The sequence below is a fragment of the Schistocerca serialis genome, chromosome 9, assembly GCF_023864345.2.
Source record: "Schistocerca serialis cubense isolate TAMUIC-IGC-003099 chromosome 9, iqSchSeri2.2, whole genome shotgun sequence".
NCBI classification, from domain to species: domain Eukaryota; kingdom Metazoa; phylum Arthropoda; class Insecta; order Orthoptera; family Acrididae; genus Schistocerca; species Schistocerca serialis.
The window spans coordinates 399875652-400019830 of NC_064646.1; the positions used below are offsets into that span (position 1 = coordinate 399875652).

The 144179-nt window shown below is 43.6% G+C and overlaps 1 long non-coding RNA gene across 1 annotated transcript; it reads right to left on the reverse strand.

Annotated features, from left to right (window-relative positions):
• Window positions 1–2141: 2141 nt before the first annotated feature.
• On the reverse strand, window positions 2142–76590 carry LOC126419318 (uncharacterized). Its single transcript, XR_007575962.1, has 4 exons — window positions 76429–76590; window positions 75840–75925; window positions 52408–52464; window positions 2142–2398 (listed from the first exon to the last, which is right to left on the reverse strand). It is a non-coding gene; the product is annotated as an uncharacterized LOC126419318 (long non-coding RNA).
• Between the last annotated feature and the right edge of the window lie 67589 nt (window positions 76591–144179).

Below are 144179 nucleotides of genomic sequence, written 5' to 3' on the forward strand. Positions count from 1 at the left end.
TTTTAATTTCATATCATGTTACCCTCCAGATAAACACTTTCAGAAATGATTTGTCACCACTTAAATTTACATTTCATGTTACCCTACTTCTGTTTTTCGAAAAGCCCTTTATTGCTATTGTAAATCTGCATTCTACATCCTCTTTACACCTGCTGTTGTCATATACAGGGTGGAGCTAATAACAGTGGCCCAGAAAAAGAATAACAGTGTACAAGGAAACACAGCATCTGACTATTGTAGATGTTGAAAGTGACCACCATTCATCTCTTGGCACTTTCAGAATCTGGTCAGCAAGTTGTTGAAGTCAAACCGAAGCTGGACTGCTGGAATTTCTGCAGTCCCACCCGAAACATTCAGGTGCAGTTCTTGAAGACTATGAGGGTTGTTGTGACACACCTTAGGGCTTCCCACACAAAGTAATCCCAAACTGACAGATCAAGTGGCCTAGGTGGCCAGCCAGCACTGCATCCAGACTTACCACTGCTAACAACTGTCAAGTGTGAGGATTGTGTAAATGTGCTCCATGGTTCAACTGGATGTATGGGCAGCTGCTCTATCCTCATGGAAGTAACGGTAGGTCTATTCCTCCTCCATTAATGCTACTACAAATGGTTTCAAAAGGTTGGCAATGTAACATGCCAAAGTCAGTGTCTGATGAAAGAAGGTGGGACCAATAATGCAGCATGCAGACAATGGTGTCTTGTGGAAGTTATGCAGATTCTCTGCTGTCCAGAACCTGTTATTTGACATAACCACTGAGGTGAACCAAGCTTCATCAGACAAAAAAACAGATCCATGCCCAAGCCATTTATTGTTATCTCAGTGAACAGCAGCTCACAAAACTGTAGGCACTGAGGGGCATTTACTGGTTTTAATGTATGAATAATACACACTAGGTAAGGATGCATGTGCAGGTCCAGGTGGAGTATTCATCCACATGATCGAAGTGATATTCCAGTCTCTTGTGACAGGCATCGGATTGATTTGGTAGGAGTCTGAAGCATTTTCTGGTGAACTGCAGCCACATTTTCTGGTGTGCATGAATGTTTTGGAATGCTTTTTGACTTTTTCAAAACAGATCCTGTTTAACGCCATTTCCGAACTAAGCATTGCATGGCACTTCTTGCTGGCATTTCGACATAAGACTTCCCAGTGAACAACTGCCCACACAATTTCCACAACTTTGCTGTCATATAACTTTCCTCAATGAGCACCCACTGCTCCACTGTGAGTACCATCATCCCCTTTGCACTGCTCCACTCTTACTGACAGCCCGCACCACACACTGAACCAGGGGGGGATCACGTGGTGAGTGTACCCATGGTGAGCATGTCATGGTTCAAATGGTTCAAATGGCTCTGAGCACTATGGGACTCAACTGCTGTGGTCATAAGTCCCCTAGAACTTAGAACTACTTAAACCTAACTAACCTAAGGACAGCACACAACACCCAGCCATCACGAGGCAGAGAAAATCCCTGACCCCGCCGGGAATCGAACCCGGGAACCCGGGCGTGGGAAGCGAGAACGCTACCGCACGACCACGAGATGCGGGCAAGAGCATGTCATGGGGTGTGGTTATATGCATATATTCACATCCAGGCATGTCCACTCATCCAGAGCACTTTTATTTTTTCCACTCTGTATTTGCTTGCCCAAACAGAAAAACTCATCATTTATGTTGATTAACTCATTTTAAAATTTGACTCTCCCAACACCACCTCACTTAAATCTACCATTTCGTGGAAGTATTTCATTCAGCTGTGTCCAGCAGATTTATTGTATTTCCTGGGAAATTACTCCCTATGATTCATACCATATAAACATATGGATAGTGAAGCACACAGTTCAAAATTTTTCTTACAATTTTTGAGGTTTTCATCCTTGCCTCATGGACTGTCTTTTTACATTACACTGATAGAACAGAGTCTTCTACATTTATTTTAAACAAAATGTTATATGATGCTCAACTAAACTACGCATCATATTTAGCAGGTACATCGTAAGACCACTTTGAAGAGTGGAGGAGATCCAGGTTTGCGTATTTTAGACTGTTAAATTAAATTCAAGTCACAGAGTTTGCAAAGGCTTTAGGTATACGGTAGGAAAAATGTAGGGCAGGATGAGAGATTAAGTGACAAATGCTGAACAATACAAAATATATTTTATTGATGATAATTAGTAAGGCAATACACAATATTTTCTAACTTAGATAATCTTAGAGATAATGGTTTTAAAAAGAGATTAACTGGACATATTGAAAATTATAATTATATTCTGTAAAAATCCTGTTTTCAGAATATTACCTTAACATTTTTCCTTTACATGTTCTAGCAAAACAAACTACTTTTCTCATGTTGCAGCAACATTCTTTGCCTGGTTAAAACCATCACCACATCCTGAAACAAACAGAGCAACAATTATGAAAATAATAATGATCCTATAACCACTCTTCCCACCACACACACACACACACACACACACACACACACACACACACACACACACACACACATTTTAGCTTAGTCAATTTTTTTACGTAATCTGTCATCATTGCAAAACTAGTCCATCAGAAACCAGTTTTATTTTGGCTTCACTATTTGGTCAAAACGTTAAGCCTATTACTTCCTTCTACATACTTTCCTTCCTTGCCACCAAATGAAAACACAACAATAAGTTCCAAAAGTTTGAGCTTGTGTTAACTGATTTGTACTGTTCTTGTCGTTACTGCATCAGATTTATTTTTGGGGTGGGGTGGGGGGCACACATTCAGTTTAATACACTGTACGTAATATTTACTATTTACACTCAGTATCTGGAAGTACAGGAGTAATGTAAGACATGACAACCCTAACACTGCATAACTCAAGAGTCACTTAAAATATACAACAAAATTGCAAGAACAGTTGGTATGTACACACTTAGGAATTAATTAATATAGAAATATATGTTGCAGGAAAAATAAAAAGAAAAGGTAAACAAATCTACCCAATGAAACGGATGAAACAAGAATACGGGTTAAAGAGTTCACTCTCTACCACCCTTTCTCTACCAATTCATTTCTCTCTCACCTATTAATTAAGCAATTCATATTTAAAGCAATTATATTTTTAAAAGGAGGACAAAAGTTTAAGTGTCACAGGTGATAATGTGTCCATGAGGCGTACATCTGAAGGATTTGAATGAATAAGTAAAAAAACACCAATTTAACCTTGGTGTGGGAGCAAACTATGAACCTATGACACATGCATGTTTCACTCCACAGAATATCTCTGAATTAGGAGGGACTAGCTTTTTATTGTGTGAACAAGCACGCGTGGATACAGTCACTGACGCACCTCGAAGTTCGCTACATGGTTAATAGCCATAGTAGCAGAAGGAAGGAAGGACGAACATGAAATTAACCCAACTTCATGACATATACATCTAGTACCCTCCAAGAGGTAAATGAACTATGTATTCTATTTTAATACTTTCCATCCTGTTGGCTGGTATACAACGGAACATAATTTCATAATTCATCTTTTGGCCATGCAATCGAAACCACAATACTACTACTCCTAATACTCACATCAAAGAAAGTTTTGCATCAGATCCGTTCCAAGAGTTCTGGAACCTGTACAGAAAATTGGAAGAAAGATCAACATAAACATCATTTCTGCCTTTTTATTACTCATGAAAACCACACATTGCATGTTGTACATCCATACAGCAAGACCTTCAGATGTGTTGGCCCAGATTGCTGTACACACTACCTTTAATACCCAGTAGAATGTCCTTTTGCATTGACGCATGACTATTCGTCATGGCATACTATCCACAAGTTCATCAAGGCACTGTTGGTCCAGATTGTCCCATTCCTCAATGGTTATTCGGAGTAGATCCATCAGAGTGGTTGGTGGGTCATGTCATTCATCAACAGCCCTTTTCAATCTATCCCAGGCATGTTCGATAGGGTTCATGTCTGGAGAACACGCTGGCCACTCTAGGTGAGCGACGTCGTTACCCTGAAGGAAGTCATTCACAAGATGTGCACGATCGAGGCGCAATTTTTCATCCATGAAGACGAATGCTTCACCAATACGCTGCCGATATGGTTATGCTGCCGATATGGTTGCACTATTGATCGGAGGATGGCATTAATGTATTGTACAGCTGTTATGGCGCCTTACATGACCACCAGTGGCGTAAGTAGACCCCACATAATGCCATCCCAAAACAGCAGGGAACCTCCACTTTGCTGCACTCACTGGACAATGTGTCTAACGTGTTCAGTCTGACCGGGTTTCCTCCAAACACATCTCCGACGACTGTCTGATTGAAGGCATATGCGACACACATTGGTGAAGAGAACGTGATGCCAATCTGAGCGGTCCATTCAGCACGTTGGGCCCATCTGTACCACACTGCATAGTGTCATGTTTGCAAAGATGGATCTCGCCATGGATGTCGAGAGTGAAATTGCACATCATGCAGCCTACTGCGTACAGTGAGCCAGAACAGGACGACCTGTGGCTGCATGAAAAGCATTATTCAACAAGGTGGCGTTGCTGTCAGGGTTCCTCCAAGCCATAATCCGCAGGTAGCGGTCACTCACTGCAGTAGTAGCCCTTGGGCAGCCTGAGCGAGGCATGTCATCGACAGTTCCTGTCTCTCTCTATATCTCCTCCATGTCCGAACAACATCGCTTTGGTTCACTCCGAAACGCCTGGACACTTCCCTTGTTGAGTGCCCTGCTTGGCACAAAGTAACAATGCAAACGTGATGGAACTGTGGTATTGACTGTCTAGGCATGGTTAAACTACAGAAAACACAAGCTGTGTACCTCCTTCCTGCTCGAATGACTGGAACTGATCGGCTGCCGGACACCCTACGTCTAATAGGCACTGGTCATGCATGGCTGTTTATACATCTTTCGGTGGATTTAGTGACATCTCTGAACACTGAAAGGGACTGTGTCTGTGGTACAGTATCCACAGTCAAGGTCTATCTTCAGGAGTTCTAGGAACCGGGGTGATGCAGAACTTTTTTTGATGTGTGTAATTACTAGAGTACAAATTTTAAAATCTTGCCCGCCCACTTGTTGGCAAAGGTTCTTTCTGTTGTGTATGGCTTCACACACAATGGCAAGGAGAGGTGGGCTACAGAGTGGGGCGACAACTGTCGTCGTAGGGAAGCTGGACAGGAGCAGAAATGATTGGTAAACGAGTATACAGCGAACAAAAGATTTACTTAACTTGTATTTCTCCAATGTAGGTAATGTGACAAGAAATAGAGTTCAGGTCTAAATGTCAACGAGGAAGAGTCCCTCTGTACTGAAGCACGAGCGATGATCTTTGTGTCTCGACTAGCTGTGTCTACTTGGCCTCCCATAGCGAAGTGACTCCGAATGCGCGTTGGACTGAGTCGCTGCAGCTAATTGCGTTGAATGGAAACCAGCAATTCCGTTGCTAAATGTGGACCACCCGTGGCGTGGTATCATTGCATGATACCCCAGTTTCGACTATGCTGCATAATTTTAGCTGGGAAGCCATTACACACCCTCCACAAAGTCCCAATCTCTCCTCATGCGCCGGCCGAAGTGGCCGTGCGGTTAAAGGCGCTGCAGTCTGGAACCGCAAGACCGCTACGGTCGCAGGTTCGAATCCTGCCTCGGGCATGGATGTTTGTGATATCCTTAGGTTAGTTAGGTTTAACTAGTTCTAAGTTCTAGAGGACTAATGACCTCAGAAGTTGAGTCCCATAGCGCTCAGAACCATTTGAACCATCTCCCCACGCGATTACCATATTTGTGGAATCCTGAAGAAAGGCCTTCCTACCTGTCGATTTGCTTCGGATGAAGAGGTGCATGCTTGAGTACAATCATGATTCCATGGGCTACCGCAAATATTTCCCATGAAGGTACAGTATTTACCGTCTTGTCTCCCAAGGAGATAATGGTATTAATAGTTATCGCTATTACTTTTGAAATAATAATGGGTTTACTTTTTTCATCTATCTAGTTTTTACCTCAGGCTCTTATATATACTAAGAAAACGTCGCATCACGAAGGAATTATTCACGTGGGTCCGAAACCAGTAGATATGATATATGTGTGCAGAAAAATGAATGATTACACTTTCCGAAAAATAGGATGAATTACTCAAGAGGATGAGCTTCACATATTGAGCAAGTCAATAACGTGTTGGTCCACCATTGACCATTATTCAAGCAGTTATTAGGCTTCATGGATGTTGATAGAGCTGTGAACGGCTTCCTGAGAGGTATCCTGTTAAATTCTGTCCAATTGGCGCGTCAGATCGTCATAATCCCGGACTTGTTCGAGGGTCCTGCCCGTAATGCTCCAAACGTTCTCAGTTGGAGAGGAATTGGGGGATCTTGTTCGCCAAGATACGGTCTGAAGAGCACAAAGACAAGCAGTAGAAATTTCAGAGCTTCGAACCTCACTGTTCAGTGGACATTGTTAAACATGGGGCTCTGTAGCAGGTAACCCAAACGTGTTCCTATTTTGACTGAACGGCACCTTCAGTTATGATTGCGTTGGTCACGGGGTCATCAGTCCTGTATCCCGTATCAACGGGAATGGGTCGCTTGGTCGGATTAATAATGTTTCTTGTGACTCCAGATCGATGGCCGCGTCCAGATGAGTAGCCATCCAGGAGAGGGCCGCTCGAAACATGCACAGCACCAGGGATACGCACGGCGTTGGGAGCAGCATTAGGCTATGGCGGACGTTCACCTGGGTTTCTATGGGACCTTTGGTAGCACTCAGAGGCATGACAGCTGTTGGTTACCTGAAGATTATCGCCTACGAGCTGTAACCCTTCATGCGCCGTACCTTCCAGCAGCGTAAGTGTTCGTGTTATAAGGGCTAGAATTGAGGTACAGTGGTTTTAGGAGCATGACAGTGAAATGAAGTTGATGTCTTGCCTCCCAAATATATCTGACTTGACCACGATGGAACACATCACGACGCTAAACAACGGCAGATCCAGTAGCCCATAATTTCAGGGGACTGCATGACCCGTGTGTTGATATCAGATGCCACATACCTCTCAACCTCGGGATACCTATCAAGGGCATGTAGAATCTAAGCCATGCGGAATGGCTACCTCATTGCATTCCACAGGTGGACCAACACGCTATTAAACGGATGGTCATAATGTTTTGGCTTATCAGTGTAGTAAGATACACAGACTGTAGGAAGACTGCAGTACAGTAGGTAAAAGAACTGCACAGTGTATCAGCACAAAATTTTTGTTTTTTCCGTGTAGTGAAATGTTTCCGGTGCGCTCCTGATCTGAATCGAGGAACGTTTTAAAACAAATCTTTTATAATGCAAGACGAGTTAGTGCAATGCTTGTTCTTTTCTTTGAATTCTTAATATGACGGCGTGGAGTTTGGCCACTGTAACAACGAAACCCCGCCGAAACGAGAACAACGAAAGAGGAATACAGCAGGTTATATTTGACATTTGTGGGTCGCCTAGCTATGGCAAAATCGTAGGGCTGTGAGGGATCTTGAAATCCAAGTCAAGACTGAGATTAACAGTTACTTATTGGCGCTAATGATTGACACAAATCACAGAGAGCGAAGGCCTCTAAATCTCAGATCAAATTGAAAAGTGACTATATGAAGAAAGTGTGACAACATATACTCATCTGTGCAATCTAGTTAACGATGCAAGATCTCAAAAATTATAACCAAATTATGCAGCACAAGTTGCGTGTCAGAGTAAGTAAATAACGAGTTGCTCAGGATACAGATTCGCTACCGCATTTTGTCCACTTACATTCCTCCAAATCAGCTAGCGTGCACCTACCAGAACAAGATTGTGACCGGAGACCACCCCCTCTCAACAACAGCCCAGGAAAGAATGCCCAAAATCTAATTTTACAGCTCTCCGTTCTCTTCTTTCAAAAGCTCTATATGGAGGGACGAAGCAGTGCTGTAGCCAATGTGATGGAGAAAAATGCACATTACCAAACACGAGCATAGTACCAGCGTGGAGCATTTGTTTCCTTGGCCCTCCGCGCCAAGTGGGATGCCAGGGATACACAATCCGATTCGATAACCAAAATTTTGGAGTGAAAGCAACAGCTGTTCTCACACTGCCCGGGCAGTCCTGCAGCCTCTGTCCTTAATGTCTATGTAGAAGAGATAAAAATGTCAAACTCGATTATTATCTAGGGACAGCCAAGGCACGTCTGGTCAAAGCTGTATCAGGAAGCCAGTGCTGCCCACAATAGCATGAAGCAGAGAGCAGAGGCACTTCCGTGAAAACTACCCGTCTCCCTACGGGTGAGATCTCTGACTACCTTCTCTGAACACCAGGACCCTAAAACCACACTAGTAGTGCACCGTCCCATCGCGAAAAATGCAAAGCTTTTTCTCAAGCACATAGGCCCAGTACTCGCAAAATAATAATCATGAAATACTGGCAGAGGATGAAACAAAATTAAGAATGCATGGAAACTGCAATAAAGGGAAGATCATAAATGTCACAAATTCCATACAAACAGAACAGCGGGTTATCTGTAGAACAATACTGAGCAGTAATAACAGTATTGATATGTTGGAATGCAGTAAGATACACAGGAGGTTTGGAAAGAAATTTGACTGACAGATGGGAGGGAGAGGCAGCAGATGCACATAATAGGAATGTGTCACTGGTGAAATCACTCTGGTATGGGCAGGGGGAGATGATGTGTGACACACAATGACCACGAGCAACTGACTAATAGGGGATACAGAACTGAGGAAATGGAAGGCAAAGATACAGAAATGGAGTAGAGTGTGGGACAACGATGTAGCATACCACTAAGATGAGGTCCACACTTTGTCCCACCTTTATTACTAAATAACAGATTTCGTGAGCTAATGTTAACTTGATTTATTCACATTCGAAAAAGGAAACCTTTATTTTGTTTGCATGTACCTGATTTCATGAGCTATCATGGGCTCAAATTATTCATCAGAGGCATGAGCTATCATGGGCTCAAATTATTCATCAGAGGAGAGAGGGCCTAAGGGCACTGAGCATCAACAAGGCAGATTTTATGGCGTGTTCTTGCTGGAAAGGGATGATGGCAGTTAGGCAGTGCCTACACATGTTGGTGGAGTAATACTACTACCAGGTTTTCCAGGTAAGGCTTAGATTCTCTCTAAGGACACACTTCTCCTGCAAGAATGAGACTGTCCCTTTATCTAGGCAGGGAAGACACGGAAAATAGTGCAAAGCTTTTTTAGATCTGAAAAGCTTGGTAAAGCCAGCAACATAGCTCAAATAGGTATTGTGAGTTTCAACAGACAAGCTACCAGACTCTCCTTCATACTGTATTACACCAAGGGTAGCTTCAGTATAGACGGTTCATCCAAGTAGCCATTGTAACAAAATCCCTTGATGTTGGCAATGGTGACTCAGTTCCACAGCTTGCCTCATGTGTTCCTGGCAGTAATTAAACTCGCTGAGGGCTGATGGTTCTTGGTACATGATGGTCATTGTTCTAAGATTGTGGGCATTTTGTGACTCATTAAATTATCTGTAAGACACACATGGTGTGACAGGACTAAGATTTTGCTGCATCTGCTTTCATGACAGGCACAATTGTAACTGGTCAGTATTCTGGAGAAGCCACCATGCTTCTGCTTAGTATGATTTTAAGAAGTTACTGCACTTCAGAGTAATGGGTTCCCATTGAAAGATAAATTTGCTCATACTGGTCATTGATCAAAACCTTTCTGTAATGAAGGTGTTTTTTCTCTCCTTTGTAGTGTTATGGACTGAGTGCATTGTATGACCATGCTTTTTGAAATCTGCACAATCCCAGAATTATAATCAGTGAGGTGATACACAGTGCCAAGGTAAGTGGCCTTAAGTCGAGGTCCATTACCATGCAATCAGTGCATCATAAAAAAATCTGTGGTTAGGTGTCTCTCTCACTTGGCAGACTACACAGGATGCAGCAGCCAATGGAGCACTGGCCAGCAAACATATAGTTTATTGTTTTTGTATTATATGTTTGCAATGAATAATTGTTTCGTTCAGTTTGCATGCAATACTAGGTGACAGAATGAACATGTCATAAGTGAGTAAATTGACATGCATATTACCACTGACCACAGAGTGGTTGTGGTGTGGTGTGGTCAGAAAAAACAATAGTAAGAGTTTTAGCTATTGTTAGGAAGTGCAGCATAAGCGAGTGTGAGGTGTCTCCTGCATGTGTAAAGGCATGTTATTTAGGAGAAGGAAGGCTGATAATGAAGGTTGGAAATAGTGTTTACCTTTTAAGAATGCTGACTCTCTTCTTGGCTACTTACACCAAAGTAGGAGGCATTACAGGATGCGAAAATGGATCATCAGTCTACAGGAGACAGCGACTTCAATGATTTATGATGTAGAGCTGCGACTGCCAAGATGCCATGCATGAGTTTTGCAGTTTGAAAAGAATGACTACAGGGGAAGATTTATTTCGCCACTTAGAACAAACATTACCATCAATGCAATTACCACTGCTAGAACTGGTAAGTGTTACAACTGATTGAGGCAGAAACATGAGTGGGTAGAATTAAAACTAAACTGACAGACAGGTTGTGATATCCCATCAACTTTCTGTTGTGGTATGCTGCAAAGTTCTTGAATGGAAAGAAGTAAAGGACATTGCAATACCCACTGAACACTTCACCAGAAAAAATGGGTCGACACATCGTCAATTTGAACGGTCTGTCAATGTGGAAGCAGATCACTGACACACCTTGTATTTGGGGATGTCAAGTTAAATACCTTTCAGATGTCAATTTTCAATGTTTTTGTAATTGGCAACCATTTTAAGCATTTTACTATGCCATCTTCAGGCTTTACTACAGTGATATCTTCAACCATCACCTGCCGACTGTTAAATAAACATAGAAATGTGAATATAGGCTTTCCTGGTGTATAATGCTGATAAAATCTTCTCGGGCTACCATCCAGATAGCTACGCTGAAAATCCATGACGTTTCAATGAGTGTCAATCTCATCATCTTCTGGTGAAGTCTCTTTGCCTTTACAAATGTCAAGGGGGGGGGAGAGAGAGACGAGGTGGGGGGGTAGGGAGGGGGAGACGAGGGGGAGACGAGGGGGGGGGTAGGGAGGGGGAGACGAGGGGGGGAAGGGGTAGGGAGGGGGAGACGAGGGGGGGAAGGGGTAGGGAGGGGGAGACGAGGGGGGGGGGGGGTAGGGGGGGGAGACGAGGGGGGGGTAGGGGGGGGGAGACGAGGGGGGGAGAGACGAGGGGGGGGAGACGAGGGGGGGGGAGACGAGGGGGGAGAGAGACGAGGGGGGGAGAGAGACGAGGGGGGGGAGAGAGACGAGGGGGGGGAGAGAGACGAGGGGGGGGAGAGAGACGAGGGGGGGGAGAGAGACGAGGGGGGGGAGAGAGACGAGGGGGGGAGAGAGACGAGGGGGGGGGAGAGAGACGAGGGGGGGGAGAGAGACGAGGGGGGGGAGAGAGACGAGGGGGGGAGAGAGACGAGGGGGGGGAGAGAGACGAGGGGGGGGGAGAGAGACGAGGGGGGGGGAGAGAGACGAGGGGGGGGAGAGAGACGAGGGGGGGGAGAGAGAGACGAGGGGGGGGAGAGAGACGAGGGGGGGGAGAGAGACGAGGGGGGGGAGAGAGACGAGGGGGGGGGAGAGAGACGAGGGGGGGGGAGAGAGACGAGGGGGCGGGGAGAGAGACGAGGGGGCGGGGAGAGAGACGAGAGGGCGGGGGAGAGGACGAGAGGGGGGAGAGAGACGAGGGGGGGGGAGAGAGACGAGGGGGGGGGGGGAGAGAGACGAGGGGGGCGGGGAGAGAGACGAGGGGGGGGGAGAGAGACGAGGGGGGGGGGAGAGAGACGAGGGGGGGGGAGAGAGACGAGGGGGGGGAGAGAGACGAGGGGGGGGGGAGAGACGAGGGGGGGGGGAGAGACGAGGGGGGGGGGGAGAGAGACGAGGGGGGGGGAGAGAGACGAGGGGGGGGGGGAGAGAGACGAGGGGGGGGAGAGAGACGAGGGGGGGGAGAGAGACGAGGGGGGGGAGAGAGACGAGGGGGGGGGGAGAGAGACGAGGGGGGGGGGAGAGAGACGAGGGGGGGGGGAGAGAGACGAGGGGGGGGAGGAGAGACGAGGGGGGAGGAGAGACGAGGGGGGGGGGAGAGACGAGGGGGGGGAGAGAGACGAGGGGGGGGGGAGAGACGAGGGGGGGGAGAGAGACGAGGGGGGGGAGAGAGACGAGGGGGGGGGAGAGAGACGAGGGGGGGGAGAGAAACGAGGGGGGGGGAGAGAAACGAGGGGGGGGGGAGAGAGACGAGGGGGGGGGAGAGAGACGAGGGGGGGAGAGAGACGAGGGGGGGGAGAGAGACGAGGGGGGGGGGAGAGAGACGAGGGGGGGGGGGAGAGAGACGAGGGGGGGGGAGAGAGACGAGGGGGGGGAGAGAGACGAGGGGGGGAGAGAGACGAGGGGGGGGAGAGAGACGAGGGGGGGGAGAGAGACGAGGGGGGGGAGAGAGACGAGGGGGGGGAGAGAGACGAGGGGGGGAGAGAGACGAGGGGGGGAGAGAGACGAGGGGGGGAGAGAGACGAGGGGGGGGAGAGAGACGAGGGGGGGAGAGAGACGAGGGGGGGGAGAGAGACGAGGGGGGAGAGAGACGAGGGGGGGAGAGAGACGAGGGGGGGGAGAGAGACGAGGGGGGGAGAGAGACGAGGGGGGGGAGAGAGACGAGGGGGGGAGAGAGACGAGGGGGGGAGAGAGACGAGGGGGGGAGAGAGACGAGGGGGGGAGAGAGACGAGGGGGGGGAGAGAGACGAGGGGGGGAGAGAGACGAGGGGGGAGAGAGGACGAGGGGGGAGAGAGACGAGGGGGGGAGAGAGACGAGGGGGGGAGAGAGACGAGGGGGGGAGAGAGACGAGGGGGGGAGAGAGACGAGGGGGGGGGAGAGAGACGAGGGGGGGAGAGAGAGACGAGGGGGGGAGAGAGAGACGAGGGGGGGAGAGAGAGACGAGGGGGGGAGAGAGAGACGAGGGGGGGAGAGAGAGACGAGGGGGGGGAGAGAGAGACGAGGGGGGGAGAGAGAGAGACGAGGGGGGGAGAGAGAGACGAGGGGGGGAGAGAGAGACGAGGGGGGGAGAGAGAGACGAGGGGGGGGGGAGAGAGAGACGAGGGGGGGGAGAGAGAGACGAGGGGGGGGAGAGAGAGACGAGGGGGGGGGGAGAGAGACGAGGGGGGGGGAGAGAGACGAGGGGGGGGGAGAGAGACGAGGGGGGGGAGAGAGACGAGGGGGGGGAGAGAGACGAGGGGGGAGAGAGACGAGGGGGGGAGAGAGACGAGGGGGGGAGAGAGACGAGGGGGGGAGAGAGACGAGGGGGGGAGAGAGACGAGGGGGGGAGAGAGACGAGGGGGGGAGAGAGGACGAGGGGGGGAGAGAGACGAGGGGGGGAGAGAGACGAGGGGGGAGAGAGACGGGGGAGGGGGGGGGAGAGAGACGAGGGGGGGAGAGAGACGAGGGGGGAGAGAGACGAGGGGGGAGAGAGACGAGGGGGGGAGAGAGACCGAGGGGGGGAGAGAGACGAGGGGGTGGGTGAGAGACGAGGGGGGGTGAGAGACGAGGGGGGAGAGAGACGAGGGGGGGAGAGAGACGAGGGGGGGAGAGAGACGAGGGGGGGAGAGAGACGAGGGGGGGAGAGAGACGAGGGGGGGAGAGAGACGAGGGGGGGAGAGAGACGAGGGGGGGAGAGAGACGAGGGGGGGAGAGAGACGAGGGGGGGAGAGAGACGAGGGGGGGGAGAGAGACGAGGGGGGGGAGAGAGACGAGGGGGGGGAGAGAGACGAGGGGGGGAGAGAGACGAGGGGGGGAGAGAGACGAGGGGGGGAGAGAGACGAGGGGGGGGAGAGAGACGAGGGGGGGAGAGAGACGAGGGGGGGAGAGAGACGAGGGGGGGAGAGAGACGAGGGGGGGAGAGAGACGAGGGGGGGAGAGAGACGAGGGGGGGAGAGAGACGAGGGGGGGAGAGAGACGAGGGGGGGAGAGAGACGAGGGGGGGAGAGAGACGAGGGGGGGAGAGAGACGAGGGGGGGAGAGAGACGAGGGGGGGAGAGAGACGAGGGGGGGGAGAGAGACGAGGGGGGGAGAGAGACGAGGGGGGGAGAGAGACGAGGGGGGGAGAGAGACGAGGGGGGGAGAGAGACGAGGGGGGGAGAGAGACGAGGGGGGAGAGAGACGAGGGGGGGAGAGAGACGAGGGGGGGAGAGAGACGAGGGGGGGAGAGAGACGAGGGGGGGAGAGAGACGAGGGGGGGAGAGAGACGAGGGGGGAGAGAGACGAGGGGGGGAGAGAGACGAGGGGGGGAGAGAGACGAGGGGGGGAGAGAGACGAGGGGGGAGAGAGACGAGGGGGGGAGAGAGACGAGGGGGGGAGAGAGACGAGGGGGGGAGAGAGACGAGGGGGGGAGAGAGACGAGGGGGGGAGAGAGACGAGGGGGGGAGAGAGACGAGGGGGGGGAGAGAGACGAGGGGGGGAGAGAGACGAGGGGGGAGAGAGACGAGGGGGGGAGAGAGACGAGGGGGGGAGAGAGACGAGGGGGGGAGAGAGACGAGGGGGGGAGAGAGACGAGGGGGGGAGAGAGACGATGGGGGGGAGAGAGACGAGGGGGGGAGAGAGACGAGGGGGGGAGAGAGACGAGGGGGGGAGAGGGACGAGGGGGGGGGAGAGAGACGAGGGGGGGAGAGAGACGAGGGGGGGAGAGAGACGAGGGGGGGAGAGAGACGAGGGGGAGAGAGACGAGGGGGAGAGAGACGAGGGCGAGAGAGACGAGGGGGAGAGAGACGAGGGCGAGAGAGACGAGGGGCGAGAGAGACGAGGGCGAGAGAGACGAGGGCGAGAGAGACGAGGGCGAGAGAGACGAGGGCGAGAGAGACGAGGGCGAGAGAGACGAGGGCGAGAGAGACGAGGGCGAGAGAGACGAGGGCGAGAGAGACGAGGGCGAGAGAGACGAGGGCGAGAGAGACGAGGGCGAGAGAGACGAGGGCGAGAGAGACGAGGGCGAGAGAGACGAGGGCGAGAGAGACGAGGGCGAGAGAGACGAGGGCGAGAGAGACGAGGGCGAGAGAGACGAGGGCGAGAGAGACGAGGGCGAGAGAGACGAGGGGGAGAGAGACGAGGGGAGAGAGACGAGGGGGAGAGAGACGAGGGGGAGAGAGACGAGGGGGAGAGAGACGAGGGGGAGAGAGACGAGGGGGAGAGAGACGAGGGGAGAGAGACGAGGGGGAGAGAGACGAGGGGGAGAGAGACGAGGGGGAGAGATATAAAATATGTGCTTTGTCTTTTCTTTCTTTTCCATTTAAGCAGACTGAGCCACAGCAAAATGTGACTGTATACAGCTAGTGCCAATAAATATTTCAGGTATAATTTATGATGGTTACTTGTCTATTCATGTACAACTTCACATTATTTTACATTTAGAAAATTCTGTTCTCTTTATGGGAACCATAAAATGAAATATGTTTTCTGAAAATTGGTACAAATAAATGAGAAAACACGGAATTTACTGACATGAAATACTTTATGTATAAGGGGTATCCAGAATTTACCGTCAAAAAATGGCTGACCATTGAGGACAAAAGAATTGCTTTATTTTACGGCCAAATTCGATGTTTTTTTTTTACCAAATATGCAATTTTTTTTGCCAAATTCAGTATTTTTTTGTTGAATTTACTTCCTTTCCCACCAAATTCGGTGTCCTCTTCCACCAACTCTGACATCCTCTTCTGTCACATTTGTTTTTCCCAAAATTGGTATTAGTGGTTAGCACACTGGACTCGCATTCGGGAGGACGACGGTTCAATTCCGTCTCTGGCCATCCTGATTTAGGTTTTCCGTGATTTCCCTAAATCCTTTCAGGCAAATGCTGGGATGGTTCCTTTGAAAGGGCATGGCCGATTTCCTTCCCTCTCCTTCCCTAACCCGAGCTTGCGGTCCGTCTCTAATGACCTCATTGTCGATGGGACGTTAAACACTAATCTCCTCCTCCTCCTAAGATTGGTATTATTTATTTTGCTAAATTTGGTGTTATTTTTAACAAATTGGGCAATTATTGCCAAATTAGGTGTTTTATTTTGTCAAAATTGGTCATAATTTTTGCCAATGTCAGTGCTATTCTTGTTGTCACATCTACATCTATGCTCTGCAAAACCACCCTGAGGTGCATGGCAGAGGATATGTCCCATTGTACAAGTTATTAGGGTTTCTTCCTGTTCCAATCACATATGGAGCGTGTGAAGATGGATTGTCTGAATGCCTCTGTGCATGCAGTAATTATTCTTATCTTATCCTCATGGTCCCTGTGTGAGCAATAGTACATTCCTAGGGTAATCATTTCAAGCTGGTTGTTAAAACTTTGTTAATAGACTTTCTTGGGGTAGTTTACATCTGTCTTCATCGATCTTCGAATTCAGTTCCATCAGTACGTCTGTGACACTCCCATGAATTAAGCAAACCTGTAATTGTTCGTGCTGCCCTTCTCTGTATACATTCAGTACCCTCTGTTAGTCTTATTTGGTAGGAGGTGTCCCACATACTTGAGAAATATTCTAGAACTGGTCGCACAAGTGATTTGTAAGCAATCTCGGTAGACAGATTGCACTCCAAGCATTCTATGAATAAACCAAAGTCTACAACCTGTTTTAACTACAACTGAACCTATCTGTTTGGTTTGTTGGTTCGTTTAAAAGAGAGAGGGGGGGGGGGGAAGGGGCCAAACTACAGGGTCATCAGTCCCTTGTTGCTAATAAAACAATGCCCCCAGTGTGAGAATGAGACAGAAGACACATAACACAAAATAGAATGAAAAGAAAAACCACAAGAACAAAGGGAAGGCAACAAACACTAAAGGAACAAAATAGGACAAGGAAACAACAGAGACACTAGAAACGGAAGAGAGTAAAAGAAGAAAGCAGATTATAGTGGCTGGCCGACCATGAGAATAAAAAGGAAAAGCCAGCCACACTGCAACACATTAAAACCTCCACCCTAAAACACTAGGGTGGAGGACAAAGAGGGACAAAGGACATGCACTAAAACTTAGATCAAATGATAAAACCCAACATCATGAATAAAACTTAAAACTAAATTGGCCAATAAGGCCAGATAAAATGCGTGGCAACCAGTCCGGTAACCAACATTTCGTGGCTGGGCAGTCAAAGTGGGACAGTGCACCAAAATATGGGCCACTGTCAACTGGGCACCACACCGACATTGAGGCGGGTCTTCACGGTGTAAAAGGTAACAGTGGGCCACTCAAGCGTGGCCAATGCAGGGCCAGCAGAGGATAACTGATTCCCTGCGAGAGGCCCACATGGAAGACTTTCACACACTCAAGGTCTCCATAGCAAGATACAGTTTGTTGTGCATACTGTTATGCCATTCCATCTCCCAAAGCCGAAAAACCCTGTGGCAGAATGCAGGTCAGGTTCAGAGATGCTGATCTTCAGAAGTGGTTTCCGCGTAGCTTGTTTGGCCAGCCTGTCGGCAAGTTCATTGCCTGGGATTCTAACATGTCCTGGCGTCCACACAAACACCACTGAACGATGGGACTGGTCCAGGACATAGATTGACTCCTGGATGGACACCAAAGGATGGCAAGGGTAGCACTGGTTGATAGCTTGCAGGCTGCTCAAGGAGTCAGTACAAAGAAGAAATGATTCCTTGGGAATATACTGAAGTGCACGAGATATAGCCACCAGCTCTGCAGTGAATACACTGCAGCCACCAGGCAAGTAATTCTGTTCAATATGGCCTCTGTGGGCAAAGGCGAACCCAACATTACCATCAGCCATCGAGCCGTCAGTGTAAACCACTTCAGAGCCCCGGAACACTTCAAGAGTCGAGAGGAAGTGACCGCGGAGAGCTGCAGGGTTAACGGAGTCCTTAGGGCCACGCGAAAGTCCCTGGCATAGCTTTGGCCTACAGCTACACCACCGAAGTGTACGTGATTGGATCTCAAGGAGAGGTGGTGAAGCAAAGGACTCCAGTTCAGACAGAAGTGATCGCACACAAACCACAATTGTTAGCCCTGACCTGGGCCGCCTATGTGGTAGGTGAACCACTGTGGCTGGGAAAAGAAGATGGTAATTAGGATGTTCAGGAGAGCTATGAATGTGTGCAACGTAACTGGAGAGCAGTTGTGTGTGTCTGATCTTCAATGGAGGGGCTCCAGCCTCCACCAATATGCTTGACACCGGACTCATCCCAAAAGTATCCTGTCACTAGTCTAACTCCGCAATGGTGCAATGTGTTGATCAAACGCAATGCTGAGGGCACCGATGAACCATAAATCACACTCCCATAGTCAAGGGGGGTTTGAACAAGGGCTCTGTAGAGCTGCAGCAGCATAGAGTGAACTGCACCCCTGTTGGTGTTGCTCAGGCACTGGAGGGCACTGAGCTGATGCCAACACTTCCATTTAAACTGACTAAGGTGAAGCCAAGTCAAACGGGGATCGAAAACCAGACCTAAGAACTGATATGTCTGCATTACAGTGAGTGGATCATCACTAAGGTAAAATACTGGTTCCGGATGAACGATACGACACCGACGTAAATGTGTGACACACGTCTTCATGGTGCAAAACAAAGCCATGGGCTAGAGCCCATGACTGCCCCTTGTGGGTGGACCCCCGCTCAGCAATACCAGTACTGGAGCAGCAGTATGAAATGCAGAAGTCGTTTGCATAAACAGAAGATGACACGGAGGGCCCGATAGCTGCTGCTAGACCATTAATGAGCACTAAAAGTAGAGACACACTCAATACAGAGCCCTGCAGGACTCCATTCTCCTGGATATGGATGGAGCTATGGGAATCACCAACTTGGATGGAAAGTACAGAGCAACAGGAAGTTTTGGATAAAAATCTGGAGTGGGCCCCAGAGAGCCTACTCATACAATGTGGCAAGGATATGATTTCGCCAGGTTGTGTCGTATGTTTTACGAAAGTCAAAACAGATTGCAACCAGGTGTTGGCGTCTGGAAAATCGCTGTTCGGATGGCAGACTCGATGGACACAAGATTATCAGTGGTAGAGCGACCCTGGCAGAAGCTGCGCTGACATGGAGCGAGTAGGCAATGTGACTCCAGGACCCAACCTAACTGCTGACATACCATATGTCCCAGCAGCTTACAAAGAAAGTTGGTGAGGCTGGTGGACCGACAGCTATCCACATCAAGCGGATTTTTACCAGGTTTGAGCACCGGAATGATGGCGCTCTCCCACCATTGCGAAGGAAAGACGCCATTACAGCAGATTCGGTTGAAGATGACGAGGATATGTCACTTTTAGTCAGATGAGAGATGTTTAATCACCTGACTGTGGATCTGATCAGGCCTAGGAGCTGTGTTGGGGCAATGTGCGAGGGCAATGAGGAGCTCCCACTCAGTAATTGGGGCGTTACAGGATTTACTGTGGTGTGTAGTGAATGAGAGGACTTTCCCTTCCGGCCGCCGAATGAGAGTGCGAAAGGTTGGGGGGTAGTTCTCCGACGCAGAGGCTCGAGCAAAGCGCTCGGCAATCGCATTTGCATCGGTAGATAACATAGCATTTCTGGTAACACCGGAAACACCTGTTGGGGTCTGGTACCCGAAGAGAAGTTCTCTCTTTGCCCAGAGTTGGGAAAGTGACGTATTACACCCAATGGTCGAGACCTCTCTCTCCCAACACTCCTGCTTCTGTCGTCTGCCGAGTTGGCGAACGTGGGCATGGAGCCGTTTAAAGGCTATGAGGTGCTCCATTGAAGGGTGCTGCTTACGCTGCTGTAGAGCTCACCAATGCTTCTTAATTGCTTCAGTGACTTCCGGCAACCACCAAGGGACTGCCTTACACTGGGGACACCCTAAAGAACAAGGGATCACATTTGCAGCTGCAGAAACAATTGTTGTAGTCACCTGCTCAACCATCACATCAATGTTACCGTTACTTTAACCGCACGGCCACTTCGGCCGGCGCATGAGGAGAGATTGGGACTTTGTGGAGGGTGTGTAATGGCTTCCCAGCTAAAATTATGCAGCATAGTCGAAACTGGGGTATCATGCAATGATACCACGCCACGGGTGGTCCACATTTAGCAACGGAATTGCTGGTTTCCATTCAACGCAATTAGCTGCAGCGACTCAGTCCAACGCGCATTCGGAGTCACTTCGCTATGGGAGGCCAAGTAGACACAGCTAGTCGAGACACAAAGATCATCGCTCGTGCTTCAGTACAGAGGGACTCTTCCTCGTTGACATTTAGACCTGAACTCTATTTCTTGTCACATTACCTACATTGGAGAAATACAAGTTAAGTAAATCTTTTGTTCGCTGTATACTCGTTTACCAATCATTTCTGCTCCTGTCCAGCTTCCCTACGACGACAGTTGTCGCCCCACTCTGTAGCCCACCTCTCCTTGCCATTGTGTGTGAAGCCATACACAACAGAAAGAACCTTTGCCAACAAGTGGGCGGGCAAGATTTTAAAATTTGTACTCTAGTAATTACACACATCAAAAAAAGTTCTGCATCACCCCGGTTCCTAGAACTCCTGAAGATAGACCTTGACTGTGGATACTGTATCACAGACACAGTCCCTTTCAGTGTTCAGAGATGTCACTAAATCCACCGAAAGATGTATAAACAGCCATGCATGACCAGTGCCTATTAGACGTAGGGTGTCCGGCAGCCGATCAGTTCCAGTCATTCGAGCAGGAAGGAGGTACACAGCTTGTGTTTTCTGTAGTTTAACCATGCCTAGACAGTCAATACCACAGTTCCATCACGTTTGCATTGTTACTTTGTGCCAAGCAGGGCACTCAACAAGGGAAGTGTCCAGGCGTTTCGGAGTGAACCAAAGCGATGTTGTTCGGACATGGAGGAGATATAGAGAGAGACAGGAACTGTCGATGACATGCCTCGCTCATTTTTTTTTTTTTTTTTTTTTTGTGGTTTTCGGGCGCACAACTTCAATGGTCATTAGCGCCCTGACTACTCTAAGAAGGCACCGCGAGGCACAAGTTGACAACAACAACTAAAAGGGAAAACACAATAAAAGACAGACTGACAGGCATAGGATTAAAAAACATCATCAAATGTCCTTAGCGAGGTGTGTCAAATTGATAAAACAAAGAACACGAGCAGCTGCTCGTGGGTCATCCGCTAAAATGGCATCGAAAGTAGTAGGCAGGTTAAGATCGAGGCGCAGTGTGTTAAGATCAGGACAGGACATTAAAATGTGTCTAACCGTCAGCAAGTGCCCACATGGGCAGAACGGCGCCGGCGCAGCCGTCAGCAGATGGCGATGGCTGAACCGGCAGTGTCCAATTCTTAACCTTGCTAAAACGACCTCCTCCCGCCGAGAAGGGCGTGAGGAGGACGTCCAAGCCACGGGAAGAGGTTTTAAGGCCCGAAGCTTGTTGTCGGTAAGTGCAGCCCAATCGGCATGCCACAGCGACACAACGCGCCGACAAATGACCCTGCTAAAATCGGACGAAGGGACACAACAAGAAGCTGTCCGAGGCTGGAGGACCGCAGCCTTGGCCGCGGCATCTGCAGCTTCGTTCCCAGGGATACCGACATGGCCAGGAACCCACATAAAGCTAACCGGCGTACCGACGTCCACCAGCTGCTGAAGAGAGCTTTGGATCCGGTGTACGAAAGGGTGAACCGGGTACGGATCACTGAGGCTCTGGATGGCGCTCAGGGAATCTGAGCAGATGACATAAGCAGAATGTCGGTGGCGGCAGATGTAAAGAACAGCCTGGTAGAGGGCAAAGAGCTCAGCTGTGAAGACCGAACAATGGCCATGGAGCCGGTATTGGAAACTTTGTGCCCCGACAATAAAGGAACACCCGACCCCGTCATTGGTCTTAGAGCCATCTGTATAAATGAAAGTCATGTTGTTGAACTTCGAACGAAGTTCTAAAAAACGGGAGTGGTAGACCGAACTGGGGGTGACCTCTTTTGGGAGCGAGCTGAGGTCGAGGTGAACGCGGACCTGAGCCTGGAGCCAAGGTGGCGTGCGGCTCTCGCCCACTCGAAAGGTTGCAGGGAGTGAAAAATGAAGCTGTTGAAGGAGGCGACGAAAGCGAACTCCAGGGGGTAGCAAGGCAGAGACATACAACCCGTATTGAAGGTCAAGAGAGTCGCCAAAAAAGGAACGATAAGACGGATGGTCGGGCATTGACAGTAGCCGACAGGCATACCGACAAAGCAGTATATCGCGCCGGTAGGTGAGTGGCAATTCGCCAGCGTCAGCATGAAGACTCTCTACGGGACTGGTATAAAATGCTCCGATCGCAAGTCGTAAACCCCGATGTTGTATGGAGTTGAGGCGGCGTAAGATGGATGGCCGTGCAGAGGAGTATACGAAGCTCCCATAATCCAGCTTGGAGCGGACGATCGACCGATATAGACGAAGTAGGACGGTTCGATCCGCTCCCCACGACAGACCACTGAGAACACGGAGGACATTTAAAGAACGGGTACAACGGGCGGCCAAATATGACACATGTGGAGACCAGCTAAGTTTCCTGTCAAAGGTAAGGCCTAAAAATTTGATTGTCTCCACGAGTGGGAGAGCAACGGGACCGAGTCGTAAGGACGGTGGGAGAAACTCTTTGTAGCGCCAGAAGTTAATACAGACCGTCTTCTCGGCAGAAAAACGGAAGCCATTGGCGACACTCCAGGAGTAAAGACGGTCAAGAGAACGCTGAAGACAGCGCTCCAGGACACGTGCACACTGCGCGCTGCAATAGATGGTAAAATCGTCCACGAAAAGGGAGCCTGATACATCAGCTGGGAGGCAATCCATTATTGGATTGATCGCGATGGCGAAGAGAGCGACGCTCAAAACTGAGCCCTGTGGCACCCCATTCTCCTGGCGAAAGGTGTCGGACAGGACAGAACCCACACGTACCCGAAACTGTCGATCCATTAAAAAGGAATGAATAAAAAGAGGGAGGCGACCGCGAAAGCCCCATGTATGCATGGTGCGGAGAATGCCCGCCCTCCAACAGGTGTCGTAAGCCTTCTCCAAATCAAAGAACACAGCCGCGGTCGGGCGCTTCCGCAAGAAGTTATTCATAATGAAGGTCGACAAGGTAACCAGATGGTCAACAGCAGAGCGGCGCCTTCGAAATCCACATTGTACATTGGTAAGTAGGCGTCGAGACTCGAGCAGCCAAACCAATCGAGAGTTAACCATTCGCTCCATCACTTTACAGACACAGCTGGTAAGCGAGATAGGTCGATAACTGGAAGGCAAGTGCTTGTCCTTCCCCGGCTTAGGAATCGGGACAACAATAGACTCGCGCCAGCATGCGGGAACATGTCCCTCAATCCAGATGCGATTGTATGTACGAAGAAGAAAACCTTTACCCGCAGGAGAAAGGTTCTTCAGCATCTGAATATGAATAGAATCAGGCCCTGGAGTGGAGGACCGTGATCGGCCAAGTGCGGTTTCGAGTTCCCGCATGGTGAATGGGGCATTATAACTTTCACAATTCGAGGAGCGGAAGTCAGGTGGCCTAGCCTCCTCTGCCTGTTTGCGGGGGAGGAAGGCAGGGTGGTAATGAGCGGAGCTCGAAACCTCGGCGAAAAAGCGGCCGAAGGCATTGGAGACAGCCTCAGGGGCCACAAGGACTTCATTCGCGACCTTCAAGCCAGAAACTGGGGAGTGGACCTTAGTGCCAGATAGCCGGCGCAGGCTACCCCAGACAACAGAAGAAGGGGTAGAACTGTTGAAGGTGCTTGTGAAAGCAGCCCAGCTGGCTTTCTTGCTTTCTTTAATAATACGACGACACTGAGCACGTAATCGTTTATAATTAATACAATTCGCCACTGTAGGGTGGCGCTTAAAGGTGCGTAAAGCACGTCGACGAGCACGTAAAGCATCTCTACATGCTGCGGTCCACCAGGGGACCGGTACGCGACGTGGAGAAGAAGTAGGGTGAGGGATGGAATATTCAGCAGCAGCGAGAATGACTTCCGTGAGGTGTGCGACCTGACGATCGCAGCTTGTGAAGGTTTGATCCTGAAAGGTAGCCCTGGAAGAGAAGAGCTCCCAGTCTGCCTTGGAGATGGTCCAACGAGAGGAGCACGGAGAGGGAGTATGCTGCAGGAGATGGATAACACACGGGAAATGGTCGCTCGAATATGTATCAGAAAGTGCATACCACTCAAACCGGCGTGCAAGTTGGGGAGTACATATAGAGAGGTCTAAATGGGAATAGGTGTGAGATGTGTCCGAAAGAAAAGTAGGGGCGCCAGTATTGAGGCAGACAAGATCGAGCTGGTTGAAAAGGTCTGCTAACAAGGAGCCCCTCGGGCAGGATGCTGGAGAGCCCCAAAGGGGATGGTGGGCATTGAAGTCTCCAGTTAACAAAAATGGTGCAGGTAGCTGAGCAATAAGTTGCATCACGTCTGCCCTGGTAACGGCAGATGACGATGGAGTGTAAACGGTACAAAAGGAAAACGTAAAAGTGGGGAGAGTAATGCGGATGGCAACTGCCTGCAGGCCGGTGTGCAACGTGATGGGATCGTAGTAAATATCATCCCGGACCAGCAACATAACCCCTCCATGAGCTGGGATACCTACCACAGGGGGTAGGTCAAAACGCACAGAGGTGTAGTGTGCCAAGGCAATTTGATCGCATGGGCGTAGCTTCGTTTCCTGGAGGGCTACGACAAGCGGACGGTGCAAGCGGAGCAGCAACTTCAAGTCCTCTCGGTTGGAGCGAATGCTGCGAATATTCCAGTGAATAAGTGCCATCGTAAGAAAAGAAAGATGAGAGAAGTGGTCACCTCGAAGGTCGCTTAGGGCCTGGCTTCGAGCGAGCACTGCCGCCGCTATCAGTAGGCGGACAGTCATCGTCCATTGGGTCTATAGGGTCATCGGCCATCTCGGGAGGATGGCCGGGAGGGGGAGCTTCCTCCGCCAGTGAACGGCCAGATGTACGGCGACCAGCGGTGCGGCCAGGCGAAACGGATGACGGCCTGGGGCGGCAGCCGCTGGGTGGCGCAAGAGAAGAAATGCGCCGTGGCGGGGAAGGAGAACTGTGCTTCCTATGCGCCTTTTTGGAAGGACGTGTAGTGGAAGTACCGGTCGAAGGCTGTGAGGTCGAGGTACGGAGGAAGTCTGCACGGGATGGTTCCTTCTTGAAGGCCCGTGCATCTGACTTCGGTGTCTTCGTTTTAGCAGAAGCTGAAGAAGGTGCTCGTGTCTGTGGGGTGATGGGAGGAAGAGGAGACGTCGACCGCGCGATCTTAGCACTGGCCGAACGGACGACCGTGGTGCTGAAGGTCAGATCGCATGTCTGGGTTGCTACCTCCCGGGTAGTCCGAGGAGAGGCGAGGACAGTACTGTATTTCCCCGCTGGGAGCAGCGTGGGCTTCCTACTAGCCAATAGCTTGCGAGCAGCCGAGGTGGACACTTTCTCTTTGACCCGAATTTCCTGGATACAGCGTTCTTCCTTATAGACAGGACAGTCGCGGGAGGATGCTGCATGGTCACCCTGACAGTTCACACAACGAGGAGACGGAGGTGGACAGTCACCCTCATGGGCATCCCTGCCACAGGTGACACATTTAGCCGCATTGGAACAAGACTGTCGAGTGTGATTGAAACGCTGACACTGGTAGCAGCGCGTAGGTGTCGGGATATAGGGGCGAACAGAAATAACCTCGTAGCCCGCCTTGATGCGCGATGGCAGCTTAACATTATCGAAGGTCAAGAAAATTGTCCGGGTCGGTACAAGGTCATTGTTGACCTTTTTCATGACCCTATGGACAGCCGTCACGCCCTGCTCAGCGAGGAATGATTGAAGCTCCTCGTCAGTCAATCCGTCGAGGGAGTCAGTATAGACCACACCACGAGACGAATTCAAAGTTCGGTGGGCCTCCACCCGGACAGGGAACGTGTACAGGAGGGTGGCCCGAAGCAGTTTTTGTGCCTGAAAGGCATTCTCAGTTTCCAGTAATAAGGTGCCGTTACGCAACCTGGTACAGGATTTGACAGATCCGGCTATGGCATCTACGCCCTTCTGAATAACGAAAGGGTTGACAGAGGAAAAATCCTTTCCGTCCTCAGTTCGAGAAACTACGAGGAACTGTGGGGCAGGCGGTAGTACTTTTGTCACTGTTGGCTGGTCACGTTTCCGTTTTTGGGTCGAAGTCGAAAGAGATGGAGTAGAATCCATTGCGGAGGAATCCCCCATGATTGCCAGCGTCTCCGATGGCGCGCTCCTTCCTTGTGGGGACCCTCTCAGAGGGCACTCCCGCCTTAGGTGAATGTTTACACCTCAGGTCACACCTCCCGAGAAACAGACGGAGGGACCAATCGGCATGGTCAGAAGGTATCAGCTCAGGCAATCACCCCTCCCCGGGCCTGGCCTTTACCAGGGGGTACGCGCGTGCCTTACATGTCTACCCAGGGCGGGGACTTACGCGTTACCCCGTCACCGGCTACGCGTGCGAACGCGTGGGTCGGCCTTCAGACACGCACAGGGAGGAAGGAAGAAGAGGAAAAAGAAGAGAGAGAGGGAGAAAGAGGACAGACTGTCTCAAACGCCGAGGCGGAGACCAGAGAAGGCAAGGAGAAGAAGGCAATGAGAAAGCAAGGGGAAGAAGGCAATAAGAAGGCAAGGAGAAGAAGGCAATGAGAAGGCAAGGAGAAAAAGGCAATGAGAAGGCAAGGAGAAAAAGGCAATGAGAAGGCAAGGAGAAAAAGGCAAGGAGAAGGCAAGGGAAAGAGTAAGGAAGACAGTGAGGTGGAGAAGAGCAAAGAAAGGAACCAACAAAAGGAAGGAAGAAACGAGAAGTGAAAAAACCAAAAGGACCACGATGATAGGTCGTGGAACCGTCCGTCTCCGGACGCAGGCGCGAACTACCCCCGTGAGGGGGATGGACTCCTATTAGTCGCCTCTTACGACAGGCAGGAATACCGCGGGCCTATTCTAATCCCCGGACCCGCAGGGGGGATGCCTCGCTCAGGCTGCCCAAGGGCTACTACTGCAGTGAGTGACCGCTACCTGCGGATTATGGCTTGGAGGAACCCTGACAGCAACGCCACCTTGTTGAATAATGCTTTTCATGCAGCCACAGGTCGTCCTGTTCTGGCTCACTGTACGCAGTAGGCTGCATGATGTGCAATTTCACTCTCGACATCCATGGCGAGATCCATCTTTGCAAACATGACACTATGCAGTGTGGTACAGATGGGCCCAACGTGCTGAATGGACCGCTCAGATTGGCATCACGTTCTCTTCACCAATGTGTGTCGCATATGCCTTCAATCAGACAGTCGTCGGAGATGTGTTTGGAGGAAACCCGGTCAGACTGAACACGTTAGACACATTGTCCAGTGAGTGCAGCAAAGTGGAGGTTCCCTGCTGTTTTGGGATGGCATTATGTGGGGTCTACTTACGCCACTGGTGGTCATGTAAGGCGCCATAACAGCTGTACAATACATTAATGCCATCCTCCGATCAATAGTGCAACCATATCGGCAGCATAACCATATCGGCAGCGTATTGGTGAAGCATTCGTCTTCATGGATGAAAAATTGCGCCTCGATCGTGCACATCTTGTGAATGACTTCCTTCAGGGTAACGACGTCGCTCACCTAGAGTGGCCAGCGTGTTCTCCAGACATGAACCCTATCGAACATGCCTGGGATAGATTGAAAAGGGCTGTTGATGAATGACATGACCCACCAACCACTCTGATGGATCTACTCCGAATAACCATTGAGGAATGGGACAATCTGGACCAACAGTGCCTTGATGAACTTGTGGATAGTATGCCATGACGAATAGTCATGCGTCAATGCAAAAGGACATTCTACTGGGTATTAAAGGTAGTGTGTACAGCAATCTGGGCCAACACATCTGAAGGTCTTGCTGTATGGATGTACAACATGCAATGTGTGGTTTTCATGAGTAATAAAAAGGCAGAAATGATGTTTATGTTGATCTTTCTTCCAATTTTCTGTACAGGTTCCAGAACTCTTGGAACGGATCTGATGCAAAACTTTCTTTGATGTGAGTATTAGGAGTAGTAGTATTGTGGTTTCGATTGCATGGCCAAAAGATGAATTATGAAATTATGTTCCGTTGTATACCAGCCAACAGGATGGAAAGTATTAAAATAGAATACATAGTTCATTTACCTCTTGGAGGGTACTAGATGTATATGTCATGAAGTTGGGTTAATTTCATGTTCGTCCTTCCTTCCTTCTGCTACTATGGCTATTAACCATGTAGCGAACTTCGAGGTGCGTCAGTGACTGTATCCACGCGTGCTTGTTCACACAATAAAAAGCTAGTCCCTCCTAATTCAGAGATATTCTGTGGAGTGAAACATGCATGTGTCATAGGTTCATAGTTTGCTCCCACACCAAGGTTAAATTGGTGTTTTTTTACTTATTCATTCAAATCCTTCAGATGTACGCCTCATGGACACATTATCACCTGTGACACTTAAACTTTTGTCCTCCTTTTAAAAATATAATTGCTTTAAATATGAATTGCTTAATTAATAGGTGAGAGAGAAATGAATTGGTAGAGAAAGGGTGGTAGAGAGTGAACTCTTTAACCCGTATTCTTGTTTCATCCGTTTCATTGGGTAGATTTGTTTACCTTTTCTTTTTATTTTTCCTGCAACATATATTTCTATATTAATTAATTCCTAAGTGTGTACATACCAACTGTTCTTGCAATTTTGTTGTATATTTTAAGTGACTCTTGAGTTATGCAGTGTTAGGGTTGTCATGTCTTACATTACTCCTGTACTTCCAGATACTGAGTGTAAATAGTAAATATTACGTACAGTGTATTAAACTGAATGTGTGCCCCCCACCCCACCCCAAAAATAAATCTGATGCAGTAACGACAAGAACAGTACAGATCAGTTAACACAAGCTCAAACTTTTGGAACTTATTGTTGTGTTTTCATTTGGTGGCAAGGAAGGAAAGTATGTAGAAGGAAGTAATAGGCTTAACGTTTTGACCAAATAGTGAAGCCAAAATAAAACTGGTTTCTGATGGACTAGTTTTGCAATGATGACAGATTACGTAAAAAAATTGACTAAGCTAAAATGTGTGTGTGTGTGTGTGTGTGTGTGTGTGTGTGTGTGTGTGGTGGGAAGAGTGGTTATAGGATCATTATTATTTTCATAATTGTTGCTCTGTTTGTTTCAGGATGTGGTGATGGTTTTAACCAGGCAAAGAATGTTGCTGCAACATGAGAAAAGTAGTTTGTTTTGCTAGAACATGTAAAGGAAAAATGTTAAGGTAATATTCTGAAAACAGGATTTTTACAGAATATAATTATAATTTTCAATATGTCCAGTTAATCTCTTTTTAAAACCATTATCTCTAAGATTATCTAAGTTAGAAAATATTGTGTATTGCCTTACTAATTATCATCAATAAAATATATTTTGTATTGTTCAGCATTTGTCACTTAATCTCTCATCCTGCCCTACATTTTTCCTACCGTATACCTAAAGCCTTTGCAAACTCTGTGACTTGAATTTAATTTAACAGTCTAAAATACGCAAACCTGGATCTCCTCCACTCTTCAAAGTGGTCTTACGATGTACCTGCTAAATATGATGCGTAGTTTAGTTGAGCATCATATAACATTTTGTTTAAAATAAATGTAGAAGACTCTGTTCTATCAGTGTAATGTAAAAAGACAGTCCATGAGGCAAGGATGAAAACCTCAAAAATTGTAAGAAAAATTTTGAACTGTGTGCTTCACTATCCATATGTTTATATGGTATGAATCATAGGGAGTAATTTCCCAGGAAATACAATAAATCTGCTGGACACAGCTGAATGAAATACTTCCACGAAATGGTAGATTTAAGTGAGGTGGTGTTGGGAGAGTCAAATTTTAAAATGAGTTAATCAACATAAATGATGAGTTTTTCTGTTTGGGCAAGCAAATACAGAGTGGAAAAAATAAAAGTGCTCTGGATGAGTGGACATGCCTGGATGTGAATATATGCATATAACCACACCCCATGACATGCTCACCATGGGTACACTCACCACGTGATCCCCCCCTGGTTCAGTGTGTGGTGCGGGCTGTCAGTAAGAGTGGAGCAGTGCAAAGGGGATGATGGTACTCACAGTGGAGCAGTGGGTGCTCATTGAGGAAAGTTATATGACAGCAAAGTTGTGGAAATTGTGTGGGCAGTTGTTCACTGGGAAGTCTTATGTCGAAATGCCAGCAAGAAGTGCCATGCAATGCTTAGTTCGGAAATGGCGTTAAACAGGATCTGTTTTGAAAAAGTCAAAAAGCATTCCAAAACATTCATGCACACCAGAAAATGTGGCTGCAGTTCACCAGAAAATGCTTCAGACTCCTACCAAATCAATCCGATGCCTGTCACAAGAGACTGGAATATCACTTCGATCATGTGGATGAATACTCCACCTGGACCTGCACATGCATCCTTACCTAGTGTGTATTATTCATACATTAAAACCAGTAAATGCCCCTCAGTGCCTACAGTTTTGTGAGCTGCTGTTCACTGAGATAACAATAAATGGCTTGGGCATGGATCTGTTTTTTTGTCTGATGAAGCTTGGTTCACCTCAGTGGTTATGTCAAATAACAGGTTCTGGACAGCAGAGAATCTGCATAACTTCCACAAGACACCATTGTCTGCATGCTGCATTATTGGTCCCACCTTCTTTCATCAGACACTGACTTTGGCATGTTACATTGCCAACCTTTTGAAACCATTTGTAGTAGCATTAATGGAGGAGGAATAGACCTACCGTTACTTCCATGAGGATAGAGCAGCTGCCCATACATCCAGTTGAACCATGGAGCACATTTACACAATCCTCACACTTGACAGTTGTTAGCAGTGGTAAGTCTGGATGCAGTGCTGGCTGGCCACCTAGGCCACTTGATCTGTCAGTTTGGGATTACTTTGTGTGGGAAGCCCTAAGGTGTGTCACAACAACCCTCATAGTCTTCAAGAACTGCACCTGAATGTTTCGGGTGGGACTGCAGAAATTCCAGCAGTCCAGCTTCGGTTTGACTTCAACAACTTGCTGACCAGATTCTGAAAGTGCCAAGAGATGAATGGTGGTCACTTTCAACATCTACAATAGTCAGATGCTGTGTTTCCTTGTACACTGTTATTCTTTTTCTGGGCCACTGTTATTAGCTCCACCCTGTATATGACAACAGCAGGTGTAAAGAGGATGTAGAATGCAGATTTACAATAGCAATAAAGGGCTTTTCGAAAAACAGAAGTAGGGTAACATGAAATGTAAATTTAAGTGGTGACAAATCATTTCTGAAAGTGTTTATCTGGAGGGTAACATGATATGAAATTAAAACGGGGTCAGTAAGCAGTGTAGACAAGGTAATAAAAGTTTGTTAAATGAGTTGTTGCAGAAGAATGCTGAAAATTGATGGGTAGATCAAATAACAATGGAAGAGGCACTGATTAAAATTGAGGAGAAAAGTGCATTACGGCACAACTCAACTACAAGAGCAGATAAGTGAGTAGAGCATATCTGGAAGCATCAAAGGATTGTCAATTTGATAGTGGAGGAAAGTAGGGTGGAGGGGATTACAATTATGGTGTGAAACCAAGGCTTGAATATGTCAAGCAGGTTGAAATGGATGCAGGTTGCAATAAGTTATGCAGAGCTGAAGCGACTTGCCACAGATATGGTAGAATGGAGAGCTGCATCAGATTAGTCATTGGGTGATAAATGCAACAGTAGATAAGTGAAAGAGCACTGTTTACATACGTTACATGTAACACTCTTGGTGAAACCAATATCAGCAACTGAATGGTATGGCTGCTTCATAAATAGTAGATTAACATACTAGTCACCAGCAAATATACATTTTTGACAGCCATTTAAAGTCATTGGTAGACCATTTATGTAGGTTCTGAACAGGAGTGGACCCAGCATCCATCTTTGTAAGCGTACATATTTTGTGTATTCTCTTTCTGATTTTAGTTTTGCATTTTCTTTCTATTCTGAAGGCAGGAGGCCAGTGGTGCAAGAGGAATACCATGAACGCCATAATGTATTTGGTTTCCAAGTACAATTTAATGGTACACACAGCTGGAGGCTGAGATGATAAAAGAATAAATTTTCTTTCCACAATAAATTTTCGATCTCCAGCAGTGCGTGCGCTGATTTGGAACTTGCTGCCAGATTAAAACTGTACCAGATCAGAACTCAAACTGGGGAACTTTGCCTTTTGCATGCAAACATTCTACCAACTGAGGTATCCAAGCACAACTCACAGTCTGTTGCAAAATCAGAATTCACGCAGTTTTAATCTACCAGGATGTTTCAAATCAGCTCACACATTGCTGCAGAGTAAAAAAATTTGCATTGGAAACAATCCACCTGGTTGTGGGTAGCCATGTCCATGCAGCATATGTTCTTCCAGGAAGGCTAGTCCCACAAAGTACACAAGAGAACTTAGGAAAAGTTTGGAAGGTAGGAGATGAGATACTGGCAGAAGTAAAGCTGTGAGCATGGGTTGTGAGTTGTACTTTGGTAGCTCAGTTGGTATGGCACTTGACTATGAAAGGCAAACATTTGAGTTCCAGTCCAGCACACAATTTTAATACTGCCAGGAATTTTTCTCATGCAGCTACATTATTTCCTATTTTAGACTGCCTATATAGAGGATCCTTAATGAGAGAGAGACTGAAAGATTACTAAAATGTGTTGCTTGGAGCTGTTCAATGTTTTACTGCAGGCTAATTCTTCAGTTTTTAAATATTTTAATAAGTGTAACCAGCAATTACAGCATTGTTGTGAGCTGGTGTTATTACTGTCTATTTAACGATATCTGGAATTTTGGCATAGTTGGCTGATCATGGAAAATCAGATCTTGAGAAGTGGAAGAGCTTCTATATACACTAAGGAGTTCAACAAGGGTGCCCACTTCAACCCGCACTTGTTAATATTTATATTTATGAAGCTATAAAACAATGTGTAATGAATTATACTTCACCATTGTTGCTGATAACAGGCAAGGATTAAGCTGAGCTCCAGACACCAGTAAATAAATGAAGATTCCTGCTGAATAGAATATAGTAGCCCAATTCTAACAACTGAAGTGATTTGCATGTTTATATGCAAAACAATTACAAATAGACAAATTATTGAAGAAATAAGAGAATATACAGGGTGGCACACGAAATGTGTTACCAATTGTTTCTTTCACAATTTACAATGCACATTAGATATCCCACTGGGATTTCTACAGCAGTACCAGCAGAGCTTGAAAAAACAAATGAGTTAAGGAATGACGTGTAATTCACGATACTGCCACTAGGAGACTAGTAAGCAGCAGTGGCTGACAATGGAAGACTGATGACTCAGCAACGATCAGCAATTGTCTTACTTTTTCATGAAACGAAAAGCCTTGTTGTGACTCAGAGGCATTTTCGACAACAGTTTAACACACGATGGGTCCCTTGCAAGAAGACCATCCACAGGTTGTATGATAAATTTGTACAGGAGGGAACAGTATTGTAAGTGAAGTGACCATGGCCTAAGCCTGTTTGTTCACCGGAGAATAATGAAGCGGTACGCGTTGCTGTACAGAGAAGTCCTGGGAAATCGTGTAGAAAGGCAGCAGTGCAACTGGGAATATCCAGACACTCCATTCAACGCATTCTTAAAAGTGACCTCCATATGTACCCATACAAGATGACCTGTGCGCAGAAGCTCACTGAAGAACACAAGCAGCAGAGACTATTGTTTGCTCAGTGGGCGGAGGATAGGGAAGAAATTCTCAACAACATTTGGTTTTCAGACGAGGTGCATTTTCGTGTAGACGGTGTGGTTAACAAACAAAACGTACACTTTTAGGCCACTGAAAACCCACAAGTGCTTCATGAACAACAACAGTATGCTCCGAGGATTACAGCATGGGCAGCAATTTCTAGTCACGGACTTATTGGACCCTTTTTCTTTGAAGAAACTGTGAACAGCGAGCATTATTTGAGCGTGCTTTGCAACAGCTTCATTCCACAGCTTCTTGCTACTGCCTTGCCCTTCAACACACAGTGGTGCATGCAAGATGGAGCAAGGCCACATACTACAAACACTGTGTTGGAGTTTTTACATGAGCATTTCGACTTGCGGATCATTTCACTCAGGTTTCCAGATCGCTTCAATAAGGGACAATATTGGCCCCCCAGTAGTCCAGACCTCAATCCATGTGGCTTTTTTCTTTGGGGGTATCTAAATGAAAAAATTTTTCCCAAAACGTCCACGTGATTTAATGGCGCTCAAAAGACTTATTCTTCAAGCTTGCAGTGAAATTACGGAAGACATGTGCCGTAGAGTAATCACTAACTTCAGTGTTCGTTTGAAGGAAGTTAGGAAATGAAATGGTGGACATATTGAGCATGTGCTGAGTTAGAACAAATCTCCATGGATGGCTCTTCATTGTAGTATATGTTCCTTTCAGATTGTATTGACAATAAAGTTTAAACTCAAAAACAAAATGGTTACACATTTTCTTGCCCACCCTGTAAGTCCTTAGCTTAGGTTTTATTTTCCAGAGTGAGAGAATGTGGAAATTAAGCCCCTTAAATTTCTGTTGTACAGCATTGTGAAAGTTGAAACATGATGTTTGAAAAGAAACATTGCATCCTGGATTTTCCATTGTTTTATAAGTTTACTGCCCTGCCATAACTGTTATGTTGATGCCAGAGCTGACCTGTAAAGTCTGACCAACTAAGAAGAGCTAATGCATTTGGAATAAGATTTCTCCATTATGTGGCAGGACATTCAGTCCTGAATTATATGAAAAATACAGACATCAGACAAAGAATTTTAAGTTGGTAGAATCTGTTACAGATTTTAAAGAAATATAGAAGAAACTGGAGAAATAATATATAATGAAAGATTGCAGATTACACAACCAGTACTGCACTATAATCCTCGCAGAAAATCACAATGGAGGATATCCTTTACAGAGATGGCATGTGTACTTTGGAAGATGATGAACATTTTAAAAATGTGGATTCTATAAATATATAACTGATTCTGTTGCTCCATTAGTCTGAGGCAGTGAAGGCTACCCAATCAGTCACCATACTGCTGTGTCTGAGCTGATAGGGAACATTCATTTTAGGTTAGAGTATACTGTATGACAGATGACTTTATTACATTGAAGGGCCAAGAGTAACAGTTTTTACCATTACTTTTGTGTGAGTAAACACAAACTGGGTACTCCTCATGGAATCAAAAACCTAAACAAATAGATGTGCAAATGTTATGCCTTTGGTTGACACGTAGTCATTTGCTAGTGCAGTCTGCAGGTGCATTTATAGATGTCTGAATGCCAGGTGCTGTTTGTCCAGTATGGCAATGATACTGATGGATACTGTAGTACTCTTTGTTCTTTTACTGTGAAGTGAACATAAGGAGCACATATTGTGGATATACGTTTTCTTACAATTTGGCATGGCAAGAACAGGGATGAATCCAAGTCAAGACTGAGATTAACAGTTACTTATTGGCGCTAATGATTGACACAAATCACAGAGAGCGAAGGCCTCTAAGTCTCAGATCAAATTGAAAAGTGACTATATGAAGAAAGTGTGACAACATATACTCATCTGTGCAATCTAGTTAACGATGCAAGATCTCAAAAATTATAACCAAATTATGCAGCACAAGTTGCGTGTCAGAGTAAGTAAATAACGAGTTGCTCAGGATACAGATTCGCTACCGCATTTTGTCCACTTACATTCCTCCAAATCAGCTAGCGTGCACCTACCAGAACAAGATTGTGACCGGAGACCACCCCCTCTCAACAACAGCCCAGGAAAGAATGCCCAAAATCTAATTTTACAGCTCTCCGTTCTCTTCTTTCAAAAGCTCTATATGGAGGGACGAAGCAGTGCTGTAGCCAATGTGATGGAGAAAAATGCACATTACCAAACACGAGCATAGTACCAGCGTGGAGCATTTGTTTCCTTGGCCCTCCGCGCCAAGTGGGATGCCAGGGATACACAATCCGATTCGATAACCAAAATTTTGGAGTGAAAGCAACAGCTGTTCTCACACTGCCCGGGCAGTCCTGCAGCCTCTGTCCTTAATGTCTATGTAGAAGAGATAAAAATGTCAAACTCGATTATTATCTAGGGACAGCCAAGGCACGTCTGGTCAAAGCTGTATCAGGAAGCCAGTGCTGCCCACAATAGCATGAAGCAGAGAGCAGAGGCACTTCCGTGAAAACTACCCGTCTCCCTACGGGTGAGATCTCTGACTACCTTCTCTGAACACCAGGACCCTAAAACCACACTAGTAGTGCACCGTCCCATCGCGAAAAATGCAAAGCTTTTTCTCAAGCACATAGGCCCAGTACTCGCAAAATAATAATCATGAAATACTGGCAGAGGATGAAACAAAATTAAGAATGCATGGAAACTGCAATAAAGGGAAGATCATAAATGTCACAAATTCCATACAAACAGAACAGCGGGTTATCTGTAGAACAATACTGAGCAGTAATAACAGTATTGATATGTTGGAATGCAGTAAGATACACAGGAGGTTTGGAAAGAAATTTGACTGACAGATGGGAGGGAGAGGCAGCAGATGCACATAATAGGAATGTGTCACTGGTGAAATCACTCTGGTATGGGCAGGGGGAGATGATGTGTGACACACAATGACCACGAGCAACTGACTAATAGGGGATACAGAACTGAGGAAATGGAAGGCAAAGATACAGAAATGGAGTAGAGTGTGGGACAACGATGTAGCATACCACTAAGATGAGGTCCACACTTTGTCCCACCTTTATTACTAAATAACAGATTTCGTGAGCTAATGTTAACTTGATTTATTCACATTCGAAAAAGGAAACCTTTATTTTGTTTGCATGTACCTGATTTCATGAGCTATCATGGGCTCAAATTATTCATCAGAGGAGAGAGGGCCTAAGGGCACTGAGCATCAACAAGGCAGATTTTATGGCGTGTTCTTGCTGGAAAGGGATGATGGCAGTTAGGCAGTGCCTACACATGTTGGTGGAGTAATACTACTACCAGGTTTTCCAGGTAAGGCTTAGATTCTCTCTAAGGACACACTTCTCCTGCAAGAATGAGACTGTCCCTTTATCTAGGCAGGGAAGACACGGAAAATAGTGCAAAGCTTTTTTAGATCTGAAAAGCTTGGTAAAGCCAGCAACATAGCTCAAATAGGTATTGTGAGTTTCAACAGACAAGCTACCAGACTCTCCTTCATACTGTATTACACCAAGGGTAGCTTCAGTATAGACGGTTCATCCAAGTAGCCATTGTAACAAAATCCCTTGATGTTGGCAATGGTGACTCAGTTCCACAGCTTGCCTCATGTGTTCCTGGCAGTAATTAAACTCGCTGAGGGCTGATGGTTCTTGGTACATGATGGTCATTGTTCTAAGATTGTGGGCATTTTGTGACTCATTAAATTATCTGTAAGACACACATGGTGTGACAGGACTAAGATTTTGCTGCATCTGCTTTCATGACAGGCACAATTGTAACTGGTCAGTATTCTGGAGAAGCCACCATGCTTCTGCTTAGTATGATTTTAAGAAGTTACTGCACTTCAGAGTAATGGGTTCCCATTGAAAGATAAATTTGCTCATACTGGTCATTGATCAAAACCTTTCTGTAATGAAGGTGTTTTTTCTCTCCTTTGTAGTGTTATGGACTGAGTGCATTGTATGACCATGCTTTTTGAAATCTGCACAATCCCAGAATTATAATCAGTGAGGTGATACACAGTGCCAAGGTAAGTGGCCTTAAGTCGAGGTCCATTACCATGCAATCAGTGCATCATAAAAAAATCTGTGGTTAGGTGTCTCTCTCACTTGGCAGACTACACAGGATGCAGCAGCCAATGGAGCACTGGCCAGCAAACATATAGTTTATTGTTTTTGTATTATATGTTTGCAATGAATAATTGTTTCGTTCAGTTTGCATGCAATACTAGGTGACAGAATGAACATGTCATAAGTGAGTAAATTGACATGCATATTACCACTGACCACAGAGTGGTTGTGGTGTGGTGTGGTCAGAAAAAACAATAGTAAGAGTTTTAGCTATTGTTAGGAAGTGCAGCATAAGCGAGTGTGAGGTGTCTCCTGCATGTGTAAAGGCATGTTATTTAGGAGAAGGAAGGCTGATAATGAAGGTTGGAAATAGTGTTTACCTTTTAAGAATGCTGACTCTCTTCTTGGCTACTTACACCAAAGTAGGAGGCATTACAGGATGCGAAAATGGATCATCAGTCTACAGGAGACAGCGACTTCAATGATTTATGATGTAGAGCTGCGACTGCCAAGATGCCATGCATGAGTTTTGCAGTTTGAAAAGAATGACTACAGGGGAAGATTTATTTCGCCACTTAGAACAAACATTACCATCAATGCAATTACCACTGCTAGAACTGGTAAGTGTTACAACTGATTGAGGCAGAAACATGAGTGGGTAGAATTAAAACTAAACTGACAGACAGGTTGTGATATCCCATCAACTTTCTGTTGTGGTATGCTGCAAAGTTCTTGAATGGAAAGAAGTAAAGGACATTGCAATACCCACTGAACACTTCACCAGAAAAAATGGGTCGACACATCGTCAATTTGAACGGTCTGTCAATGTGGAAGCAGATCACTGACACACCTTGTATTTGGGGATGTCAAGTTAAATACCTTTCAGATGTCAATTTTCAATGTTTTTGTAATTGGCAACCATTTTAAGCATTTTACTATGCCATCTTCAGGCTTTACTACAGTGATATCTTCAACCATCACCTGCCGACTGTTAAATAAACATAGAAATGTGAATATAGGCTTTCCTGGTGTATAATGCTGATAAAATCTTCTCGGGCTACCATCCAGATAGCTACGCTGAAAATCCATGACGTTTCAATGAGTGTCAATCTCATCATCTTCTGGTGAAGTCTCTTTGCCTTTACAAATGTCGAGGGGGGGGGGGGAGAGAGAGACGAGGTGGGGGGGTAGGGAGGGGGAGACGAGGGGGAGGGGGGCGGGGTAGGGAGAGGAGACGAGGGGGGGGTAGGGAGGGGGAGACGAGGGGGGGGGGGTAGGGAGGGGGAGACGAGGGGGGGGTAGGGAGGGGGAGACGAGGGGGGGGAGAGAGACGAGGGGGGAGAGAGACGAGGGGGGGGAGAGAGACGAGGGGGGGGGAGAGAGACGAGGGGGGGGAGAGAGACGAGGGGGGGGGAGAGAGACGAGGGGGGGGAGAGAGACGAGGGGGGGGAGAGAGACGAGGGGGGGGAGAGAGACGAGGGGGGGAGAGAGACGAGGGGGGGGGAGAGAGACGAGGGGGGGGGAGAGAGACGAGGGGGGGGAGAGAGACGAGGGGGGGGGGGAGAGAGACGAGGGGGGAGGGAGAGAGACGAGGGGGGGGGGGGGGAGAGAGACGAGGGGGGTGGGGAGAGAGACGAGGGGGGGGGAGAGAGACGAGGGGGGGGGGAGAGAGACGAGGGGGGGGGAGAGAGACGAGGGGGGGAGAGAGACGAGGGGGGGGAGAGAGACGAGGGGAGGGGAGAGAGACGAGGGAGGGGAGAGAGACGAGGGGGGGGAGAGAGACGAGGGGGGGGAGAGAGACGAGGGGGGGGAGAGAGACGAGGGGGGGGGAGAGACGAGGGGGGGGGGAGAGACGAGGGGGGGGGGGGAGAGAGACGAAGGGGGGGGGGGAGAGAGACGAGGGGGGGGAGGGAGAGAGACGAGGGGGGGAGGGAGAGAGACGAGGGGGGGAGGAGAGAGACGAGGGGGGGGGGAGAGAGACGAGGGGGGGGAGAGAGACGAGGGGGGGGGGTGGAGAGACGAGGGGGGGGAGGAGAGACGAGGGGGGGGGAGAGAGACGAGGGGGGGGGGAGAGACGAGGGGAGGGGAGGAGAGACGAGGGGGAGGGGAGAGAGACGAGGGGAGGGGAGAGAGACGAGGGGAGGGGGAGAGAGACGAGGGGAGGGGAGAGAGACGAGGGGGGGAGAGAGACGAGGGGGGGGAGAGAGACGAGGGGGGGGGGAGAGAGACGAGGGGGGGGGGAGAGAGACGAGGGGGGGGGGGAGAGAGACGAGGGGGGGGAGAGAGACGAGGGGGGGGGAGAGAGACGAGGGGGGGAGAGAGACGAGGGGGGGAGGAGGACGAGGGGGGGAGAGAGACGAGGGGGGGAGAGAGACGAGGGGGGAGAGAGACGAGGGGGGGAGAGAGACGAGGGGGGGAGAGAGACGAGGGGGGGAGAGAGACGAGGGGGGGAGAGAGACGAGGGGGGGAGAGAGACGAGGGGGGGAGAGAGACGAGGGGGGGGAGAGAGACGAGGGGGGGAGAGAGACGAGGGGGGGAGAGAGACGAGGGGGGGAGAGAGACGAGGGGGGGAGAGAGACGAGGGGGGGAGAGAGACGAGGGGGGGAGAGAGACGAGGGGGGGAGAGAGACGAGGGGGGGAGAGAGACGAGGGGGGGAGAGAGACGAGGGGGGGAGAGAGACGAGGGGGGGAGAGACGAGGGGGGGGAGAGAGACGAGGGGGGGGGAGAGAGACGAGGGGGGGGGGAGAGAGACGAGGGGGGGGGAGAGAGACGAGGGGGGGGGGAGAGAGACGAGGGGGGGAGAGAGACGAGGGGGGGGAGAGAGACGAGGGGGGGGGAGAGAGACGAGGGGGGGGGAGAGAGACGAGGGGGGGGAGAGAGACGAGGGGGGGGGAGAGAGACGAGGGGGGGGGAGAGAGACGAGGGGGGGGGAGAGACGAGGGGGGGGGAGAGAGACGAGGGGGGGAGAGAGACGAGGGGGGGGGAGAGAGACGAGGGGGGACAGAGACGAGGGGGGGAGAGAGACGAGGGGGGGAGAGAGACGAGGGGGGGAGAGAGACGAGGGGGGGAGAGAGACGAGGGGGGGGAGAGAGACGAGGGGGGAGAGAGACGAGGGGGGGAGAGAGACGAGGGGGGGAGAGAGACGAGGGGGAGGAGAGAGACGAGGGGGGGAGAGAGACGAGGGGGGGAGAGAGACGAGGGGGGGGAGAGAGACGAGGGGGGGGAGAGAGACGAGGGGGGGAGAGAGACGAGGGGGGGAGAGAGACGAGGGGGGGAGAGAGACGAGGGGGGGAGAGAGACGAGGGGGGGAGAGAGACGAGGGGGGGAGAGAGACGAGGGGGGGAGAGAGACGAGGGGGGGAGAGAGACGAGGGGGGAGAGAGACGAGGGGGGGGAGAGAGACGAGGGGGGGAGAGAGACGAGGGGGGGAGAGAGACGAGGGGGGAGAGAGACGAGGGGGGGAGAGAGACGAGGGGGGAGAGAGACGAGGGGGGGAGAGAGACGAGGGGGGGAGAGAGACGAGGGGGGAGAGAGACGAGGGGGGGAGAGAGACGAGGGGGGGAGAGAGACGAGGGGGGGAGAGAGACGAGGGGGGGAGAGAGACGAGGGGGGGAGAGAGACGAGGGGGGGAGAGAGACGAGGGGGGGAGAGAGACGAGGGGGGGAGAGAGACGAGGGGGGGAGAGAGACGAGGGGGGAGAGAGACGAGGGGGGGAGAGAGACGAGGGGGGGAGAGAGACGAGGGGGGGAGAGAGACGAGGGGGGGAGAGAGACGAGGGGGGGAGAGAGACGAGGGGGGGAGAGAGACGAGGGGGGGAGAGACGAGGGGGGGGAGAGACGAGGGGGAGAGAGACGAGGGGGAGAGAGACGAGGGGGAGAGAGACGAGGGGGAGAGAGACGAGGGGGAGAGAGACGAGGGGGAGAGAGACGAGGGGGAGAGAGACGAGGGGGAGAGAGACGAGGGGGGAGAGGACGAGGGGGAGAGAGACGAGGGGGAGAGATATAAAATATGTGCTTTGTCTTTTCTTTCTTTTCCATTTAAGCAGACTGAGCCACAGCAAAATGTGGACTGTATACAGCTAGTGCCAATAAATATTTCAGGTATAATTTATGATGGTTACTTGTCTATTCATGTACAACTTCACATTATTTTACATTAGAAAATTCTGTTCTCTTTATGGGAACCATAAAATGAAATATGTTTTCTGAAAATTGGTACAAATAAATGAGAAAACACGGAATTTACTGACATGAAATACTTTATGTATAAGGGGTATCCAGAATTTACCGTCAAAAAATGGCTGACCATTGAGGACAAAAGAATTGCTTTATTTACGGCCAAATTCGATGTTTTTTTTTTTACCAAATATGCAATTTTTTTTGCCAAATTCAGTATTTTTTTGTTGAATTTACTTCCTTTCCCACCAAATTCGGTGTCCTCTTCCACCAACTCTGACATCCTCTTCTGTCACATTTGTTTTTCCCAAAATTGGTATTAGTGGTTAGCACACTGGACTCGCATTCGGGAGGACGACGGTTCAATTCCGTCTCTGGCCATCCTGATTTAGGTTTTCCGTGATTTCCCTAAATCCTTTCAGGCAAATGCTGGGATGGTTCCTTTGAAAGGGCATGGCCGATTTCCTTCCCTCTCCTTCCCTAACCCGAGCTTGCGGTCCGTCTCTAATGACCTCATTGTCGATGGGACGTTAAACACTAATCTCCTCCTCCTCCTAAGATTGGTATTATTTATTTTGCTAAATTTGGTGTTATTTTTAACAAATTGGGCAATTATTGCCAAATTAGGTGTTTTATTTTGTCAAATTGGTCATAATTTTTGCCAATGTCAGTGCTATTCTTGTTGTCACATCTACATCTATGCTCTGCAAAACCACCCTGAGGTGCATGGCAGAGGATATGTCCCATTGTACAAGTTATTAGGGTTTCTTCCTGTTCCAATCACATATGGAGCGTGTGAAGATGGATTGTCTGAATGCCTCTGTGCATGCAGTAATTATTCTTATCTTATCCTCATGGTCCCTGTGTGAGCAATAGTACATTCCTAGGGTAATCATTTCAAGCTGGTTGTTAAAACTTTGTTAATAGACTTTCTTGGGTAGTTTACATCTGTCTTCATCGATCTTCGAATTCAGTTCCATCAGTACGTCTGTGACACTCCCATGAATTAAGCAAACCTGTAATTGTTCGTGCTGCCCTTCTCTGTATACATTCAGTACCCTCTGTTAGTCTTATTTGGTAGGAGGTGTCCCACATACTTGAGAAATATTCTAGAACTGGTCGCACAAGTGATTTGTAAGCAATCTCGGTAGACAGATTGCACTCCCAAGCATTCTATGGAATAAACCAAAGTCTACAACCTGTTTTAACTACAACTGAACCTATCTGTTTGGTTTGTTGGTTCGTTTAAAAGAGAGAGGGGGGGGGGGGGGGGGGGAAGGGGCCAAACTACAGGGTCATCAGTCCCTTGTTGCTAATAAAACAATGCCCCCAGTGTGAGAATGAGACAGAAGACACATAACACAAAATAGAATGAAAAGAAAAACCACAAGAACAAAGGGAAGGCAACAAACACTAAAGGAACAAAATAGGACAAGGAAACAACAGAGACACTAGAAACGGAAGAGAGTAAAAGAAGAAAGCAGATTATAGTGGCTGGCCGACCATGAGAATAAAAAGGAAAAGCCAGCCACACTGCAACACATTAAAAACCTCCACCCTAAAACACTAGGGTGGAGGACAAAGAGGGACAAAGGACATGCATGCACTAAAACTTAGATCAAATGATAAAACCCAACATCATGAATAAAACTTAAAACTAAATTGGCCAATAAGGCCAGATAAAATGCGTGGCAACCAGTCCGGTAACCAACATTTCGTGGCTGGGCAGTCAAAGTGGGACAGTGCACCAAAATATTGGCCACTGTCAACCGGGCACCACACCGACATTGAGGCGGGTCTTCACGGTGCAAAAGGTAACAGTGGGCCACTCAAGCGTGGCCAATGCAGGGCCAGCAGAGGATAACTGATTCCCTGCGAGAGGCCCACATGGAAGACTTTCACACACTCAAGGTCTCCATAGCAAGATACAGTTTGTTGTGCATACTGTTATGCCATTCCATCTCCAAAGCCGAAAACCCTGTGGCAGAATGCAGGTCAGGTTCAGAGATGCTGATCTTCAGAAGTGGTTTCCGCGTAGCTTGTTTGGCCAGCCTGTCGGCAAGTTCATTGCCTGGGATTCTAACATGTCCTGGCGTCCACACAAACACCACTGAACGATGGGACTGGTCCAGGACATAGATTGACTCCTGGATGGACACCAAAGGATGGCAAGGGTAGCACTGGTTGATAGCTTGCAGGCTGCTCAAGGAGTCAGTACAAAGAAGAAATGATTCCTTGGGAATATACTGAAGTGCACGAGATATAGCCACCAGCTCTGCAGTGAATACACTGCAGCCACCAGGCAAGTAATTCTGTTCAATATGGCCTCTGTGGGCAAAGGCGAACCCAACATTACCATCAGCCATCGAGCCGTCAGTGTAAACCACTTCAGAGCCCCGGAACACTTCAAGAGTCGAGAGGAAGTGACCGCGGAGAGCTGCAGGGTTAACGGAGTCCTTAGGGCCACGCGAAAGTCCCTGGCATAGCTTTGGCCTACAGCTACACCACCGAAGTGTACGTGATTGGATCTCAAGGAGAGGTGGTGAAGCAAAGGACTCCAGTTCAGACAGAAGTGATCGCACACAAACCACAATTGTTAGCCCTGACCTGGGCCGCCTATGTGGTAGGTGAACCACTGTGGCTGGGAAAAGAAGATGGTAATTAGGATGTTCAGGAGAGCTATGAATGTGTGCAACGTAACTGGAGAGCAGTTGTGTGTGTCTGATCTTCAATGGAGGGGCTCCAGCCTCCACCAATATGCTTGACACCGGACTCATCCCAAAAGTATCCTGTCACTAGTCTAACTCCGCAATGGTGCAATGTGTTGATCAAACGCAATGCTGAGGGCACCGATGAACCATAAATCACACTCCCATAGTCAAGGGGGGTTTGAACAAGGGCTCTGTAGAGCTGCAGCAGCATAGAGTGAACTGCACCCCTGTTGGTGTTGCTCAGGCACTGGAGGGCACTGAGCTGATGCCAACACTTCCATTTAAACTGACTAAGGTGAAGCCAAGTCAAACGGGGATCGAAAACCAGACCTAAGAACTGATATGTCTGCATTACAGTGAGTGGATCATCACTAAGGTAAAATACTGGTTCCGGATGAACGATACGACACCGACGTAAATGTGTGACACACGTCTTCATGGTGCAAAACAAAGCCATGGGCTAGAGCCCATGACTGCCCCTTGTGGGTGGACCCCCGCTCAGCAATACCAGTACTGGAGCAGCAGTATGAAATGCAGAAGTCGTTTGCATAAACAGAAGATGACACGGAGGGCCCGATAGCTGCTGCTAGACCATTAATGAGCACTAAAAGTAGAGACACACTCAATACAGAGCCCTGCAGGACTCCATTCTCCTGGATATGGATGGAGCTATGGGAATCACCAACTTGGATGGAAAGTACAGAGCAACAGGAAGTTTTGGATAAAAATCTGGAGTGGGCCCCAGAGAGCCTACTCATACAATGTGGCAAGGATATGATTTCGCCAGGTTGTGTCGTATGTTTTACGAAAGTCAAAACAGATTGCAAACCAGGTGTTGGCGTCTGGAAAATCGCTGTTCGGATGGCAGACTCGATGGACACAAGATTATCAGTGGTAGAGCGACCCTGGCAGAAGCTGCGCTGACATGGAGCGAGTAGGCAATGTGACTCCAGGACCCAACCTAACTGCTGACATACCATATGTCCCAGCAGCTTACAAAGAAAGTTGGTGAGGCTGGTGGACCGACAGCTATCCACATCAAGCGGATTTTTACCAGGTTTGAGCACCGGAATGATGGCGCTCTCCCACCATTGCGAAGGAAAGACGCCATTACAGCAGATTCGGTTGAAGATGACGAGGATATGTCACTTTTAGTCAGATGAGAGATGTTTAATCACCTGACTGTGGATCTGATCAGGCCTAGGAGCTGTGTTGGGGCAATGTGCGAGGGCAATGAGGAGCTCCCACTCAGTAATTGGGGCGTTACAGGATTTACTGTGGTGTGTAGTGAATGAGAGGACTTTCCCTTCCGGCCGCCGAATGAGAGTGCGAAAGGTTGGGGGGTAGTTCTCCGACGCAGAGGCTCGAGCAAAGCGCTCGGCAATCGCATTTGCATCGGTAGATAACATAGCATTTCTGGTAACACCGGAAACACCTGTTGGGGTCTGGTACCCGAAGAGAAGTTCTCTCTTTGCCCAGAGTTGGGAAAGTGACGTATTACACCCAATGGTCGAGACCTCTCTCTCCCAACACTCCTGCTTCTGTCGTCTGCCGAGTTGGCGAACGTGGGCATGGAGCCGTTTAAAGGCTATGAGGTGCTCCATTGAAGGGTGCTGCTTACGCCGCTGTAGAGCTCACCAATGCTTCTTAATTGCTTCAGTGACTTCCGGCAACCACCAAGGGACTGCCTTACACTGGGGACACCCTAAAGAACAAGGGATCACATTTGCAGCTGCAGAAACAATTGTTGTAGTCACCTGCTCAACCATCACATCAATGTTACCGTCTGGGGGAGATTCAACGATGACAGCAGAGGCGAAAGTTTCCCAGTCCACCTTGTTTAAAGCCCATATGACACTGAAATATGTAGCGGACTCAGTGTTTAAGAGGCACAGGTTTAACTGAGACAGTGAAGTTCTGACATCTCTGCCTCTGCCAGTAAGAAAGGTGCCACCCCACAAGGGGTTATGGGTGTTAAAATGTCTCTAAAGTAGGAAAGGTTTAGGGAGTTCATCAATCAGTGCAGCTAATACATTCATGGGTATTGCACTATCTGGAGGAAGATATACATTGCAGACAGTTATTTCCTGTATCGTCCTTATTCTGACAGTCACAGCTTCAAGAGAGGTTTGAAGGGGCACAGTGTCATTACAGACTGAGTTTAAGACATAACACAACCTCCACCTGACACTCTATTATAGTCGTTACAGTTCCCGTAATATCCCTTATAGCTGTGGAGGGCAGGGGTGCGCATTGCTGGAAACCAGGTTTCCTGGAGTGCAATGCAGATAGCAGTTGCCGTGTACCTCAGCCAGGTGGTTGAAAAAACCACTGCAATTCCACTGGAGAATGATTTCATCGTGAGACTGGAAAGGCGTGGAACATTCACAGAGGCAATTTACGCCTCAGAATCACCTGCTGCCACCAATGTATTGCCTGCGAGTCTATATCCATTGTGTCTGAGGGTCTGGCAAGATCTAGGTCCTCAGCAGATGCAAAAATCTCCACCCCATCCTCAGACGCAGAACTTGCAGGTAACGGTGGTGTGGGTGCCACCGCAATTTCCTTGGTCTTAGGTGGTCTTCTTTTTGGATTTCTCTCACTGGTTCTTGGCTTTCCCTGGCTGGGAGGACTTCACTGGCTCAGTCTGCGGGACTGGAAATGAGTGTACAGCCCTACGACCAGCTGCTTTTGAGCTCTTCAGCCATTGGTGAGTGTCATCTTTCCCACTAGCAGAAACCTGGGAAGGGAGTGACCCAAGGGACCCCTTCCCAGCGAAAGAAGCTGAAGAAGACTTACTCTTCTCTGGCTTAGAAGTGGGGACAGATGTCTCTGATGGTTTGGTGTGTGTGTGTGTGTGTGTGTGTGTGTGTGTGTGTGTGTGTGTGAGGGGGGGGGGGGGCCGCTGCTCCTAATGTAGGTGGTGCGAGAGCAACAGGGAGGGAAATGCCACCCGCCATCAAGTGGGCAGGTGTAGCCTTCCGGCTCTCAGAGGTGTCTAGGGTTGGCGGAGCTGGTGGTGCCAGAGCTGTTGCAGCGGCGGCGTAAGACGATGTCATACGCACAGGATGAAGGCGTTCAAATTTTCTCTTAGTCTCAGCGTAGGTCAGTCGGTCCAGGGTCTTGTACTCTATGATTTTCCTTTCTTTCTGGAGAATCCTGCAGTCTGATGAGCACGGCGAATGGTGCTTTCCACAGTTGACACAGATGGGAGGGGAGGCACATGGAGTAGTGGGATGTGATGGGCACCCGCAATCTCGACGTGTGACGCTGGAAGTATATATGGCCAAACTTCAAGCACTTAAAGCACCACATCGGGGAAGGGATATAGGGCTTTACATCACAGTGGTAGACCATCACCTTGACCTTCTTGGGCAATGTATTACCCTTGAAGGCGAAGATGAAGGCACCGGTGGCAACCCGATTATCCCTTGGACCTCGATGGACACGCCGGACAAAATGTACACCTTGCCGCTTTAAATTGGTGTGCAGCTCATCGTCAGATTGCAAAAGAAGGTCCCTGTGAAATATGATTCCCTAGACCATATTTCAACTCTTATGGGGAGTGATGGTTACAGAAACATCCCCCCCCCCCCCCCCCCCCCCGCTTGTCACACGCGAGTAACTTCCCTGACTGGGCAGTGGGTGCTGTTTTGTTCAAGACTGACCTAGATCTCATTTTGGACAAGCCCTAAACCACCCCCCCCCCCCCCCCCTCCTCCCCAAACTTGTCCTCTAAATGCGCAACAGAAAACTAAGGCTTCATCGTCATGAAAGATTCCCCATCAGCTCTCTAACATACAAGGTACCGGGGCGAATAAGATCTACTGACATCCTTAGTCTGACATTCCCACCCATGACGTGGCCGGGGAAGGGAATGATTTGGGGTTGTCCTGTGCGTTAAATGGAACTCGTGAATGCTCAGAGACTGCTGGTGTTTCACAACCAGCATGAGATTATGGACTACACTTCATCGCGTGTCATCCGGCCTGATGCCACCCACTCCGACCAGGGGCCCTCCAAACGGGCGCCGCCCAGCCACAGCAAAGGCTACCTAGCAGGATGGCCATTGCCTGAGTCCTGATGCCCCAGGGGGATGGGCATTTACCCCTTGGCATACGTGAGGAGTTAATGGCTCATGCATCAGCAGATTGACCACTGTGTGGTCAGGGGGCTACAACCAACAGGGTACATGGCAGCCCCACCACAACGGACTGGCTACCGGCTGGATATCAGGTGCAAAGACGTCAATTATCATCGACGCAGAAATTGACACTGCATGGTGGAAAACACACCCAGGCAGGTGTCCTCACCCAAGAGATGGGTCAGACTGAAATACGACGACGGAAAAGTGGGCTCAAGATCTCAATGCATGATGGACACGATGAACCATGTAAGGCACCCTTCCCCAATTGGCTCACTCTTCGAAAAATTTTGAAAAATGGAGGTCAAAGCCTACAGGGAACCATCACATAAACGCCGAAACATATGAGACTCCTTTTAGTCCCCTCTTACGACAGGCAGGAATACCTCGGGCCTATTCTAATTCCCAGACCTGCAGGGGGGTGTTTGGTTTGTGTGGAGTTCAAATCCGTGGTCATCAGCACTCGTACAAAGTCCCAATTTTTACACAGTCCAAGTTCTTTTACACAATCCAATCTAGCCACTGTCATGAATGATGATGAGGACAACACAAACACCCAGTCCCGATTGAACCTATGTTATCTCATTTAATATCCTTACAAAGTGTTACACCCAGGTATTTGTATGAGTTGGCTGATTCCAGCACAACTCATTGATATTATAGCCAGAGGATACTACATTTCATGATTTCTTTAAGTGCAAAATTTTACATTTCTGAATATTTAGAGCAAAGTTTTCTGCACCTCGTTGAAATCTTATCAAGATCTGACTGAATATCAAAGCAGCTTCTTTCATGTAGTACTTGATTATACGTAACTGCACTATCTGCAAAAATCCTGATTTTACTATTAATATTACCTGCAAGGTCATTAATATACAACATGAATCCCAAGGGTCCCAACACGCTTCAATGGGGCATATCTGACGTTACTTCTACATCTGATGATGACTCTCCAATCCGATGCAACGTGCTGCGTCCTCCCTGCCAAATAGTCCTCAATCCAGTCACAAATCTCAGTTGATACCTAATATGACCGTACTTTTGACAATAAGCCTAGGTGTGATACTGCATCAAATGCTTTTTGGAAATCTAGAAATACTGCATCTATCTGGCTGACTTGATCCAAAGCTTTCAGCATGTCATGTGAGTGAAGTGCGAGTTGGATTTCACATGATCGATGTTTTCGAAATCCATGCTGGTTGGTATTGGGGTCATTCTGTTCATGATACCTCAATGTTTGAGCTCAGAATATGTTCTAAGATTCTACAACAAGTCTATGTCATGGATATTGGATGGTAGTTTTGTGGATTGCTTCTATATCAAATTTCATTACATAGAAAATAAACTGTCATTTTAAAATTATATGCAAGAAACAGCCTTGAGTTGTCAAAACACAGTTTTAATTGGCAGTAACTACCATTTATGAATATTAGTAAAATGCAGTTCACAGATCTATACACTGATTTTGAGTAATTTTAGTGAACACGTAATTGTGTGTTACTTTTCATGTCACCTTCACTGTAAAATTTTCCTGTTGCTACTGATTATATATCACCAAAGTTAAGTGCATATGAGAGACTTGGAATGTAGTTATTTTATGTCACAGCTGGCACTTTCTGACTGCCTGCTAAGTCACTGGTTGTAGCAGATGAAAATGGCTGCATTGATACTTTCTCCCACCAACTATGAGGTTAAACAAGTTTTCAAATCCTCAAAACCCAGTGCTTGTTAAAGTTCATTATAAGGTATATTTACAGTAAGGTCTGGACACCACGAGCAAGCAGATGCTGTATTGTAGATGTGAGAAAATTTTCCAGAGTTGTCTCTATGTCAAACGAAACACAGTAGGCATCGAACTCTCATCAGCCTTGTAAAGTGGGTGGATCAGCACAATGTGGATAAAAGCTTTGTTTTATGATTATTGAATTTTGGTGCCATATCACACAGATATCATAATTCTGGAAATTGCAATGGAATGGTCACATAAATTAGTGCAGGATGCCGATGGTATGAATCATGGTGATTCACCAGAATACTCTACGCATACAACATTTTTTGTGGACATTATGCAGGAAAATATTTCATCATTCATCTTATAGCATTCACAACCAAAAAAAAAAAAAAAAATACATCTTTCCTTCCTAATAAAGAAATTCATTCCCTGCCAACATTTTTAGTGATGAAAAGACGTTGACAACTGTCACCCATTGGTTCCAATTCCTGTTTCAGCATAGTTTAAGGTTGCTGACCTTAAAAAGTGGCTCATACTATGTCTTTACATTTATTCAACTGCTGAATAAATAAATGCTGCTAATAAATTAAAATTGCCAACTGTTGATGTTTAAACTGAAGCCACTGAACATTAATTTTCACTCCTACATATATGCAAAACCAATGGCATTGCATCTCCTACCTTTCCTTATAGTGTTCATTAGTTTCCGGAATTTAAGATCAGTGCACTAAATAGTATCCACTGAATTCAACTTAAATGAGATACAATTTACAACAATCCTTCCAATTTACATCACACAATTAATGGGATCTAACTGACCGTGAGAGTGTCTTGGTGCTGGCTGACTAGAGAATCATTACACATTGGCTGTCCAACTTCTACTGACCAGTATACAATGAACTTTGCTGTAGCTTGGCAGTGGCAGGCAACAGCATCGTCCATGGTAATTATTTCACAGCTCATATAGGGCAATTTCTCCACAAAATGTTTAAATATAACACAGTTACAAATTTAATTATAAAATGTAACAATGGAATTGGAAGCAATACATTTACATTTAACTATTATGTTATTTTGATTAGCAAACAGCCACATAGGCCTATTCTTTAAATGGTTTTAATACTGGATTCTATCTTCATTAGCAGAATTTGAGCTCTGTATTTTCTCTTCCACATTTCTTACTACTGCCCTCCAAGAATATTCTAGAAACCAAATCTCATATTTTAAGATATTTCGACAACTAACCAGTTTTCTCAGTAGTGTTACATATTTTAAATGGAGAAAAATTAAGGCGGCTAAACGGTAACACTGAATGTTTGAAAGGTCTGCATTACTAAATTTGGAAAATATGTGTTTTATCAGACAAAGACAGATTAAGTGAGAAAAAGGGAAAACATGTATTTATGTTAGGTGTTATATCAGAACAAGGAGTTATTCTACTTTGCTAGATTTCAGTAGAAACTGGATGTTGACCCCAAAGAATTAAGTGACTATCAGCCCTGTTGAGCAGTATGTTCATAATTACCACAGACAACTACTGTATTTGATCTATTAAATTTATCTTGATAACCATGTCTCCTTTCTGTTTATTTTACTACAGAAACTTACTTTTCAAATAAACCAAGTTCATGCACATGGCTCTCCTAAAAGGTTCAACATTTATTTCCAATGAATACTATAGTCACATACTATATTTACCACTTAGAATGTGGGCACATTTCTTGACAAGAAAATTACCATCTCAAATACCATTAAAATGTATTTACCACCTTATGGCAGCCATCGATGAGTCACAGTTCAAAGTTGCACTCTTTTGGTAGATTCTGCAACAAGTAATAATAAATACAGTCAGTCGTTAAGAGATCATATTTATTTCTCTTTCTTTCAATCGTCTAATGCAGTACGAGAACAGCAATAATCTTTAGAGGTATCTTTACTAAATGTACAGAAAACAGCAAATGATGAAGATTAATAAAAATGGTTACATTCAATGCAGGTTGGTGTTCTTCTCAAGCACTTTAGTTAGAATTCACTAATAATAAATAGTGAGTTGAAATGAAGTTACAAGTTTAAAAAGTTAGCTTCACAATGTTTGTTATAACATGATACTGGAATTTTTTTTTTAGACTGAAATGTTCATGTTTGAGGAGCTTCATTTTTCACGCCTTTAATGCTTCTACCCTGCAAATAAAATAGTAATCATGTCCATGAAAAGGTGCTAAATCGATATAAAGTCTGCATGAGAGACAATCAACCATACAACTCAACATGACATTTCAAAACACAAACACTTAGTTGGTATCTACATGAAGACACCAATTTATACATGGTACTTCAGTTATAACAGCTGAAAAAAGTTACTGTCCCTTGATAATGCTGAGGAAGCAGCAAGGAAAGCCCAGTAGATTACTCTAACATCTGAAATTTTGTTTCCATATATCACCCAAGGACAACCCTCTTCTACACTCCTGGAAATGGAAAAAAGAACACATTGACACCGGTGTGTCAGACCCACCATACTTGCTCCAGACACTGCGAGAGGGCTGTACAAGCAATGATCACACGCACGGCACAGCGGACACACCAGGAACCGCGGTGTTGGCCGTCGAATGGCGCTAGCTGCGCAGCATTTGTGCACTGCCGCCGTCAGTGTCAGCCAGTTTGCCGTGGCATACGGAGCTCCATCGCAGTCTTTAACACTGGTAGCATGCCGCGACAGCGTGGACGTGAACCGTATGTGCAGTTGACGGACTTTGAGCGAGGGCGTATAGTGGGCATGCGGGAGGCCGGGTGGACGTACCGCCAAATTGCTCAACACGTGGGGCGTGAGGTCTCCACAGTACATCGATGTTGTCGCCAGTGGTCGGCGGAAGGTGCACGTGCCCGTCGACCTGGGACCGAACCGCAGCGACGCACGGATGCACGCCAAGACCGTAGGATCCTACGCAGTGCCGTAGGGGACCGCACCGCCACTTCCCAGCAAATTAGGGACACTGTTGCTCCTGGGGTATCGGCGAGGACCATTCGCAACCGTCTCCATGAAGCTGGGCTACGGTCCCGCACACCGTTAGGCCGTCTTCCGCTCACGCCCCAACATCGTGCAGCCCGCCTCCAGTGGTGTCGCGACTGGCGTGAATGGAAGGACGAATGGAGACGTGTCGTCTTCAGCGATGAGAGTCGCTTCTGCCTTGGTGCCAATGATGGTCGTATGCGTGTTTGGCGCCGTGCAGGTGAGCGCCACAATCAGGACTGCATACGACCGAGGCACACAGGGCCAACACCCGGCATCATGGTGTGGGGAGCGATCTCCTACACTGGCCGTACACCACTGGTGATCGTCGAGGGGACACTGAATAGTGCACGGTACATCCAAACCGTCATCGAACCCATCGTTCTACCATTCCTAGACCGGCAAGGAAACTTGCTGTTCCAACAGGACAATGCACGTCCGCATGTATACCGTGCCACCCAACGTGCTCTAGAAGGTGTAAGTCAACTACCCTGGCCAGCAAGATCTCCAGATCTGTACCCCCTTTGAGCATGTTTGGGACTGGATGAAGCGTCGTCTCACGCGGTCTGCACGTCCAGCACGAACGCTGGTCCAACTGAGGCGCCAGGTGGAAATGGCATGGCAGGCCGTTCCACAGGACTACATCCAGCATCTCTACGATCGTCTCCATGGGAGAATAGCAGCCTGCATTGCTGCGAAAGGTGGATATACACTGTACTAGTGCCGACATTGTGCATGCTCTGTTACTTGGGTCTATGTGCCTGTGGTTCTGTCAGTGTGATCATGTGATGTATCTGACCCCAGGAATGTGTCAATAAAGTTTCCCCTTCCTGGGACAATGAATTCACGGTGTTCTTATTTCAATTTCCAGGAGTGTATATCACACAAGACTGTCTCTGCATGAAATAATTCTCTGCAGATTTCACATATCGAGATACTCAGCTCTGGGAATTGTATTAAAATGACACACAGTTACCACTGAGTTTTGCCACAAAACTTTGGAAGCCCTGCAGAATGAGTGTCATTTATTCTGAAGCATGCTAAAAACGTTCATTTTAGTCTCATTTGTTTTTGCAAGTGTGTTAAACAATTGGTAGGATGATCAAAAAGTTTCACAGAAGCACAATGAACTCCTGCAAGTGCATTAGAGACACTATACTGAACATTATTTTTTTTAACTGTACTTATATTCCAAATTCATATAGCTTTAATATGAAAGTTGTGTGAATATAAATGCACTATTGAGGAGCATAGTCAAATGTTGACTGATTTGCCAACAGGGTGGTGATGGATATGAAGTGTATACTCAATGCAAAATCATTAGTTTTATAAAACTAAACTGAGAAAATTACATACTTTGCAAACTGTTGGAACTCATGTCATTAACATGTGTGATTTTCTTCCTTCAAAGTCAGTGTAATACTAGTGATTTTCATACCCAGTCACTAAAGCACTTAGAACTTCATGATACGAAAGTTACAGCAAAAATGCCTTTCACTTCAAATAATACACCATATCACTTATGAAAGGAAGAAAATTACCAAGAGGGGAAAGAACTGTACATGTGGATGCAACTTATCCTGAGAAGCGTATGGTAATATTAATGTGTACAATCTTTACTCATTTTCTAAAATACAACAATAAGTAACACTATTTAGAACTATTTTTAAGGGCTTGGTCTGCTTATCATTCAGATTTGGCATCAACATGTGCTGCAGATCTTATCAGAAAGGAGAATCATGAGGAATGTGTAGAAAGTACAAATAAGCAAAAGTATTGAGAAAACAAAATTACAAAACGACAGAACAACTGGCCAGTATCTAGTACCTTCCGGTTGAGAAATCCCAAATTTGGAATGGAGAAACACTAACTATAATGTTCTAGAAGGTTTGATTAAGAACCGAAACATTTCCATAATAGACAAAGCCAGGAGAATAATGGAACAGGATTATAACTGTTTCACAACATACAATTTAGCCCTTAATCATACAGAGATTCATATTATGCAATTTCAAACAAATTAAAATTACTTGCATGTACCAGGAATAGAGATCAAAGGGAACACACTGGATAAGTCTGTGTGTGAGGCTCCTAAGCATCCAGATAGATAATAAACTGAGGTGGCATGAATATGTGGATAAGTTAAGCAAAAAGGTCAGTTACACCTGCTTTGTACTTTAAAAATGTGTATACAACAAAACAGAACACTGAAATCATTTTGCAAGCAGAATATACCTACTACAAAACTGTGCCAACAATTACAATTAGTGCTGATGGACAACCAAGAAACAATAAGTTTATTCACAATATCAATTTAAAATTTAAACTAACAGAAAATCTAACCTTTTTCACTTATTTGTTATCAAGTTTTGAGAAAATTTGCTGCAAACACAATTGTTGAACATGCTTGTTAAGTTTGCTACATTAAATTTACCTAAACTGTAATTTTTGGTGTAGTAAAATAAGTATAGTATAGACAATGCATTTCTGTCTAGGCTTCAGATCAAGGCTTTACATTCGCTGCATGAAGACAACAGGTTACAATCAGATATTAGGCTGGAAATTTAAATTCACCAGATATTCAGAAACAAAAGAATATCTCAATCATTCCACCTTGTACAATTTATTATGATATTTGGACTAAAGTATCTAAATTTCACATAAATTTAACACAAACCAATCATGACGTTGTCAGTATACAGACAGCTGATATTGGTCTGCACAAAGTCACATACATAATCTGTTTAAAGAATTGGATAAAAACAGCACCTGTGTTGCAGAAATAGATGACAGTGAGATTTTTGAAAGAAATTTTTTTTTTCTGGTATATGTAAACATTTGGAAAGTAATTTACAATTAATTCCCTACTTATCATTATGAGTAGGTAAACAACAGTCATTATTTGTAGCTAGCATAGTTTAGAGAAGTATGCCACTTCTTCCTGTTACTGTATAACTTGACTCATTTCACATTTCTGAAGGTTTTTACTATATATGGAACATGTGTGAATGAATAACAGGATTTTCTTCTCAAGCTGAGGTCAGAGTGACCCCATTCTTTCCAACCTTCTCCTTGAGAAACTCACAGATCCGAAAGCTTTGTTGTAATATGACATACCAAGATTCAATTATTGAGCCACACAATACAACTGATTACTAAACAACTTAATATATGACAATTTCAATATGTAAACATATCTGTATGGTCATTTCTTTACTTTCAAATTACATACCATTGTATAATCACACAAGGAGTAATGCTCAGTCCACAAAAGAAAGTAATTTAATAGAATTCTATGTAATGATTCAATCAATATTTCATAATGTAGAAAACAATTATCAATTCAACAGACTTCAGTCTTTATTGGGACAGTGATCTTTTTAGGTGGAATGATAAAGATTTCACATTAGAGTTAGTATTGTTGTACAGAAATAAAATACCCATTTCTTCCTAATGTAGTTTGTGTATCTCAATAGTAAAACCTGCCGATACTGCAACAACAATTTACTGTTGAACATCTACGAGCAGTAAAAACATAGCCACATAGTTCACAGTCCTTCAAATAAATTGAACAGTCACTGTCATTGCTTTAACACATGGCCTACTGGTGTAACACTTATTTCATTGTTAAGTTGATGCATTGTTGTCATTCTAAGCAACAAAGGTTCCTCGTCTGAAACTCGGTCGTGGACTTTCTCATGACCAAAAATTGGGCCCTTATATATCACCACAATAATAGGTACTGAAACTTCACATTGTTCGATGTTTAATTTGCAGAAATTATAATTAAAACTTAACTCATTAAATTAGTTGAATACATTGAAAAATTCCGTCTTTTTAACAGTTTCTTCTACTACAAGAGTTAGGCTGAATTATTTGTTTAAATCATGAAATTAACATATATAGTTATGCAAACAGTACTTTTGACAAAACTGTTAATTACTTTGGAATTAATTCAGGGCTGGTTTTGCTAACAGGTTTTCGAAGAGAGACGAACAGGTACTATTAGTTGTTCCTCCAAATGTTTATAATTGTTACAGAATTTATATTTGTTTATACATCAACAATAGAATTTAAGTTACAAAACAGTTACTGATTTCACCCTATAATAAAAGATACTAACTAGGAATAGTCGAAATAAATTAGAAAAATCAATTACATACATAAAATTAAGCACAAAACTAGATCTGGTGTTATATTCTTTAAAAGTGAGGGCCAACCTTCATCTTATTAAAATGCAGATTTTATTCACATATGCTAATGGTAAATGTTTAAAAGTAACAAAACTAATTTAAGGAGGCAGATGGCAGAACAAGAGGGGAATTAAAATTATCCCATTTTGCTGCTTCCTCACAGTCTGGTTTCCAAATCTCTATCTAGCCATTATATAAATAATCTGAAACCTTCAGATGTCTCCAGGTCTCATCCAGATACACAACCTTCTTTCATGATTCTTAAACCATCCATTAGCTGTGATTAAATTATGCACTGTGCAAAATTCTACCAGGTGGTTCTCTCTTTCATTCCTTTCCCCCATGACTATTAAATTTTCATCTCCGTAAACTATCTGAATAATTTCTTTCATCTCATCATACATTTTCTCAATCTCCTCCTCATCTGTGGAGCTAGTTAGCATATAAACTTTTACTACTGTTGTGGGTGTGGGCTTCTTACCTACCCTGGTGACAATGATGTGTTTACTATGCTGTTAATAGTAGCTTATCCGCATTCATATTTTTGTTATTCGTTATTAAACCTACTCCTGCATTAACCCTATTTGATTTTGTATTTATAACCCTTTATTCACAGGACCAGAAGTCCTTTTCCTCCTGCCACCAAACTTCACTAATTCCCACTGTATCTAACTTTAACCTACCCATTTCCATTTTTAAATTTTCTAACCTACCTGAAAGATTAAATGATCTGACATTCCACAAACTGATCCGTAGAACACCAGTTTCCTTCCTCTTGGTAACGACATCCTCCTGAGTGGTCCCCGCCCAGAGATCCGAATGGAGGACTATTTTACCTCCGGAATATTCTGCTCAAGAGGATGCCATCATTTATCCATACAGTAGAGCAACATGCCCTCAAGAAAAAATTATGGCTGTAGCGTCCCCTTGCTTTCAGCTGTTAGCAGTACTAGCATTTCATTTGGTGGCTTTTACAAGGCCATATCAGTCAATCATTATGACTGTTGCCCCTGCAACTACTGAAAGGACTGCTGCCCATCTTTGGGAACCGCTTACCTGTCTGGCTTCTCAACAGATGCTCCTCTGTTGTGGTTGCACCTATGGTATGGCTACCTGTATCGCTGAGGCATGCACCCGGCGACATGATCATCATCATGAATCATGATAGTGGTTAGACTGGATTGAGTAAAAAAATTGGGATTTTGTATGAGTGCTGATGACCGCGCAGTTGAGCGCCCTGCAAACCAATCATCATCACAGCTGAGGCATACAAGCCTCCCCACCAATGGCAAGGTCTGTGTTTCATGGGGGGGATTGCTTTATACCCATAACAAAATCCTAATACCCCCGTGTGACACCTGGTAACTTGCAATTTTTAAGCCTCTCTTGCTCTCTAACAAAACTGCGTTGATTCTAAGATGAGGCTTACTTTTCAATTTCTCTTTTTTCATTGTGGTGAAATGCACTTACTCTAGAAAATGTTTCCCTTTCATTATCAAAGCAATTTGTCACTTGACAGACTTTCCTGGTTACTGACATTCCACGCTGATCTGGAAATCACAACATTGCCACGGCTCCAGCTATGTTCAGTTTAAGGTTCTGCCTATGCTGTAGAACTTATGGGCAGGAGAAAGTTCGCTTTCTGCGAATAAAATTATGTAGGTAAAATAGGGGAGATCAGTGAATGACAGATTTGATGCAACACTGTGGATATTCCAACAACTCCCTCAGTTTTCCCAATACCAAAGTACAAGAGCTTGGTCCTTTGTACCTATGGTGTACATGCGTTATACAGACGATGTCAACACCATGAGCACTGCATGATTTGCAAGTAGCTTTAAGGAGGATTGAGGATTTCGGTACAGCCATATAGTGCTCCAAGTAAATGAACAAAGCACGGCCACTAATTTGTTACATTAACATGGTGATGATAATTCTTATCATGGAATATTATTCTAAGTATAGCCACCTGGTATTTTTTTATTCTGCATCTCTATAGTGTGTGAAACAAGGTACTCCAGTGGTTGGCACTGACACACTGGCCTCACATTCAGGAGGATAACAGTTAAAATCCCCATCTTGCCATCCTGATTTAGGTTTTTGTGATACCTCTAAATCATGTAAGGCAGATGCTGTGATGGTTCCTTTGAAAGGGGACTGCTGATTTCCTTCCTTAATCCAAGCTTGTGTTCCATCTCTAATGCTATCAATGCCAATGGGAAATTAATCTCTAACCTTCTTTCTTTTTTTTCCATATAGAGTGGACAGTTTGTTTCTTACTGTGGTAGTAAAGTTGGAATATTCTCAGTTAGGTCAAATGAAAGATTATTCACATGGTACAGATGTATCATTGATATCAAAGAATTTTTGTTACTTTGCTAATGATACATATTTGCAGGAAAACTAATTTGGTTATTGACTTGATCTACAATATATTTGTTTATTTATTTAAGGAACTGCATGTTGCGGTCAATTGGATGAACTTAAGTGGCATCATTCTATCACAAAATTATGTTTTTGGGATTGGTTTATGGGCAATGGAATTTCATCCAAAGTGGTTTAATATTTGTGAAGAATGTACTACTTCACTTTCAGCACTTAAAAAATGGGTGATTAAATTTAAATTTAGCCATCTGCTTTGAAGAGTATCTGCACAATAGACATCCAAAATACGCAACTACGGATAAAACATCAAGAAAGTGGACAGTATAGAACTGTGATATCATTGAGTACAAGTGGGTGAAATAGCTGATTCCATAATCATATTAGAAGAGAGTTTACCATGAAATTTACAGAAAGATTTAACCATGAGAATTCTTTGCAGAAAAGAACTGTAGCATTTCTTGAATGCTTATCAAAAGAAAATGAATTACTTAGCAGTGAGTGAACTGTTTTGAAAAGAATCCAACCAATTTTGTGTTTTGGGTATAGTGTAATATCAGAACTGAAACTACAAAGTATGCAGTGAAAGCTGTTTATCAGGCCTCCCCCTGCCCCCCCCCCCTCTCCCCCCCCCCCAAAAAAAAGGTTGATTTCATCTGCTCTGAAAGTTAAGAACAGTGTTTGCTACAGTGGAAGAATAATTTACTTTCATTTATTGCTTTCCAAGCAGGAATGACTTTTGTGTCAAACAGGATTGATGCATCACTTTAGTGAATATGGGAGTACAGAAGCTAGTAATTCTAACTGTGTGCTTGTCCCAGTAGGAAATGTCTAATGCTTTATCAGTTGATAGAAGAAGCAGTTAAGATTTTGTAGGAACATCTGGAGTAAAAATTATGATGGCTCCAAAATGTTAATTTTTATTAGAGAATTATCCAATTTTGGCTCATTTGTCCCAGAAATTTTAAACTGCCATTGACAATTTACATTCAGTTTCTGAAAGGGTATTGCAAACATAGTAAATTACTTGATTGGATCCTTCACCTCACACTAGACAGCATGTTGCTTTTAAACTTCCTGTAGGTTAAAACTGTATCCCAGACCTCGACTCAAATTTGCAACCTTTACTTTTGCAGCCAATGCAGTTACTGAATAAGGTGTGCAGACGTAACTCTCAGGTCATCCACTCAGGTTAAATTCTGTCATTGCCTCTCTCCTACTTCCCAGATTTTGCAGACACTCATGTATATATTGTGTGACTAGCATTCTTGGAAGACAAGATATTAGAGAAAACTGCATCCAGTCTTGTGTACTGGTGAACAGAAGCTGTGAGGATGGGTTGTGAAGTGTCTGGATAAGAGCACTATCTGTGAAGGACAAGGTTACAGGTTCAAGGCCCAGTATACCACTAAGTCTTGATAATCCAGAAAGTTTCATAGTAAATTACTCGATTGATCATGGTCGAGTAGTACAACAAGGATCACTTAGTGTTTGTTGGGTGTAATTAATAAAACAAACTTATTGTTAGTAAAAATGGTAATGGGAAGTCCTGGCAGAATGTAAAAATAATTGGAGCTAAGGTAACAACTCACCAAGTAAACACACACACACACACACACACACACACACACACACACACACACACCCATGTGGCTACATTGTAGCAACCGAAGAGTGTAATCAGCTTGCACATTGTAACTGTACTGTGTGGGTGGGTGGGGGAGGGAGGGGGGGGGGAGGCATGAGGCATGAGACATGTACTAGCTCAAAAAAGGGGCTACTGACCTTGTACTACCCGCCACTTTTCAACACCCAGTGACTCAAACATGTTGCCTTTCATTGATATATACATCGCCTATTATTCACCTCCATTAACGAAGACTATTTCTGAATGGAATCAAATGCAATCAAACAAATAACATCAAGCACTGATTGAATTCCTACCTCAGTGGACTTCACAATCCACAAAAAAAAAGAAAAATAATAGATCATTCTTCTTTACACTGTACTCAAACCACCACCTCAAGACCTTAGTAAATTTTGCATGATTCCATATTTAATAAGAAAAGTCTCTGATTGTAGACAGAAAGCTCAAACTCAGGAACTTTGAAACATTGATTTATGTTAATAAAATACTTTTGGGTTTCAAGCCACATCAAGTGGTTAACTGCACACGAGCTCTCAGCAGAGATCTCCTCTGCCATTGTCAAGTGGTAGACTGTTGTGTGAATGCCACTGTCGTGCTTATATAGTAGCAATGTCGCCAGTGAAATCACTGGCGCTCTGTCCTGCACCATATATGGTAATGGTTTTGTGGCATAACTGCTGCGCCCACTTCAATTCCCCAATCATGGGATCCCAGGCCATACTCAGCTGCAATGCAGCATCATTGAGGGTGTTGTCCAATATTTTGATCTCTACTGCTTTGTTTATTATGCTATCCCAAAAGCTGCTGGTCCGTTTAACAATAGATGCCACGTTAGATGTAATTCAGTGTCTGTTAAAATTAATGGATATAGCCACGAGGGCATTCATTCATACATCATTTTATGCACACAACACTGTTGAATGCTTTTTGCCTAATTGTAAAAACAGCACATCAGGTTTGGAAAAGAGCAGAATATACAGAATCACTTTTAGTTGTGGCAAATTCTACATAGGCCATTGTGGCAGGGCAATAACTGCCCACTTGTAGGAACACCATTGAACCTGGAGATGTAGAGAAGGCCACTGTACTTTTTCAGACCACCTACTAAAAGAAGGCATAGTTACCATGTTTTATGGACTGTTAGATGCTGTGGACTACAAGAGGCATCTTCATTTTTAAGCAGTTTTTCAAAAAATAACATTTTTACCAGTTTTATTATTAGATTGCAAAACCAGACTAAAAAATTCTTAGTTTATGAAACTGAACTGAACTTTAAAATCCCTGAAAATTTTCATCTGAACTTTCCTCCTCCTCCTCCTCCTCCTGTATAAGATGGTCTTCACTTCCATTGAGAGCACTATTTATGCCGCATTTCATGAAAGATTTGACAGTAATGTCTTCTCTCACTGTTGACCATGACTGTTTTATCCACTGTCACACTTGTTTGATTGTAGGTCATTTTAAACCTTTTGGCTTTTATCTATAATCCATTTGTTCCATTCCTCTCTCCTGTACACTTTAAGTAGTTTATTTATCGAGACATCAAGAGGTTGCAATTGTGAAGTCAGTCCTCCCAGAATAACAGCAAGCTCTGTAGTTTCCTGTCTCAATTACTGTTTCACAGAATTTTTCAAATGACAGTTAAACTGATCTAGCACAAGAAGAGAACTTGTCTTCAGTAAAGCACCTTTCGTTCTCTCCCACACCTCGTCAATCCATAATTTCATACAAGCCTCATCCATTCCACCTTCGTCATGTACATGAAAACAATCATTGGCTGTCAGCTTAGCATGAAAGAACAAAAGTGTAATGTATTTTTTCATGTCCACTTGTTTTTATAGTTATGGTTTCAGCACTGTTCATGGCTACAGTTCTAACACTCAACACATCAAATGTCAGAGGATTTTCGTCCCTATTCGCATTTTGGCTTAGTTCCACACTGGTTTTCTGTAGATGTTGACACCAGCCTGCCAACTGCAAATGGTTTTTTCTGTAGGTGGAGGGCTGAAATGCTGCTTGACTGCTCTGTTTCCATGTTGTTCAGCATATGCTATTACTTTCAATTTATAGCCCACATCACGTGAACACCTTTTACTTTCTTCCATTACGAAACTAGCTGCTAACAAAAAAATTGTACTGTTACCAATAACACAAATGATATTCAATTAAAATTCACTGGCACTGTCGACTGCAATGAAGCATCACAGCCTAGACAGTGTATTGGGTTTGTGATGGTGGGGTGGGAGAGAGAGAGCAAACTATTAATGAGGCTTATGGAAAGTTTAAACAATAGTGCACTGGCCATACATGTATAACTGTGCATTATATGGGGTTATGCAAAGTGAAAGTAAAGTACGGTGAAACACAAATGTGTACCTGCTAGCTACATTATTTACGGTAATCAGTGTCCAAACTACAAACCCCCATTTTTAGCTAGTGTAGCAACGCAGTACACTGACACCAAGGACAACAAATGAAGAAATAAATAAAGCAGGTGGAACTGCTACAAGATTTTAAATTGTAAGACTTTTCCAGAGATATATGTGGATTGACCATGCTTTATTGGTTATGAATGGCACATAAAAACTGACGAAACTGCAAAAAGGTAAGTAATTAAGCAGATGGGACCTGGATGAACTGAAAGAACCAAAGGTTGTAGAGGATTTCAGAGAGCATTAGGGAATGACTGACAAGAACAAGGGAAAGGAATACAATGTAAGAAAAATGGGTAGCTTTGAGAGATGAAATAGTGAAGGCAGCAGAGGATCAGCTGTGTAAAAATACGAGGGGTAGTAGAAATCGTTGGGTTACAAGATATACTGAATTTAATCAAAGAAAGGAGAAAACATAAAAATGCAATAAATGAAGCAGGCAAAAGGGAATGCAAAATCTAAGAAATGAGATCGGCATGAAGTGCAAAATGGCTGAGCAGGAATGGCTAGAGGACAAATGTAGGGAGGTAGAAGTATGTATCATTAGGGGTAAGATAGATGCTGCATACAGGAAAATAAAGAGACCTTTGGGGAAAAGAGAAGCAGCTTTGTGAATATGAAGAGTCACATGGAGAACCAGTCACAAGCAAGGAAGGGAAAAAAGAAAGAGGGAAGGAGTATATAGAATAGAGGGTCTATACAAAGGAGGTGTACTTGAGGGCAACATCATGGAAATGGCAGAGGAAGAGCATGTAGAGGAAGAGCATGTAGAGGAAGAGCATGTAGAGGAAGAGCATGTAGAGGAAGAGCATGTAGAGGAAGAGCATGTAGAGGAAGAGCATGTAGAGGAAGAGCATGTAGAGGAAGATGAGAAGGGAGATATGTTACTACATGAAGAATTTGACAAAGCACTGAAAGACTTAAGCTGGAACAAGGGCCCGGGGGTAAACATCTGTTAGAGCTACTGATAACCTTGGGAGAGCCAGTCATGACAAAACTCTTCCATCTGGTGAGAAAGATGTATGAGATAGATGAAATACCCTCAGACTTCAAGATGAATATAATAATTCCAATTCCAAAGAAATCGGGTGCTGACAGTTGTGAAAATTACTGAACTATAAGTTTAGTACGTCACGGCTGCAAAACGCTAACACAAATCCTTCACAGAAGAATGGAAAAACTGGTCGAAGCCGACCTCGGAGGGTGGGGGTGGGGGGAATTAGTTTGGATTCTGGAGAAATGTAGGAACACGCAAGGCAATACTGACCCTATGACTTCTCATAGAAGATAGGTTAAGGAAAGGCAAACCTACGTTTATGGCTTTTGTAGACTTTGAGAAGGCTTTTGACAATGTTGACTGGAATATGCTCCTTCAATTCTAAAGGTGACAGGGGTAAAATATAGGGACCAAAAGCCTATTTACAATTTTCACAGAAACTAGATGGCAGTTTTAAGAGTTGATGAGCATGAAAGCGAAGCAGTGGTTGAGAAGGGAGTGAGACAGGGTTGTAGCATATTCCCAATGTTATTAAATCTGTGTATTGAGCAAGCAGTAAAGGAAACATAACAAAAATTTGAAGTAGGAATTAAAATCCAGGGAGAAAAAACAAAAACTTTGAAATCAGTCGATGACTTAATTCTGTCAGAAACAGCACAGGATTTGGAAGAGCAATTGAACGGAATGGACAGTATCTTGAAAGGAGGATGTAATATGAACATCAACAAAAGCAAAACAAAGAAATGGAATGTAGTCCAATCAAATCAGGTGATGCTGGGGGAACTAGATCAGCAGGATATGAGACATTAAAGTAATAGATGAGTTTTGATATTTGGGAAGCAAAATGACTGACAATGGTCAAAGTATGGAGGATATGTAATGTAGACTGGCAATGACTAGAAAAGTGTTTCTGAAGACGAGAAATTTGTTAACATCGAGTATAAATTTACGTGTCAGGAAGCCCTTTCTGAAAGCACCTGTTTGGATTGTAGACATGTATGGAAGTAAAACGTGGACGATAAACAATTTAGACAGAAGAGAATAGATCTTTTGAAATGTGGTGCTACAGGAGAATGCTGAAGATTAGATGGGTAGATCACATAACTAACAAGGTGGTACTGAACAGAATTTGAGAGAAGTGGAATTTGTGGCACAACTCGACTAGAAGAAGGGATTGGCTGGTGAGGCACATTCTGAGGCATCAAGGTATCACCAATTTTTTGGAGGGAAGTGTGCAGGGTAAAAATCGTAGAGGGAGACCAAATAACAATAAACTAAGCAGATTCATGAGGATGTAGGTTGCAGTAGTTACTTGGAGATGAAGAGGCTTGCACAGGATAGAGCAGCACGGAGAGCTGCCTCAAACCAGTCTTTGGACTGAAGATCTCAACAACTACAACATAAAGTGGTGAGGGCAACTGTTTTCTGAATGGATGGCATATGCTAAATCTTAGTGGTCATTTCAATAGCCAATGAGTCACAGATAACTGAACGATGTGCCTTTGTTTACAATTGTTTACAACACCTTTATTTTGTGCGTGGCTCATGGTCTTGCGGTAGCGTTCTCGCTTCCCGCATACGGGGTCCCGGGTTCGATTTCCAACGGGGCCAGGGATTTTCTCTGCCTCGAGATGACTGGGTGTTGTGTGTTTTTCATCATCATTTCATCCTCATTCACTCTCAAGTCGCTGTAGTGGCATTAAAGAACTTATGGAGCGGCAGCTGAACCGCCCCGCGAGGGGTCTCCCGGCCACTAATGCCGTACACTCACTATTATAATTACCTTTATTTTAAAGATGTTTGGTACCACAGACCTCCATGAATATTTCAAATTCATTGTAAGTTTGCTGATGGAATGTCATCCCATTGTGCCTCTACATTAAAAAGGTGGTTATAGGACTTCCAAGTAACAGGAACTATGAGACTTTGAACCATTTGGGGAAGTGACTCTGCCACAGAACACAAAAAAACCAGATGAGTTTCACACCTAGGCTAGCCCTGCCCTTTTTACAGCTTAACATGCTTCCTCTTTGAGCAAATCAAACAGGACAGTTTGCCAAGTTTTACATTTAGCTCCCACTTGCACCAGTTTAAGGAAAGTGGCTTACTATTAGGAGAAACAATGTTGCAAACCTTGGGAGTCATAACTCAAGAAATTAGAGTGATTCTGCATGTTGGATTTTCAAGGCGCATAGACAAGTTTTCTACCCACAAGTCTGCATAACAACTGTTTCTGCCCAGATTCCACTTTTTCAAACCTTAATAGTTGTATTCACCCAATTGTAAGATGAGGGTTTTCCCAATCTTGCCATTCGAAAAACACAGGGTCATCTTACATTCACAAATTAATCTATTGTTGCTGGGGTCAAAGTTTTTATGTTATACAACCAGTAAATATTGGGGTTGTCTTACATTTTCAGATGAAGGTTAGGTGATGAAATCACTTCCATGTTTATTTTGCAGTATGCAGAAGGTGTGGAGGGGCTGAGAACTATTACAAATGAGGGGAGGTCGAGGGGGGGGGGGGGGGACAGGAATGTATACAGCATACCTTGTTTGTCTGAATCCATTTCCACTCAGATTTGTAGTGGCTTTGAAATTTGATAAATATTCAACAGCAGCATATATTTCAGCAAGAAATGGTGGAAACGTAAATAAGGCCCACTTGCATACTTAACATGTTTCTTCCAGAAATGTTGTCAATGCTAATCATGGGTTATAACAGGAACAAAAGAGTGTGTCAGCTGTTAGTTTCACACAGCCAATGAGAGAGCAATGGGCAGATATGCTCGACAGCAAAACGCTAAGGCATATTACCATATTCTCATGTCAATATGGATGCAAAGTCCGCTATGTGTTGGAGAAAAAACAGCTGTGTTCTCAGGTCACACTTCAGAGATAACATATTTGGATTGACAATTAAGTATTTGTGACAATTACAAATTTTACTGATTTCTGTTTTACTTGCAGCAATCTACACTGCACTATTAGGTCCCACCCTAACCTCCACACAACACAGAACATTCTAAAGGAACAGCCAACATACTTGTGACAACCAAGATTACAAATTGCACTGGGCTTGATGTATAGAAATATGATGCCTCTTTTCTTGCCTCTCATTGGTTTGATGAAACTAACATCCCAGGTAATAACCACAAGAGCTAAAAGATCAAAAATAATCATTTTTTTTTTTGAAATACCAGTTCTGGGTGACTTTTGCATAACTCTCCTTATTTCTTAAACCTCACCAGTCCTTTTCCTCCCCCTCCTCTCTACTTTCCCCTTCAAACCTTCTGCCATTAGGAGGAGCAATTGGATCCAAAGCTTCCACATTGCCTTGAAATTTTGCGTGTGTTTCCTCCAGCCACCGCTTGGCGAGAATATTTTTTATATATCTAATTATATTATATTCTCATATAATGATACCAGAGATAATGATTAAAAATAGTGATAACACAATAACTTGCTCAGATAGAAAAAAAGGTGAACACAAAAATTAACATAAAATATTTCTTTTTGTTTATTTTATTTCACTTTCTATTATGAAAGTGTTGACAATCAAAAAATAGTAGAAGTCTAGAATAAGTATAATATTAAACTTTTTTGGCAAATACTGTATGTCAGTGAAATTGATTGTAATTCGGATTAGTCAGAACATGTTAAATATAATATTTTGTCAAGGAGACTCTTTGAAAAGAAAGGAGTTTGGAGGGGGGGGGGGGGGGGGAGATTGTCTTATACTTGGATAAATATGGTACATACTTTTTCTTGTGGTTTATGTTTCATAAATGGCATAATATATGTAAGCTTCAGAAAAAAATAAAAACTGGACTTCATTCAACAACTTTTTGACCTTACTTCTTCACATCAGACACTGCATAATACCAAATACAATTAAAGGACAAAGAACCACAGGCCAATTACTGATTTTGTATCATAGTATCCTAAACACAGATGCACCACCATGTTTCTGGTATAACATACGCAGTCTCTGCAGATCAGGGGAACTCAAACTTTTATTCTGGTGGAACACACTGAGAATCCCGGTACTTTGATGGAATGTCTTGTTTATTTTGAAGGTTAATAAAATATTTTTTTCTGGAAGTTGTGGACAGGCACCAGACAAATGAGTGTGTTGCCACACAGAGGTGGAACCATTAGGATATTGCCTGGCATGACATGGATTAGTGCACGCCTCAGAGTGAGGAACTGTATAAAATTAAGTTGGTTTTTTTCTTTGTTTTTGTTTTTTTTTGTTAAAGGCTATCTGAGATACTATAATATATTAATGGGGCAAGTGAAATTGATATCAAACATTTTGTAGGTATGTTAATGAGTGTTAATCCTGATTCAACTACACTAACGGAGACAAATCTGTAAGAATACTGAACCAGCAAATACCATCTGTGGACATCAGCTGCTTGTCGAAATCCAATATGAGTAAAATATGCATCATATCAAGAATAGTTATTCTTATGGCATCACAATCCTAGGCTTCAGCAAATTGCAATCAATCTCACATTTCAACTTAACCTACATCTTCAGCTACAACATATGATTGTATTAAGGAAAAGTTCTGGCAGAACTTAAACACTTTAGGAGCAAAGGAGGCACCCCATCTCATGTGACACACACTTTTCTAACACAATGAGAATGTTGATTGTAGCACACATCCTAAGAAATAACTGATTCATATAAACTGTGCTCTGAGTTTGGAGGGAAAAATAAAAAAAATAAGGAGAATCAAATCATAAAACTGAGAAATAAGAAAAGGTTTTGTCAAAAAAACCTACTTGTAATTTTGTCACATAACATGTTTAAAACTTCCATTGGTTAGTAATACAAGGAACGATGAGTTCTACAATGAGGACAGTCCGCACTCTAGTGAAGTAACACAATAAAACAGAACTGCTTTTTAACAGCTCTGCCAGCAGATCCTATTCCTTTGTCTATTAAGGCAGGAACTGTGTATTACCTGGACAAGTAACACCTTAGAGGAGCAATATATGAGAAACACAGAAAACAGTTGCTGGACCCTTACAACTGGAGCCTATGAGGCACTTTTATTTTAAAGAGATGTAAATTAAGTAAATGAATCAGCTGTCCTGAGTGTTACAATTTCTTTGTTAGCATGTAAAACCAATTGCTTTGTTACCATGTAAAACAATCCCTATCTGGCAAATAATCTGTCCGCTGACTGGAGATATCAGACTCCTTTTCATTCTACAGGTAGTTTGTTTTCCAGATTACATGATGTTAAAAAAGGGGCATGGGGGAAGCTACAAAAAGTAACAGACAGGTAGCTAAAGAAAATATTAGTTGATTACGAAAAACAGATTAAATGCAAGGTAGCCTTTACTGTGGAATGATATCAATATAAAATTCTGAAGTATTCATTGTTAAGACTGTTCTGTAGGAAAAGTTAACACAAGAAATGCTATAAAACAATCAATAATAGAGTTGTGACTCTTCAAGCTTTCCCGGCAGATGTGTTGTAAATAGTCTTCATGGGTTTGCAGCCAGATCATGCTGTGCAAATTCCACAGTATTTCCTTGGAACAATTGTACGACATCTTCAGGTAGTTGAATCTTGCTTGTGGCTAGGTACGACTGACGGTATCTGCACACCAACACCCCATTTTTAGAACAAGCGCGCAAAAAATTGATCTAAAAGTGGGGCGTCGGTGTGCGGATACAGTCAGTCGTACCTAGCGACGAGCAAGGTTCAACCACCTGAAGATGTCCGATAGCTGCTCCTAGGAAATATTGTGGAATTTGCACAATGTGATCCGACAGCTAACCCATGAAGACTATTTACAAAAATAAAGTTGTCAAGTTGTAGTACTTATACACCTACATCTAGACTTTGCAAACTACCATCAGGTGCATGGCAGAGGGGATGTCCCATTGTAACAGTTATTAGGTTTCTTCCCGTTCCATTAATATATGGAGTGTGGAAAGAATGATTGTTTGAATAACTGTGTGTGTGTGTGTGTGTGTGTGTGTGTGTGTGTGTGTGTGTGTGCAGTAATTATTCTAATCTTATATTCACGATCCCTATGTGAGCAATATGTACAGGTTATTGTGTGTATTGAACCAGGGACCTACAAACAACAGAGAGGCTTGGTCCCGCCTTAGCCCTCAGTAGTTCACAAGCCCACAACAGACCACAGCAGTCCACCTGCCCCACCGCCACCCCACACCGAACCCAGGGTTGATGTGCAGTTCGGCCCCAAGTTGATGCCCCAGGAACATCTCATACCAGACCAGTGTAACCCCAAATGTTTGCATGGTAGAGTAATTATATTGTATGCATATGTGGAGACAGTGTTTGTGTAGAAATCGCCTACATAGTGTAACTGAGGTGGAATAAGGGGAACCAGCCTGCATTCGCCAAGGCAGATGGAAAACCGCCTTAAAAACCATCCACAGGCTGGCTGGCACGCGGACCTTGACATGGGCGGATTCGTGCCGGGGACCAGCACGTCTTCCCACTCGAGAAACAGCGCTTTAGACCACGCAGCTAGCTGGGCAGGCTTACAGGGATATAGTATATTCCTGGAGTCATAATTTAAAGCCGATTCTTGAAACTTGGCAACAGATATTCTCGGGATAGTTTATGTCTATCTTAGAGTCTTCTGAATCATTTCCTTCAATATCTGTCACATTCTCCCACAGATCAAACAAACTGGTGACCATTCATGTTGCTCTTTTCTGTACACATTCAGTATCCTCTGTTAGCCCTATCTGGTATGTGTCCCACTGATTATAGACTGATTGCACTTCCCCAGCATTCTACCAATAAACCGAAGTCTACCACCTGCTTTACCCACGACTGAACCTATGTGATCATTCCATTCCATATCCCTACAAAGTGTTACACCCAGGTATTTGTATGAGGTGGCCAATTCCAACAGCGACTCCTTGATATTACAGTCATGGGATACTACATTATTTTCATTTTTTTGATTTGCAAAATTTTACATTTCCGAACATTTAAAACAAGTTGCCAGTCTCTGCACCATGTTGAAATGTTATTAAGATCTGACTTAATATTTATGCAGCTTCTCTCAGAGTACTTCATTATACAAAACTATCATCTGCAAAAAGCCTGATTTTACTATTAACATTGTCTGGAAGGTCATTTATATACAAGATGAGCAGCAGAGGTCCCTACACACTTCCCTGAGGCACACCTGAAGTTACTTCTACATCTGACAACTCTCCATCCAAGATAACATGTTGTCCCCTCCCTACCAAAAAGTCCTCAATCCAGTCACAAATTTCACTTGATACCTAATATGACTGTACTTTTGACAATAAGTGTAGGTGTGGTACTGAGTGAAATGCTTTTTGGAAATCAAGAAACACTGGATCTACCTGGCTGCCTTGCTCCAACGCTTTCAGTATGCCATGTGAGAAAAGTGCCAGTTGGGTTTCACATTATTGATGTTTTTAGAATTCATGCTGGTTGCATTGAGGAGGTCATTCTGTTCAAGGTAGCTCATTATGTTTGAGCTCAGAATATATTAGATGGTAATTTTGTGGATCACTTCTACCGACCTTCATGTAGATGGGCAAAACCTGCAATTTTTTCCGAGAACTGGGCATAATTATTTTTTGGACGGTTTTATGATAAATTATACTTAGAAGAGGGGCTAACTCAGCCCACAATTCAGTATAGACTCTGATAGGCATTCCATTGGCCCAAAAGCTTTGTTCAGTTTCAACGATTTCAGCTGTTTCTCAACACAACTGACACTAATACTTACTTCAAATCTTTTCAGTGGTACAAGGATTAAATTGGGCCAATTCTCCAAGGTTTTCCTTCATAAAGGAACATTTGAAAATGGAGTTAAGCATTTCAGTTTTTGCTTTGCTACCCTCAGTTTCAGTTCCTGTCTAATATACTTGGGACTGGACTACCTTTGGTGATACTAATAGACTTTACATACGATCAGAATTTCTGTGGGTTTTGTAAAAAATCATTTGACAATATTCTGCTAGGTAGTCATTGAAGACATTACATTGCTCTCTTAGCAGCTAAACACATTTCACTCAGCACCTACATTTTGTTTTACACCTATTATGCCATAATATCTGTTTCTTTACTGTATGGTGACTATTTACCGTGGTGAATCCCTCCCATTATTAACTGTTCTACTGGGTACAAATTTATCCAATGCATTGTCAACTATTCTTTTAAACTTGAGTCCTAATTCTACATGCTCCTGCCCTGTACTTAACGTTTCAAGTACTTCATAGAGGTATGATACTACTGATTTTTTAAACCTAGTTTACTGGAATATTATATCTTTCTGTTTGTTCTAGTTGTTCTTTATACTTTGATAATCTTTGTTGCCACAGCTATGTCATGGACAGATATCAGTTTCGATGTGGACATCTTTGAGGTCAGGTCTAGTTGTTGCCATTAGATCCAATATATTTTCATCAAGAATGGGGTTCCTAACTTTCTGTTCGAAATAGTTTTCAGAAAAGACAGTTAGTAGCGTTCCACAGGATGTCTCATCCCATGCACTACGAACAAAACTGTAATATTCCCAACTAATTGGGAGTGATTAATGTTTCCAACATCTGTTACAGTATGGTTGGGGAACTTTTGTACAAGTGAACTGAGGTTTCCTCTAAGCCTTCGGTTACACCAGGAGATGGGTCTGGTGGGTCATAGAAGGATCAAATTATTATTTTATGCCTACCTCTGATACTGAGTCTTGCCCGAACAACCTCACATGGAACTTCAATTTCTACCTTGGTGGATTTGAGTTTCCTGACTACTGCAACAAATACACCACCACCATTTCCCACTTGCCTATCCTTTCTATACAGACTCAAATTTCCCCCCCCCCCCCCCAAAAAAAACCTCACTGCTATAAATTTCAGGTTCCAATCAGCTTTCTGTACCTAGTATTGTGTGATTCACTGCTGTTCAGGAGTGCTTCAAACTCTGGCACTTTGGTGGGAATGCTTCAGCAGTTAACCATTAGGATTTTAATACTCTCACCTGTGGGAGGGTGGGACCTAATAGCGCAGTGTAGATTGCTGCAAGTAAAACAGAAATCAGTAAACTTTATAATTGTCACAAATACTTAGTTGTCAATCCAAATATGTTGTTATCTCTTAAGTGTGACCTGAGAACATAGCTGTTTTTCTCCAACACATAGCGGAGTTTGCATTTATATTGACATGAGAATGTGGCAATATGCCTTCGTTTTTTGCAGGCATTTCTACAGTTCTCAGTCCTGTGACAAGTCCAAGAAGTCACAGCCTACCTTGGTACAGAACCTTCTAAGTCTCTTGTTCAGTCCTTCCCACAACTCAGGGCCATGTTCAGTTCTGGGGACAATGCTACAAATTGTGAGCTTCATTGAAACTCTATCCACAAGGAAGGTCTTCTCAATCTTCTCTGCTAGTCGCAGGAATGACCCAAGTATGACCTCAGAGCCCAGATGACCAGGCATCATTTGTTCCAGCTTGTGCTACAATCTGTAGTTGGTTGCATCCTGTTAGAGCAATTTTCACAACATAAAACTATTTTTTGTGGTGCCAATTACAGTTACAGCTAACATACAGTGCCAACTAAATACAGTGCTAGACCACTATTAAGTGAAAAAGGGATACAACACTTTGAATATTGTGACATAGAAAGTGAAAGAATTAATGAACAAATTAATTAACATTCTAGAGGAGAATAAAAATGGACCAAAAAATGCTACAAAACAACTGGCTGCCACAAATTGGCTATAGGAGTATGGAAACAAAACATGGATACCATGGGTAAAAAAAAAAAAAAAGCTTTGACAGTCCTGCCCCTGAAATAAGTTTTCTTTGAGCGGTTTAAGGGATTTTCTCCAGATAACAAAGAATAAAGAGACATGCAAAGCAAAAAAAAAAAAAAAATTTATGAGTATGTCGTAATATGTCAAGAGTGAGGGCAGAATGTATTGGTGCGACAAGCGAATTCATGTTGCTGAGCTGGTTCCCTGCTAAAGCACCTAGTGACAGAAGAGAACTTAGTGGACCATGGAAATTATGAGTACCAAAACAGATTATTCAGCAAAAACAGTGAATGAAAATGAGTTATTAATGTGCAGTTTTGAAACAAACAGTTAACTCTGTTTCAGAAAGAAATGGGTTCAAACTTTCATTGGCAATCCGAATATAACTTCTCCATTGTTCCTTTGAAAAGAACTCAATATATTTAGTTCCCCTTCCATGTCCTATTCGAGCTTGTGCTCCACCTCTAATGATTTAATCAGTTAAAAAGTTAGTTCTATCTTTCAAACAATAAAAAGTTTTTGCATTACACACTCAAGATACTGCACCGTTGAAAAGTCCGCTTATGTTTAACCTAAATGCGTCCATGGTATATGGAGATGGGTCGGGATCTGCAAACGTCTTATGAATTTTAAAATCGACACAATTTTTTGCTTCAGTCACGGGATTGCTACGGCCAATTGTGTAGTTCATATAAAGTTCTTCTGAATAAGAAGTTCTCGAGCAGCGTTTAAAACTTACCTAATAACATTACGAAGCGTTGCGGCACTGAAAGCAACCACAAATACGCCTATGTTTACGCAACATTGGCTTCAAAGTCTTCTTTTCTGAAACAAACAAAAGTTAGGTACGATTTCGGTGATGGGTAGGGTAGGTGAATAGCAAGCGTATAAACAATACAATTATCCCAATCACTGAATGATGAATTACACTGGCTGTTTCACATACGATATGGTCAGACTTGGCAAAATTCGGAACCCCCCCACCCTCCCCATGCAAAACGTACTGGGCCGTTATATCTCAGTACAGTTTCAATTTTCTGGGTGTTCGTTGCCTCTAGTATAACCCAATATACCCGAGAATCCACTATATTCATACAGAGGACAAAAAAATATGTTTTGAAGTGGCGTTAAGGAATAATAGGTAGGTTTCAGTTGTTGAAAGTACACATTGAGATCAAATGCAGCATACGTTCACGCCCACGCGGCTGTCAGACTGTCACACTGTCACTCAATCACAGCTACAGCTGATATTTCCCGTGTAAAAAGAAAAAGCGCAACGCGCAAGTTTCAAATTTATATGTCAATTACATGTTAAGTTTTTTGGTTACCTTTCTAAGCGGCTCAAAACTATAATCACAACCATCACTATCATAAACACAAGTCCCAGAAACGTTACTAAGTAACTAACCATGTATATTAATTTGGGACCAATACGCATTTCCTAACAAACAAAATCAATGTTTAACCGCATATCCTGTGACGTCTCTGCTTTTCGTTAATCGCAAACTCTGAACTGAAACAACCTCCTGTCGCTGAATGGCGCGGCAAATGAAAATTCGTTTTTGTATGAGTTTCGCACTACCTTAGAAATGGCGATGTAAGTTAATTTACAAATTATATATAATGCAGTACATGATCCTTTAAATTTAGTTTCAGTATTACACATTCGTACTGCATATTCTACACTGACCTGTTATTGGATGATATATACAGTATTGTACCGCTGTCGAAATTAGTTTTTACTCGGCACGCCGACAACTAACTGATTTAATTTGGGCTGAAAAAGAAAAGTCATTCAGTCATATGCATAATATAATAGGTCGGTGATGTAACTTCTGATTTTTTTGGAGTGATGATAATTACATATCATAACATTACTCGTACTTCAACGATCCCGTGCAGAGAAGCCTCTGGAACGTGAAACGAAGTATCAGAAGTGAATGATGCATACTCCAGTGAAAAAAAACCCTAAGCGAATTAGAAATACTGTTATATTACGACGTTATTAACTATATTATAATCTAATGTATTGAGTTAAGAGTCCGTGTGAACATACTCTTCGATGGAGTAGGAGTCGACCAATAAAACGAACTTTAACTCAGTTTTCAACTCCACCACATTGTCATACCTAATTTAATACACTCTGGCAATTTCTAGCAAGTTGCTGAACATAAGTGTAATGGTACCTATGATCTGACTTTTTCATGTATCAAAGTTTAAACAATTAAAGTCATATTCACATTTGTCATTATATTTTGTGAAGAAAGAAATATCGTTATCGAACAACACATTAATCAATACATGTATAGCGAAACAGTTGCCAATGTACCTAAGTTTTTGAGAAGTCTGTGAATAATGTTGTACAACTAATACCAGACATAATTTTTAATTCTTCATTAAAAAATTATTCTTGTAAATTGAGTATTCCGAAAAGAAAAAGATTTCATAGCATACTTGTGCTTGTGAGAGGTAAATTGAATCAAAAACTGTTTTCTACGTTTTAAACCATGTGAGGTTGTAACCTTTTCTACTTTAAATGTTAAGAGTTAAAGTGATTCATCAATTTTAGTGTGCGGCGTTTGCACTTAAGATTGTGATCCATCTGTAATCGCCGAAACTGAATGCTATCTTCTACTTAAATTTCAGTACTTGAATGAACTATGTACACAATGTCTGGAGTTATATGATAAGTATTGAAATAGTTTCTTGATCCTGTGAATATATATACAACATCTGGCTTTATATAATAAGTACTGAAATATTCTTTTTTGCCCTGTGAATGTATCATTTGCAAAAGAGGACAGTATTTCTGTCTTACAAAACAAAGGACCCAAAATAGAACTCTGTAGCATACACTGTCTGGTTGAATTGAAAATGTTTTCTGGATACCAGTTTCTTGGATGTAAGAATAGATGAAAGGCAGATCTTGTGGACAGGATGCATATTTCACCATTTAGAATATCAGATCCCTCAGTTTTCCATTGATTAATTATCTTTTTGGATGAGTGCATTATATTGTACAAGGCAACTGCTTTTCTCTGTTACAAACACCCAAGACACATTTTCATGGACCAGGACTTCATTTTTACAGCAAGTGACTTTCCCTGAAATGAAAGGTCAATAGCTGCAGTCACCAGCCTTGTTCATGGTTTACAGGAAGTTTTCCAAATATTCCTAATTGGTAACTCACAGTGATACATATCACTCTTGCTGACAGTTGATTGAAAAGATCCTAGGTGTAGAACAATCTGATATGTACATCTGCTTGCCTTACCCATATGAGTGTGGAATGTAAGATATGGGGCAGTTATGGTTTTTGATCTGATTTAAATTAGTTGGCAGCAAATGTTTCAGGTTGTCCAACATACTCACCTTCTGATAAATTAATTAAACTTCACAACACTTAAAGGTCATGATTAAATTAAAAACAAGTTGCTGTCAATCTAAATAAATTTTAGAAGGTGGACACTGCTTTTGTGGTGTAAATCTCCCATGTTGCAGAAATTGTTCATTGTGGTGCTGAATCTATTTCAAGATAGTCCTGAGAACTAAGTGTGAGGATCTGGTGTTTTAAATAAAATCAACCCCAGAAAATCTTCATTTGACAGTCATATATTTTCTCAAATGATGTAGTTACACAATCCTTCCATCAACAAACAACAAAACAGCATGAAGTTTTTCTTTTTGTTTAATATGTAACGTTGCTTATAGAATTTGTTGACAGTACTTTCTGTTTTGATCCCATTGTTTACAAATAGATTTATCGAATTTCAGTTAGAGTTTCATTACAAAATATTCTGTCAACAAAATTTTGAAATAAACAAATGTTCACTTAGAATGAAGTACTGGTTTTTAAGTTTTGAGTGATGAAATGCATTTAAGAATACTTGACACAAAATTACAGATTTATTATTAATCACTGTATAAACATCTGTGCTAAAATAAATTAGAGAACTTTACAGACTACTTACTGAATAAGATTATAAGCTCCACATTTTACACAAAAACTTTTATTTATATCCGAAATTTCTAGAAGGTGTAATTACAAAATTAATTACAGGCAATCTGAGTGTGCCATCTTTGATAATATGATTCCCTAAGATCCTGTTTGAGTTTAATTACATCTGATGTCTGAAATATTTCGAATTGTTAATTTTGCATTACACAAAACAATCGAAGTTTAGTCATCACTTTTTAATTAGTTACCAGCTGGACTTTGATGCTAACATTATCATGACATTTTCATGCATTGTTTCCAAAAGTTACGTAATTAGTTTTCCCATAATCATTATCAAATTAGTGATTCTGAAATAATGCATTACTGTTAATTACAGATTCTAGCCGATTACGTTTACCTTGCAGGCTGGTAAGCTAATTACTCATACTACATAATGTATGCATTAGCATCTAATCATAAATTATAAAGCAAAAGTTTCATTATATACTGTGTTGTTATGTGTAAAGTGGATGAGGTGATATTCTGAAAAGCTACTACCTTGGGCAGTATTGAACAGTTCATAAAGTGTCCCTCCGCAAGTCCTATTACAACTGGAAATAGTATTTACAGTATGTTCTTATACCTGCAAGTGCTATTTTACATCACTGCTGTTTAGGAAACATCTGGTGCCACAGTGCATGTTATGAAGTCAACTCATTTCATTTTAACAATGTATTAATAAAGGAAAGTTTTGGGTGTAGTCCATATACGTAAATTTAAACCTGAAAAATACTACACCACTGAAACTGTGCATTAGTGGAGGATCCAAAAGGAAATGGTATGCTGAGGAGCCAAAACATTATAACCATTGCACACTCTGAGGTTGAATGCCACCTGGTGGCATTGCAAGGAAATTATATAAGTGGAGCAGAGACGAATGGGAAATCATTCTACGGACGATACAGGTTGCAAATGAGGATATTCCACTGACATAAACGACTCTAACAAATGACAGATTCTTATAGCCTGGCACCTGGGAATGAGCAGTTCAGAAATAGCAAAGGCGGTCGTCTGTTGACAGGCTACTGATGTGAGCATGTATGAAGATTGGTTGAAGAATGATGAAACCACGAGTAGGCCACAGGGTACTGGACGTCCATACCTCATCACAGAACATGGAGGCCGGAGGCTTACCTATTCTGCAAAGCAGGATAGGTGGCGATTTGTGTCAGATCTGATGACAAAGTTTTAGGCCATTTACCATCAGTAGAATTTTGTTTCCCAGCAAAGCAGTAAATCGGAAAGGTCTTATTCGAACACCTGCCAGATAGTAGAATGTGAGTGGACGCTCCAGGTTGTGATAGTAGGGCGAGAGGCTCCTCTTGTAGATTTGGCACCAGCAGAGGTCACCAGAGTAAACAATTGCTCTGGATGGACTCTTTGTTGGGCAAATCCTTATAAAGCCATGAGCACAGAGGAACAACACAATCCTGTCTGAAGGAAAGTTCAATAGGCTTCCTCCTCCTCAACCAGAAATCCATCGTGACATTTACCTATACACCAGTTATAGCCCCAGAACTAATTTATATGCTTTCTGTAGATCGAGGATCCAATACCTCTCCCAGCCTCTGGGCCCCCCATGTTCCTTCCTTTTCCACCATTCACTTATACATCACACTCCCCAGAGAAAGGTCATCTGATACTCCCAGCCTCCCACCCCCTCCTTTTTCCTACACTATCTTTCTACCGATGCACTACCGAGTGTTTACCTCAATTTGCCAGAAGCAGATTTGTCCTTATCATTTAAACACCATCCACACATTAGCTGTCTGTATTTAATAATACATTATCAAAAAAACCTAATTTTAAATATATTTTACACTATTAATTTACCCTCTTCATTGCAAAAAGCTAATATGTTTTGGCTGAAGGGCAACACCACCATACGAAGTGATGATGATCAACAAAGAAAAAAAAAAAAGAGACTGAAACCAGTTTGCATACATGTAAGAGGCCTACAGGCTGCGCCATTTTAACACTGTGGCGAAAACGTTTCCTCATTTAAAGATTTCTATTTTTATACAATTTGGGCACTCTGTACTTCATTCACGGTGACGCACACCCCATGAAAATAAGTACCCTGTTTTGTGTTGTTATGATACAAATTGGTAGTGTATCGCAGCAGCACTTGTTGCTAATCTGTACAGCATAAACCGAAAGAAGAGTGCTAACTGCAGCACTGTTGCCAGCTTTCAACAACCAAGTGCAAAAGACTGCTGCCGATACAGGAGTTACATGACTGACAATAGTCATCTACAAAGCTGCGAAAACACTGAGGCATTGCCGTAGAGTTGCGTTACATGACTGGTCATGATTGACTCACGAGGCTGCTGCAACAAGCCCTCATTCTCTGTCAGGGTGCTTCTTTCGCCACACAGATTATAGGACAGGTAGTTTTAAGTTACAGTTATCACCTCGAAAAAATTAAGGTGCGGGTACGATTTCTGGTGGTATCTTTCGGTGCATCGACGTATTCACCCATCAGTGCGGCACGTTTTTCCCAAAAATAGATGACTTGAAGGAACTTCAGTTGTAGAAGGCTGCATTTTGGTTTTTCAGGAAACATTTCACGTCAACAGTCGCCTCGTCATCATTCTCGAAAAGCATGGACCGCAACTATTTCTTTATCTGAGAAAAGAAGAAGAAATCACTGTGTGCCTTATCAGGAGAATGCAAGGGAGTTAGGCAAAACTTGATAGCCGAATGAAATAGCATGTTATTACATTTGCCAAGTGCAACATATGCTCTTTATTACACACTAAGGGTGAATGAACAATTATCATGATAGTTCACAAAATAATTCTGCACCATAATATTACTGACACATATGAAGTCAAGAATCCAAGTAATCCATCGTTGCTCAAGTCTGTCAGCCTCTGTCTAGTCTGTAAAGACATGAGTCTAGCCGATGAGCTTGACGCTGTTAAGTAAGCCACTGTTGGCAATACGCTGACCCAGCATTGCGCCCGACATTCACCAAGCATAGTCGTCCACATGCTGAGACGATTACTGAAGTCAGGAGAAACCTTGTCACATGGCCTATGTCACTTCTGCAGCTGTAACTCCAGAACACCTTTTGGCACAAATAAATACTGGGTGTCCATGCATGAAATCAGCGAGTCATCGAATCGGTATCTGTCACAGTGAGATGCAGGTAAGGGCTTCATATGCACTTGCATCCGCTACCTCAAGCTAGGCCACCATGTCAACCAGTCTCGCCTACAGCTGAGCCGAGCAAGCCCCTCACACTGGCTAGTTGGACCAAACACAGTCGCTACAGCCTGCAGGAATGCTACACTAGCTTCAGCTATTGGTCTCTGGCGCTAAGTGCGTTGTCAGCATGCTGAGAACTAGTCGTGTGCATAACCATCAAGGGCGCCACCTCTACTGCACCAGTATGAAGACTTCGTGTGCCGACATCAGGCTGCACCACCGGACGAGAACACTCACCTGTAACTGTTCCAGCTAGTTGGAACAGTAAAGAGTTTACATGCACGCCATTTGTGTTGGTACAGACTTCTTTGACAGTCTCCTACAGTTCTCACCAACCCATCAAACTCACGGTGCCCAAGTTGGAGAGCTGAACGTCACCGTGACTCCTAGAAGAGCAACTTATCTGCCCTCTGTAGTAGACATCACCTAACTGCTAAAATTCTCATTTGAAAAAGTTATCTAAGTAAGAACAAATAACCAGCCTGATCAGGTATGGACAGTGTGAGCAAGGTAGATATTAGAGCACAAGACTGTGTGAAGTGAGTTCATACTGGCAATGTGGCCAGTCTTATTTCCTGCATGATGTTTGAGGTCAGGCCCTTATGATTGCTTGTGGACGCTCTTATTGGCTGTAGGTGAGGTCTTTCGCAGTGCGTCTGCAGATGATCCACCTCAGCTTCTGAGGCCACAGATATAGCGCATGTATGACTGTGTCCTGTGCAGAATGAGCAGGTGTGTTATCGTGGAGCAAAAGCACCCCCTGGTACTGCTTCCCACGACGTTTCGTCTTGTCAGCTGTCCATAATCTCTTTCTGAGATTTCAGTAGTATGCTTCTGAGACTGTTTCTCACTTACGATCACAATCTATTAACATAATATTAGGGGAGTCTAAAAATACCGAGTATCATCCTGCCCAGTAGTGATTGGGTCTTCACCTTTTTCTTCACTGGTGAACCCACGTGTTTCTGCAACTTGCTTTCTTCCTTAGTCTCGAAATCACAGTGATACGTTCAACACTTGTCCATGGTACTCAGATGGCCAAAGAAGCCATCTCGATTGTCCTGACAGAACTGCAACACTTACACAGCTGTCTCAGTTCGGCAGGGTTATTAAATATGTGTGGGTAGACAACGAACTCAGCGGGTGGCGTCCTTTGTTATATTCAAAATGCCTTATAGGATGTTGAAAAATGTTCCGTGACTTGTTTTAACTTTTTTCACTGTTGCCTCGATAGTGATAAGCTGATTCGAGCACCAGGGCCTCAATTTCTCAAGCATTTCACAGACAGATGGTCTGTCACTTTGTTCTTCATCATTAAGACTTGTTTGGCCACACTGGAAACATCTGCACTACATAACCACTGTGTCATATGATGGTGCGTTGCCGCGTTCCAGCAACTCACGATCGACTATTGTAGCGCTGATCCCTTTGACACGTAGAAAACGACTTACCACATGATACTCCACTTCATTAATGGGCTGCGCCATTTTGGTTCAGCTTCTCTAGAGACGTGCTGCAGTACTTTGCCACAGTGTTTCACTGTGTGCCAGAACTGCAGATATGTAACTTTATACACTGAAACGCCAAAGCAACTGGTATGGGCATGCATATTCAAATATAAAGATATGTGAACAGGCAGAATACGGCGCTGCGGTCGGCAACGCCTATATAAGACAAATGTCTAGCGCAGTTGTTAGATCGGTTACGGCTGCTACAATGGCAAGTTATCAAGATTGAAGTGAGTCTGAATGTGATGTTATAGTCGGCGCACGAGGATGGGACACACCAGCTTCTAGGTAGCGATGAAATGGGAATTTTTCTCGTACGACCATTTCACGAGTGTACCGTGGATGTCAGGAATCAGGTAAAACATCAAATATCCGACATCGCTGCGGACGGAAAAAGATCCTGTAAGAATGGGACCAACAACGAGTGAAGGGCTGAAGCCCCACTAGTGTATTCTTGATAAGTGCACGACACAAAGCTTAATGCCTCGCCTGGGCCTATCAACACCGATACTGGACTGTTGATGACTGAAAACATGTTGCCTGGTTGGACGAATCTCGTTTCAAATTGCATTGAGCGGACGGACGTGTACAGATATGGAGACAACCTCATGAACCCATGGGCTCTGCATGTCAGCAGGGGACTGTTCAAGCTGGTGGAGGCTCTGTAATGGTGTGGGGCGTGTGCAGTTGGAGTGATATGGGACCCGTCATACGTCTAGATACCACTCTGACAGGTGACTCACCGAGCGAGGCGGCGCAGCGGTTAGCACACTGGACTCGCATTCGGGAGGACGACCGTTCAATCCCGCGTCCTGCCATCCTGATTTAGATTTTCCGTGATTTCCCTAAATTTCTTCAGATAAATGATGAGATGATTCCTTTGAAAGGGCACAGCCGACTTCCTTCCCCATCCTTCCCCAATACGATGAGACCAACGACCTTGCTGTTTGGTCTCTTCCACCAAATCTACGCAGACCAACAGGTGACACATACATAAGCATCCTGTCTGATCATTTGCATCCATTTGTGTCCAGTGCGCATTTCAATGGGCTTGGGCAATTTCATCACGACAATGCGACACCCCACACGTTCAGAATTGCCACAGAATGGCTCCAGGAACATTCTGAGTTTAAACACTTCCACTGGTCGCCAAGCTCCCAAGATATGAACATTATTGAGCATATCTCGGATCTCTTGCAATGTGCTGTTAAGAAGAGATCTCCACCCCCTCGTACTCTTACGGATTTATGGACAGCCCTTGCGGATTCACGGTGTCACTCCTCTCCAGCACTGCTTCAGATATTAGTCGAGTCCTTGCCACTTCGTGTTGCGGGACTTCTACGCGCTCGCGGGGGCCCTACACGATATTAAGCAGGTGTACCCGTTTCTTTGGTCTTCAGTGTATATTTAGTGAAGATAATTAATCGATCCGCAATTTTTCAGGGGGGAAATTTCTCTGGTTCTATTGATTACAGAGATAAGGGGTCAAATGTTTTTGGTAGCCCTTGGCTTAGCCACCATTTGTATACACATAGGAACAATGGGTATACTATAACAGTCTTACAGTACAAGGTCAAAATCTAAACATTATACACTTCCTCCAGGCCAGACAAATTAAGCAAATCGGTTGGTTCTTTTGCATTGAGCTCGAGGGTGGACCTTAGGCTGTTCATGGCGATCAAAAGTATTAGTTGTGGTGGTGGCCACTTCTATAATTTCTGTTCATGGCAATAGTCGACATTTTTATCATCTGTCCTTAAGATGATGTCCTCAGACAATCTTGAAACTTTTTCAATACCTTTATCTGTTACTGACATCCAGAAGTTCAAAATTACTGTTATGCATGTAAAATATGCACGTAATATGAGGTCTGTGGCGTAAATGTAGTTTTAACTGATGTAGTGAATACATGACAAGGGTTCTAGGATCATGGCAAGGATTCCGACATCACCAAAATATGTTTTTAGTCAACTGTTTTCTCCAATAAAAGTTTATGACGCGCTGTCCCTGTATAACTGGCAATTCACACCTACACAGATATGCCCAGAGTGATATTGCAGTGACAAAAAATGAGCAAAAAGGGGTCTTGACATATCTGAAAATAACATAAAATAACTGCCAAAAATGATGTAAGACTGGAAAGACTGCCAGTTTTTGCTCTTTTAAGATACAAATCATGTCATATGTTTTCGATGAATTGTAACCAATAAGCAAAGTATCCAGCAAATATGTAAAGCAAACAATTTTGTGTTAATCTTATATCCTATGTACTTATTTGTTCCTTACATGAGTCACAGTACATAAATGTTATGAGATATGCAAGAAACTTTGCTGACCTATAGAATTACTTTTATATAACCAGCAAATCCTGCTACAGCAGGGGAAAGGAGGGAACCAGTGGAAAAATGCTCCTTTCAGAACACAAAAAGACGAATATGTTCCTCTTTGAAAGACTCTGACAGAAAAGTGGGGAACCAGCTGGCTGCTTCAATCCTCATTCCGCCTTCCTCACCAAACGCTTGGGGATGCAAACTAATTCGCGTTTTTTCGTGGTGAGAGTAGCAGAAAGACAGTGACAATGGAAGACAGAGGAGACAGTGTCAGTGGAAGAGAGAGAGAGAGATAAAGGAGAAAGAGAGAGAGAGAGAGAGAGAGAGAGAGAGAGAGAGGAGCCAATGACAGTGGGAGAGAAAAAGTGGCAGTGAAAGAGAAAGAGAGATGGATGAAAGTCACTGTGGGAGCAAAGAGAGAGGAGACATTGATGATCATTGCCAGACTGTGCAGTCAAAGAGAGGGAGATGGACAGAGATAGAAGCAGAGGAGCAAAACAGAGAGGAGACAGTGGAGACGAAAAAATACAGACGAGTGGATACCATATATACTCTTGGGGGAAGGGGGTATCTGGACCTTCCCAGACCGGCTAACTTCAACACATCAGTGTAGGGGAGAGCGCATTTTGGACCGAAACGGGTGTGAGGGAAAAATAAGTTGAAATTCCTAGAATTTTTGAGCTGCTACGGTATCAAGGTGTGGTCGAGGCAGTTTCAGTGGGAAAGAATAACAAAGGGAGACAGAGTAAGTGAAAGAGGAGACAGTGGAAGTTGGATGTAGAGTAAATCAATGTAAGAAAAAACGGAGACAGTGGTGTGTGTGTGTGTGTGTGTGTGTGTGTGTGGGTGGAATGAGGCAGCTGGTTCCCTACTTTACTGTAAGAATCTTTTAAAGAAGAATACATTCGCCTCTTTTGTGCTTTGACACATGCTTTTTTTCTGCTGATGCCTTATGGCTCATAGAAATGTTTGCTGCTTGGAAACTACTCTTTATCTTCACACTCACATGTTCATCCATATATGCATTCAGCACATATGTTGAACACACTTCTCCGTGCCCCTCTCTGTGTCCACCTCTTCCTCCCTCTGTGTGTTCATTTAATCGTCCCACCTCTACTGTCTACCTCCTCCTCCTCCTCCTCCTACCCCTCTCATTGCCTATTTCCTCCATCACCTCTGCCTGACCATATCTTTCACTTCAATCTCTCTGACCATATTCTCCTCCCTCTCTCTCTCTCTCTTTCTGTCTCCTCTATCCCCCCTTCGTTTTCCACCTGTCCACTACCCTTCTACAACTTCCAGCTGCCTCATGCATCTCCCCTTCCTCACCTTCCCCTACCCACTTACTTCTTCCCCTCGCTCTGGCCCCCATCTATCTATCCAACATGTCCCCAGCCACGCTCAGTGATACATGTAGCCTCTGCAACTTACAGTTTAATAAAGCAGCCTGATGCTGCTCCCTCTACATGCCTGTCATGCTCAGCAGGTTACACATCAAGGGCTGGAAAAGCATTTATTCGCCTCTGGTATAGAGGCCACCATGCAAAGCAGGACGATAAAGCAGACTGATAATATTACAACGAAACATGCTTGTCATGCGCAGCAGCCTCTATTTTGACCCTGGAAGACTATTTCTTGCCTCTGATATGTAGGATGCCCAAAAAGAAGCAGGTTGATTTGTCAGGTAGATACTGTTTCCACACACCAAAATGTAAGATCGAAAAATGCATTGAAGAAGCTAAAATCAAACAAATAAGCGTTCTTTTCTTCAAACCAGCAGATAATCGAGATGAAAAGATTGTAATAAAAGCCCTAGCGAAGACTATCAGCCATAGAAAAGATAAGATCAGTATCAAGGCCATCAGGTCGACAGCAGATACAGTGATTCTGGAAGGGCGATACAGGAGGATAAAAGAAAAATCATATAGAAAACTACATAGACAAACAAAATCAAATGTGAGGAACCCAGAAAGCTTAGACCATTTCTGGCCGTCTATCAGGTACGTACTGCACTAACAGATAAATAGTTCCTAGAAGACCTTTACGAGATAAACTTCAATGAATATATTTCAAAGGAAGAATTATACCAAGAAGTAGCAATAAAATTCGAAAGAGGAGCAAAGGGGAAATGTACAGTCAATAACAGAATTGATATCTCCCCTGGGGTTCGCCTACTCCAACTCCAAAGAGACTGGGTCCACATACAGTTTGAAGCACTGACCATTAAAGAATATATCTCAACTGTTGGGGCCTTGGACATTCACCTGAACGTTGTGACAAGCAGCAGGTGTGTTCCAAATGTGCAAAGACAGGACACAAAAACGCAGACTGTCAGGAGGAGGTAACCATTGGCTGCATCCCACGTAAATATCGAAACAGAGTCTGCATTACAACAGGGGGATCAGAATGCCCAAAATATAAACAGCTATATGAACGGAAAATTCAGAGCACAGAATACAGTGCCACCAAAGTTCACTTATATGGGATAAGATTACATGGAAGACTCATCACCCTCCTATCACAACCAAAGGCCTAAACACAAATCACAATGCGCCAGAACAAGAGCTCGGCGGCATGCGGTAGCCAGGAGGCAGAAAATGGGCTTGCGAACGACTGACCAGTCGTCGAGACAGTGCCATCAATGTCAGTATGTGAAATAGCACAAAACTATTACCTTCATATCACAAACTATATTGATGATGCATGTATACAATGTGCCATTTACTACCATATGGTGAGGAGGCATAGACATGCTTCAGTGGACGTCCTTGCAGACGGCGAATATCCTAAGTATGGATGAGCTGGAAGATGAAGCAGTCAGGGAAAACGAAAAATTAACGAATTCACTTAAATTAGACAAACATGCAAATACATTCAGGCATCGGAGACGCATTCATCATATTTGCAGCATGACTATGAAACACAGCAGTCACCAGAACAACAAGTAGCAGAAGAAGATTCAAATAAACAAACATAACAACTAAGACAAGCAATCAAAACAACGCAATATTATCATCAACCAAACCCGAATACAACAGATACAGACAAACAAGAATGTGACGTCACAAAGACGGAAACAATAAGAAACAAAAACATATCGAAATCATAAACGTATCAGATAAACCAAGAACTCATTCACAGCATACCATTAACAAGCAAAGCTGCTACAGATACACCAACAGCAAACACAGGCAACAAACACGACCAATTGCAAGACACAAATAACAGAGAACAAATAACAAAGGCAAAGACGACTACCACAGAAGCACTAACAGGAAACACAAATGAGCAAACCAACACATTACAAGTATGCGACAAAGGAACAACAACTGACTACAGGGACCTTGAAGAGAATCTATGCTTAAGCAGGCTCGAAAACAGAGATGTATTGCGAACTGACCTACAGTTAATAATACGACTTCATCACCCATAAGCAAATAAAATATGTTACCCAACTTCAGAAAAGACTGATCGTATGGTCCTACGAACAGAAATCCTTACAATTGACAATCGACATCTCTGTAGACTACTAGCGGTGGAGTGCACACGAAGGGGAGAGGGTTTGGACCTAAATCACTTCAACGAGGACTTAGTGAGAGCACACTGGCGAGTTTATTTCGAATTTAAAGAAAACAGGACCCAAGAGATATGCATACACAAGATATCCCGCATCGTGAAGATCGTAAAACTGAATTGTATGAGGAGTAGAATGGTTAGTACAGAACTAAGCAAGGCGATCGACGAAGTACAGGCGAATGTCACTTGTTTACAGGAACTATACACGCGTGACGGTAAGACACCTGGTCTCCCAACACAATATATGACAATAACAGGGTTAAAGGAGGTCAAAACAGCAATCGTGGTACTAAACACACGAATTGCAGCCACAAAAATAACACAACTATGTAGTGAACACTTCGTAACAGCAGAAATTACACTGGGAAGGGAGTCATGGATAGTCATATCATTGTAACCACAGCACTCATAAGACTTTGATCCTTTTGCAAACTCAGGTAGGAAATGGCAAGTTTCTCCAGGGGCAAAAGACTTCTTGTCCTCGCGGACATTAATGCACGCTCAGTGTTCTGGCATGCTGATAGGACAGATGCCAAAGGACAAATAATAAAGGACATCATAAATGAGTGTAGCCTTTCTGTGCTCAATAAGGCTGGGCAAGCCCCGACATACCTTGGAAATGCCGAAGGTATCAGTAACATAGACATTTAACTGGAAAACGGAACATCTGCAAAACATATCACTGACTGGAAAAAACATGACAGAGCAACACACAGCAATCACAACGCAATAATTATACAAAAAAAAAAAAAAAACTACAGAAGAATTCCCCTCGAACACCACCCGAGGAAGTATTGATTACAGAGCGAACATATTAACTGACCTAATATGGAGAGCTCAAATCGTTGCAATCCCACAAACCAGTGACATACATAAACGAAATATAGCGTGGTCGACGTGATTAACAACACTAAGTAAGGATTCACAAGGCAAAAGACGATACTACCAACGTGCAGAGACAACACAAGAAAAAGAAGTCAGGCTGCAACAATACCTTGAAGTCAAACGACTATGTAAATACGAATTACAAAAACAAGGCAGGATCCTTGGGTCAGTTTTGTTACGACCAACTTACAGAATAACATATGGGAAGAGCTCTTCAAAATACAAAATGAGAGAACAAAAACTCCAACGGTAATATCAACATTAAAGCGACAAAATGGTGCAATAATGCAGGGCTGGAGATGCTCGGCAAAGTACCTGCTGAACAACCTACTACCAGACGATGACGCTACACACGACCAACACCACCACTAGACTTACACAGACAAATGGACATTAACTACATAAGTGGTAGAATCGCTACCCCTTTCTCTCGCGAAGAGGTCGCGTAGGCAATAAAAAAACTTAAAAGACAGGAAAGCTCCAGGCTCAGATGGAGTTCACTGGGAAACCATTAACACCGTTGCACCACTGATTGTCCCCTATTTGACGAACTAATTTAATGACTCTTTACTGCAAGGGAGTGTGCCACCCTTGTTGGAAGACGGCCAATGCAGTGATTATCAAAAATCAGAGGACAAGGAGTCAACAGACCCAAAATCATATAGACCAGTCTGTCTACTGAACACACTAGGCAAGGTCCAGGAGAGGCAACTGTATGACAGACTGGTGTCCCACAGACAGCTTCTGGGCCTCATTCCAGACTATGAGTTTAGGCCACACAAGTCTATCGACGATGCAGTGAATAGAGCTTTGCACATAACTCAGAGTATGCAGGACAAACATGTGGTGACAATATTAATTAATATATCTGGAAGTTTTGACAACTTTTGGTCGCCTACGCTATTCGCAATATTAAGACAAATGCAAATCCCAACAGCTTTATATAACTGCTTCCTCGACTACTGTGAAGACATAGATGTAGAATGGCGAGTGGGCCACCGAACAGTTGTCAAGAAAATCACCAAAAGGTGCCCACAGGGGTCCATATCAGGACCCATATTCTGGGACTTGCTATTGAGCTGCTGATACACAATCTAGACAGAGATGATAGAGCAAAGGAGATAATAGCATATGCTGATGATTTGTTCATAATGGTATCAGGAAACTCAAGAATACACATAGATTAATAGACTTCACAACTCCTTGTAGACATCAATGAATGGTCTAACAACAATAAACTAATAATTGCAGCTATTAAAACGGTGTACTTACTATTGAAAGGCGATCTTGAAAGAAACCCCAGCGTCAAGCTGAATAACACAACCTTGCAATGACAAATTGAAGTTCACTGAATATAACAGACTTACAAAAGACAAAGAAATGAAAATAACGCATAAATTAGCAAGACTAAATACAACAAAACGTAGACAACCCATAAGACAATACTTACATTTCATATAACATTATTCAAATCCATAGTATACTTTGCAGTGGGCGTCTGCGAACATTGCCTGAGGTTTGCAACACATAGAATCATTGTGAGATGTGACCAAAGAAACGTTCTGCTCACGGGAGACCTTTGGCATCACTTTGCGCAAGCACTGTGCGTGATGATGGGGTGTGCTCCATTGACATCACCATCTGTCAAACTGCAGCAGCATACTCGTTGAAGAAAGGCAGACGTTTAAAATTGTAGGAGAGGACACCACAGAAACACACCAACTAAACCACTGGTTAAATGATGCCTGGCAGGGAGAATAATTTGACAGAAAAAGGGCATCACATCCAACCTTTTTCCCAAACATTAAGGAATGAATGAGGCTAAAACACATAAATACTGGTTGTGGCAGTGTCCATTTTCTCATGGAGCATGGTCCATACCCAGAACACCTCTATCAGTTTTGTCTCAGCCGAACACCCATGGGCCCTTGTGAAGAGCTAGAAACTCCTGAACATGTCACTTTACACTATGACAGATTCATGCACATACAACCCCAGTCTAAGTGTGAGAACATAGGAAAAATTTTATGACAGCTGGATGATCGGAGCATACTGAATGACATAAGCGATAATATGTCACGCATGTTACATGAATTATACAAACAACAACAAACATATACATAAATGAGAGCAAACACACAAATGCAGGAAGAGGGTAATTGGAATGACACAGACATAGACACAAACAATGAAATAGGCTTAGATGCTGAAACAGATAGAATCAGTGACATTGATATATAGACCTAGGTGTGAGAGAAGAGTAAATTAAGGAACACACTAATGGTTCAGCTGTCACTTTAATATACACAGAAACATCTTGAGTAATAATGTAATTTAAATGGTATAATTGTTATTAAGCTTAGGTAAAATAATATATGTAATGAGAATGATGCAACTTGTTATTAAACGTAGATAAGGTTTCACCTTAAGACAACACAAACACCATCCACATAACACATAGAAATAAGGAAGTCAAAGATGCATAAATAACATGCTGGTTATGCCTGTGTGTAATGTGCATATGATCTGTAACAAATGTAATATAAAAGAAATACAACAAGTGTCCTACACACAAATTTATCAAATGAGTATGAAAGATATTTTATATGCTACTTGGAATGTGACAGTCCTGATGATTTGCTGAGCCCTTACACCCAAGAAAGTTAGGTGATGGATTCTCTATTGTAAATCTATGTACTTTTCTATTACCTTTTATCTCTCCTTCTTAAATGCAAGATTCCTGTTATTTTAGAAAATTTATAATATATCATAAAGTAATAATATGCCATAACCTCATGTCATCTTCCTAAATTTCTATTTTTTACTCATAAATCGATAATTTTAAGATTTTCATTTGTCAATTACTATTGAGTATATATGTATTACAAGCTCAATATTATTAATCCTTATTACAAAGATGAAATATCAAATAAGTTCATATTCTGTATGCGTACCATTTTATACTATGAAAATACGACTTATCTCAGTAAGTAGGTGGCAGGTTATTTGTAAATGGTAGCACGAAATAAATAAATGTTCCCACACAACATACCTGTCATACAGGGCACCCTATACACAATGGCGTAGAATAGTCATGTTTCTGCCCACATCTGTGCTCCTATTGGAGCTAGGGGGTTATAAACTCCAAAGCGCTGGTACTCTTGAACGCTGCTGTTTCTGTGGCGAATTTGACTGAAATGAATCCAGTGGTTTGGGAGGTGATCTTGGACATACACTCATATGCTCTGCTTTGTATATATAAGAGGTAAGTGCAATTTAGAATTACGAGGGGTATTCAATAAGAAATGCAACACTTTGTTTCTGAAAGAGGATTGGTTTTATTGAGGATTCCAGTACATCATATTATTCCCCACTCATTTGGCTAGAAAACCCCGTTTTTCAACATAATCTTCCTTCAGTGCGACAGCCTTACACCACCTTACTGGGAGGGCCTCTATGCCTATACTCTACAATGCAAGGCCTCTCACAAGTCGGTGCACCTGAGAGGAGCTCACAAAACTTCATTGGACTGTTCTTTCTCATCCACCCTACAGCCTGGATCTCACATCTTCCGATTTCCACCTGCTTTACCTAATGAAGAAGGCACTCCATGGAAAGCAGTTCATGGATGATGGAGGCGTTATTTACACAGTAAGATGTTGACTTCAGTGTTGACTAGTAGAGTGGTGCCATGCAGGCACGCAGCCCCATCCAGAAAGATGGTATAAGCCTATCGCATTGAAAGGAAGTTATGTTGAAAAATAAGGTTGTGTAGCCAAAAGACTGGGGAATAACATGACGTAGGAAGCGTGAATAACACCAACCTGCTTTCAGAAAAAAAGTACGTATTGAACGCCCCTTGTATTATGGAAATGTTTTTCTTGATTTAGTTCAGACTGCATGTTTCTGATTGACTGTGTTTCAAATAATTTCACAATGTTTATTTTTTTATTTCTTTCTTGACCCTCTGAAATAAAGGGTGTGTCAAAAAAATGTATACACACTTTGAAGCGCAATAGAAAATTTATTTCCCGTTTTATGATGTTAAGTTTCTGAAAATGGAAAGCTTAAAGTTCAATTGGAAAAATAAATGTACTCTGCAAATGTGATTAATGTTCAAACTGGTGGCCATCAGCATCAGTACATTTCTGAGTACGAGTCGCCACTGATTCCGTACATTGTACCAAAGTGTCCAATGAGATTTCTGCGCACACCGCCTGAATCTCATTCCAAAGTGTGTCCAGCAAACGTGGTTTACGTTTGTACACCACATCTTTTACTGTGCCCAATAAGAAGAAATCCAGCGGCGTGAGGTCTGGAGAGCGTGCAGGAAACTCGATTGGTCCCCTGCGTCCTATCCACTGGCCTGGCACATTGTGATCCAGGTATGCTCGTACGTCCCTATGATAGTGTGACAGGGCGCCATCTTGTTGGAAATAAAACTCATCATTACCGTATAATGCACAAATGGAAGGGAATATGGAGTCAGCAAGCATTGTTAGGTACGTTTCTCCAGTAACAGTACCTTCAAAGCGGAAAGACCCAATGAGTCCCCCTGCAGACAATCCACACCACACATTTACACCAGGCAAATTCACAGCCTTTTCAACTGTAATGTGGGGTTTATCTTCAGCCCAGTACACACAATTGTGCCTATTGACAGTTCCACTGAGTTTGAATTGGGCTTCATCCGACCAAATTATGCTACCCATAAATCATGGTTCACATCTCGCCGTCTCCTGAACCCATTCACAAAATTCTAACCTTCGATCTGGATCGTCGTCACTTAGCTGTTGCACCAGCTTTCGAATGTACACAAGAAACTTGCCTTTCTTCAGAATGCATAGCTCACTACTAGCACTTACATTACTCTCACGTGCCGCTTGCCTTGAAGATTTTTGAGGCGAACGCTGAAAAATTTCCAAGACCGTAGTTGTGGAATCATCACTTGTAGCGGTACGAGGTCGCCCTGATAGACCTTTATGCACATCACACACTTGTCCATGAATTTCGAATTTGTCTCGTAGACATGTAATTGTTAACCTTGAAGGTGGTTTTGTACCATACTCACTTCTCCACTGTCTTCGAACCGCAGCTACATTCTCAAACTTCCAGTACCACTTAATTATCTGCTTCCGGGCTTCAAAGCTGAAACGCACGTCCGCCATGTTGCAGTTACTTCCTTGCCACTGCTGCCACCTGTTGAAGAAACATAATATTACTTTCTCACAGATATTTAACATTGTAGAACGGGAAATAAATTGTCTATGACAGTTCAAAGTGTGTATACATTTTTTTGACGCACCCTGTATGAACTTAGGGAAAAGTATGACCTCAATTAAAATTCAACAGTTTCTAAAATTTACTTTCTAACAATAAATATTCAACGTTATCATTATAACTGGTAACATATCGCTATCTCTACTCAGAATTCGGTAACATATGTTTGCAATTTTATAATTTAACCACTACAAAACTACATTTCCTTGTTGCGAGCCCCAGAATTATTTAGTTAAGCACAAGAGAAAAAAAATGAATAGACTCGCATTAATTTGAATCCTAGACAAGTTGAGGATCGACCTATGTTCAAACAAGAGTGCGAGGCAGGAAAGAGGAAAACATCTTGAGCGCCATGGACAAAGGGACGTGAGTGGAGAATGTTTATGTATTTTCTCGAAAGCCTACCAACTTTTAGCTGTGCGTGAGTTACGACACTGAAGAAATAAGACCTCGAGACAGCACATTATACAGACGCTCGTGTTCAAACACTCCATACGTTATTTATTCCTGATTGGCACACATAACACGAGACGTCTTCATGTTACTAGATTGCTGAGGTTGCTGGCAGCTTTAAACAAAAGGCGATATGCACGACTAACAACTTCGGAACGAAGCCCAAGTTACCCCTGGCTGTACTGTAGATCTCTAAGGTTGCTGGTAGTCGTAAACACACACATAGTACCTCGTTCGGTCCCACGCCCCTGCCCATCGCATTGCGTTGATCACTCACTGTTGAATTCACTGTGTCGGCGCAGCGGTAAACTAGAGTTGCTTTGCGATTTAATACACGGGCAATATTTTAAATGCTCGATGCCGACTTGCTCAAAAAAGAAAAAGAAAAAGAAAAAGAAAGGTCTCTGGAGGTGCCGGATCGCTTCTATTATGCGGGAATGGAGTAAATAAGCACACGATTTATATTTCTTTGAAAACAGAAAAAGCACAGTAAATTCCCTTAAAAGTAAAAAATGGAAATATGTATCTACCGTGCTGATTAAAATTAAAATTATACGAAAGGCCTGGTCGTTCTCGTTGCCGTGGTTCATGATAACTGTAATTACATGGCTGCTGTATCAGTGCTATGTTAGAGATTTTTGTGACAAATAAAAATGGTTTACCTGGGATCTACGTGCCCTCTAACAAACTATATATAGATTTTATCAAGTGGCCCATTTGACAGGTGGTATGTATCTTACACACAGTAATTACGTAGCCAAAGGAGGGTCCAGGGGATCCAGAAACACCCTTCCCCCCTCCCTCCATCACCTAAATGAAATTACTCTCGATGTAGTTACATGGTGGTGAAATTGAAAGATATTTTGATTTTCAATCATACGAGGAGAAAGGGATACCCACTGTCAATAGCCAACAAGCCCATCGATAGATTTAAATTATTGCTGTGTATCGCTCGTGCATAGTTTAGCCAAGACTAATTACTGCATATTGTTGGCGTTACTTGAGCTCAGTTCTTGTTTTGTTTATCAGTTCAGTTCTTACTTGCAGTTGAATTTAATGTAAGTGGTGCCGTTTATTGCTTTTGTTCCGTGTGTTGTGACAGTTTCTAATTACGGGTAAGTTTGTAACAACAAATAAGAGGAAAACAAATTTTGATTTGTCCACTGGTGTTACGTCAAGTAAAAACATGTACGCGTTACTGTAATACCATCATTGCTTCGCTATAGCAGTTTAATGGTAGCACTGGAATCGTTATTTAGAGACTGGTGGAACTTAGGGGTTGCAATATTCCAGTATTTCACAAGACAGTGGAGAGGTAAACGTAACTATAAGCAACATTAAACTAAAATCAGTTCATAAAAATACACCTGAATTTGCATGTGTCGCCCAAATATCGCTTTGATCAACGAAAACGTCACCCAGACGGCGATTGTCGCATTTCTTTAAAAAATTTGCGGACAATTCTTTCATTAGTACCCTAAATGGTAAAATATCGTCCAGTCTGGCCATCCGTGGGGTACTCAATTATGAAAATCAGTTCCGATACGGAAAGACGGGGACGGGTTTGTGGAGAGAGGAAGGGGGATGTGATGGCAGCATATTCTGTAGTTCGTTCGTTTCTAAAAGTCTTTTTCAGCGGGTTGCTTGAATTAGTACCAGCCTACTGTCTATAATCTATTTACGCTTTTATAATACTATAATAACTGGAGCTTTTTCAGATGTTGTATGATTATCTTCAGACTGTAATGTTTTTAAGTTCTAGAAATAGCGATATAAAAATTTGTTCATTGTTTCTTTAACAATAATCATCTTAATTTGGAGAATAGTTATTTAGTTCTCGGGCTAAAAGTATTTAATTCTAATGTTGGTTTACGGAAGATTTCGACAATATGCATAGCTCAGCGATATTTATATTTTGTTCTGTTATCTGCGCATAAGGATGGCTCAATTGTGGAACGGCAGTATATCATGTCTTCAAGTTTTACTGCAAGAAAATGTTCTACTGTGCAATGTCTTATTCGTAATATCCTAGGAATAGTCAGTCCAGTCGTCTCAACTTTAACATATTTGTAAATAAACGTCATGCACTCGTAATTAATAATGTATACTGTACATTACAGAGTAGTTATGTTAGAATTAGAGACTGTATAACCATATTATCATGGATAAACGTAAAGCTATTTGTGACGTCGCATTCATTACAAACCTCTTGACGTAACCGGTATTGGATGGGGTTTGTTACTTTAAAAACACATAGTTCCATGCGCTTATCACTGATTGTCTGTCGTTTTAAGGCAGTACTCGACAACGGTGCATTCCCGACTGTTAGTCATTTGGAAAATTTTGCTCGATCCGGACACCACTATCCTGCTCCTACCTTGTTATGTGGTCGTTTTTGTCCACCGTGTGTATCAAGTTAACACCAATCGAAATGTACTCGCTTGCTCGTTATACCGTTGCTGCTGAAATGACACGCCGGTTGCCTGCGTCCCAGGCGCCTACCGACGAGCAGACCGTGCGGCAGAGAAGCTGCAGTTACAACGCTCGTCGCGAGGTGGCGATGGCAATGCTCCAGTCGGCGGCTCGTACCGACGCTGTGACGCGGGGGCGTCGTTGCGTCATGTGCCACGCGACCCACTCCATTTCGCCGTCAGATTCCCGCACGGCGGTCACCTGCGGTCGTCGGCACACTTTTGCTGACTTGCTTAGTCCGTTGACGTTTCGCATACACGTGCTACAGCCCGATGCGCGGACGGCCTGAACAGTTGCGTCTGACGGTAATGTTTTAAGTCCACCTCCACTTGAGGCTTGGTCTCTGATCCTGTCTGACAGAGAACGTCTATAATTATATCGAAGACTAAGAACTGGCTGCAGATACCCGTTGCAAGCTATCTCAGGCCGTATCGCCGCGCTGTATCGACACAGTTCCTCACAAGCATCTTCTATCCAAACTGCGCCCCTAAGGAGTATCGCCTCAGTTCTGCTTCTGGATTCGTGATTTCCTAACAGAAAGGCCACAGTTCGTAGTAGTAGACGGAAAGTCATCGAGTGAAACAGAAGTAATACCCGGCCCTCTATTGTTCCTGATCTATATTAACGACGTAGGAGACAATCTGAGTAGCCGTCTTAGATTGTTTGCAGATGATACTGTCATTTACCGTCTTGTAAAGACATCAGATGATCAAAACGACTTGCAAAATCACTTAGATAAGATATCTGTATGGTGCGAAAAGTGACAATTGACCCTGAATAAGGAAAAGTGTGAAGTTATTCACATGTGTAGTAAAAGAAATCAGCTAAATTTCGATTACACAGTAAGTCACACAAATCTGAAGGCTGTAAATTCCACTAAATACTTAGGGATTACATTTACAAATAACCTAAACTGGAACGATCACATAGATAATATTGTGGGTAGAGCAAACCAAAGACTACGATTCATTGGAAGAACACTTAGAACGTGTAACAGGTCTACTAAAGAGACTGCTTACACCATGTTTGTTCGCCCTATTCTGGAGTATTGTTGTGCGGCGTGTGGTCCGCATCAGGTGGGACTGACTGATGACATCGAAAAAGTACAAAGAAGAGCAGCTAGTTTTGTATTATCGCGAAACAGGGGAGATAGTGTCACAGACATGATACGTGGATTAGAGTGGCAATCATTAAAACAAAGGCGTTTTTCGTTGCGACGGGATCTTCTCGTGAAATTTCAGTTACTAGTTTTCTCCTCCGATTGCGAAAACATTCTGTTGGCACTCACCTACGTAGGGAGAAATGATCATCACGATAAAATAAGAGAAATCAGCGCTCGCACAAAAAAATTTAAGTGCTCGTTTTTCCCGCGCGCCGTTTGAGAATGGAGCGGCAGACAGACATCTTGAAGGAGGTTCATTGAACCCTCTGCCAGGCACTTTATTGTGAATAGCAGAGTAATCACGTAGATGTAGATGTACATGGGTAGCCGCGCGGTCTGGGGCGTCTTGTCACGGTTCGCGCCGCTCCTCCCGTCGGAGTTTCGAGTCCTCCCTCGTGCATGGTTGTGCGTGTTGTCCTTAGCGTAAGTTAGTTTAAGTAGTGCGTAAGCCTAGGGACCGATGACCTCAGCAGTTTGGTCCCATAGTCCTTACCACAAATTTCCAAATTTCCAGTCTGGTATCCATTCTGCAAAACTTACGGAGCAGCGTACTCTTCTTCTTTCGTTTTCAGCTGTACGTGTTTCGCTTGTACTAGATTATTTCCCATACACCTCAATATTTTCTGTCGTGGCAGTCTATGTTATGCTTCTTCTAAACCCATAAACACTGTAAGACTGTTCATGAATGATTGGTATTGCGAAAACTGCGACGGTAGGAAACAGCAACTCAATGCAGGAAAACCTCTAACAGAACGACACTGGTGCAACAGTCGGAAGCTGACCATCAAAGTAAGTAAATGCTAAGTGTGTCCCATAAATAGGTGGAAAAATCTATTACTTTTCAAAAACACTATTGGCAGTCATTCATTGAACAACCGTAAAATGCAACGGGAGATGAAAATCTCTCAGTTCGAAGGCCGTACAGTCCAGAATCGGTATGCCAGACAGGCAAAATCGTCGTGAACATTGAGGTAATCGCCCCAACGACGCACCAGGCTGAAGATATCCATTTGCTAAAACACCGTCTCCTGGTGGTTGAAGGTGTCCATAACTACTCCCTGTACATCCTCGTCCAACAGGAGCCGTCGACCCTTCAAGGGCTTTTAGTGGACCGATGGCGTGACAATTGGACGGGGAGAGATCGAACTATAGGGCGGGTGCTGGAGTTCCTCCCGTTTCAGTTGGTGCAATTACTGCGTTATATTTGCGTCATGGGCACCTGCATTATCATGAAGCAGGCCGGCCGAAGTGGCCGTGCGGTTGAAGGCGCTGCAGTCTGGAACCGCAAGACCGCTACGGTCGCAGGTTTGAATCCTGCCTCGGGAATGGATGTTTGTGATGTCCTTAGGTTAGTTAGGTTTAACTAGTTCTAAGTTCTAGGGGACTAATAACCTCAGCAGTTGAGTCCCACAGTGCTCAGAGCCATTTGAACCAAGCCATCATGAAGCAGCTGCACTCGTTGTCGCAGTTTTTCCGGACATTTCGTCTTAACTGCACGCCGTTATTTCTCCAGCGATGGATATCTGCCGGTGTTCGTATTTTGGCAGCCAAGAAAAGAATAACAGCACGTTGGTTCTATTTGGACGCATTTGATAATAACGTCGCCATAGTTCACATTGATGTATTTTCCGCACGCACATCGGAAAGTCAAGAATACCATACTAAACCCTTGCCTGCATGCCAGTATTTGTATACCTGCATCAGGGTCACACTGCTTTGCATATACAGGGTGAAAAGTATTTAAACCGACAAACTCTGTCATTTTTTCCTATGAGAATTATTTAAACCGGTGGAGGGCATATTACTCTCTTCAGTGGTTAGAGGCTATATTACGATCTTCAGTTGTTAGAGGTCGTTCAAATTGGTTCAAATGGTTCAAATGGCTCTGAGCACTATGGGACTTAACTGCTGAGGTCATCAGTCCCCTAGAACTGAGAACTACTTAAACTTAACTAACCTGAGGACATCACATAGATCCATGCCCGAGGCAGGATTCGAACCTGCGGCCGTGTTAGAGGTCGTATTACACTCTTCAGTTGTAGGCAACTGCTGTCCACCAGTGCAGTAGTGCATTGTCTCTGTTTACTAATGGAGCGATACACCTGGAGTGAGTACACTGATATGGTTACTACATAGCGCACCACAACGGACGAGCTGCACAGCGGGTTTATCAACAACAATATCCTAATCGCCGTATCCCGCATCATACGACCTTTGCTGCTGTGGACCAACGTCTGCGTGAGACCGGGTCATTTAGCAGATTACCTGGACAGGGACGCCGTCGCACAGCAAGAACGCTGCGATTTGAGGAAACTGTCTTGCACCATGTGGAGCGGGATCCTTCAATCAGCACTCGTGCAATTGCACATAACATGGAGACAAATGAGACGAATGTAAGAACAGTCCTTCGAGAGCAATTGTTACGTCCATTTCACTTAGAGCGTGTCCACAACTTGGAACCAGTTCATTATCCACCCAGTTTTTGCAATGGTACCCGGAACAGTGTGAAATGCATCCTACATTTCCAGCCTCTGTGTTGTTTACCGATGAAGCAACGTTCGGGCGGGATGAGTCTTCAACATGCACAATTCGAATGTTTGGAGTGAGGATAACCCACATACCACAGTTACTAGCGCTCATCAAGTGCGGTTCTTCGTTAATGTGTGGGTTGGTGTTGTTGGGGACTGTTTAATTCGGCCGCATCTGCTACCTAGACCACTAAATGACAGGCACTATTACAATTTTCTCGCCAGAGCATTGCCAGAATTGCTGGAAGACGTCCCGCTCCCTAAAAGACAACCATGTGGTTCCAACATGACGGGGCGCCGGCACATTTCAGTCGTCGTGTGCGACGATTCCTGGACCGATGGTTCCCAGAAACATGGACTGGCAAAGGTGGTCCTGTACCATGGCCTCCTCGATCCCCAGATATGTGTGGGGAGAGATGCGCAACCTTGTTTACGCAACTCCTGCTGCATCAGAAGAGGACCTGGTTGTCCGGATAGTAGTAGCAGTAGGAACACTTCAGGATACTCCTGGGGTTTTTGCCCGTTTCAGACAGAACATGATCCGATGGTGTAACCTTTGTTTATGTGTCAATGGAGGCATTTTTGAAAATCTACTGTAATTGAAATTGGATTGTGTTAATGTGTTGTCTCTTGGTCATAAAAAAATGGAAAAGTGTTTGTTGGTTTAATTAATCTGCCGCCAGAGAAATCTTCCTCTACCGGTTTAAATACTCCTCATAGGAAAAAATGACATTAGGGAAAAATCTTTGTTTTGATGACCCCTACAACCTCCCAGAGTTTGTCGGTTTAAATACTTTTCACCCTGTATGCTACAACAACGCCCTGAGAGGGAGTCTTTTTGAGCGTATCCCCTTTCCTTGGATGTGGTATAAATGTTCGATAGGTGCCTCTTGAAACACCAAGCATTACGGCTCCCTTGGGTACCAAGGATCCACCACACGAGCACCAAAATTTGCCCATGTTCAGATTCACTTAGCCTCGGCAAAATGCACTCATAGCTACAGACAATTCCATTCTGACCACGACTAACGCAATGTACTGGGGACACTGTACAGGTGGCGTTCGTGGTCAAATACAGCAGCGCAACCTGTAGGCTTGGCTAGCATCTGCATTTATGTTCAAAGATGCATTTCTCTCGGTTTCAATATTTTTTCCAACGCCAGTATATCCTGAAGCTACGATTATGCAGCATTCGCCGCCGCCGACGGCAGCGCTTACATCGACGCCTCCAGGCAAAGTATTGTCTTCTGTACTGTTGTAAAGAAGCAAAGTCCTGTCTTTATTGTGTGTTCATTTGTGAATAAATAGGAAGAATTTACCTTACTTCTGTATCCAAACTGTTACTGAGTAAAGTCATGTTACCTGTGATAGTGTCTCTCCCTGAACCCTAAAATATATTTTAGCCTCACAGTTATAGTAAAAAAGCTGACATCTTTTCACAACAAAGAGGCTAGTATTTGCCTGAAAAACATATTACCGATTGACAAAAGCTAAAAAAGTTACAAATTAACTATTACGCAATACTTGAATATGAGGTGCGACATTAAAGTAATGAGACTGATTTTCTTTGCAAGATGTGGCAACCCAGCAGGCTTGCTTAGGCACAATATCTTTGACCTTGTTCTATAAGCTACTTCTAGCCCAAGCAGCGCACCGATGTAACTGTTAAGTCGTGAGTTGTGCTGTAATAAGTTAACACATGTTTGTTTCTCTCGTCACGGAAATGGAACCGCATAATATTGCACAACAGTATGCCATTTCTTTTTGCGTTAAATTGGGTGAAAACGCGACGACAACTTATGGTAAGTTTCAGAAGGCTTTTGGAGAGGAGGTTATGTCAAGAGCTCAAGTTTTTCGTTGGCATAAAATGTTTAGTGAAGGCAGAACGAATGTTGAAGATGAAGTGGATGACCATCAACCTCACGGACGGATGTCAACTTGGCCAGGGTGTATGAACTCGTACAATCTGATCGAAGATTATCCATGAAAATGATTGCAGAAGAACTGAACATCAATCGAGAAACTGTTCGTCTAATAATAACTGAAAATTGAATTGGATTCTGCATCATAATAATGCATCATCCCATACTGCTCTGTCAGTACAGCAGTTTTTAACCTCAAAACAAATTTCAGTACTTATTCACCAGATATCGCTCTGTACGACTTTTTTTCTATTTCCAAGAGTCAACATGGCGGTCAAGGGCCACCATTTTCAAACAACCTAAGATGTCCAAAAAGCTGTGACGAGGGTCCTGGAGGATATTACAGAGGACGAGTTCCAGAAATGTTACCATCAATGGCAGAAGCGATGGAAAAAGTGTGTGCAATAAGAAGGGAACTAATTTGAAGGAGACAACACTAAACTTGACTAGAACGGTAAGCAACATTTTTTTTTCATATCAGTCTCATTACTTTATTGTCACACCTCGTAGGATTGGAAATTCATAAAAAGTTAAACATTAGTTTGAAAATAACTTTGTCTTGGTAATACTGTTTAATGAAAATTTAACGCAAATGTTTAAATTTTGTTTAGCGTTTCATTGTTTTGTGAGTGTGACAAGTGTATACTCATTTGCATGTACTTCTGTTAGTAGAACGTGTGTGTAATGTAAACTGGTCTGCAGATTAATTGTATGATAACTTTAAATTGTATGGTTCCAGAAACCTTTTTCAAGCGTTACACGTCAACGATTGTATAAGCAGACTGAAAAGACGAATGAAAAATTTTACCGAGGCTGAGATTCGAATTTTGGTCTCCCGCTGTTTAGGCATATGCGCTAACCAGTGCCTTTGCAGAAGTGCCCGAACTACCATAGTACGCCTCCCTCCTCACTCCAAATTCCCATTCACGCCTCAGTCCACTTAGTATTGCCCTTACTCCCAAACAGCATTGCAGAAACTCCGCAACTGTCGTGGAATAGCACCTCAGCATTGAACGAAACGGAGGGTCCTGCCTGAAACGCAGGCATAGCTGCCTTAAAGCATAGAAGATTAAGCATCTATGTCTGGGTTTCAGGCAGGATCCTCTGTTTAGTTCGATGCCGAGATGCTATTTCAATCCGATTGCAAAACCTCTGCAACGCTGTTCAGGGCTAGGGGTTATATGAAGGGGACTGAGGCGTGGATGGGAATTTTGTTGAGCAGGCCTCTGTGCTAGTGCGTGTAGTTGTGGAAAGCCACTGCCCCAGAGTACCGTAGTGGTTAGCGCATCTGCGTGACCAGCAGGAGACCAAAGTCTGAATCCCAGCCTTGCTATAAATTTTCATTTGTCCCTTCAGTCTGCACATAGGCTTCATCTGTTGCTTCATTCCGATTCATCCAGACTATTTTCGTAATCATTAATGTGATCGAGTGACTTTCCTCTTAAAAGGTATCCCAGATTAAGGAGCAAAATCAGTACCATAGTGGAGAGTAGATTCCCTGGAACATTTCATGAAATAGTTAGTGGAAAAAATTACTTACTTAACGAATTTTAGTATTTATACAGTATAGACATTAATAAAACGGACAAACTGCAGGGACGGATGATTGACTGGAAACGGAGGTAAAAAGTCCTATGAACATGGTTCCAGAAATGGATCGTTGTCACGCTAGATTGTTATGATGAATGAAAGTTCCTCTCACCACGTGCCGTGCTCCATGTGCGCTGCAGCCTGTGATTGACACAGCATACTGTGAGGGGCAGTATGGTCCAGTATTCATGTGGGGAACCAGGTGAGATAGTTTGGTGTACTGCAAAGTACATGGGAACGACCGAGAGGCAGCACAGCTACGCCAAAACGAATACCCTCATAGACATAAACCACATCACACAACATATCGAGCTCTTTCTGGGCGTTTGTGTGATTAGGGATTCTTTGAGGCAGATAAACGAGCAGTGAGGCGGCGGACTGTGTGTACACCAGATTTGGACGACTGGTTTCTGCTGTTTATTGAGAAAAACCGTAATACAAGCTCCAGGCATGTGGCCCGTCAACATAGTGTAAGCCAAAGTAAGATTATGTGAGTCTTTCCTTACAACTGCTGGTATCTCTACCACCAGAATACAAGGATTATCAGCAGCAGATTCCCTTCTACGGGAAGGATTTTGCCGATTTTTGCACCAGACCATCAGAATTATGGGATTTCTGTCATTAGTGGTCTTTACCGACGAAGCAACCTTTACCAGAAATGGCATCATCAGTTTGCATAATTGTCGTCTTTGGGCTACAGACAATCCTTGGGGAATGATGGAGACGCCTCATCAGCGTCGGTTCGGCATCAGTGTGTGGGCAGGGATTCTTGACGACCATATACTTGGACCGATTATTATTCCACAACGCCTCGAGCAAGAAACGTACGCTGGACTTCCTGCCGAATACTCAGCCTGAGCTGCTTGAGAATGTGCCTTTGGCAATAGGACAGGTTATGTGGTTTCTGCATGATGGTCCACCATCCCATCCTTGCGTTACAGTTCGCAGACATCTCAACAATATATTTCCCGGACGTTGGATAGAACACGGAGGCCCTGTAGCATGGCCTGCTAGATCAACAGACTTAAAGCCCTCTGGATTTTTACCTCTGATGCCATCTGAAAAGCACTGTGTTTATTGAACCAGTTCCTGATGTGCAGATCGTGCAACATCATGTCCACGACCCATGTGACATTATTCGTGAGAGGCCGGAATGTGCGAAAGAGTGGAGCAATCCATGATGCGACGTGTGAACGCGTACATTGCATCTCATGGAGGCCACTTTGAACATCTATTATGACGTGGATGGGGTGCAGTCTGTACTGTGTTCTGGGACGATGCACGCACATCGTCCATTTCCGGACACATGTTCATAGCACCTTTTTTCTTCCATTTCCAGTCAGAAATCCGTCCCTGCAGTTTGACGGTTTTTTAAATGTGCACAGCCGGTCGATGTGGCCGAGCGGTTCTAGGCGCTTCAGTACGGAACCGCGCTGCTGCTGCGGTCGCAGGTTCGAATCCCGCCTCGGGTATGGATGTGTGTGCTGTCCTTAGGTTAGTTAGGTTTAAGTAGTTCTAAGTCTATGGGACTCATGACCTCAGATGTTAAGTCCCATAGTGCTCAGAGCCATTAGAACCATTTTAATGTGCACTCTGTATATTACAGTTTCCTTGCTTACACAACACGCCCAGATAGCAACACGTGTTAGCGGCTTCCGGGGTACGCGTAGGCGCGCCGGGCCCGGTTCGAATCCACTCTGAGATTTAAAGACAAGGACCGGTGTACCTGCTAGCCTGGATGTGGTTTATGGGTTTTAGGTGGTTTCCTACATCCGACTGGCTAAATTCCGGACTGGTAGCCCCGTTCCACCTCAGTTACATAATTTGCAGACATTTAGAAAACGTTATCACAGTTGTACATAGGATAGTAATAGATGCAGACAGACAGGGTTCACAAATTCCGTCCCAGATTGGGATGGGAAGGTGGGAGGGATGGGGAGAGGAAGGGCGCCGTCTACCACTAACAAAAGGGCACCGGATGAAGGCCAGGAATAAGAACTATTTCGTTGCTTACTAAAATGTTTGTCCGATTTAGACTAGGGATCGTAATTTTACCTTACTACAACTTGTATCAATAGCTTTGTGTGTCCTTCAGAAACGTTTCAGAGGCTGCACTTATCTATACCTTGATTATGATGTGTTTCAGATATAAATATATAACTTTGAGTCCTATTGACTAAAGAAACCATTAGTAGTACTACCACGGTCAAAATGTTGTAATGTAACAAACAGCACATGACATATATCTTATTTTTATTTAATGTATGGCAAACATCGCTATTGTAGTACACTTAATATACCATTTTTTTACATATTGACAGCCAGAGCCGGCCGAGGTGGCCGAGAGATTCTAGGCGCTACAGTCTGGCAGCGCGTGACCGCTACGGTCGCAGGTTCGAATCCTGCCTCGGGCATGGATGTGTGTGATGTCCTTAGGTTAGTTAGGTTTAAGTAGTTCTGAGTTCTAGGGGACTGATGACCACAGATGTTAAGTCCGATAGTGCTCAGAACAATTTGAACCATTTTTAGACTCGCCGTGCCGGCGTCGTCGTCCCGGTGTTGTTTACGTATAGAGCGTGGCCGGGGTGCGCGTCAGGCTGAGGTTTCCAGCCAGTGAGCTAGCGCCAGCTTATTGCGCGAGAGGACATATTCGGCAAGTTTCCGCGTCGGGTGAACGTATGTTGAGCAGTGTAGCTGCCGGCCAAACTCGGTAGAACGTTTTGCGCTTCGCGCAGCAGTGCCTAAATGGACGTACCGCCTGAGCACGAAATTCCGTTAGCGACAGTGGCGAATCATCTCATAGCTGACCACCCATTGGGAGATACAAGGCTGGACATCCAGGCATATTTCGTATTAATATGAGCCATTAACTGTTGCCAGCAGTGTGTGGTACAGCCACAGACAGTATTTATTTTCATATCTGAGCAGAGAGAGGAAAATTTGAACATTATTGCTGAACTTGCTTCTGAACGTTTTCACTTTTTTAAATGTCAAAATACAGTAATTTATTTTAATTTTTCGTAAAACTAGAGCGGTTAAGAAACAACTGTCATCTTGTTCTTACTCCAAAATTTCCGGATAATTTATGCCGAACGAGGTCGTGCGTCACCATCATCGACTACCGAGTCAAAAAATGGTTCAAATGGCTCTGAGCACTATGGGACTTAACATCTGTGGTCATCAGTCCCCTAGAACTTAGAACTACTTAAACCTAACTAACCTAAGGACATCACACACATCCATGCCCCAGGCAGGATTCGAACCTGCAACCGGAGCGGTCTCGCGGTTCCAGACTGAAGCGCCTAGACCGCACGGCCACACCGGCCGGCGACTACCGAGTCGCTCAATCCACTGTTTACTTCTCATGTCCTCCCTAAGTCATCTTAGGACATCTTGATAGAACTCTTTACTCGTTATCTATCCAGGAGGGACGAACAGTCACGTCAATTCTTAAAAAAAAAAAAAAAAAAAATATCAGCAAGGATTTATTGCTGCTTAAAGATGGACTCTTTCACTGCAGTCATTTTAGTGTCATAGATAGCCATAAATCAAAGTTTCGTCACTAGCGACTGCCTTTGAAAGAAGATTTGTATCTTCTTGAAGAAGTTGTTTACATTCATTGCAGACTCTCTCGAGATGCTACTTCTGATTACCTTAAAACAGTCGTGGCACTAAGTTTCACGAAAAGAGTGTTACGGTTCGCATGAGAGATTTTCACTCACATCTATATCCGTGGATTTCGAAGATCAGCTCAGACTTGTGCTTATTCCTGAATATATTTTGAACCAGTTCCTTATATAGTCATCTCCTAATGTTGCGCGTGTCGGGAAATGGCGAGATAACAATACCAATTCCTTGCCAAGTAACTCCACGTAGCCTCTCTCATAAAAGGTTTATGTCACTTATTAAGCATTCACTTCCGTGTAGTTAAAATATCATTGCAGAAAATATCCACCTTATGCAAGACAGAATTCATTTTTGTTTCTTTTCACCATACACGTTTCAGCACTTCGTGCGCTATTTGCTGAACTTTTTTTTTTATTATTTTGCTTGAAAAGTTATTATGACATAATAACAACTTAGGGATATTCCTAAGAATTCGATTTAAACGAATGTTTGTGTATAAAGGTGTGGAAATTCGACCTTGATTCGTGTTATTACTCACATGTAGATAGAGACTGGTACACACGTTACATATATGTAAATTGAAGGTGGTGGTGTGGGCGAGGGGAGGGGGGGGGGGGAGAGGAGAAGGGAAAGGAAAAGAAAGGGAAGGGATTACCGATCTCAGCTGCATTGGGAAATTACGCGGAATCAGCGTTGATGAGTGAGAAATGTGTCGCGAACCGGGATTCGAATTTGGGACCTGTTACTTACTAGGAAGGTGCGTTAACTACTGTGCCATCCGAGACACCACCTATCCGCAGTTCCTGTCCATTTCTTCCTTCCTCGTTACCCTGAGATTCTCGCAGGAGGTCGGACGTACTTATGCATCCGCACTGAAGGAGGTGAATCCATTGCCCATCTAGGCGAATCAGTTATATGAATGCGTGGCGTCTGTTCTTTCGACCGTGTCATCACGCATTCATAGAAGACATTACATAGTTAAGACACGAAATACGCATACACTATTTGTGCTGTATAGAATATCTAGAGATTAAAAGTACATAATTAAAATGCAGATTAGCGAATAAAAATTGGCTGTAGGAAAAGGCGTTCAACTGATGACGCCATTCTTCAGGATCCAATAGATAACTGAGAAATGTGGGGATATAAAAGATGTAGATATATTTTACTTGCAGACGTCGAAAACGTTAATGATACGGTAAGTAGTTACGAACTGTGGAGTATCTTGTAAAACAGGGGCTATCGATTTAATCTGACATGGACAATTAGAAGTTTTTATGAAAAAATGAACATTTTAGACCTGTGAGAGCAAATCGATGTTAGTCATGAATACCGCCTATGCCGTAATGTTGCGTTGTTTGGAAGAAGTGAGCGTAGCGCAGTGGAAAAAGATAACGCTTACCACATCGAAATTGTCAACCCGGTGACATTTATTTTTACAGGCCGGTTAAAATTTTATGATCCCGACTTGTTAAGGAGTAATACGGAAATCGTTTCGGGGGGGAGGGAGATTCCATAAAAAAAACGTAAATGAATTTAGTGCACCTGCTTTCACAGGAAAGAACAAATACGTGTCCCTCGTATCGAACTTGATCGACGTAATTATTCAAAGAATCCATATTTTCTGGTACCGCTTCTGGAAAATCGGTGTGCCTGCAAGGCAGTAGCTTACTTAAATGAGTGCAGGGCTCTTAGAATTTGTTTTTCCGTTGAGTCTGTGATAAATACCATCCGGAATTCTGTTGTAGCACAACAAGCGATTCTGTAATCTATTCTGTAACAAACGCAGTACACATTCCAAGAAAATTTGTAGTTTGATTGATTTTTTTAATGAAATTACTTCGGCAAAAACGACTATTTTTGAATAATTTTGCACGTAAGGTACAATTCAATGATATTGTATATTAATAAAAAAAATAAAAAATAAAAAACACGCTGGTATGGTGTCCGTGAAATTTAATCACTGTACTTACTTGATCGAAACATGATTAACATCGTGGATATAGGAGGTACGCATAAAACTTCATCAACAGATTTTCTCGGGAAACTGTCGGCGTCGGATGAAAAACCGATCGCCACATACTCAGTCAGTACAGGTTCATCTGCAACATAGCTAAACCTCAATAAAATCCATGTTTAACAGGTCTGATGGCCACATTTTGAGAGCATCACGATCCAGTTCTACCAAGGTAAAATCCGTGGTAGTATCGGGGATTGCGTTTGCGTAGCAGTCAGACATGTAGCTACGAAGGCGTACTAAGTGGAGAATACAGCACTAAACTTTCCGCCAGGAAATGAAAGCAGTAGGTGAAGATTGTAAAAAAATACGGACGTTATAAATGATACGAAGTAGTAATTCAAACAACAAGTTTCGGATATATGGGGCACAAAAAAATTAACAATGTAGCCAAGATCATACACTTTCTCAGCCTTACACATAGAAGTGAATGCTGGATCGTTGCCAACAAAAAGAATATAGGCACAATAAATGAGATTTCACAGAAGAGTGAAAGACTGTCTGAAAATAAATAAGTTTACAAAAGAAGCAATAATAGGAAAAGTACTAACATACAGCTTCATTGTAAGAATGGGGCAGAATCATTAGATGTGGAGTGACAATCTGGAAATAGTTAACAGTGAAAGATTACCTCTGAAAACTAAAAATCACGATTATCGAGGAAGAAGAAGTGTAGGTTGACTACGGAACAGACCAGTGGGCTAGTAGGCTTTGTGGCTCAATATAAGAATCGAGAACTTCTGGGGAGAAATGCACAGTCACAAAGGACATGGTGACGACAGAGAATTCCCCAAGATTTATGAAGTCATTCTAGTATTGTTTTTGTCTTTTGAGAATGCTATGTATAATCTCAGAAATTTTCTGACGTAATCAGAGCTCAAAGTTTTATTCTGGCATTGATAATTTAAGGCTCTTGCACCTTAAAGAATAATTTACAACTTCAGTCCTTGAGACTCACCCTGGAGTTATCGTCAGTGAATACCTCCTAGCTGACAATAAAGGACGAGGGGATAATATGTTCGGAGATGTCGTGGGGAAACGTATAAAGGATTTGGATATCAATGTTTTAGCAAATGCCACTTCACTGATCCCTGAAAGAGATATCTGAATAACAACCATTTTCATTAATTGGTTATAATAGTTCGACTTCTTTATTAGTGAAATTACAGCAGTGGGTCTGGCAGAAATACATTTTTATGCAGTGGTCTTTCGTTTTTGAGGTAACAAGAATGAAGTAAGATATCTGATAACACATGCTTTATCCCTCAGAGGTCACCGTAAATCATGTGTAGATGGATGTCTACTAACTGAAGTTACAATAACCTTACAGAAATCATTACCTTATGGCAAGCGGCCGAGGTAGTTTCCTCCAAGACCCCTGACATTTGAATCGTAAGTTGCTATATAAGGCAGCTGCAGTCCGCTGAAATTGGGTACGTTCTGCCACTGTAATTTAAAGCCAAGACAGTATTGAGAGCTGAGAATGTAGCATGTCTCCGATTCCTGCGAGACTAGCCAAGTTGTTTGGCTGGTTTCCAAGTACACCGCCGCTTTATTGAGTATCGTATTGCTCTTTAAGTCGTCCGTCCCATCGAAATCTCGTGAATAGCTCTCCTGATGTAATGGAGAAAGTCAGTACTTCCGGCAACAACGTCGGTCGTATCTTTATGAGGCAGTCTGTCTATATTTGTATGGAACTCCCCGCTTCACATCTCCTCTAATTAATTTATGTTGTCCCCCACTTCGGCAAATACAAATTTTTTTGCCCCAATAATTATAAGGTGGAGGGGTGTGGAATGTTGTTATTGAATTTGAGGGTTCAGCGCTGAGGATAAGGAAATTCTAACAAGGAATAAAAGAGTTGAACTACAGGCAAAACAAAAGGATTTTGAATAAGGAATTTTTACGTATGCAAGGTTCGATTACAGATAGTCCTGTGATACATACTCGCTTTAATGTCGAAGCAGCCAATTAATAAAATCATTCAGCATCCAAGCATTTCCTTATTGAGTGAACTGGTGCTATGTTAAGCATGAACTAGGGAGAGCGGGTTCATATCCCCGCGCTGCGTTCCCAAATGCAAAAAAATATTATAAGGACTTAACGTCCCGTCGACGGGGAGATCATTAAAGACGAACCATAGACTGAACTGGAGAAGAAAATCTCGCGTGCATTACAAAGGAGCCATCCTGACATTTCTTTTAAGCGATGTAGTAAAATCATGAGAAATATAAATGACCGGGATTTCAACCGCGTCCTCTCGAAAATGAGTGCAGTGTCTCTTCTATAATTTTGATCCATTACCAAACCAACAATTCGTTCGTGCCTCAGGATGTGTTCTACAACCTACCTCTTCTTTTGGGCAAGTTGTACCATAAACTTCTTTTGTCCACCATTCGATTCACTATCGCCTCATTAGTTATCCGCTCTACCCGTATAATCTTCATTCCTTTGAAGCACAATATCTCAAGTCTTTTGTTTTGTTGTCTGCACTTTTTATCATCCATATCTCAGTTACGTTCAATGCTTAACTACAGAAATATTCCTTCAGAAAAAACTTTCTGACACTTACTTCTATAGTCGATGTTAAATCTATCTTTTTGAGAAACTTTTTTCGTTTCGTTCATTACTCATCCAGCGTCTCTGACAGAATTATAATGTCATCTGGAAACTTAAAAAAAGATATTTCTTTCCCTGTGACTTAAACGCACTTTTCAAATCTCTCCTTAGCTTCTTTTCTGCCTGCTCAATGTACAGAATGAATAACTTCGGGAAAACGTTAAAACCTTGGCTCACTCCTTTTTCAATTACAGCTGTCCCTTCATGACCTTCGTCTCTTATAGCTGCAGTATTCTTTCTGTACAAGTTGTTGCTTTTTCTCCTTGTGTCCCTCGGTGACTCAGTGGTAAAGTGCTGGACTCTGGATCCAAAGGTCCTGGCTTCTACTTCTGGTCAGCCCTAGGACTTTTAACTGTCACTTACTACTTCTTTCATCTCTGGCAATGTATGTTAGTGGTTTGGATTCCACGTTCAGCTGTAGTTCCTCCGTAAACGGTTAAGTAATTCAGCTGAAATGTCGAAGTAAGGCCACAGCATATAACCCGTAATAGAATCATGCCTAGTAAAGCAGGATTGGTGTTCAAATTAACCATTGGGTTGATAGCAGTTGTACTTGCCTAATTACTCCACGTAAGTCGTAATATTAGTTTTGCCTTACGAGTCTCTACGCCCCCCTAGATTCAAATGGCTCCAAGCACTATGGGACTTAGCATCTGAGATCATCAGTCCCCTAGACTTACAAAGACTTAAACCTAACTAACCTAAGGACACTTCCATGCCCGAGGCAGGACTCGAACAGGGGACCGTATCAGCAGCGTGGTTCCGGACTGAAGCGCCTAGAACTGCTCGGGTACAGCGGCCGGCCGTTCCCCTAGAACGCATACTATTCTGCCACGAGCTGAGCATCTACCACTCTTTCCATTCTTCTGTAAATAGTTCGTGCCACTGTTTTGCGACCGTGACTTATTAAATTGATGGTTTAATAATTTATCCAGTCCCGTACATTTCTCATACCAGGTGGAATAGTTTTATCATAGTATGTTGTCCCAAGGACATCAGTAAGTCCAGTAAGTTTGAGGAATGTCGTCTACTCCAGGCGCCTTCACCGATTTGTGAAATTTTTCTCGTAGTATCTTACCTCTCATCTCATCTGCTTCTCTTTCTCTTCCCTTTTTATAATACTGTCTTCTAATTCGTTTCCCTCGTACAGCCCTTCTGCACATGCATTCCATCTTGCAACCTTCACTTCCTTGCATAGTACTGTACTGGCCTGCCATCTGAGCTCTTAATATTCAAACTGGTGCTTCTCTTTTCACCAAACATCTGTGTAACATAGGCATGCATGCTTCTACAGATTTAGCTTTCTCCTACAGTCACTCGTGTTCTGTCACTTTGCAGTAATGTTTAACCTATGTTCCTGTATATCTTACATTCTGCACGCCTATTTTATGGAATGGCTGTAAATAACTACACCATGTGATCAAAAGTATCCGGACACCTGGCTGAAAATTACTTACAAGTTCGTGGCGCCCTCTATCGGTAATGCTGGAATTCAGTATGACGTTGGCCCACCCTCAGCCCTGATAACAGCTTCCACTCTCGCAGGCATACGTTAAATCAGGTGCTGGAAGGCTGCTTGGCGAATTGCAGCTCGATCGTATTGAAAGATGCAATCGCCACTCTCGAATTGCTCTTCAACAGTGGGAAGCAAGAAGGTGCTTAAAACAGCAATGTAGGCCTGTGCTGTGACAGTGAAACGCAAAACATCAAGGGGTGCAAGTACCCTCCATGAAGAACACGACCACACCATAACACCACCGCCTTCGAATTTTACTGTTGGCACTACACACGCTGGCAGGTGACTTTCACCGGGCATTCGCCATAGCCTCACCCTGCTATCGGGTCGCCACATCGTGTACCGTGATTTGTCACTCCACACAACGTTTTTCCACTGTCCAATCGTCCAATGTTTACGCTCCTTACACCAAGCTAGGAGTCGTTTGACAGTTACCGGGGTGATGTGTGGCTTATGAGCAGCCGTTCGACCATGAAATCAAAGTTTTCTCACCTCCCGCCTAACTTGCAATGAATCCTGATGCAGTTGGAATTCGTGTATGATGGTCTGGATAGATGTCTGCCTATTATACATTACGACTTTCTTTAGCTGTCGGCGCCGGCCGCGGTGGCCGTGGGGGTCTAGGCGCTTCAGTCCGGAACCGCGGGACTGCTACGGTCGCAGATTCGAATCCTGCCTCGGGCGTGGATGTGTGTGATGTCCTTAGGTTAGTTAGGTTTAAGTAGTTCTAAGTTCTAGGGGACTGATGACCTAAGATATTAAGTCCCATAGTGCTCAGAGCCATTTGAACCATTTTTTTTTAACTGTCGGCTGTCTCTATAAGTCAGCAGACGAGGTCGACCTATTTTATCTCTTCACGTTACCACTTCACTATCACATCGTAAACAATGGATCTAGGGATATTTAGGAGTGTGGAAATCTCGCGTACCGACGTATGACACAAATGACATCCAATCACCTGACCACGTTCGAAGTCCATGAGTTCCGCGGAGCGCCCCATTCTGCTCTCTCACGATGTCTAATAATTACTGAGGTCGCTGATATGAAGTACCTGGCGATAGTTGGCAGCACAATGCACCTAATATGAAAAACGTATGTTTTTCGGGGTATCCGGATACTTTCGATCACATAGTGTATGTTCACAGTTCTTTTAAAAACACTACTTTTACTTGTTATCTTGATAGTCGCTTGGTTAATGTCATCTCGGGAACCTGACACATATTACTGCAGTCGTCTTACTCGCTCGCCAGTAGTTTTTAACAACTAGTTGCTGTTGAGCTTTGGAATCGGCTGCTGTGAAACCTGCACATCGCCAGCTCCACGCTGCTGATGGTAAATAACAGCTTCGGTCAAGCAGTATTTTCACTGGCACTACGATCTAAGAGCAATACGCAATTACTTGCACACATTTATATATGTCAGTACGTATTTCACATCGAGCTGCTGTCGCAACTCTGAAACCCTCTTCTACTGGATCGCACCTTCTGCATGGGAACCATAAGCCTCACCTAACTACCATTTTTGATACTATACAATTTACGAGTTTGCGATGAATGTCCACAGATGGGTACTGCTGTTCTCACAATCGCTTATGATTGGTTATCTCTATTGTATACATTTTTATCACACATTGACGAAATGACGTTTACAGCAGTTACTTTACACACGGCACCTATTTCTTCATTTGTTATTAGATTTCGTGTAACCATCTTGTATATACTTTATTATAACTACTGTTTTACGTCGTGTATGCCTGATTGGTTATCACTGATGTAATTCGGTATGCAGTGGCCGGAGCAACGCGTATTTAAGCAACAGCGGCATTGCTCTCTTTAGCAGTTAAAGCGTTCGTGGAGTCGTAATGCCTACTCCGTTCACTGCCGCCGCCTACCAACGGGGGTATAATTTCTTCGACAGAGAGGTGATATATTACTAGATCCCTCTAATTCTATCATATGTTCATATTTCAGTATGAGGTCTCAAGATGGTCTAAAACAGACCGAAACCGGTAACATAAAAGAACGTTTCCTGCTGTCGAAACTGTTTATCTTCATTTTCAAGCAATAAAAAAAAATCTGTTCTCCAAGAGAAATATTCTCAAAAATAACTGCTTCGCTGTCAACTTCAAAGAGGCATACACACTGCTGAGAAAAATATACCTCAAGGACTGTAATGGTAGCATGGTATAATAAAAGCATACTGAGAGGCTGTAGTGTTAATAATTGATTTGTCATGACCATCGGCGATCAGATGGGCTCACCAGGCATGCCTGTGCACCTCCTGTATTGACTCGAAAGGCAGCAAGCGAACAGTGTTTGCAACATTCCTTCTAGGGTACAACCACGCCCCACCATCGAGTAAGTAATCCTGTTAAACAGCTTCAGCCGTTTGGACAGGGTTAGAAAAATAAAATGGCTCTGAGCACTATGGGACTTAACTTCTGAGGTCATCAGTCCCCTAGAACTTAGAACTACTTAAACCTAACTAACCTAAGGACATCGCACACATCCATGCCCGAGGCAGGATTCGAACCTGCGACCGTAGCGGTCGCGCGGTTCCAGACTGTAGCACCTAGAACCGCTCGGTCATCCCGGCCGGCGGACAGGGTTACATTGTGGACTTACAGGAAACTAGATGGATATATCGACGGATGACTGTACTCGTTGGGTACAATGTATCGGTGATGTGTCGCTACTTTCAACAGTGGTCTGTGGAACATTCCTAGACTTGTAGATCAGGGGCTGGACGTCAGCATAATGCAGGCGCACGTCAAGATCGACTCACTGCGCGAACAGAGGTCACCAACCGAACATCATCCTGGGTGAAATATGAGCGCCTATTTTAATTTCTGTGTCATCAGGGACATTTGGGAAACGGCCAGTTATAGCAGAACTAAGAGTATATGTGAACCTCCCAGGCTATCACTGACACCACGACACCGCCAATCATGGCTACTCTAGTGTCGTGAGAGAGTCGACTGGACAGTGGGATGACGCTCTGTTGTCTTCACTGCTGAGAGAAGGCTCTGCCTGTATGAGAGATATGGACATACATGTGTATGGCGAAGACCTGGTGAGCTGCCTATTCCAGAGTGCACTCGTCGACGGCACACAGGTTTCATCCTAGACTTCACGGTGGACGGCACAGAGTGCGGGGAACTCGCCAGTGCCCGCTACGCTGCACATATTGTTATCCCAGTGCTACTTCCATTTCTTCGACAGGGAGGTGATGTCTTTTACAGCAGGACAATGCACGCCCACGAAGAGCTGCTGCGACGCAACGTACTGTTCGTGGTGCAGAACAACTGACCTCGTCAACAAGATCACTAGGTCTCTCGATAACAGAAGAGGTACGGGACATTATGAAGCGGGAAATTACTCGTTCTCCAGGTCCTGCAAGAACCATTGGCGAATTGCTACACGAGATGATAGATTCTTGAGACGATCTATAGTATTAAGTTTATTTCACAGGTTGATCACACAAATTTAGGCGGCTTCGGCTACTGTCATCTTCAGAACATAAAATACTCTGATGTAGGTATCAAGGTCAAATTATACATGTAGGTATATAGTAAGGCTGCGAACTATCCGGCACCTTAATGATCGTTTGCATGTGGGAAGACACACTCCTGTGTTGCCGCGGTGTAGTGATGCGATTGTTTGACATTTCTTTTCTGTGGCTTGTATGTTCCCTTTGGTCTGAATTGACTGTCATATACTCCTACAATGCTGAACAACCTGTCACTTCACTTGTCGATAAAATGATCTAGTCATTGAGGGCGTTGCATTTTTTTCCACAGCAGTGGATATGTATTCTGCTGTGCAAAGCTTAAGGACAAGACACATAAAGTTACATAAGTTATTAACTAATCGGCGGTCAGTTACAATAAGGTGTAGTGGTATCCTTCATCACAAACTGGCTCGAAGACAACATTTGGATGACTTCACACGGGAACAAAAGGGCTCAGAGCACTATGGGACTTGACTACTGTGGTCATCAGTCCCCTAGAACTTAGAACTACTTAAACCTAACTAACCTAAGGACGTCACACACATCCATGCCCGAGGCAGGATTCGAACCAGCGACCGTAGCAGTCGCGCGGTTCCGGACTGCGCGCCTAGAACCGCTAGACCACCGCGGCCGGCCCATACGAGAACAATCATGGGAAACTCGAAGAAAGAGGAAATGTAATGTGTTAAGCCCAGGAATTTGGTATTACTCACAGAATTGTCTCACGTGCGTTTCCGAACTATAGGCAGTGCTGCTCGAAGGTGAAGAGATGGTCGAGCACGGTCGACTGTAGCAGCAGATTATTATTTATTCGTGTCAGAAGTACCAGGACACAGACCGTGTTGATTTAAAAATATACATATTTGTATACATGAATAATTTAGACATATAAACGTAATAAAATGAATACATAGGGAAAAAAGGGTAAGAAATCAATATTTACAAAATACACAAAATAGTTAGAAATCAATATTTACATAATACACACAGGAGTAAGAAATCAGTTTTTACATAAAAAACACATTTACACATGTTTTTTCCAATATTTGGCAACATTGACTGTGTTGCTATGAGCCAGGGCCAGTTCCAGCCCTGAACAAGAGTATGGGCAGATACGACACTTCAGGAGATGGCTTATTGTTTCTTCATCTCCACACTCACACAATGTGTCTCCGCCTTGTGCGATGCCCCATTTCTTCAAGTTGTCCTTCGTTCATTCAAGTCCGGAGCGCAGTCTGTTCAAGGACTTCCACGTGCACCATCCTTCTTGATGACCAGGTGGCAGAGTTTCTTCAATTACGTCTCGCTCTGGATGGACAGGATATCTTTTTTTCCACAGTTCAACGCTGGTTATACTTTGGTCTCTGTCAACTGGAACAGAAGATTGTAGAAAGTTCTTCCTGGACTTCAGTCGAGGTGGTGGTGGCTGGTGTTCGTGCAAGGGATGGGCCGGGTTATTGGAGACCTTTTGCCTCTTGTTGCTAGCAGCTATCTCCCGGCTAATATCGGGTGGGGCTATCCCTGCAAGAGTATACAGCTTCTGTATTGGCGTTGGCTTCAGACAGCCTGTGTTCAGCCTGCAGGTTTCATTGAGGGCGATGTCCCCTTTTTTTGCATGTGCAGAATTGTACCACACTGGATCGGCATATTCGGTAGCGGAGTAGCACAGTGCCAGGGCAGTTGTTCTTACTGTCTGGGGGTGGGCACCCCATCCAGAAACAGTCACTTGCGCAGTAAGCAATTTCGCGATGAAACCTTGGGAGGGGAGCGGTCCAGGGTAGCACCAAGGTAAACTGGAGCACTGCAGTGCTCCAACTCCTTTTCATTCCAGTTCACTTGCAGTTGTCGAGAAGCTTCTCTGTTCATCAGATGAAAAGCACATGTTTTAGGTTTTGATCGGTTTGGCTTGAGATGGGTTTTCTCATAATATTCTGAGAGAATCTTCAGAGCAGCAGTGAGATTTTCTTCTACTGTCTCAAAATTCTTACCCTGAGTTGCCAATGCCAGGTCGTCTGCATATAGGAAGCATCTTGTTTGGAGAGGAAGTGGTTGGTCATAGGTGTAGATATTAAACAGCACTGGTGCTAAGACACTGCCTTGCGGGTACCCGTTCTTTTGTGTTCTCCATCTGCCCCGGCTGCCTTGAAATTCTACAAAGAAACGTCGATTCTGCAACAGGGTGGTAACGATTTGCGTAAGCCTGAAGTCCGTAGTAAGGTCGTAAATCTTCGTTAGGATGATTTGATGTTGTACCGTGTCATAGGCTGAAGAGAGATCGACAAAGGCCACTCCAGTGATATTTCCGAGCTGAAAGCCATCTTCTATGTGCTGTGTCAGGTTCAAATGGCTCTGAGCACTATTGGACTGCTGAGGTCATCAGTCCCCTAGAACTTAGAACTACTTAAACCTAACTAACCTAAGGACATCACACACATCCATGCCCGAGGAAGGATTCGAACCTGTGACCGTAGCGGTCACGCGGTTCCAGACTGTAGCGCCTAGAACCGCTGGGCCACACCGGCCGGCGCTGTGTCAAGTTAAGGGTCTGTGTCCAGCATTTCTTTCCTGGCCTACATCCAGCTTTCTCTGGGATGAGAGAAGATTCGAGTAGTAGTGTTATGCGGTTCAATAACAGTATTTCGAAAACCTTGTAAAGATGGCACAGAAGTGATATTGGCCTGAAGTTCTTTGGGTCTATTGGCTGCTTTCTAGGTTTCAGAACAGCAACAACTTGAGCCTTCCTCCAGATTTTAGCGATTTGGCATCGTTCCAGGCAGTTATTGAAGAGCTGTAGAATCCATTGCTGGTAAGGTTTCCTCAGTGATGACTCTGCTCCATATGCATATCATCTATTCCGGCTGCCTCGTCTGTCTTACTGTTTTTTATGGCTTCTTCCAACTCTTCGATAGTGAATTGGTTGGACAAGTTAGATGTTTCTTGTTAGACATTTCTTTGAAGCTTATATGGTCTTCTTGTCTTATTTATTTTGACATTTATCACGAGTTGTTGAGCAATCTGGTTAGGTGTAATGTTTGAGTGCAAGGGGCGTTTCGTGGGGTCATTGTTTAAAGATCTGCTACAGATGAATGCTACAACTTCAGGGGGTCCCCCGTCAAACTGTGGGCCACAGAGGACTGATACAACGTACAACAGGCAAGAGGGGTCGTACGTCAAACTGTGGATGCAATTACAACAACATTTAATAGGAAAGCAAAGAATGTAATCTCACGCTCCACAACGGTATGGCGACTACATGGAGGTGGTCTCTTTGCCAGAAGATCAGTACGTTGTGTTCTCTTGACAAACGGACATCAGCGGCACCGTTTGCGGTAGCTCCAAGAGCATAAGGACTGGACCAACAAGGAGTGAGGTCGACTGTTATTTCCGGATGAGAACAGATTGAATAGTAATTCGGAACTTAATCTCTTATGGCGAGGTGTGGGGAACACGTAATGCAACGTGGGAAATTGTCGAATGTGATCATTTTGGCGATTCTGGTATATCGTGTGGGGAGAAGTAATGCTGGGTGGGCGCACTGACCTCCAAATCATGAAACACCCCACACTAACCAGTAAACATTATTATGACACTGAACGCCTTCCCCATATGCGTCCTTTCGTTGGCATCCAGGCAGTTGCTGCTAGAAGCTGATGCTTCAGTACTGGCTTTTAAGTACGAAGTAACTGCGACAAGAAACTATCTTAAGTACGCTGCAGAAGACTATTCTGCAGTTTATTTTTGTGGATGACAATGCGCGATCGCATCGAGCAGTGGAGACTGTGTTCTTGGAACGAGAGAATACTCGACGAATGCACTGGCCTCACCGTTCCTCCGACTTAAATTTCATCGAAGACTTGTGGGATGTGTTGTGGAGACGTACTGTAGCATGTCCACATTTACCAATGACCATCCAGTCGTTTTCATCAGCAGTGGTAGAGGAGTGAGGAGCCCTTCTACAAGAACTCGTTACCAACCTTGTCGCCAGCGATGGAGCACGCTGCCGAGCATGTGTTACTGTCTGTGGTGATCACACAGCCAATTAATAATCATGTCTCGCGGTTTCGAATGTCCAGAGGATCATCCTAAACCGCAGTGACTTCAGTGTAATTATTGTCTTTGACGAAAAGTGTTATTTATGTTCGTCTCATTGCGGATTTATTTCAGTTACATTCCGTGTTATGCTGTAGCAGTTCTTTCTATGCATTTTCCAAGTTTCCAAGTTTTATCGTGCTATGTTACTCGCGGTGACACACTATATATATATATATATATATATATATATATATATATATATATATATATATATATCGATACTGCACCCTGTAACCAGCATATTTGAACGAGAAACATATGTCACTCCATATTCTGCGTGTACCTTTTGCTGAAGAGTTTGATCATGGGAGTCACATTTCGAGACTCAGGAAGTGTCAATTGATGATTTGCATTCGCAGGTAATAGTTCTGCTGTGTTCTCCAAAGGATACGGAAAACAGCCAACCGTAGAAGAGCATGCTGATGCCTAGTGCCTTGTTACAGAACTGAGACTAGTTTCCCACAGAGGGCACACAAGGCAAGACCTGTTTTATTTTTCCGCCTTACATCACAGAAATAGTTCCCAAGCATATCTACAGTACCTCAAGACACTACCACGACTGTGTTATAGTCGCTAAGAACAGCCAAATTGGACACAATATAAGTGATCGTAATTAGTGTTAATTCAGGCAATCATTGTAGGCAACACCGTCCCTTCCTTTCATTTCCTGGATTTTTACCCTAACATATATGGCCGCCCCATTGACCTCACCCCCACCCTCAAGTACCTTGATGTCATCCTCGACTGCCGCCTTTCCTGGACCCCCCATTTCTGTACAGTTCAAGCCAAGACACGTACCCAGCTCCACCTCCTTAAACTCCTGTCTGGCCGTACATGGGGTCTGAATCCCTCCACACTTATAAATCCCTCAACTGTCCCATCCTTTGCTATGCCCACCCCACCTGGATTTCCGCCCCTCCCACCTACTGGGAATGCCATGCACTCCACCTCACCTATCGCATCCGTCTCCCACCCCCCACACAGATCCTATATTACTTGATTCCCTTCCCACGCTTCCTCCTTTTCCTCGAACAGATACGGTTCCTTTACACCTCCCGCAAGCTTGATCCTCCCCACCCACTTGTCTCTCCTATCCTCTCCAACCCCTCCCCGCACCTCGATGCCACGCCTGTACCATTGCATCCCACTTGCTCTCTATCTTCACACTCTCCACACCCTTGCCCAATGTGGCTTCGCCAACTCCTGCTCCCTGATGATGTCCTCATTCGTTCCATTTACCCCTTCTACCAGATATAATCCTCCCATTCCTCTCCCCCTTCCCCCTTTCCTCCAGGGCTCCTTCTCTCTTCTTTCTCACCATCCTTTCTTCCTTCCCCCTCCCCTCTGCCATTTTTCCCGCTTCCTCCCCCCCTCCTAGGCTACCACACCTATTCCTACCATCTCCCCTCCGCTCTTCCTTCTTTTCTCCCATTGGCTTCTTCCCTCCCCTCCTCCCCCTCTGCGTGTCTCTTACATCCAGTGGCAGCCCCCCCCCCCCATCTCATCACGAGTGTTAAGTGTTTTCTGTGCCAATGATCGTCACTAGTGCAATGGTGTTTTCTTCGTTTCTGTGCATCAGTGTTACCTCCAGTATGCTCCTTCATTAGATTAGATTAGTAATTGTTCCATAGATCATGAATACGACACTTCATAATGATGTGGAACGTGACAGGTTTATAAAAGGTGTCTATACAAGATATTACATTAGACAAAATATTACATGACACTCAAAAATTTTTAATTTTTTTTGTGGAGGTTGGGAAATTACCCACTTACTATATCCAGAAATTCATCTAATGAGTAGAAGCAGTTACCATTAAGAAATTCTTTTAATTTCCTTTTAAATGCTATATAGCTATCTGTCAGACTTTTGATGCTATTAGGTAAGTGACCAAAGACTTTTGTGGCAGCATAATTTACCCCCTTCTGAGCCAAAGTTAGATTTAACCTTGAGTAGTAAAGATCATCCTTTCTCCTAGTGTTGTAGCAATGTACACTGCTATTACTTTTGAATTCGTTCGGATTGTTAATAACAAATTTCATAAGTGAATATATATATTGTGAGGCTACGGTGACGATTTCTAGCTCTTTAAATAGGTGTCTGCAGGATGATCTTGGATGAGCTCCAGCAATTATTCTGATTACACGCTTTTGTGCAATGAACACTCTTTTACTCAATAATGAGTTACCCCAGAATATGATGCCATACGAAAGCAGAGAATGAAAATAGGCGTGGTAAACTAATTTACTGAGATGTATATCGCCAAAATTTGCAATGACCCTAATAGCATAAGTAGCTGAACTCAAACGTTTCAGCAGATCCTCAGTGTGTTTTTTCCAGTTCAACCCCTCATCAATGCATACGCCTAGAAATTTTGAATATTCTACCTTACCTACCGATTTCTGATTGAAGTCTATATTTATTAATGGGCTCATTCCATTTACTGTGTGGGACTGTATATACTGTGTTTTGTCAAAGTTTAATGAGAGCCCATTTGCAGAGAACCACTTAATGATTTTCTGAAAAACATTGTTTACAATTTTACCAGTTAATTCTTGTCTGTCGGGTGTGATAGCTGTACATGTATCATTGGCAAAAAGTACCAGCTTTGCATCTTCGTGAATATAGAATGGCAAGTCATTAATATATACTAAGAACAGCAGAGGACCCAAGACCGAACCTTGCTGCACCCCATTCTTGATTGTTCCCCAGTTTGAGAAATCACCAGTTTTTTGCATATTAAGTGAACTGTTTATTTCAACTTTCTGCACTCTTCCAGTTACATATGATTTAAACCATTTGAGCATTGTCCCATTCATACCACAGTACTTGAGCTTATCTAGAAGTATTCCATGATTTACACAATCAAAAGCCTTTGATAGATCACAAAAAATCCCAACGGGTGACTTCCGGTTACTCAGAGCACTTAATATTTCATTAGTGAAAGTATATATAGCATTTTCCGTTGAAAAACCCTTCTGGAAACTAAACTGACATTTTGTTAAACTTTATTTTTACAAGGATAAGGCAATCAGAAGAGAGATTGGGCAGTAGTTGTTGACATCAGACGTATCCTCTTTTTTATGCAGTGGTATAACAATGGCATACTTCAGTCTATCTGGGAAAATACCCTGCTTCAGAGAGCTATTACATATGTGGCTAAGAATCCCACTTATTTCTTGGGAACAAGCTTTTATTATCCTGCTGGAAATGCCATCAATCCCATGTGAGCTTTTATTCTTGAGAGAGTTTATCTTCCTAATTTCAGATGGTGAGGTGGGTGGAATTTCAATTGTATCAAATGGTGTGGGTAAGGCCTCTTCCATTAATTGCCTTGCTTCTTCTAATGAACATTTAGATCCTATTTTCTCTACAACATTTAAAAAATGGTTATTCAAAATATTTTCGACTTCCGGCTTGTTTTTTATCAATTTTCCATTCGCTTTGATGGTGATGCCATCATCCTGTACTCTTGGTTGTCCTGTCTCCCTTGTAATAATATTCTAAATTGTTTTGATTTTGTTATCAGAGGTATTAATCTCAGACATGATGCACATGCTTCTAGACTTTTTAATAACCTTTCTTAATGTAGCACAGTAGTTTTTATAATATTTGGCTGTTTCTGGGTCATTACTCTTTCTTGTTGTTAGATACAGTTCCCTTTTGTGGTTACAAGATATTTTTATTCCTTTAGTAAGCCAAGGTTTTTTGCATAGTTTCTTATAATTAGATTTAACTACTTTCATGGGGAAACAGTTTTCAAATTCTCTTACAAGTTCAAATGGTTCAAATGGCTCTAAGCACTATGGGACTTAACATCTGAGGTCATCAGTCCCCTAGACTTAGAACTACATAACCCTAAGGACATCACACACATCCATGCCTGCGGCAGGATTCGAACCTGCGATGGTAGCAGAAGCGCGGTTCCGGACTGAAGTGCGTAGAACCGCTCGGTCACCCCAGCCGGCTCTCTTACAAGTGTATCATGAAATAAGTTATATTTTAAGTTAGCATCGGGTTCCTTGTACACCTCATCCCAGTCTAACTGCTGAAGATTTTCTCTGAAATTTCTAATTGTTGAGTCATTAATTGAACGCACAATTTGGGAGGGTAGTTTTGAATTACTGAATGGAGCTATGTCATATACTGTAACTAGCTGAGCACCATGATCAGAAAGCCCATTCTCAACAGGACAAGAATTTATGTTTTTAAACCTGTCTTGGTCTATAAAAGTGTTATCTATCAATTTGCTGCTGTCCATTACTACCAGAATAGGAAAATTAATGACAGATGTCAAATTGAAAGAACCGAGCAAGACTTGCAGGTCATTCTTCCTATTACCCTCTTTCAGTGAATCAACATTGAAGTACCCACAAATAATAATTTGCTTTCCCCTATCTGACAGATAGCACAACAAGGCATCCAAGTTTTCCAGGAATAAATGAAAGTTTCCTGAATGGGACCTATATACTGTTACAATTATAAAAGAGCTCTTCTTCAGTTTAAGTTGACAGGCACGTGCTTCTATGTGTTGCTCTAGACAAAACTTTTTTGTATCTATGCTTTCTACACAGTGATAAATTTTGACATATGTGGCAACTCCTCCTCCCACCTTATTCTCTCTAATGTCCGGCTAGTTTATAATCTCTGATATTTACCTTTTACATATCAGACACAATGTGATGCTCAGACAGGCATAGTATATCTACTACATTATTAGATTCAATGTAAAACTGATTACCTTTGTTTGTGTGCACTTTGGACCTTGTTTATGAACCCAGAGCCTTCCGACGAACGCCTTCATTTTTATTCTTGTGTGTGTCTTCTGTTTTTAACATTCATTTATTTCTGTTTCTATGTCTCCATGTTCGCTATATGTTTTCCTGGTGGCCGAAGGCCGGCATCTGTACGCCGCTGCTGGCCCATACAACTGGCCCATACAATTGAAAAAAAGTGTTCATTGGATTCAAGGCAAGACCAAAGCTAAAGACAGATCAGTACAAGTGCAGCTTGAACTAGTACCATGCATAGTCTTTACAGTACATTTAAAGAACGTAAAGTATTTATTAATAAATTTCGTAAATTGTTGCTAATCTGTGTTGCCATCATTTTGCCGTAGTGGACGCCTAACCCTATCTGGCCCTGTGACGAGGCCGTACAGTTGGTGCGTGCAAACAGGCACCTCATAACAGCAACTGATTTCAGTGGTAGTGGGTCCTCTCCGTGCCACAATTTATGTTTGACATCAAGAGGAGTTGATAAATACAGCATTCGTTTCCTGCCTTCAGTCGGTGTACTATCTGCGTCCCAGCTGCTTTCTGATTGTAACCGGAACTTGAATCTTGTGAATGGGTTTCAGTCCTAAGGTCATGTGAACCAGGTTATACGCTCACTCCACGGCATCCATGCCCATAATATACGTACATGCAAGTCAATTCGAGTCGTGGGAACTATTATTTAAAAATATTTTCCTCAACAGAAGCTATTTTGTCCTTGTTTTGTATCTCACTTAATGGGATCCCAATAATATTGACTAATAACGCTCAATGTGCATTTGTTTGTCCTGTTGAAGGAATTTCATGAATAGAGTGAATTTCAAACAAATCTTGTATCCATCTAACTGCTTTCTTCCGAGATTTCCTTTCGTTTTCTTTCGCCACGCTCACGACTTACACCAAGCGATGCTATGCCCCCATTCTCCGTTTAACTGCCTTAGTCTCTACACCTATTCTGCATATTCGACAGCGCTGCTCGTGTCTTTCTTTTTATATTGCATGATTTTCAGCTGTAAAAAGTGAGTCGTTGAAAAGAAAAACCTGTGGCAACAAGTAGCAGCGCAATCGGCACTCGCTTCAGATCATCTCCTATAAAACATTCAGTTAATAGCCAAGATCCGTACTCAGCGAAGTTATTCTACCTTCGTGGTTTTGCAATGCTCGCAGATGTTAAATTTAAGCAGAAAGCTCCTACACGTGCATGACATGGACGTTTGCTATAACGAAGACTCCATTTACAACAAAAGGTCTTAACTGTACTTTTTGGTTAAAATCATTCTTGAAATTTATCATTTCAGGTTACAGTTGATTCACTGTATTCCGTGGCGCTTTATGTTGCGAAGTTAACGATCGTCGCCAGATTATACCGCCAGATGCGTAATTAAATGGGCCTGCAGGGTAAGCGCTTCAAGCAAGTAATGAGTATTCCCATCTTAAGTTTGAAATAATAGACAAGTTAGCTTTAATCCTTCATTAGACGTCCGTATTCACTTTCGACTGCTTCGTTAGCAGCATTCTGATATTTATTCATTTTGTCGATTAAATTCAATATACCGTTTATTATCGAAGGTCTAGGCCTTGTCTTTTTGACTTTTTGATCCCCCGCGACATTCTCTGTTTCATCTCATAAAACTATCTATTCGTCTTCTATTGTATTCTCTCCGTTTCAGTCTATCGTCTCTAATGCTTTCTTTGAAACTTTTTACATCCTGTGATTCTTTCAACTTATCTAGGTCCCGTCTCCTTAATTTTCAACTTTCCTGTAGTTCCACCAGTTTTAATTTGCAGTTCATAACCAATCAGTTACTGTCAGAATTCATATCTAGCACTGAAAATGACTATCAGTTTAAAATCTTATGTGCTGTGCTAAATTCTGGCAAGCTGCTTCCCATTCCATTCCTTTACCCCAGGGCACGCTCCTCTACTATTTTTTCTTTTTTTCCTTTCCTTACTATCACATTCTAGCCTTCCATCTCAGTTAAATTTTCCTCACCCTTACCAATACATATAGATATATTGATTAGTTTCTTGTACATGGACATTCTTGAATAATTAATTTCAGATTATAAGATTTTGGATTTCTGCACGAATAGATAAATACTTATTTTCAGTGCGAAGCTGGATTTATACCAGTATGTTTGCTTTCATTTGACTTGAAAGAAATAGAGAGTTATAGGAAAAAATTAATTATATGATCTCTTGTAGTAACAAATCATAATCGAAACTTAACACTGCATTACATTCTTAATTAATCTGCCCCCCCTTCTCTCTCCCTCCCTCCCTCCCTCCCTCTCTCTCTCTCTCTCTCTCTCTCTCTCTGTGCAGAGAAACCTACGCTGTCGTAATAATTCTGTAAGACAAAGAACAGTATGCCTGACCAGAGCTCGAATCCAGACCATTGGCTATGGAAAAAACGCTTTAAAGTGGGCAAAGGCTGAACCAAACGAACAGAATTGAAATACTGCTCTCACTCCTTCAGTTTTTTCCTTACCTTTTCCTTGTTTGGGGAAAATCAACTTTACTGAGCTGAGGCTGAACCATTTATTCGCTATAACCTTTCTTGCACGTACCTCGAAGAAAACGATTTATTGACACATAGTCAGCACGGTTTTAGAAAATATCGTTCTTGTGAAACACAACTAGCTCTTTATACTCATGAGGTAATAAGTGCTATCGACAGGGGATGTCAAACTGATTCCATATTTTTAGATTTCCAGAAGGCTTTCGACACCGTTCCTCACACGCGTCTTCTAACTAAACTGCGTGCCTACGGAGTATCGCCTCAGTTGTGCGACTGGATTCGTGATTTCCTGCCATAAAGGTCACAGTTCGTAGTAATAGACGGAAAGTCATCGAGTAAAACAGAAGTAATACCCGGCGCTCCTCAAGGAAGTGTTATAGGGCCTCTATTGTTCCTGATCTATATTAACGACATAGGAGACAATCTGAGTAGCCGTCTTAGATTGTTTGCAGATGATGCTGTCATTTACCGTCTTGTAAAGTCATCAGATGATCAAAACGACTTTCAAAATGATCTAGATAAGATATCTGTATGGTGCCAAAAGTGGCAATTGACCCTAAATAAGGAAAAGTGTGAAGTTATTCACATGAGTACTAAAAAAAAATCTGCTAAATTTCGATTACGCGATAAGTCACACAAATCTGAAGGCTGTTAATTCAACCAAATACTTACGGATTACAATTACAAATAACATCATGCTTGTACGCCCTATTCTGGACTATTGCTGTGCGGTGTGGGACCCGCATCAGGTAGAACTGACGCATGACATCGAAAAAGTACAAAGAAGGGCAGCTCGTTTTATATTATCGCGAAATAGGGGAGATAGTGTCACAGACGGCGCTTTTCGTTGCGACGGGATCTTCTCATGAAATTCCAATCACCAGTTTTCTCCTCCAATTGCGAAAACATTCTGTTGGCACCCACCTACATAGGGAGAAATGATCATCACGATAAAATAAGAGAAATCAGGGCTCGCACAGAAAAAATTAAGTGTTCGTTTTTCCCGCGTGGCGTTAGAGAGTGGAACGGTAGAGAGACAGCTTGAAGGTGGTTCATTGAACGCTCTGGGAGGCACTTTACTGCGAATAGCAGAGTAATCACGTAGATGTAGATGTGTAGAGTATTGGTGGGGCAAGATATGTAGCGCAGCGGCTTTAGAGTTTGGGTAGTTGTCAAATAGGCACAAATGAAATTACGAAGATGGATCGTTATTTGCTGCTTGCTAGCTCACTCGGTAAGGGATCTTTTTGCGAAACGCAAAGTTCCGAGTTAGAATCCCTTTCTGTTGCACAGTTTCAGTATCTGGACGTTAGAGGGTAAACTGGAAGTGGAAAAAGATCTAGAAGGATAGAGGTGGAGAGGCACTGAAGGTCGTGAAAGGAGAAAAGACACGTCGACTGCACGATCGAGCGCAGTAGCGCAGTGGCTAGCCCACTGGACTCGCATTCAGGAGGACGACGGTTCAAACCCACGTCCGTCCATCCTGATTTACGTTTTCCGTGATTTCCCTCAGTCGCTCCAGGCAAACTACGTGGTGGTTCCTTTGAAAGGGCACGGCCGATTTTTTTCCCCATCTTTGACGCAATCCGAGTGTGTGCTCCTTCTCTAATGACCTCGATCTCGACGGGACGTTATACTCCATCCTCATTTCTTCCTTAGTATTGCACGAACACTGGAAATCATCATAAAATCGGAAGAGCGTAATTACTGCTGTCTGGAAGAAAGTGAGAATTCGAGAAAAGTGGGTAAAGGGAATATTAATATTTATCTTTACGAATTGAAGCCGAAGGGATGTAAAAGACTAAAGCGCATTACATTTGTGCCACTGAACAAGAATTTCTGAGAAGCTTTTGAGGAGACGAACACAGAAAAATGGAAAAGGAGCTGAGAGAAGAAAATTATCCTTCAGGCGGGAGAAGTGAGCAGTAGACTTCATATGTGGAGTGGGACAGTTGCAGGAAAACACTATGAGTATGAGAGAGAGCTACTGATGATCTTTTTGGATTTATAGGAAGTATGCGACACGCTATCTAGATGTAAAATTTGGGAGGAAGTAGGAAGGAAAGAGGTAGAGAAGCAGACTGTATTGAGGGTAAAAGAATTGTACCAGGCAAGTGTAAGTTGCTTGAGAGTAGGAGAGAAAGAATAGGGTGGATGACACAGAAATGATGTCAAACAAGGAAGTGTACTATCTCTGTACCTTTTTATACTGGTGACAGGAGATAAAAATGGCAAGAGAGATAGGCAGAAATGTTATCTGTTGATAATTTTGTGGTGTGGGAGGTACGATGAGGCAGTATAGAAGCAAATGGATGGTCAAGAAGGAGTTGTACTACACTACGGCCCAAAATTTGATGCAGACGACTGTGGACTGGTGGTGACAAGAAAAAAAGTTAGACATACAGTAAACATGGCACTGGGTGGGGATCTGTAAATGGTGTAAAACTTGAAGTAACTGCTAATAATATAGGAAAATGGAAGGAATGACAAACAGGTAAGTGAACGTTCAAGTCAGACTGATATGTTTGTGTGACATTTGAGAGGAATAGTGTGGAACAAATAAGTCGTTCAGAAAAGTAAGAAGATGATACCAAATGTATAATGTATCAATTTTGTTGTACGCTGCAGAATCGTGAGTAAGATAAGAACAAGTGAGATGAAGGATCTGAGAAGTCGTGTGGGAGTAACAAAATCGGGAAAGGTGGAGATAACAATAAGACTAAAAGAGAAGATTGAGGGAAAAAGGTTATAATGGTGCAGACATTTGTACAGAGTGGATGAGAAGGTGATGCCTAATACAATGCACAAGAAGAAGATAGACGACAGGAGACATAGAGGAAGACCGAGTGATAAATGACTAAACGGAGTGGAAGAAAACGTTCCGAAGAGACGAGAAGTCTGGGGCAGAGAGGCTGCTGGGAAGAGCGGAGAAGGGGGGGGGGGGGGAGGAAGGGGGTGCTTGTGTTTCAAGAAACAGGAAAAGTTGATGATGATAAAGATGATGAGTGGGGAGGTGGGGATTTCACAAATCATAGTCTCTGCTGCAGAATGAGAAACTTTTTGCGGAAGCAGTGATTAACCCATGAAAACAATTCTTAGTAGTACGCATTCTCATGGAAAGATCTAGCTATATGTTGCAGTGATTAATAAGACATTGGAGGACGGCAGTTCAAATCTTTGACCAGCCATCCAAGTTTAGATTTTTCCCTGGTTCCCCTCAATCGCTTTAAGTACTTTCTTTGAAAGCAACACGAGCCAGTTTCCATTCACAGCCGTCCATAATGCGAGCTCGTGTTCTGTCTCGAAAGAGCACATCGCCGACAGGAGACTTCTAATGTGCCTTTCATCTTTTCCTCCAGAACAGCAAGAGATGAGTTTGGTCAGTTGGAGGGAGGTACTGGCAGATGAAAACTGTGAGGTGAATCGTTCGTAGATAACTCAGCAGGTAGAGTACTGACTGCGGTAAGCTAATGTAAAGGTTTGAGTCCTGTGTTGTTGGTACTACAACTACGACATGGAGCTAAACCACAGCCATAATATGGTCATTGTAAGAAGTTCTGCACGGTACTCGTACATCTACGTAATGTACTTCCCCTCTTAGCCCTATTTAGTTTCTTATGCGTCTGAAACGCATGACCGCTCAACAAGCCGTGTTCCTTCAACAGACGTCCGGTGGCCATTTTTCGCCCTGTTGGCATGCGTCCTGTAGGTAGTTCACAAAACTCTCATTCCGGGGTGGGAACGATCTGGGTCAGACCGGAAATCGGCATTTCAGTTTACAGACCAACGTATTCAAATTTAATCTCCCGTTTCCCCATGAAATTATGCGCATACTATAACAATGAAGAGAACAAAATCCATTGGGATTACGGATTTATTCGAGATTACATTGATCCCATATTGGCAAACCGATATTCGATTCAGAACAGTACCGTAGACTGCAGCGGCAGAGAATCCAATACTGGAAGTTTTTCCTCTTCTTTTTCAGTGGCCACTTACTCAAAACTGCATTTTATGTTTCTTTTCGATTTTCATACTAAATACGGAATAAATTTTATAGGCTATCATTTTCTTTTGGCTTGCGGTAGATAAACATGTTGATAGCGCGGTCACAGAAAGCTGTGGGGCTGAGTTATCACATTAAAGAGTAGAAACGTGGAACTTAAACGGTTACTATTGTTTTGTCGCACACTATGTATAGTTATTTGTTTCCTAGTTACGATTAGTTTTTCAGAGTCAAAACGGAGCGTTACTGTGTCACGAAGTTTCGTTGGAGCTACTATTATTATTATTTTTATTATTAATCTTTATTATAGTTTCACGTACAGTATTATAATTTATAGTGGAAAATGATGCACACTTAACTGAAAGACTGTCATCTTTAGGTCCTAGTTTCCAATTGGTGTCGTACGTAGAAGTGCAGTAAGCAACTATGTCTAATGGTTCTGTCAGTGCAGCAGTTTTTGATTATTTTCTCACTGAGATTTAGGCACAAAATGTTGTTATTTGGAAATTCGATGTCAATAAATTACACGTTGCTGCTAGACCTATAAGGGAGTGATATTTCAGCAAATTTCGTTGATGTTTTATAACCTTTTAATGTTGGTCGGTGCGCGACTGCTACGGTCGCAGATTCGAATCCTGCCTCGGGCATGGATGTGTGTGATGTCCTTAGGTTAGTTAGGTTTAAGTAGTTCTAAGTTCTAGGGGACTGATGACCACAGATGTTAAGTCCCATAGTGCTCAGAGCCATTTGAACCAATGTTGGTCGGTGCCAACATATTCGTTGTTGGTAAATTTCTAGCACGCTTTCATGCATGTATCTATGATATTTCACGTTCTTTAACGCCAGAATTCAATTGATGTTTCAGTACCAGTCCCTCGTACACTAATTTTTCAACCAGATATTGTATTCTGTTCCAGCCCTATTTCTGCATGGTGCTATTTTCTTTATAATTCATGGATCATTTCAGCTCTAACAGAAGAATAGTCTTCTGCGGCGTACTTAAGATATCTTCTTGTCACAGTCACTTTGTACTAAAAAGACGGTATTGAATAATGAGCTTCTGGAAACTACTGCCTGGATCTAAACTGGTGGTACGATACTTCTTTGTTGCTTCATTCTGTCTTTTTTCAGTTTCATCGGCACTGGATATCCATTCATTCTGCCTACTTGTGTTGTTTGAAGTAGTTAGAATGTTACACATGCAAGGTTATTTTTCCATGTAAGCATTCATTTTCTTGTTATGAATGTGTTTCATCCTGGACGAGATGCCATGATGTAGAATTGCCTGTTAAACACAGTGAGTTGAACAATGGTGACGAACTTGACATGCGGAAGAAATATTCTCTCACATGGATCAATTTAATTTAGAATGCGCTGTTGATACTTTCGAGTTTCTATTAATGTACTTGTTGAAAGTGTCTTCCGTTGTGTTAATAATTTTGGATGATAATTGCTAGATTTTGTCAGAAAAATTTGGTAATTTTGCTGTATTTCTTTATCACCATTATTATTGAGGCTGATCGCATCATATTAATGGCATTGAGGTCATACTCCGAAATCAGATGGCCTTCATAAGCTAACAAACACATTTTTTATATTTTTCATCCATGTCTTTCTTCGTCTGAGTAGGTTTAAGGTTTTTCGCCATGTACACAATGCCACAAAAGTGTCGTACCTCAATCAGGAACTTGAAACTTTTAGCTCAGGACAGGAGTACATGGAGGAAATATGGGTCAAATTTAAAACAACAGTTGACCATGCCCTAGATAGAAATGTACCCACTAGAACAGTTCATAATGGGAGAGATCCTCTATGGGATACACTCACTGTAAAAAAAAAAAAAAAAAAAAAAAAAAACTTATGAAGTTGCAGACTGTCACATAATATGTATAAATCAAAACACACTACGAGTACTATAGATTACAGAGATGCTAAATGAAACGCGTTTGGCTGTCATGAGGGCAATGCGCGAAGCCTTCAATGACTACCATAGTAGAATGTTGTCAACTGATCTTTCGCAAAACCCAAAGAAATTCTGGTCGTATGTAAGAGCTGTTAGTGGCACCAAAGTTAGTCCAGTCCCTAGTGAGTGAGACAAGAACTGAAACTGAGAGTAGCAAAGCAAAAGTAGAAATGTTTAAGTTTACTTTCAAATGTTCCTTTACAAAAGAAAACCAGTAATCCTCGTGCTACTGAATAGACGAGTGAAACAGATATTACTGTCAGTGGTGTTAAGAAATAGCTGAAATGTTAAAATTTAACAATGCTCCAGAGCCCGATTTAATCCTTATCAGATTTTGTGCCCAGTTCACAATTAGGTCAACCTCCCTGCTAACTGTAATCTATCATAGATCCCTCGAAGAGAAAGCTGTGCCAGTGCATGGAAGGAAGAACAAGTCATACCTGTCTACGAGAAGGCTAGGAGAGGTAACCCATAAGACTACTGTCCAAAATACTTGACATCCATTTGTTGTAAAATCTTAGAACATATTCATAGTTCAAACGTAATAAGGTAGCTCGAACAGGATCACATCCTCCATGGTAGCCAGCATGAATTTCGAAAACAAAGATCATGTGAAATCCAACTCAAAATTTTTTCACATGACATCCTGAAAGCCACGGATCAAGGCAGTCAGGTATATGCAATATCTTTTGATTTCCGCAAAGTATTTGACTCAGTACCACACCTACGCTTATTATCAAAAGTACAGTGATATAGGATATCACGTGAAACCTATGGCTGGATTGAAGATTTCTTGCCAGCCGGAGTGGCCGTGCGGTTCTAGGCGCTACAGTCTGGAACCGAGCGACCGCTAGGGTCGCAGGTTCGAATCCTGCCTCGGGCATGGATGTGTGTGATGTCCTTAGGTTAGTTAGGTTTAATTAGTTCTAAGTTCTAGGCGACTGATGACCTCAGAAGTTAAGTCGCATAGTGTTCAGAGCCATTTGAACCAGCCTTTTTGAAGATTTCTTGATAGGAGAGGACATTGTCTTTGATGGAGCGTCATCGGCAGATGTAAGAAATAACTTCGGGTGTACGCCAAAGTAATGTGTTGGGTCAGCTGCTGTTGATGTTGATGTTCTTCAGTTGATCTTACTCCGTCGACAATATTAATTGTAACCGCAGACTTTCTGAAGATCTACAACGGAATATAGTCTGAACGAGGTTTCAAATATCCCGTCAGACCTTGATAAGATTTCAGAGTGGTGTAATGATTGGCAACTTGCTTTAAATGTTCAAAAATGTAAAATTGTGCATTTCAGAAAACGAAAAACATAGCAGCCTAGGAATCTAATATTAGTGAGTTAAATATGGAATCTGTAAACTCATACGAATACTTGGGTGTCACACTTACTAGGGAAACGATGTGCAACGACGACATAGATACAGTAGTGAGTAAAGCAGGTATCCGACTTCGGTTTATTGATAGACTACCAGGGAGGTGCAGTCAGTCTGCAAAGAAGCTTACAAATCACTCATGCTAACTGTTCCAGAATATTGCCTAAGTTTGTGCTATCCGTACCAAATAGGACTAACAGGAGATATTGAACGTGTACAGAGAAGGGCAGCACGAATTGCCAAAGGTTTGTTTGACCCGCGGGAGAGTGTCACTGTGATGTCGAAAGAACTGCACTGGGAGATTCTTGAGGATAAACGGAAAATATCGAGAAAGTCCACTGACAGAACCGGCTTAAAATGATGGCTCTAGAAATATACTACAGCCCCCTACATATTTTTGCCATAAGGACCGTGATGATAAGATTGGATTAATTACAGCACGCGCAGAGATATGGAACGGGGAAAGGCCCAAATAAGTGGTACAGTGGGACGTACCCTCTGCCATGCAGTTCGTAGTGGTTTTCAGAGTACAGATGCAGATGTAGATGTAACTGTTTGCAAAACACCTGCACGTTTCACCTGCCAAGATCGACTCAACCATGGTTTCTCTGAGTTTGGATGGAGCCTGCTCCATCGTCCGGTTAGCAACAGTAAAAGTCTTGGACTCCTTGAGGCCAAATTGCACTTGGGTATTTTGAAAATACTGTTCAGTGACATTTAACAGGATCTCTAGTTGTCCCATGTTTGTTGTTTTAACCTGGGTACTATGAACGTAAGCAAACTGGCTTAAGTTATTGAGTTTTTAATTGACGTAGTTTCTGCCAACACCTCGTTGGTGGAACTGGGAAAGTTTGAAATTTGAAGCACATATAATAACTATAGAAATTTCATCGAATCGCCTTGAAAGACGACTCACTTGCCTGGAGTCACTTTACTACTGGCGCTCTCCACCCTTATGCTACTCGGCTTTCGTGTTGAAATTGGAACTATATTTACGTAGTAGGACCTGCTGTAGCTTTGTTTACCTTCAGTATGTTTTTTCTTACACAGAATTACAGTGGTTTAAGACAGTAGGTTGCTAATTACTTTAACACTACTTACAAGTCAGTTTTACAAAAGCACGACAAAAATATTATGCGATACTGTTGATGGCAATCGTCCAACAGGATGGTGACTTCCTGGAAGCTCCCTCGGTGCCATTCGAAAGGAGTAGTACGTATGGTATCGTGCACTATCGATGCTACCTAGCGCCAGGTCACGCTAAGAAATTGGTAGTAGCTTGTGTGAGTGCACCATCCATCTGCTGCCGGGTCTGAGACACACCTTCCTCAGCACGCACACGGCCTTCGCCGCCACGGAGCCGACTTACAAGGACGTCGCACCTTCCTACAGTCTAGTCGGTCTTAGTTCAGTTCTGCCTTTCTAGTCGAATCTTTGTTTTTTGGAAATTTGTGGTAAGGTCTTAAGGGACCAAACGGCTGAGGTCACCGGTCCCCAAGCCTGGTGTTCACGGCATCGATCCTCGACGGTACGCATCGTCTGACCAATATACGACTTGCCACATTGACACGGAATCTGGTACACGCCGGCCTTCCTCAAACCGAGGTCATCTTTGGCGCTCCCCACCAGCGCACCAGTTTTATTTGGAGGACAAATCACAGTTCCGACCCGGTGTTTCTTCAGAATGCGGGCGATTTTCCCCGAGAGTGGCAAGTCGTATATTGGTCAGACGATGCGTACCGTCGAGGATCGATGCCGTGAACACCAGACGCACACTCGACTGATGTATCCGAGCAAGTCGGCGGTCGCTGAACATTGCTTGTCGGAAAATCACGCCATGGAGTATGACCGCACGAGGATTCTGGTACAGACGTCGAGATACTGGGACAGCGTTGTTAGAGTGGCCATCGAAATTCGCACCAATGACGACCTCATAAACCGTGACTATGGCTATAATCTTAGCAAGGCTTGGGAACCAGCGATTGGGTTAATCAAGAGTAAATCGAGCAAACGTATAGTTGTGACGACCACGGCGGACAGAGCCATCACACCGACGTCATCTCAGACGTCGTCGCAATCTGTTCCACCGCGCGACCGTGGCGCGGGGCGCGGACGGCGGAGGGAGCGCGCCGCGGGCGGAGGGTATTTAAATCGGCCGCCGCCGCGACCGAACCCAGTTCCCTCTGAGCAGCCATAGCGTACGGATCTCCGTGCCGGCACGTTCACAGGAGCTCAGTCCGTCAGTTCACCTGATGATGGCGACATGTTTGATCGCCGAAATATTGTGCCCGTTGGACACTATAGACCGGCAGCACACCCGTGGATATTTTGATAATCTTTATTATAGTTTCACGTACAATATTATAATTTATAGTGGAAAATGATGCACAATTAACTGAAAAACTGTCATCTTTTGGTCCTAGTTTCCAATTGGTGTCGTACGTAGAAGTGCAGTAAGCAACTATGTTTAATGGTTCTGTCAGTGCAGCAGTTTTTGATTATTTTCTCTCTGAGATTTAGGCACAAAATGTTGTTATTTGGAAATTCGATGTCAATAAATTACACGTTGCTGCTAGACCTATAAGAGAGTGATATTTCAGCAAATTTTGTTGATGTTTTATAACCTTTTAATGTTGGTCGGTGCCAACATATTCGTTGTTGGTCAATTTCTAGCACGCTTTCATGCATGTATCTATGATATTTCACGTTCTTTAACGCCAGTATTCAATTGATGTTTCCGTACCAGTCCCTCGTGCACTAATTTTTCAACCAGATCTTGTATTCTGTTCCAGTCCTATTTCTGCATGGTGCTATTTTCTTTATAATTCATGGGTCATTTCAGCTATAACAACAGTTGCTTTAACAGAAGAATAGTCTTCTGCGGCGTACTTAAGATAATTTCTTGTCGCAGTCACTTTGTACTAAAAAGACAGAATTGAATAATGAGCTTCTGGAAACTACTGCCTGGATCTAAACTGGTGGTACGATACTTCTTTGTTGCTTCATTCTGTCTTTTTCCAGTTTCATCGGCAATGGATATTCATTCATTCTGCCTACTTGTGTTGTTTGAAGTAGTTAGAATGTTACACATGCAGGGTTATTTTTCCATGTAAGCATTCATTCTCTTGTTATGAATGTGTTTCATCCTGGACGAGATGCCATGATGTAGAGTTGCCTGTTAAACACAGTGAGTTGAACAATGGTGACGAACTTGACATGCGGAAGAAATATTTTCTCACATGGATCAATTTAATTTAGCATGCGCTGTTGATACTTTCGAGTTTCTATTAATGTACTTGTTGAAAGTGTCTTCCGTTGTGTTAATAATTTTGGATGATAATTGCTGGATTTTGTCAGAAAAATTCGGTATTTTTGCTGTATTTCTTTATCACCATTATTATTGAGGCTGATCGCATCATATTAATGGCATTGAGGTCATACTCCGAAATCAGATGGCCTTCAAAAGCTAACAAACACATTTTTTTATAGTTTTCATCCAAGTCTTTCTTCGTCTGAGTAGGTTTAAGGTTTTTCGCCATGCGCACAATGCCACAAAAGTGTCATACCTCAGTCAGGAACTTGAAACTTTTAGCTCAGGACAGGAGTACATGGAGGAAATATGGGTCAAATTTAAAACAACAGTTGACCATGCCCTAGATAGAAATGTACCCACTAGAACAGTTCATAATGGGAGAGATCCTCTATGGTATACATTCACTGTAAAAAAAAAAAAAACTTATGAAGTTGCAGACTGTCACATAATATGTATAAATCAAAACACACGACGAGTACTATAGATTACAGGGATGCTAAATGAAGCGCGTTTGGCTGTCATGAGGGCAATGCGCGAAGCCTTCAATGACTACCGTAGTAGAATGTTGTCAACTGATCTTTCGCAAAACCCAAAGAAATTCTGGTCGTATGTAAGAGCTGTTAGTGGCACCAAAGTTAGTCCAGTCCCTAGTGAGTGAGACAAGAACTGAAACTGAGAGTAGCAAAGCAAAAGTAGAAATGTTTAAGTTTACTTTCAAATGTTCCTTTACAAAAGAAAACCAGTAATCCTCGTACTACTGAATAGACGAGTGAAACAGATATTACTGTCAGTGGTGTTAAGAAATAGCTGAAATAGTTGAAATTTAACAATGCTCCAGAGCCCGATGGAATCCTTATCAGATTTTGTGCACAGTTCACAATTAGGTCAACCTCCCTGCTAACTGTAATCTATCATAGATCCCTCGAAGAGAAAGCTGTGCCAGTACATGGAAGGAAGAACAAGTCATACCTGTCTACGAGAAGGCTAGGAGAGGTAACCCATAAGACTATTGTGCAAAATACTTGACATCCGTTTGTTGTAAAATCTTAGAACACATTCATAGTTCAAACGTAATAAGGTATCTGGAACAGGATCACATCCTCCATGGTAGCCAGCATGAATTTCGAAAACAAAGATAATGTGAAATCCAACTCGCAATTTTCTCACATGACATCCTGAAAGCCACGGATCAAGTCAGTCAGGTATATGCAATATCTTTTGATTTCCGCAAAGTATTTGACTCAGTACCAGACCTACGCTTACTATCAAAAGTACAGTGATATAGGGTATCACGTGAAATCTATGGCTGGATTGAAGATTTCTTGCCAGCCGGAGTGGCCGTGCGGTTCTAGGCGCTACAGTCTGGAACCGAGCGACCGCTACGGTCGCAGGTTCGAATCCTGCCTCGGGTATGGATGTGTGTGATGTCCTTAGGTTAGTTAGGTTTAATTAGTTCTAAGTTCTAGGCGACTGATGACCTCAGAAGTCGCATAGTGTTCAGAGCCATTTGAACCAGCCATTTTGAACATTTCTTGATAGGAGAGGACATTATCTTTGATGGAGCGTCATCGGCAGATGTAAGAAATAACTTCGGGTGTACGCCAAAGTAATGTGTTGGGTCAGCTGTTGTTGATGTTGATGTTCTTCAGTTGATCTTACTTCGTCGACAATATTAATTGTAACCGCAGACTTTCTGAAGATCTACAACGAAATATAGTCTGAACGAGGTTTCAAATATCCCGTCAGACCTTGATAAGATTTCAGAGTGGTGTAATGATTGGCAACTTGCTTTAAATGTTCAAAAATGTAAAATTGTGCATTTCAGAAAACGAAAAACATAGCAGCCTAGGAATCTAATATTAGTGAGTTAAATATGGAATCTGTAAACTCATACGAATACTTGGGTGGCACACTTACTAGGGAAATGATGTGGAACGACTACATAGATACAGTAGTGAGTAAAGCAGGTATCCGACCGGTTTATTGATAGACTACCAGGGAGGTGCAGTCAGTCTGCAAAGAAGCTTACAAATCACTCATGCTAACTGTTCCAGAATATTGCCTAAGTTTGTGCTATCCGTACCAAATAGGACTAACAGGAGATATTGAACGTGTACAGAGAAGGGCAGCACGAATTGCCAAAGGTTTGTTTGACCCGCGGGAGAGTGTCACTGTGATGTCGAAAGAACTGCACTGGGAGAGTCTTGAGGATAAACGGAAAATATTGAGAAAGTCCACTGACAGAACCGGCTTAAAATGATGGCTCTAGAAATATACTACAGCCGCCTACATATTTTTGCCTTAAGGATCGTGATGATAAGATTAGATTAATTACAGCACGCGCAGAGATATGGAACGGGGAAAGGCCCCAATAAGTGGTACAGTGGGACGTACCCTCTGCCATGCAGTTCGTAGTGGTTCTCAGAGTACAGATGCAGATGTAGATGTAACTGTTTGCAAAACACCTGCACGTTTCACCTGCCAAGATCGATTGACGTAGTTTCTGCCAACACCTCGTTGGTGGAACTGGGAAAGTTTGAAATTTGAAGCACATATAATAACCATAGAAATCTCATCGAATCGCCTTGAAAGACGACTCACTTGCCTGGAGTCACTTTACTACTGGCGCTCTCCACCCTTATGCTACTCGGCTTTCGTGTTGAAATTGGAACTATATTTACGTAGTAGGTCCTGCTGAAGCTTTGTTTACCTCCAGTATGACTTTTTTCACACAGAATTACAGTGCTTTAAGGCAGTAGGTTGCTAATTACTTTAACACAACTTACAAGTCAGTTTTACAAATGCACGACAAAAATATTATGCGAT